We start from the raw sequence: 132386 nt of genomic DNA, 5'->3' as shown, positions 1-132386 counted from the left end.
AGGGGAGGTTATGCGGGCAGTGTCGGAGCAGTGGAAGCGACTGTGGCAGCCGGGGCTGCCCCGCCGTTAACAGCTGGCTACCCATCCCTCTCCAAGGCCGCGGGGAAGATTATGCAGCATTTGGGGTCGGTAACGCCACTGGGCAGAAGGCACTATCTCCTCAAAGCCTCGAGAAAGGCGGTGGAAGCCGCCTTCCCCGCACCCAGCAGTCAGAAGGGCTGATCCGCTGAGGAGCAGCGGGTGAAAGCCGGGCAAACGGATACTGATACAGCCGCAGTAATAGAGCCCGGCTGCGGTAGACTGCTGCCCGGCCCTGCGGCCGCACCGGCTGACACGGGGCCTGGGGACCCGCCCACCAGCCGCTGATAGGCTACCCAAAACAACATTCAAAGGAGTTCCTTTTCTGATTGGTTTAATGTGTCCCGCAGTGCGTTATTTGAGTTGTGGTTCGGTTCTCGCCTGGTCATTGTGGCGCTGTGGGAGCACGTACTACACTTCCCGTCAGGCTTTGCAGGGAGAGCACCGCTGCGTTTCTCCGGGTCCGCTTATCCGGGTCCTCAAGTGGTTCAGCGAATCAACGCGCGTCAAGGGCGTGCACCCGGCGCTGATTGGTGGGTTCGGACGGCCGAGCCCTGTTTGAAATCGGTTAACGGCAGTGGCGGAGGCGCCGCGCGGAGTGGCGGTGGCGCTCCTGAGGTGAGTGCGGGGGTACCGGCCGGACACCCCCGGCCTCGCCCCTCTTTCTCCGGCCTCTAGTCTTTTCTCATATCTGGTCGTTCTCTCCGGCCGTGGCGACGCGCCTCTTCTCCGGGCCTACTCTGAGCCCAGGTGCTGGTAGCGGGGCCGAGGGCTCGGCTGGGTAAATGGAGGAGGAAGGCGGTTCCGGCCGCTCAAGCCGTGGCTGGAGCCGCTGTGGCGGCGCCTGACCGGCGAGCTCGTAACGGAGCCCCGGGGGCTGATTGCGAGCCCCTCGTTCCCCGGGGAAGCCGCGCTCGGAGCCGCCGTGGCGGGGGCTCCCGCTCCCGGTACTGGAGCGCCAGGTGTGTGCCTTATGGTGGGATGGGTGCCTCGGGAGTGAAATGAAGATCTAAGGCTTTAAAAAATCACGAAATCTGATGAAACGGTGTATTTCACGACGGAAAGCTCGGTAGCTTCTTAATCCGAATTCTGCTTGCCAGGAAAAGGAGGGAAGCAAACCAGGCAAAACCTAGCCCAAGTAACAGAAAAAAGCATTAAGGGAGCTATTTTTATGCGGAGCTTTTTTTAAGCGAGAGGACCTTCAACTTATAGTAACAATTAGTCGAGGTTGTGCTAGCTAAAAATAATATACTTTTCCTTGAACATCTATTCTTAGAATGTCCCATCTTCATGTCTTCTGAAACTTGTGGGATCTTTTTCAGGGAGCACGAGATGGCAGCGCTGTTTATTTTTGGGAATGGGGGCGGGTCTGGGCCGTTAGCAGAGCAAAGGCTGTGCCAGCGCTTTGCCCCTGCCTTGGCTGCCGGTCAGGGTGGTCTTTCTGCGGGCTCAGCTCTCACCTGGAGAGATTTAAAGGCTTTGTCTCCCAGTTTGAGCATTAAATGATGGAACCGCAGCGTTCTGGGGGATGGTGAATCCAGTGTTGGTTTTATGCTGCAGGAAAGCCCAGTTGAACTTTAAGGGGGATGAGAGAGGAAGGAGAAGCTGTAGATCCAGAGTGTGTTGTAAGTGTTCACGTAGCCCTGCTTAGGGCAAAGCAAGGGTGAAGGGTGACTTTCTGAGACTGTTGGCATCATGCAGAAGGAGTTCAGGTGATGGCTTTGTGGTGGGATGGCTCTTACCAGGCTGTGGTGACAGGACTGTAGCTTCAGAGAAGCAATTACATCCTTTTTCAATGCTCCAGCTTACACGGTAACCCCTGAAAAGCATCCGGGAACTTTTGATTATTATCCCAATAAAAAGAACCTAAAACTCTGGGTTGCAGGACGATGAAGAATCTGCCAGGTTGAATGAAAGCTGTTTAGTGTAGCATCCTTTGTTTAAGTGGCAGCTGGTGTTGAAGCCCAGCATAAGGCCCTGGAATTGCTGAAGCATGTTCCCATGCAGCTGCCTCAGGCTTAAGGAAGCTTCTCTTGCTTATTCCTGGTTGCCTGTCTTGGGTTCTGAGGCATGTGGATCAGCTGGCTTTGTGTTTATCTGCTGATGTAACTTAGAATAGCTTTCTTGTGTGTCTGTTGTTATGTGCTTTCTGATCCTGTTAGGATTTGCCATAAGTAACATCTGTAACCTGTGAAGCTCCAGTGGTGTGTTAAGGCATCACCTCCAGTTCACCAGGGCTTTATCTACATTGCAAGGTGGCAGGAAAGAGCAGATCTCTTTGCCTTTCTCAGGATCCAGAGCTCTTTGCGTTAAGAGACCTTGAAGCTCATCCTGTTGCAACCCCTATCACCATCCTGGGCTGAGATACCTTCCACTGGACCAGCCCTGTCCTACCTGGCCTTCAGCACTTCCAGGGATGGGGCATTCACAACTTCTCAGGTCAACCCTTGCCAGAGCCTTACCACCCTCACAGGGAAGATTTCTCCCTAATTATCGATCTAAATATCTCCTCTTTTAGTTCAAAGCCATTTCCACTTGTCTTATCACAACCTTTCTGTGTCCCTATCACTGTCCTTTTGTCCTTGCTACTGTCCCAAACTCCTCCATTCTTTCTCCTGACCTTGATTTCTCATCTTGGAATGCTGCATCCTATCTCCAACACTATGGCCTGGATGGCTGGGAGGCTTCCTTGTCCAGGCAGTTTGTACTGATGGCACAAAATTCACAACTGCATTGAGACAAAGATACTGAATGCATCTGTGATGAAATTGTGTCAGTGTTTTAAAGCTAATTTGGATAGAGTGAGGTGTGAAATTATTCCAAAATACCTATTGCACTTGCTGTTGGATCAGTCTTATTCTGAGATAGGAATGCTTGTTCCAATTTAGTGTAATCCTCTTTCAAAGCTAACTAATCTAAACCATGCCAAGGCACTCTTCTGGAACGTGCCAAAGTGTAGCTACTCAAAAGAAATCTGATGTCCAGAGGAACCCACTACCTATTCCTCCCTGTGGATATGGCTGTGCTGCCCCAGAGGTGCATTTAGATCAGACCTAGAAAGAAAATGCAGGTTTTAATGAAGTAGTTGCTTTATAGAAGTTATTTGGGGTGTTTTTGCAAGAGTTCAGATGCTCCTTTCTCTCTCAGCAGCTCTGCAAACCAGGTGAAAGCTGATCCTGCAGAATGGGGGTGAGGGTTCCCCAGCTGGCTTGCTGCAGACACCCATGTCGACACAGAGGTGATGGATGTGGGGGAGAGCAGGGTCATGCTTTAAATCCACGCCGAGCTGTGTAGGATTACAGCGTGCCTGTAATCACACTTGGGGAAATGCACGCAGTGCCTGCTAATTAGGGAACGTCCCTATTAATGAGGAAAGATTTCCACGCCTCCCTTCTGGTGGATGAATGCCGCCGTGGAGAGAAAGAATTTTGTATTGAGATAAATGTGGTTGTGCTGTCAAAATCACCACCGGGTTGTTTGAAAATGCCTGCAGGGTGTGGGCAGCGGGTGTCAGGCTGTGCTTGGCAGAGCCTGTAGGGATTGCAGATGCCTTGTGGTGGGCACAGGAGCAATAAATCACTGGAGCATTCCTGGCTGAGCCCTGTCCTAGCCCAGTCGGTGGGTGGAGGAGCAGGATGCCTCTCAGTGAACTGCTGCTTCCCTGTCAGTCCTGTTCTGGGCAGGACCTGGAGGATATGTAGGGATTTGAGAAGCAGATGCCATGAGTTCATCTGACTGAAATGGATTTTTTGGAGTTCAGTCATAATAAATTTTATCTCCTTGTTGTCTCTTTCAAGAAACAGAGTATGAAACTGAGGCAGTGATACAATCCATTTCTTTTCCTGACTAGTCTCTCCTGTCTGGGATAGAGGGGAGAGAGAAGAGGCCGACGATGAGGGTGGTGACACTATGGAATATGGACTCTACACAGTAAAAAGCTGCAAAGTGTAGCAGTGGGCACAAGTAGCTGTGAAACATGATGCCCAGAGCTCTGACTCTGACTAGAGAGGGTGAGGGGAGAATGCAGATGACGCATTTGATTTTTAAAAAAGTCTAAAGTGTTGACAGAAATTCTATCTTGATTAAGGGCAGTAGGAAAGCATTTGATTCCAGCCATGTCTCGAGCTCGGTTACAGTTGGTTTTGGCTCCAGTTCTTCTGTTTGCCTTCTTTGGGCCCTACCTTGACATCTTCCCAGCCATGTAGCTGGTGCTTCTCTAATGACATTCTTGCCTTTTTAACTATCACAGCTCTGCTATGGGGAGCTGGAGGCTTCCCATCCTTGAGGACCAGTGGTTGTGACCAGCGTGGTACCCCCTTAACACTGCTTTGTTTTAATCTTGACCATTTTCTTATTTATTGAAGAATACCATCTGGGTTTTGAACCATGTGTGGTCTGCCTAGACAGATGGTTTAGGGCTGAGGCTCTATGAGTTCAGAATATGCTCCTTTGGAATTGCTTGGGTTCATAAAAGCAAAGTTCAGGTGATTTCCTTGGGGAGTGTTTTATAACATCCTCGTGGGCTTTGCCTCACAGCTGTTCAAGGCTTCACAAAAGCACCTTTGCAAGAAGGTTTTGTTATAATTTCAGGGTTTATAACTTTGTCACTGGCTTTATTCCTGTTCCGCTGAGTTTAATATCACCTGTTGACACAGGGACTCCTCTTGCTGTCAGTGCTTCATTAATTAACTGCAGGCACTGTTTGACATGGGTCACAGTGCTCAGTTTGTTTATAGCCTGGCGAGCCTTGGGCTAGTGCTGTGGAATGCAAGAGGGCCTGACACTGCCCTCCTCCTGACCGTTTGCCCAGTAACAATGTTCTGCAGAACCCTCTTCCTGCTTTGAGGATCAGTTATTCTATAGAAGAGCACTTTTGTATCATTAGTTCTTGTTTGTAGCCCCTCAGAGAGAGAGGCTGTGCATTGCAGTGATCTGGAGTGAGTCTCATCAGCTTTGTAAGTCCTGTAAGGGTAAGAACTCTTCTTTATGTGTGATGAGGAAAGGAAGTACAAATTAATTGCACTCTGGAAAAGCTTTATATTTTACTCCTTAAAAATGCAATTCTAGCACCTACAGGTACAAAAAAAATCCCATCAAAACTTGATCTTTCTGATAGTTTTGAACCTGCAAATGTCAATAGTGGTGAAATCTCCTTAGCTTTGCAGATCAGCAGTAGAATCAAACTCTGCATTGCTTGTGTGGAGTTCTGCCCAAAGGTGTGAAGTGCAAGAAGGGGAGGGGGATTTACCAAAGACTGTCCCAATGCCTGTCTTGAGAAACTCTGCAGAAGAAGAGAGGTGGGGGATGATTCCACTGATACCCTGTTGTTGTTTAAAGGATTGTAGCAGTGCAGGCAGACTTGTGGGGACAGTGTGACTGAAGATGTCTAAGCCAGAATCCCGTTATTCTTTTGATGTCCCAAACATCTGCATCGATTTTGCAACTCTGAATGAGGATGATGTACACAATGCAGACTCCTGGTTTGGTAAGTTGCTTCCAACTCCTTGAGTTGTTTCCTTGTTGGATGACACTTTGGTGTGATCCTTGTTTTGGGCATAGCTTCTGTGTCAAATAATCATAATGTTAACTGCATTATTCATCATGTGTGGGGTTTCTTTTGTTCTGTTTTTTTGGGTTTTTTTTTGTTTGTTTTTTGGGTTTTTTTGTATTTTTTAGTTTTTAAGTTTTGTCATCTGTAACTTCACCTTGTTAACCTCATAATGATATTCTGGGGTATTGTTAACAATTCCTAGCAGTGTGTGTAGTGAAAGTCTTTCTCTCTTTACAGACCAAAAAGCCAATTTGGAGAATGTCCCTCCTGCAGAAAATCTGGTCTCACCCTGCAACTCTGCCTTATCAAAGCCTGATGTTATTCTGTCTTCTGTCCAATCACAAGAAGTAGTGATAAGTAAGCTGGCATGATGTGGCAGGGAGGGAATAAATTTTACCTGCTTTTCACTAGTGAAATGGAAAGGCCTCTGTCTGGTTTTTCTGGGGCCATCTTCATAAACCCTTACCTGCAAAGTCTTGTGGTTTTACTTGCTGTTCTGTATATGTGTATGTAAATGAGCTGACACTTGCCCCTTTCTCAGGTAAAAGTGGTGATGAAGCAGGATGTGCCCAGGGCAATGTGGTCCCTGAGAATATCGTTGGGTCCCTGGCAACCTGGAGAGCTGCTGCCCCTGCAGAGGCCCCTCAGAGGTGAAATATTTGTGTTCAGTTTGTGCAATGATTGATGATGGTGTAACTAAGCAGGTCCTTGCTCTCAGGATCTGTAGTTCAAGCTGTTCTTGGGGTATCCTGTGGGGCTGGAGTTCTCCAACATGGAGATCATGTATTGGGACACCTGATCTGCTGGCTAAGCTGGAGGAGCAGTCTCTAGGGTGGAAATGTAATGCAGTGTCTCACATACTTGTTAAATGAGACTCGGTAGCACCAGGAGCTTCTGGAATGTGAGGATATCTGAAACTGAGATGGCTTATAGAGTTTCTTTGTTTATATCTGCTTGACTTGGGCAGAACTCATTCTTGATATGAATGTAAGGGCCTCTGCATGCTCATATATAGCACAGAATATTTAGTTTATGGTTTGTTAAACTTTAAGTTGCACTGTGTTTGGATTATTATGTTAAACACAATTTATGTGGTGGAGTTAGGGGATGCACTGACATAAAAAGTGTTATTCAGGTCAGGTGTTTCCTCAGATCTGTGAGAAAACTGACCTCTGCTTTCTGTTCTTCTCTAGACCAGGCAGGAGACTGGCAAAGCAGGGGAAGACCCAGCAGCCCAAGCAGCCAGGCAGAATCAAAGCAGAGAGAATTGCTAATGCCCTGGAAAATAAGGAAGATGTTCCACCCTTGAAGAAAATGAGAATGTATGTCATCCAAGTCCTTCTGTTTAGGGCTGGGGAAAGGAATACAACTGTTTCCTTGGACAGGGTTTTCACCTGGCTGAGAAGGTTCTTACAGAGTGGTTAGGGGGTGTTAGCTGGAACTGGTTGCTGATATTTGTTTCATGAACAAGAAATAGCTGTAAATGCAGAAGGAATTGCTCTGTTTGGAGGTAGAGATGTGAATGAAATGAGCATGGGCTTCTTCACCTTACTTCTTACTCTGTGTCTGTCAGTCAGCTTTAAATTGTCTGAACTTATCCCTGCGGAAGTCATCAGGCAGTCATTAGCTATGGAAGAGTCACAGCTAAAATATTTCTCAAATTAACTTAACTGCTAAAGTATCATATGGTGATAAGCTTGAGGTCAGGAAATTGGAGTGTGATCTTTGAAACACCACTGTACTTCAATGATCTACAGTATACCTCCCTTCTCCAGAAAAGTTCCAAAAATTCAGTAATTCATCTTCCCTTCTGCAGCCTTAGAGTACCAGGTAAAGCTGGATGGTCTGTACCTGTACCTGGGGTGAGGTAAAGCCAGCCTGGCATACCTTAGACCTCACCAGGTGTTGGGATGTTATGCACAGTGGTGAGAACTGCAGGTAGTCATTTGTTTAGAACACAGTTAACTCAAGAGGTATGCCCTAACAACTTTTTTCTCTTAGTTCTGGTAGCAGAGAGAAGGTGACAGTGACATCCACAAAGAGAGAGCCCCTGCAGGATCCTGACCTCTCCTCAGAAAAAGGGAAAAACAAACTGACCATGCCCTCCACGCCAACAATGTTGAAGTACGTGGCTTTCTTGTGACTTATGTGCTAATCAGAGTTGATTTAGGGGACAGTCCTGGCTGAGTGTTTTCAGCTTCAACTTATCATATGATGGTATCACATTTGGTAAACACTGGGTCGAGGCAACAATATTAGGATGAAATGTACTTCACCAGCTGAACCTGTGCACAGGAAAGCTTTTGCTTTTCTTTTGAGGAAAACATTGGTCTTCCTAATGGATTGAGAATGCACACCAAGTGGGTCTGCAGAATAGCAGCTAGCTGTGAGTTTTTTTGAACAGACAAAACCCAACAGATTTCTTCTAAAGAGGATGATTATAACTGGTGATGCTCCTGTAGTGAGGTTGGAGATAAGCATACTCCTTGCACTAACATCACACTAATAACCAGGGAAGCAGGAAGACATATCTTAGTATTTAATGTGCTTCTGCAGGAGGACCAAACCTTCTAGCAAGTCAAAGAGTACAGAGGAGCAGGAGCTGGAAAAGATGCAGCAGTTGCAGCAGGAGGTTGTGGAGCTGCGAAAGAAGAACGAGGAGTCTCTGAAAGTAGCTATTGCTGGAGCAGGTGGGCTCTGCCTGAATTGCCAAATGAAGCTGCATTGGGCTCAGCTGGAAAGTGCTGCACAGAGCTGTGCAAGTACCTTTGAAAACAAGCATTTCAGACTTTGCAATAAATTTTAGGAGCCAGTTAATGTAGATCAGCCTCTAAACTGCCTGGAAACAGGTGTGTTTGGACTATGTTGTGTTTTGAAAAGTTAAAGATTAATTATCTGAAAAACTAACCTAGTTGTTAGAATTTAAATGCTTTTATTTCCACAAATCCTACCCCACAGCAAAAGGCTTGCAGTCCTTACATGTTCTTTTTCTCTAGGACAACCTGTGAAGAGACCTGCTTGTCAAACAACAAAGCCAGTTGATTTCCACTTCTGCACGGAGAATAGAATTAAACAGAATGTGGAAAGCCAACCTGGGAATGAGTACAAGGAGGTGGATTTTGCAGCAATACTGAGGAAGCATCCCCCTTCTCCGGTGAGAACCAGTGTTGCCAGCACTCAGCTCACTGATTCTTGCTACTTGTGCAATGCTTGGACTGATACCCACAGAGAGGTTACCACAGGAATGTCAGGTGTTGTGCAAATGTGACTGCAAACTTCCTGTGTGTCTGTGTTACCACAAGACTCCAAAGAAACCCTGTGGAAAAAGGAGCCCTTTAATGTCAGATCTTCCAGTCATTCTACTTTGTGCTTTAATCTGCTTGATACAGTTTCCCAATATAACTTGTGCATGTTCAGACTGTTAACACTTGTGCTTAATGTGAGGTGTTACCTTCTCTGCAGTGAGAGGATAGGGCAGTTACTGTGCATCATTGGGGAAAGGAAATGTCATCAAAGCCTCCTGCCCATACTGACTGTGGCTTTCTGTCCCCAGGTGCGAATGCCAAAGGGACACACTGTCCCCAAACCTTTCAATCTGTCTCAGGGAAACAAAAGAAAACTTGAAGAAGGCACAAAAGAATATGTGTCCTTTGCTGAGCAGGTAGAAGCATTCCAAAAACGCACACCCCCTCGTTATCATTTGAGGAGCAGGAAATCTGAGGAAGGTGAGTGGTCCTGGCTGTGTCCACAGATGTGGTGGTAGAGTGAGGGATGCTTTGACTACTCTGAACAAATGGCCTGTGTCTGTTGCAGGCCTTGCCATTAACTGCTGGTCTCTCTGTGACTTGAATTTGTAGGCTCAGTTTCAAAAAAGCCAGTGAAGGCTCGGGTCACACAAGCCAAAACACCAGTGCTGAGAACAAAGCAGCGCTTGAGACCTGTCACCTGCAAAACTACTGCAGAGTTAGAAGCAGAGGAAGTAGAGAAAATTCAACAGTAAGTAAAGGCTTATTCTAGTCCTCTAGAGAACAATTGTACCACACTGGAAGTATTTTTCAGATACCAAAATATCATGTCTCTGGAATACCCTTTTTGTATAAAAGAATGAGTAGCATACACCATTGAGATTCCTTTAGGTTGTTCATAATTCTTTTGCTCTGATTGTAGGAAAGTGAAATATAAACAATTCATTTTGAAGAAAGTGCTCTTAGGAGAGCTGATCTTGGGTTGAGTACAGCTTATGATGAGTAAAGCAAACCCAATATAGCAATGCAGCCTGCATGCACTTTAAAACTTGCCTGTAGGCAAAAGTTTGGATTTCTAGGAAAACAACCTATAAGATTTTCCTTATTAATCTTGCTGTTTTGAAGGCAAAGGGAGAATTGCTAACTAGAGCTACACACTAAGGAACAATGTACAGTTGGTGACTTTCTCCATTGCTTTGCACAGGTACAAATTCAAAGCACGAGAAGTCAATTACAAAATCTTTGAGGGTGGGCCACTCCTGCCCAAGAAACCCCCTACGAAGGAGCTCACCCAGCCCATTGGTTTTCAGTTGGAAATAGAAAAAAGGATTCAGGAGCGCGAGAGTAAGAAGCAGCAGGAGGAAGAGCGCTACGAATTCCATTCCAGGCCATGTCCCACAAAAATTCTGGAGGATGTTGTGGTAAGAAGTTTAATAACACCCAGGCTTGGGAATTGGACCTCAGGTGGCAATGTGCTTCAAAATGTTTGTAGCTATGTTGCATGATGTGTTTAATGATCTTAGTAAACAGTGTCATTAGGTAAGAACCGCAGTAGGTACATCCTGTGCTGTCAGGTTGTTTCTCTGAGGCATTTTCTTGGCACTTGGCCTTGGGTAACTGCTTACTGGCTTTTCTGAACAGGGTGTTCCAGAGAAGAAAGCACTTCCTGTTACAGTTCCCAAGTCTCCAGCATTCACTTTGAGAAGCAGAACACGCCTGTCCAGCAGAGAGGAAGAAAAGGTAACAGTTGTGATGAGGTTGGAGCCAGGCCCAGGTCTCATTGCAGTGCCTGCTGGGCCTCTGGATGTGGTAGGATGCTCTGGGGCTGGAAGTTCCTTCCTTCCCTTCTGTGAGCAGTTCCTCCAGTGGTTATCTTTGCCTGTGCCATTCACTTCAAGCAATCTGGTTATTGTTGGTCATTTTACAGAAACTGAATCCTCATAAAAATGAAATCATTTAAATGCTATGAAGGTTTCTGAGCTGTTGCTGCTATGAATGAGGAAAGTGAACTGCTTAGATTGCTCATCCTTCCCTATTCTGTCACTGAAGGCAGCTATTGCATATGACCTTTCCTCTCCCTGAAGTGGGGAGCAGGATTCTGAAAGCTTCACATCCTTCTTCCTTTCCCTCATGTCAAGAGGATATTAAATAATTACACTCTAATTTGGATGAGTACTAGAATTGAGAGTGGTTTCAAAAAAGGAAGATTTGTGCCTGTGGTTCAGGAGGCCAGTAAATTGGTATTTCTTGGATTTCTAATTTTTGCAGTGTCCACTGTTTGCATGACCCTGCTGTGCCCCTTATTAAAGGAACTCATTCAAAGCTGTTTGTGGCTTTGCTTGGCAGGAGTTGCAGCCTGTACAATAAAGTAAAAAATCAGGTCCTAATGCTAATATCCCTTTAGGAAAAAGAAGAGGTGGCTGTTATCAAAGCTAATCCTGTGCCACATTTTGGAGTGCCCTTCAAACCCAAATTGCCAGAGCAGAGGCATGTGGTGGAAGTTTGCCCCTTCTCTTTTGATGCCCGGGACAGAGAGCGACAAATACAAAAAGAGAAAAAAATAGAAGAACTACAGAAGGAAGAGGTAAGAATTAAAAGCTGCCTTGGATTCCACTCCTTAAGTAAAAAGAGTGTGACAGGACTTGCTGTTGTCTATTAAACTTCCAAGGAAAGGAGAAGAAATATTTTGAGTTGTTTATTTCAGGTGCCAAAGTTCAAAGCGCTGCCTCTGCCTTACTTTGATGAAGTTAAACTGCCAGAAAAGAAGGTCAAAGCCCCAACTCAGCCTGAACCATTCCATCTGCAGGTGGATGAACGGGGAGCTGCCAAGCTCCAGAGCTGGAAACAGCAGGTAGATGAAAACAATAATGGGAATGACCAGACTTAAAGGAGCTATTGGAGTTGTGGTTGACTACAGAAACTCTCCTTGAGTTGAATCAGTAGCTGAGTTGGAGCAAGGAATTTTTCTGTACTTGGCATGAGACTTGTGCTACGAGTTAAGGATTGGTCAATTGTTTATTTTTCTCACATTATGGTAAATGGATGGGATTTGCTACAACTATATGAACAGCTGTGGAGTGTTTTCTAAGTAGCAGCTCTGTGCAGCTGAATCCATTTGCTGACTGTCCCCAGGAATTTATTAACACATAAATAATATACTGCTTTTCTCATGTCAAGTCTGCAGTGGACACCTGAAACTTTCTTCAGGCTATTTTTGGCAAAGCAACTGTCAGGCAACATGTGATGCCACTTTTTGACTTTAATATAATTATCTATGGAAATGGTTTGATTAGGTCAGCATGGCTTTTCCATTGTAGGGAATTCTGGAGTCTGGGTCATGGGGAGATGGTCTCTTTCTGCCTGGCTCTTGACATGCTGTCTTTCTCTTGCAGCTTGAAGAAGACTTGAAAAGGCAGAAAGAGGCAGCATGTTTTAAAGCTCGTCCCAACACAGTGATGTACCAGGAGCCTTTTGTGCCCAAAATAGAACATAAGATGCTCTCAGGTAGAGTTGCAAGTACTTGGTACATGGGCTTGGTTGATAGCTCAGAAATGATGCAATTAAGTGATGTTTTTTCTGGCTATTGCCTCTTCTTCATCAGCACAGCCAATAGTGCCTTGCATTTAATCAACTAATTGCCTAACAGCTTGTGTCCTCTGGGAGCAGGAGGATTTCCTCTCCACCCCCCTGTCCTGCTCCAGTATGGCAGCTGTATTTAGCAGCTCTGCTGCAATTGGCAGATGATTGATGTGTGCCAGCTCAGGATAAGAGTACTGAGAATGTGAGGAGCTCCCTGCAGAGACAGCTGGCATTTCTACAGTGCTGTCACTCTTTCCCTTCTGTCTCTAATGAGATGAAGGCATCTACTGCTTGGCTAGGCTGAGATTTGTAGAGCATAAAACCAAACAAAAGCATGTATGTACTAACAATTGTGTGCTTGCTCCCTCCCATGAGAACACCCATGACGGGGTGACGTCTGCATTAACACTGCTCACGTCTGGGAGTAAAGTTTTCTCTTGTCCTGAAGCCTGGAGGTATCTCCTAACCACCTTTGCCAAGGGGAAGCTCTCCAAAGGGAGGCTTCCATTGACATTATTATTGCTCTGCTTTACCTGACTGTCTTTGAACCAATGTTATCTCCTCTATTTCTAAACTTAGAGAGCCTTTCTGGTTCTGTAGTTCCTGAAAGCTTTGAGCTGGCAACAGAAAGGAGAGCAAAAGAACGGCAAGAATTTGAAAAGCGATTGGCAGATGCAGAAGCCTTAAGGGAGAAGTATGAGGAACAGATCAGGCAGCAACAAGAGGAGCGTGAAAAGGAAGAAGTTGCTAAGCTAAGACAAGAGATGGTAAGTGAGCTGTTTCTGAGCAAGGGCTGTAAAGTAACCCAAAGGAATGTGGGAACATCCTTGTGGAGCTAATGTCACTCTTGAGTTGTGCTAAAATTGCCTTTTCAAGGTTCCCTTTTGCAAATTGATGACTCGCTGAGTTCACAACTGGTTTAAAAAAAAACCCTACAAAATTATGCAGACAAAGAAGGCAGCTGTGCTGAGATGGCTGAGTTTTGGAGCTGCACATGTGTAGCTATCAAAGCAGAATGATCTTAGTAAAACCCACAACCCCAATATGTGCTGTGCATTTTCCCAGTACCTCACTCCAGTGCCTAGAGTGGTGTGGTGATCTCAGGCAGATGCCTGCCTTTGCCTTACCCACAGCTGACCTGCACATTTCAGCTTCATCATAATTGCAACCATTTGCTTTGTTTTGCCCTTGCTTACTTTTTTTTTTTTTTTCACAGGTTCACAAGGCAAACCCAATACGCAGATACCGCAGCGTGGAAGTGAAGTCCAGTGACCAACCACTGACTACACCAGTGTCTCCCAAGTTCTCAGACAGGTTCCGATGCTGATGAGCATCCAGGTGATAACTGGAGGGAGATCCTATCCCTCTCCACTCCCTTGGTAGAGAGGGGGAGCAATTGTTTTGCTCAGTCTGAACTCCTGTGCTTGGTTCCATTGTTGTACTGAGTAGTTAAACTTCACCTGAGCCCATGGTATTTCAGCAGTGCCTCCTGGCTTTGCTGTGTATCCAGACCCCATCTTCTCTTGAGACTAAACCAAGTTTTGATATTACATACAGATATTGTGTACCTAACTAAATAAAAATTCCCAATCTGCTTGCTGTCTCTGGATAGTGGGCTGAAGCCCTCTCCTGCAGAGTTTTTGGTAGAGACTGACTACACAGATATGTACATCTGGCAGAGCTGTGTTGTGTTTTGTACACTAAGTGCTATTTTAACATGTCTCTTTTTTAGCCTTTTAGTCTATATTTAGCTTGAATTGTGTTAAGTGAGATTCCTTCAAGCCAGTGTAGCGCGGGTCTGGCCTTCCTTGTTGATATTTAGATGACCACAAATATAAATCTTGCCCACACTTGAAAGTAGTTCTTTGTATATATTAGAGCATTAAACCATCTTGCTGTTTTATAGCTGAAGCCCTTCTATTTGGGGAGCCATTTATCTGGCAAGTAACTTGCTGTGAGCTGCTGCACCAGCTCCTGCCAGTGCAGGTCTCTTGGCTACAGAGCCATCAGCATCTCTGGCCAGTTTGTGCAGCAAGCAGAGCTAAATATAGCCTAAGTGCTCAAATGTGCTGAAGGACAAAACTGCTGGCATTGTGAAGAGTGGATACATCTAGATTAAAGTTTTAATAATTATTTTGTACTTATTATTGTGTTCTGATTTCTTACCTTGATATTTTGCTGAAACACCTGTTAGCAGGGCTGCTTCTACTGTTTGTTGTGCTGCTTAGAAGAGAGGGGGATGGAAAAGGGAAATTTAGAATTAATTTGTCCTAACTGGACAAACTTTCTTGTTTGGTGATTATGGAAAACATTTGCTTTCATTTCCTCTGGATTGGGATACTGTTGAAAAAGTATTCCCAGAGTGTGTAGCTTTTTCTCAAATTTTTGGGTGAAAAGGAGTTAAACTTGGTGTTAGACTCCAGCTAAGGAGGTGGTTAGAGGTGTTGTCTCATTCTTGCCAAAGTACATCAAGCAATTGCTGTTTTACTCCTAGATTGAGAGAGGTAATAGTGGAAGAAAGTCCTTAGAGACCTAAATTCCAAGATGAACATTTATTGTACCTGAGGGAGGAGGTTTCTGCAGGAATTCTAAAAAGTGCAATGCTCAAGAGATGTCATTGCAGGACAGCTGGGTTCTCTATGGGAGTGTTTCAAATAGCACTAGCCTCAAACTTCAGTGCTGGGATTAAAAGAGGAAAAGCCACCCACAGAGAAATACAAGGATTCTTTAAAAACATTAAAGGTTTTGTGCAGTTAGTAACTGAGGAACTGGAGAATGAGGCTTGGGAAGTGGGTTGGCACGAAAGGATGAATGGCCCTGTGGCAGTGTGGGCTCTTGGAAATGGTGAGCTCACACATGGCTCCATTTTGCTCAAGTTTTCAGCTTTTCCTTCCCTTCTCTTGAGTATCTTAGTGTAGCTGTGGCAGAGGTTGGTCCAAAAGCTTGATTTAATCACCCTGTCTGCCTTCAGCCACATTTTTCTGACTTTGTTTGTAGCCCTGTGTCACTGAGCTGAGAGTTACAGGACAGTCAGAAAACTTGCTGTCACTGCTGCTGTGACAATTTGCAGGAGTGGCTGGAGCACAAGAGCCATGTCAGCATCTTCTTGAAAATGAAAATCCCTGTGGATCTGACCTGTCTGACTTAACTCCATTTCTGTCATGGTGGAGCTGTTCCCTTGTGATCTGCTGCTGGATGGGGACATCACAGAACCTCAGATGGGCTGACAGGGAGCCCTTTTTCCTCGAGTGCCAGCTCTGGAGAAGGCAGTGTGTGGGCAGCAGGAGCAGCAAATATTGATGATGAGTCAGGGAAAGCTGGAATGATGATGAGCTGCTGAAGAATGTGTAGGCAAGCAGGAGCATGAGGCCATGGAACTGGAGCAGCCACTGATCCCTGAAGGATTTTCCTGATGGCCCTACATGGCCTCTTCTGCCTTGAGGAAGGGGTTGTGTGCCTGAAAGCTTGGCAGTATTTTTTCCCCAATGGTATCATTTGGGTCTAATAAAAGACATTACATCTTTCCCCAGCCATGGCCTCATCTATTCCCCATGCACTGCAAAAAGTGGAGCCTCAGGCAGCTGTGCCTCCAAGGGTCTGAGGTGTTTGTATGAGCTTGGAGTCACCCACCAGGTTCTCACGGGCTGGGGTGTGGGACCTGTTCTCTGAATCAGGAGGGAAGTGGTGACATGGTGGGAAAATTGCTCTAGTGTACAAAGTATAAAAATCATGTCCTGAAGGAGCTGGATGTTGGAGAAGATGGGATTTGGCCAAGGCTTCAGCAGGGAGATGGTGGTAGGTGATTTTTCTGGTGCTTGTGAGAACAAATTTACAGGATGGGAGCAAGAGACTGGGATTTAGCTAGGTTCTGTTTCAATATCTCCCTTTAGAGTCATGGTAGGTTGATAAACTGATGTAAAATCTATATTCCTCCCTGTGTGGATTTTACAAAAACATTTTTGTATTCCAGTACTCAAAGCCCATCACTCTTATGTGTGTGCCTTGAGAGCAAGGAGAAGGGAGGAGGTTAGGAGAAAAGATCTGGGTACAAAATCTTCCTCTGCTCCTATTCTCATTGAGCTGTACTCAATTTGTTAGCAAAATAATTTGCTGATCCCAGACTAGAGCTGGAACTTAAAGGCAATGTTTTTCTGGACTTTCATGTTGAATTGCAAGATCAAATTACCTGGTGAATAAATTCCTATGAAAAGGCTTGATGGTGCTTTCAAACCACAGCTTTGCTTCTCTCTTCTGTCTCCACTGGGAAACCTTTGCAGCTGCCTGCGTGACCTGACCTGGACCTGGGCAGGTCCTGGTGCTCCCTGGTGCTGCTGCTGGTGGCCACATCACTCTGGATGCTCTTTTGATGATGTTGGGATTTTTCAGTCTTTCCCTATCACCTTGCTGACACCTGCCACGACACGATGGCAGCTCGTGGTGGAAGCCCTGGTTCTGATGGAAGCAGTTAAGTCAGCCAGCCAGGCTGGTTTGTGTTTCAGCAGCATGGCTGGGATTCAGGTGGGGATGTTGTTCAGCCTGCCCTGCAGCTCGATTTAGCCGGGGTGTAGAGTTTCCCGGGAAGGGGCCGGCTTTGGCCCCGCGGAGCCTCCCTTCCCCGGGTAAGCGTAAAGGTTAAAGTGTGCTTGTGACAACGGCGTCGCCAGGGAACAGCGTGCTTGAGGCGCTGCCAGATAGCCCCAGGACAGGCTGTTTCCCAGCTGCAGCCAATGTAGGCTCTGGCTTAAGTTCCTGAATGGGAAGGGAGGAAAAAAAAAAACCCAAGCTGAGAAGCCTGGGTGGTGGCTGGTTTGCAAAGCCCCAGAGCACTGTGCTGTTCCTTGGGCATGTGGTTTTGGACAAAGGCATCTGAAATCCTGGGGTGCAACAGCTACTGCCCTTCAATTCTACAATTCCTTCTTCCCAAAAATCTGATTTCAGCTTCTCTTTGTCCACAAATGAATTTTCCCTGTGATAATGCTAAACATCCATTGCTTTTGGAGAACTGTGGCTCCCCCAGTAGCTGTGCCCAGGGCTTTGCTTCCTCACCTTGTCCCAGGGATTTGTGCCCAGACCAACCTTGCTCCCAGTGAGTGTGGAAGATTTCAGGCATCCCAGGAAGGCTGGCTGGTGTCCAGGTGCTTACTCCTACTCTCCTTGGAGAATTTTATCCTAGTGTCCCACCACACCAAGAGCTCCAAGGAGGCTGTGGGGCATGGCTCTGCCTGATGGGCTCCTGCCTTGTGCCTGGGCATGGGTGTGCTCCTTCTACCTGGGCTTTGCTAGGAGGGTGCACAGCTGAAGGCTGGAGGAGTGGTGGCAGTATGTGCCTGAAGTGACTCTGGTGGCCTCCAGGTGCCTGGCAGCCCTGGGCTGGAGGAGGAGAGAGGCAATTCCAAACTGGATGTTGGCGATGACAGTTGATGGGCAGAGTCCCTGCTGGTCAGGCACATCTGGTCAGTTGTTCCTGACTGTGGCTCTGCAGAGGCCAAGGTGGGGGACTCCCACTCATCACAGGAGGGGTGGCTGTGCCACGACTGTGCCAGCCTGTGTGTCATTGTCACCAAGAACTGTGGCTGCTGGTGATGCTCAAACCTCTGCTTGTACATAACTGCATCAGCACATCAGTGAGTCGGAGCTGTGTGCCTGCTCCTGCATTATCCCCTGCTGGTCCTCATCCATTGCAAGTCCTGACATGGATTTCAGGAAGGGATCTGGCCTTGCTGAAGCCACAAATCCCAGCTGTGAAAGCTGGAGCAGGAGAGCTCTATATATGCCCAGGAGTCCCCAGCTATGGCCTGCTGAGCAAGTGTTGCTCTTGCATTGAGGTGCAAGAGCAGGGACAGGTGGGACAACAACACCTCAAGAGCAGAGGAACAGTTGTACTCCCATCCTGGCTCTCATTTCAATGCCACATGTGAACCACTGGCAAAAGCTGACCCCAGGCCATGGCACACAGGTGCTGGTGGCTCACTGGGAGCTGGAATTTGTCAATGTGGAGCAGCAACACTGCCCGAGCAGTGTTGGTCCTCCTGAGAGGTGCTGCAGGCAAAGTGAGCACTGCTCTTGGGGATGCATCCATAATGCATGGCACTGACCAGGGAGCCTCCCTTTGCTGCTGTAGCCTCCAGCCCTGCCTCAGGTAAGGTTTAAACTAAGGAGAAAGCAAAGCAAGTTTTAAGCAGCCAGGTTTGGTGTCTGGCAGGATGTGAGTTTTGTGTGGCTGTGGGCTGGGGAGGTGTTACCAGGCTGGCAGCTGGCAGAGGCTGAAGCTGGAGAAGCCCGGGGTAACCTCAGCCTCCCTGGGGACACCTGGCCAGCCTAGGTCTGGGGAGAGTCCCACTCCTCCAGCAAACACAGGATTCAGCCACACACAGTGACTCAGGTGTGTCCTGAGTGCAGCACCCCAGAAGGAGCTGGTAATGCCTGTGCAGCACCCATGCACACAGCACAACCCCTCTGGAGCCTCCAGCTCCTCTGTTTCTTTCCCTGATTCCCAAAACACTTGATTACAAAACACGAGATACACTGGTATCTAGGAAAGACTGCAGCTGCTGGCCAGTGCCCAGTTCCCAGATGCTGTCACCTTCATCAAGGCCCAGTGGCAGTGCCCAGAGGTGCCACATCATACCCACAGAGCGCAGGGTCCTTTGGAGTCACTCTCCCAAAGGGCCAGTGCCAATGGGCAGAGCTGGCCACAGCTCAGCAGCACAGGGAGCACCACCATCACCAGCCACTCCTGGCCACCATCCCCATGGATTGGCCAGTGGCCACCTTGTGTCACCTGTGGGCACCCTGGAGGGCCTTAGCTGCCTGGACCGTGTCCAGCTCACCCAGCCCGCCCCTCAGTGGGATGGTTTTGGGGTACCCTGTGTCCAGTGCCAGCCCCCCCCGTGGTGCTGAGCAGGAGGCAAGTCCGTCCCTGTCCCCTGCCCCTTGTCTGCGTGGCCCCAGCCCACGGGGGACAGGCGAGAGTGGCGTGTCCTTTGAACGGGCTCCAGCAGTGACAGGTGCTGGGAAAGGCGAAGTGGGCCGGCTCCCGCTGCTGTAAGGGATCCTCCTCTGCTGCACTAATCCGGCTCCGTTACACTCGGGATAGAAGAGGCTGCTCCCCCCGGCGCTGCCACAGTGCGGATGCTGCCCCTCTGACCACCCGCTGCACCAGGACCCAGGTAACAGGGGTCTCATGGCTTCTGACTTGGGGCATTGTGGTGGGGGGTCCTGTGGACAGTGGAGCCCTCAGGCCTGGGAAGAGCACCTCCATCCCCAGGGGCTTCCAGTGCTGAGCTGTGGGATGTAGGAACGCTCTCCTAGGGACTGCTCTGCTACGCCTCCTGTTCCAGTAGCCCAGCAAGTAACTTGGCTGTTACTGGGATAGTCGCTGGTGGGTTTATTCTGGGGTTGGGCTGCTCTGAGCTCTGGAAGGCTGGGGTGTTTTGGGACAGGGTGAGGAAAGATGAACGGGCACAGGAGGGCAGTGGAGCCCAGAGCAGAACGGGGATTTGGGGATCAGGAGCTGGGCTGGAGCCCAGTGCAGGTACGGGGCACCAACGGGTCCCCTTGGCGGAGCTGGAACCCCTGGGTGTACGGGGGGACGGGCAGCGCTGGCGGCTGCTGGCTGTGGGCTCCGTGTGGTTCAGATGGGGTTTGCCTGCTTGCCTGTGTGGTTCAGGGGGAGCAATGGTGGGGCCCTGCTGGGAATGCTCACCTCTCCTGATCCCCACTACCAGCCCGGGGCCAGAGCCGCTGTCCCCTGCCCTGCCATGGTGAGATGTGGCCTTAAATTGTCACCCTGGCCGCGCCTGGCTGGCTGTTTGCACGTCGGAGGCCCCAGGCACCCGGTGACAGGTGCCGGGGTCAGGCCATCGATCAGTCACCGCGGGGCAGATATCGGGGCACAATGGGACTGGTGGCCACGTGGGGTCCCTGGCTCGGCGCCACCAGCCCGGGAGCCGCCGGGGCACAGTTCCCGGCTGGATGGCAGCAGCTCATCCCTGCAGGAGCAGAGCCACTGCCCGAGTCCTGCCATCCCCTCTGCGGGGTGTCAGGTCCGGGAGCTCTCAGCTGCCGCTTTCTCTCCCGCAGGAGCCTCGCCGAGCCTGGAGCAGGGCAGGGCAGCGCCTCCTGCCAGCAGTGCCCATGGAGCGGGGCGGAGGCGCGGCTGGTGCCCACACTAGGGGGGCTGGGGGCACGGCTCCCCCCAAAGCCGAGGGGGGAGCCCCCCAGGATGCCCAGCCCCAAGCGGGGACAGTGCCAGTCGCCACCATGGCACAGGATGAAGGCACAGCTGAGCCTGGCCAGGAGAAGGCTGCAGGAGAGGCTGGAGGAGGGAAAACAGAGCCCGAGCAGGAGACAGCTCTGGCTGCTCCAGAGCCCCAGGATGGACGGGAAGCAGTTCCAGGAGAGGAGGCTTCATCTGTGCAGCATGATGGAGCACAGGCAGCATCTGATGGAGCACAGGCAGCATCCATCGGGGAGAAGGTGCTGGCTGCCACCGAGGCCCAGGCTGTAGGGAAGGGTGAGAAAGACAAGCCTGGAAAGAAGAAAGCTCCAGCTGCAGGAGAGCCCAAAGGAGGAAAGGCTTCAGCTGCTGCAAAGGCTAAAGATGGAGGGAAGGATGAGCCCATGGAGGGGAAGGACCTGGTTGTAACTGAGGCGCAGGATGGAGGAAAGGACAAGCCTGAGAAGGAGGAAGCACCTGGTGGGTCAGGGGTTGAGAGCAGTGGAAAAACAGAGTCCACTGAGGAGAAAGCTCTGGCTGCAGGAAACTTGGAAGGAGGGAAGGCAAAACCTATGGAGGAGACAGCCTTGGCTGCGACTCAGGCTCAGGATGGAGGCAAAGGGGAGCCTGCAAAGGAGAATATCACAGTGGTTGCAAAACAAGAGGTCACAGCCACTGCTAAAGCTCTGGATGAAGGGAAGCAAGATGCAAAAGCAGAGCAAGCCACAGCTGATAGCAAGCCTGCAAAGAAAAAAACCACGGCTGCTGCAAAGGAGAAGCTCCCAAATGCTGCAAAGGCTCAGAGTGGGGAGAATAAAGTGGTAAAGGCAGAAAAAGCCCCAGCAGTTAAAAAGCCTCCAGATGGAGGCAAAGAGGAGCCCACAAAGCAGAAGACTCCAGCTCCAGTGAAGGAGAAAGTCCCAGCTTCAGTGAAGGAGAAAGCCATAATTCCTGCAAAGGAGAAACCCGTAAGTCCTGCAAAGGAGAAAGCCCCAGATGCTTCCAAGGCTCAGGATGGAGAGAAGCCAGAAGCAAAGGTAGAGAAAACACCAGCTGAAAAAATGGCTCAAAGTGGAGGCAAAAAAGAGCCTGAAGAGAAGTCCCCAGCACCTGTGAAGGTGCAGGATGGAGGGAAGAAAACTACAAAGGTGGAAAAACCCACAGTTGCACCAAAGGCTGGGGATGAAGGAAAAGATCCTAAAAAGGAGAAGGTCCTGGCTACTACAATGGACAAGTCCCCAGCATCTGTGAAAATGCAGGATGGAGGGAAGAAAACTGCAAAGGTGGAAAAACCCACAGCTGCATCAAAGGCTGGGGATGAAGGGAAAGATCCTAAAAAGGAGAAAGTCCTGGCTACTACAGTGGACAAGTCCCCAGCATCTGTGAAAATGCAGGATGGAGGGAAGAAAACTGCAAAGGTGGAAAACCCTGCAGTTGCATCAAAGGCTGGGGATGAAGGAAAAGATCCTACAAAGGAGAAAGTCCTGGCTACTGCAAAGGCTCAGGATGGAGGGAAGAAAGGTGCAGAGGTGGAGCCTCCCACACCTGGAGCAGAGGCTGGGGATGGGGCTGCAGAGCCCACGGAGGCAGCAGCCATGGCTGTGGTGAAGGCTCAGGGTGAAGGGGAGGAAGTGTCCAAGGGGACAGAGGGACAGCCACCAACATGCCCCGAGCCCCCGCGCCCGGCTCTGCTGCAGAGCCTGAGCTGCCCGGCTGCCTGCCACAGGTACCCACACCCTCCTGGGATGGGGGGATCCCCCTCTGCTCCAGAGAGCTCTGGGGCTCCGGGTGCTGGGCTCGGGAGCTGCTCTGGGCTGGGCTCTGCTCACCTCCCACTCCTGCTTCCAGGGAGGAGCAGCCCTGGGCAGAGGTGGCAGAGATGGAGACAATAGAAGAGGAGACCACGATGGTGGAGACAAAAGAGGGTCCGACAGAGCTTGGCTCTGGCCAACGAGCCCTGGGGGACCTGCAACCTCTGGAACCCAGCACACTTCAGGAGAGGACATTGCCCAGTGTCACAGGGCAGCCCCTGGATCCTGCTGGGGTGGCCGAGCAGCCTGGGCCTGGGGTGCAGCCATCTTTGACAGAGGCAAAGCCACCCCCCAGCCCCTACCTCACCCCTGATTTTGGAAAGGAAGACCCTTTTGAGATATTGGGTAAGGCCATGAGGTACCTGCCTTTTTTTTATCCCCCAGACACTCTGTGCAGTGATAGCCTGGGAACCCCATGGCCCTGCCTGCTGCCTGCTCCTGACCTTGGTTTGTCACCTGCCTGGTGGCCTCTGAGCTCCCCTTTCACTGTAAACAGGGCTAAATACGTCGTGTCCCTTCCCGGCCTGCTCTGACCACACTGACTGTGAGGAAGAGGAGTGACAGTAGCTGGGGAGTGACAGTGGCTGTCTGGCTGGTGGCAGGGGACAGCACGTCCTCATATCCTGCACCACTGTCTTTGTGGGCATGGCAGGGCTTGAGGGCAGTGAGTGCTTGTGGGGATCCCTGTGAGGCTGGGAAGGGGTGGTTCAGGAATGTGTGTGTGGAGTGAGTGGGATCTGTCCTGGGAGAGTGAGCAGGAGGTGGTGGCATGGAGAGGGTTTGACCTGGAGAGGGTGACAGGCAAGAAAATGCCCTGGAAAGGGTAAACATGACGTGGGTTGGTGGGGGTGGGTGCCATGAAGTAAGGTGGGTGCCATGCATTGGGGTGGGTGCCATGGAACAGAATGCCATGGAGGAGAGTGGGTGCTGTGCAGCAGAGTTCCATGCAGCAGGGTTGGTGCCATGCAGCAGGGCAATGCTGTGGGCAATAGCAAGAGACCCCTCAGGGCTTGCTGCATCATCCAGTGCAGCCCCAGCCAGGAGCCTCTGGCTCACAGCCCAGCACTCAGTACCTGGCCACATCCTGCATTCACAGATGTCTGTCTTCACACCAGGGCAGCCCAGGGTACCCAGAGTGGGGTCCCCTGGACAGCAGATTCCCTTCTCACCTCATCCTTTGTGTCTGGGCAGATGATGTCCCTCCGCCGCCAGCGCCCTTCGCTCATCGCACCGTCACCCTGCGCTCTGCCAATGTCAGTTCCCAGTTCAGCCTCAGCTCCAAGGACATCCTGGGCGGGTAAGGAGGAGCCCAGTGGTTCTCCTGGCCCTATCCCAAGCTGCCTTCCAGCCTTGGGCAGTGGCCTTGAGCTGGTGGAACTCCTCTGGTCATGATGGGTGGGTGCCTCGGGCAGGATGGGTGCCTTGGCAGCACAGAGCAGCACCACAGTGCAGTGTGAGGGTCCCCAGCAGCCTGGGCAGCTGATGGTGTGGGCACTTCTCCCTTTCTCCTTTCCTCCTTCCCTCCACAGGGGCAAGTTTGGTGAAGTTCACACATGCACAGAGAAGGAGACGGGGCTCAAGCTGGCAGCCAAAGTGATCCGGAAGCAGGGACCGAAGGACAAGGTCTGAACGATGCTGGGCAGGTGGTGGCAGTGTTACACTCTGTGTGCCCCTGGTGTGGGGACACAGCCTGTCCCTGCCAGCCAGGGCTGACACCCCACACTGGGGCTCCTTCTGCAGGAGATGGTGCTGCTGGAGATTGATGTAATGAACCAGCTGAACCACCACAATCTCATCCAGCTCTACGATGCCATCGAAACGCCCCGGGAGATCATCCTCTTCATGGAATTGTGAGTGCCTGTGCCTACCTTGGGGCTGTCAAACCCCAAAATGCTACATCCCACCCTGGCTCTGCTCAGCACCTCCATGGTGGAGCTGGCCCAGAGTCCTCAGGAAGGCAAGGAGTTCTACAGGAGGATGGCTTGGGGCAGGGAGTTCCCCCAAAGTGACTCCATGGTCCATCCCCATGCAGTGTGGAGGGTGGTGAGCTCTTTGAGCGGATCATCGACGACGACTACCACCTGACCGAGGTGGACTGCATGGTGTTCGTGCGGCAGATCTGCGAGGGCATCCGCTTCATGCACCACATGTGCGTCCTCCACCTCGACCTCAAGGTGCGGGGCTGGGGGCTGGCAGTGACAGGGCCAGGGGTGACAGCGGGACACTGGCTGGCTGTGGAGGGATACCTGTGCCATTGCTCTGGTGTGGGTCAGCTGCAGGACCCCATGGGCTGCTGGGTCTGTGCAGTGGGGATGTCTTGTCTGGGTGGTGGGGCAATGGTCACCCTGTCCCCACAGCCTGAGAACATCCTCTGTGTCGCTGCCACTGGGCACATGGTGAAGATCATCGACTTTGGGCTGGCTCGAAGGTGAGGTTTTCTTTCTCAGCTCTGTTCCTCTTCCCTGTTTCCCTTCCACCCTTCATCTCTGGGTGCTTTAGGGTACCAGGAGCCCCAGGACCTGCTCTAGGCTATTACTTTGGCCACAGCACTCCCTGACTAGCTGAGGAGGGCAGCATCTGCTGAGAGGGGCAGTGTTTTGGGGAAGCAGCCTGTCCCCCTTCTGTTGACTTGCACCCATCTTTGGCTGCAGGTACAATCCCAATGAGAAGCTGAAAGTGAACTTTGGCACCCCTGAATTCCTCTCTCCTGAGGTGGTCAACTACGAGCAGGTGTCCTACACCACGGACATGTGGAGCATGGGCGTCATCACCTACATGCTGTACGTCAGGGCTGAGCGGGGGCTGCCAGTGCCGTGCTGGGGAGCTCTGGTGCAGGGGCACAGCTCCCCTGGGGGCAGAGCTGTCCCCAGGCACTTGGCTGCTTGGTGGCAGCTGAGGGCTTCTGGGTGGGGAGATGGCTGTGTGGGGCTGGGGGGTAGAAAGAGGCTGCAGGGAGGAGCACAGGATGGTGGCAGCACATCCCTGGAACATCCCTGGCTCTGTTCCAGGGGGTCTGGGAGGTGCTGAAGCCTGAGAGCACCTGACTCCTCACCTCCCTGCATCCCCAGGCTCAGCGGCCTCTCCCCCTTCTTGGGTGACGATGACACCGAGACACTGAACAATGTCCTGGCTGCCAACTGGTACTTTGATGAGGAGACCTTTGAGAGCATCTCCAATGAGGCCAAGGACTTCGTCTCCAACCTCATCATCAAGGATAAGAGGTGTGAGGCTGGCAGTGGCCATGGGATCCTGGGATGGGCATTCCCACAGCTGCCCCGGGTACCACATGCTGCCTCTTCACCAGGGCCAGCAGCATCCCACAGGTCTAGCACTGAATTAACCCCATGGGGCTCTGCCTCACTCTGTCCCCAACAGAGCCCTATATCCCTGGACCTGTCCCAAGCAGGATGTGCTGGACCCCTCAGAGTCCTTCCCAGCCCCACCACTCCCTGGGCACATCCTTCCATCTGGTTCTTCCCTGCAGGGTTATGGGGTTTGGGGGCTCTGGAGTGGCTGGAGAAAGGGGTGGTTGGGGGCGAGGGGTTTGAGCAGGATTGGCACAGGCTCCTCTCTCTCCCAGTGCCCGGATGAGTGCTGACCAGTGCCTGCAGCATCCCTGGCTCAATAATCTGGCAGAAAAAGCCAAACGCTCCAACCGGCGGCTCAAGTCCCAAGTGCTGCTCAAGAAATACGTCATGAGGCGGCGCTGGAAGGTGCGGGGTCCAGCAAGGGCAGGAGGGTCAGCAGCTTCTGAGAGGGCTGGGAGGGGGCTGCCAGACTCTGCCTGTCCTGGTGCATGGCATCTGGAGCATGGAGAATGGATCTGTCTTGCTGTGCTGCTGGCAGCTGGGGCACAGGGTTGGGGACCGTGGAGTGTAGATGCCCCTGAGGTAACACCCCCATCTAGTATAATCCCTTTGTGGTGGTTATTCCAGAGCCAATCCCAAGAGCAGCTTTTAGTGGTACGGGTAATGTCAGGCCCCTGAGCAGGGTCTGGCTCAACTTTTGCTGCCACAGCCCTTGCCAGAGGATGAGAATCTTTCCTCTTCTCTTTCACAGAAAAATTTCATCGGTGTGTGCGCTGCCAACCGTTTCAGGAAGATCACCAGCTCGGGGTCCTTGACAGCGCTGGGCATCTGAGCTGGGCTCCCAGGGGAGCCAAGGCCAGAAAGGAAACACTTGAGAGGGGCCCCCACCAGTCTGGAGCGGCTCTGTCGAGCTGGTCCCACTGCACTCAGGAGCACATCACCGCTGGGGGTGCTCGCAGTGGCCTTGAGGCTCCTGAGGCTCCAGCCCTCCTCACTCCCACCGAGCCGATGCTCCTGTCGGGATTTCCTCAGACTGTGAGGCTGCTCTGGAGTGAAGGTTTCTGATGTCATCTCTGGCCCTGTCCTGGCTGCGTGATGCCCGACCTGCAGCATCTCTGCTCTGCTCACGCTTCCTTCTCGTGCCCTCGGGGGAGGAAGGCCATTCCGGTGTGATCCCGCTGCCTCGGCCACCTGGTGCTTGCTGTTTTGGACTCAAAATGTGCCCTCTCTGCCTGTAAATGCCGCAGCCCTGCCTGCCTTCACTGCCGCTGGCCCCTGCGCTGCCCGACCTCCCTTCCCAGCTCTGTGGCTCGGCGATGATGCTGGAGGGACCCTGGTGCTTTGGCACCGGAGCTGGGGCTCAAGCACCTCCTCCTGGCCAGCTGGGCATGTGGGAGCGGAGCTGGCCCCGAGCTGCTGCTCGCACAGGAAGGGAGGAAGCAGCAAGCACGCTTCCAGCGGCGTCCCCAGCTGGGAGCCAACGAGGAAAGAAGGAGGCTTTGTGTTCCTCCTGCCCTCCCTGCCCTTCGGTTCTGCCAGCGGGGGAAAAACACAACCTCTGCTTCACCCGTCCCCGGCAGATCGCGATGAGCGAGGCGGGCTAATGCGGAGCAGCTGGCCCGCGCTCCGGCCGGCAGCGCTCACCCGACCACCAACACAGCGGAACTGCTCCCCGCGCCGGCCGCCAGCTCCCCCGCCCTGCGCGGGGCTCCGCGGGACCTGCTGCGCCTGGGAAGGGGCGTGCTGCTCCAGCGCCTTGTCCCGATCCCCGTCCTCTCTCCCTGCACTCACTCCTCGGGCCTCCCTGCTGCTGCCAGAGGATGTGCATTCCCTGGGATTTGCAGCATCCAGCCTTGCCCACTGCAGGAGGGAATGGGGGGGGGGGGGGGGGAGGGCTCGCAACAGGTCCCCCAACTTTGGCTTTTGCCAAAGGCTATGTGTTTGCTCTGCAGCTGCCTCTGCCCTCTGTGCGTGCTGGAAAAGCATTGGGCAGAGACACAGGGAGACATTGCCCCTCACCCCCACACTGGCTGCAGCAGGGGAAGGGGCTTCAGGCTTGTCCCCACTGGGCAGGAGCCACGGCTGGTGGGATCTGCCCATAATGGAGCCCTCTACAACACTCACCTTCTTGTAAATAAATGTACAGGTCTGCCCACAGCCCACACCTGCCACTCTGGGGGCTGGGGAGGCCCTGCTCCCACCTGTGGGGTCTGACAGTCACAGGATAAGGGAGATGAGGATGGGAAGCAGAGTCTCATCTCTGTGATAGAGGGAATGGGTCCAGGCTGTGCTGTGGACAGGGACCTGGTACATCCTGGGCAGGGCTGGGCAGGCACAGTGCCAAGAGTTTCTGGTCTACACACCCAACAGCTCTGAGCACCCCCGAGGGATGGGGGAAGGGGAAGTGACTGGATGGATGGGTGGATGGGTCAGCTGTCAGTCAGATGTGTCCTCACATCTTCAGCATCTGCCCATATCGGGTGGGATGCCCAGGCAAGGGCCGGTGGGTGCTGGTGCCCCTTTGCCCAGGGGAGCTGTGGCTGGCCCTGAAGTGGTTAAGGCTGCCAGAGCCCGGGCTCCGGCTCCCGCCGCAGGCGTCCCTCCCAGCCGCTTCCTGCCGGCAGCCTTTGACCGGTTCCTGTCGGTGACCACCCCGCAGGCCTGGACGCCAGCGCAGCCCCATCTGGTTTGAGTTATGCTCCACGGCGGTGACGTCTCCTTCCTGTCTGGCCCCAGAAGCAGTGCGTCGCCCCGGCCCCGGTCCCAGCCCCGGATAGCCACAGCGGCTGCAGGGCCCTCCTGTGGGGTGGCCACGGGGCTTCTAGATGGACCATCAGCCCCAGACATTGCTGGTGCCTTGAGCTGCAGCAGAGGTTCAGTTCTGAACGCAGCCCTGTGTGTGCATGTCTGTGACAGAGGGATGCACGGACACCAGCACATCCCAGGGTGTGGAACCCCTACCCCACAGCCCAGTTTGGTTTCTCCAGTCCCCTCCTTCCTACCCTGGTACCCTACACAGACACACACTGCGGCTTCATGAATGGGGCCACAGGGCTGACACCCATGGAAGTAGCCGTGATCCCATCCTATGTTCCCAGCTGACAGGGCTCGTGAGCCCCTAAAGCTGCTTGGAGGGGATTGGTCCCACTGACCACGACATCCAGGTCCATCCCTTGTGTGTGGGGTCCTCATCACCCCCACGGATGCACAGTGGAGCCTGGATGTGCACACACATGTCCTCAGCATCCATCCCTGGGGCGTGGAGCAGCACACATTCCCCACGCACCTTGTTGCTGTGGCATCCACTCTGCCTGCAGAAACAAGGATCCCCGCAGGCAGTGCAGGGAGGGAAGGGGAGCAGGCAGACCTCCAGCACTGGCACCTGGCAGCGCCGCCGGCAGAGGCAGCAGGTTCTCCCCGTGGCCGGGTGCAGCAAGTCCCGGCCACGGCGCGGCCCCAGGACGGGAGCGGGCGAGCGGGCGGGGGATCGGGCCACCCACAGCGAGCCGGGAGCGAGCCAGGGAGGAGGCAGAGCTCGGAGAACAGCGGGTCCATGACCGGCAGTCGGGGTGAGGGCAGGAAAGGGGAGCACTGGGAGAGCGCATGGTTCTGTTCTGCACTCCGGGCAGTGCAGGCTGCGCGGGACAGCAGTGCCAATCCCTGGCGGCTGCTGCAGTTTGGGGAACAGTGGGATGCGCCACACTGCTCCCAGCACGGGGACCCCATCCCGGGCACAGCATGGGGCCGGGGCCCAGTGTTCCCAGCCGGGGCGGGCGATGGGCCCGGCCACGCTGCGTGGGAACCAGACGGCCCCTGGGCACGGCTGCGGCGCTCGCTTCCTCCCGCGCCCCCGGGGACCGTGCGAAGGAGGGGGCTGAGGTCAGCCGCGCTCGCCGCCGGCCGCTCCGGAGACGCCAGCATGATGTAGGCGCTCAAATATTGTTTTCCACTGGGTAGGGGAAAAAAAGGGAGAAAAGAGAGGCCCAGGGCTGAGTGGCGGTCCCCGATGATGAAGGGCGGCCCCCCCTGCTCTGCCGGGGCTGGGACACAGCCGTGGTCCATCCGCAGCCGTCTGGGGGCTGATAACTGAGCGGACGCGGCCGCGGTGCTCCCGGTCCCCGAGTGACGGCAGTGTTCCTCCGTGCCAGCACGGCCCCCGCAGAGACCCTCCAGACTGGCCAAACTGGAGTCCCTCTGGCCCTGGAGAGCTGCGGGGACATTTTTGGTTCCCACATCAGCACGAAGAACCCCTGCCAGCCCTGTGTCTATCCTGGGGCGGGCTGTGCCATGGGGTTTGGGTGTTGCTGCTCCTGGGGGTCTCCCTTTCCCAGCCTGGGGTTGGCAGGATGGGGGGTGCAAGCACAGCCCCCCACCCTGCCAGAATCACTTTGGCCCCACTACAGCATGGGGTGCTCAGAGCTGCTGACTCGGGTGTCCCAGTGCTGTGTGGGCCAGGTTCCATCCTGGGGCTTTGTGGGGACTCTGCTCTCTCCAGTGTCCCCCAGCCTGGCCAGTTGGAGCATATCCCTGTGCCCAGCCCAGTGTCAACAGCGGTGACTCAGCTGGTGCCTCTTCACTGGCAGCCACCCTGCATGATTCAGGTCAGAGGAATCCACTTTCCTGGCTGTTCCCATCAGAGCTGCAGCCCCTGGCACAGCCCATCTTTGGGGCTGCCCTGGTCTCGCAGTCTGCAGGGACAAGTTGGAATCCCAGCCAGGCACTGACACAACCACGAGCAAGGACAGAGAGGGGAGGGAGCCCTGTCCCCCCCGTTACAGAGCCTCCACACTGTACCACACCCCCCTGGTGCCTCCCCGCAGTCTGTCTGGGGCAACACGATTCCACTTGCAGGGCCACACACTGAGACTGGTGCCACTTGTGCCATGTGTGACACCCTGTGCAAAACCAGGAACTTGGAGGGGTCCCAGGCACAGGGAGGTGACAGGGGGACTCCACTGGGGAATAACTTCTGCTGCAGCACATCGCCCTGAACCCCAGGGACAAAGTTCCCTTGCACTACCACTGGATGGGACTTCAGGGGCTCCTGACCCCACATCATGGCAGGACTTTGTCTCCATCATCTTCCTGGGACACAGGAATTGGGTGTAGGTGCTCTGAGCCAGGCTTTGCCCCATCCCCACATGGCTTCACCATCCAGTCAGTGGTCACTGATGGAGGGACTGGTGGGGATGGAGGCTGTGCCAGGTGGCCTTGGGTATGTGTGTTCCCCAGTCAGCACCTGAGCTGGGGCTGAGGCTCCCCAGCTTGGCCCTGCCCACTACCCACCTTGAATGGGGCACAGAGACCACAGAGGCAGCGTTGGGGAATGTGCTTTATTAATTGCTGAGTAGTCCCAGGGTGGGGAGTCCCTCACTCGAAGAAGAACATGCCGGGTGTCCGGTAGAGGCAGGGGGGCAGCCCCAGGGGGTAGCCATTACCCCCCTGCAGTGGGATTGTGGTCCCCGGCCCCCATGGCTCCTTCTGCTCACCTGCCCGTGGCCCCATGGCCCCGAATGGTGGCTGGCGGGGGGCAGTGGAGGCCGGGGGGGCTGCAGCCAGGAGATGCTCCAGCGCTGTGCTGCAGGGCCGCTCCTTCATGCAGAAGCTCAGCGCCTGCACTCGGCACTGGTAGCTGCTGCCCAGCGCCTCGGGGCCCGGCCGGCTGAAGGAGCCGAACACGGGCAGGTGGGGCTGCGTGTAGCCCTCTCCCTCCAGGAAGCAGGATGGGGGGGGCTTGCCCGTGCCGAGGAGGTTGCCAGGGAATGCAGGTGGCACCTGCCCGAATGGCTGACACGGCCCCAGCCCAGGAGCAGGCAGCTCTTTGCCCTCCAGCTGCTCTGGGGGGGTGTCTGGGGTGGCCGGCGAGTCCTGCGGGGGGTCCCTGTGCTGGGTGGGCAGCAGGGCAGGCAGCAGGGCAGGGTGCTGGTGCTGGGCCGGGCGCTCGCTGGGCAATTGGTACTGACCTGGCCGGGGCAGCTGCAGCGCCGCCGGGAGCCCCCCGAAGACAGTCTCCTTGGGCGGGCGGCTCTCGGGGGGCGTGAAGAACGGCCCCTTGGGCTGTGGCATGTCCGGCAGGTACAGGCAGGGCTGCCTGGCCTTGGGCGGCTGGCGCCGGGCACAGGGCTCAGCGCAGTCCGGCACCCCGGCACCCTCGGACAGAGACGCAGGGCTCGGCAGGCGTCCTGTGGCCGACGGCGAGGAGTAGCCCCCCTCTGCCTTCCCCTCCTCCGGCAGCGGGGCAGCGGGCAGCCCTCTCGCCTGCTGCCTGGGGGTCTTCCCGCGCCCCTCGTCTCCCTCCGCGCCTGGAGCATCCCGGAGGCCCCTCTTCCTGGTGAAGCGTCGGCGGCGCCGCAAGAAGCTGCCGTTCTCAAACATGTTGTAGCAGTCCGGGTCGAGGGTCCAGTAGTTGCCCTTTCCCGGCTTCTTGTCATCACGGGGCACCTTGACGAAGCACTCGTTGAGGGAGAGATTGTGGCGGATGCTGTTCTGCCAACCCTGCTTGTTCTCTCGGTAGAAGGTGAAGCGGCCCATGATGTAGCGGTAGATGCCGCTGAGGGTGATGCGCTGCTCGGGCGCGCTCTGGATGGCCATGGTGATGAGGGCGATGTAGCTGTAAGGTGGCTTGGTGGCCTCAGCGCTGGGGAAGGCGCCGCCGGCCGGCTCAGGGGCCGGTGGGCTGCGCAGCGCCGCGTCGCCGACGGGGAGGTCGGGCTGCATCCTCCCGGGCGGCCCCCGCCGTTCCAGCTCTGCCTCTGATCCCGATCCCGTCCCGCTCTGCCGCACGGCCCCAGCACGGCACGTTAAAACGCGCGGCCGGCGAGGGGGCGGCGGCCCCTCCTCTGAGGGGCCGCCCAGGGCGGAGCGGGACTCTGCCGTCCAGCACTGGTCCCTGCGGACAGACGGACGGATGCGCCGCCAAGGCCTGCGGCCGGCAGCCAGTGGCCCCGGGGCTGGCACGGCCGCGGCCTCCCCAGGGCAGAGGCGGGCACAGCCCCCGGCTCCCCCAGCCTCTTTTCCCACGGAAGGTTCCCACGACCTGGTTCTCATCCTGCCCTGCTCACGGTGAGCAGCCGGGCTCTGGCTGGGGCTGGAGTGAGGCTGAGTGAGGGATGTTGGCAGGACTGAGGGTGCTGCCTGCCCTCAGATGCACATCTGCCCCCTGGCCACCACAGTGCCTCAGCTCCTGCCCCCAGCCTGGGCTTGTGCTGGATCCTGTGCCAGGTCTCTGCATTGTTCCCAAAACTTGGGGCACAGTGCAGGCCCCAGCCTCATCACACCATTCATGAATGTAAACAGGCACAGATAGTGACTGCCTTGGGGACAGCCTTCTGTGTTGCCAGGTCAGCAAAGCAGCAAACAGACCCCTCACTGCTGCCTTCACCCCTGCCAAAGGACTGGGACCAGGGGCAGCACAGGTCTGGAGCCAGCAATGGGGCAGGGGGTTGTCTCACACCGTATCCCTGTGGCTGGGGCTGAGCTGGCTTTGCCCATATGAGGCTCTGTCTAGACTCAGCTTTCCCAGCCACCTGTGCTCTGCTCAGACCAACACCAGCCCCCTACACCAGACCCAGTCCCCAATACTGATATGAAAACAACCTTTATTTCCTAGGTTTGCAACAGCGAGTCCTGGCAGCACAAGGTTCAAGGACAGAGCCAGGTCTGCCCTGGCTTGCTGAATAGGCGCACAACAAATCCCACCTGGGGGACTTCTGGTGAATAAATACAGCAATCACAGGGGCCGCAGCACCTGCTCACCACAGCTAACATCCATCCTTGTCTGTGTCCTGCACACTGAGCACCCCCGAGCACTCTGCCTTGGGACATGCAGCCGGAGTGGGGCCATGGAGCTCAGAGCCTCCCACTCTGAAACTGGAAACTGGGTTCTTTTCTCCCACCCAGTTCAGGGCTGGCAGAGCTGTTTGAGGACACGGAGAATGTGGCTGGAGGTGCCAGGGGCACAGGGCTGGGGGGAATTGCAGAGCAGTGTCGGCCTCAAGCGCTGGGCATGATGGAAGAGCTCCCGTGCAAACACCGGCTCCACCTGCGGAGGCACAGAACGACAGAGGATTGGCACAGGTCTGTGTCCCTTGCCTTGCAATGGTCCCTGTGCCTGGTTCAGGGGTTGCCAGCCCCAGTGGATACTCACGTGAGCCATGATGAGTTTCTGGAAGGGGTGCCCAGCTCTGGTGGGGTATTCCTCCCCGAAGCACAGGTAGATCTGGTACTGTGGCATGATCTGCCCATTGCTCAGGTACTCCCGCACCTCTGCAAGACACCAACCCTGTCAGGGGACACACAGCCCCCTGACAGCCCCCATCAGCCACACCAAGCTGCCCCTCTTCCTGAGGGGAGCAAGGTCTCCCAGGGACTTACGCTGTATGTACTGCTGCGTGTCCAGCAGCTTGTAAGTCCTCTCCCTCTCCAGCTTGTTGGGCCAGTTCTTGTGCGGGGCCAATGGCCCATTCCAGTACACCCTGCCCTGACACTGGCGCTTCATGAAGACCCCCTCAGGTGCTACCCACAGCAGCACCCCACGCTCCAGATGGGGCAAGAGCCTCTCCAGCACGTCGGTCATGCAAGCCAGATGGCCATGGCCATTGAGCACCTGTGGTGAGGGGAATTTTATCTGCTCCATGCAGGAGGGGCCGTAGAGGTGCTCACTGTCGGCCGGCACGGCACGGGTGGTGATGCGGCAGCCCTCGGCCGTGCGAGTGGTCACCTCCTTCACCAGCACATCGCAGTAGTACAGGCGGATGTGGAGCCAGCAGTCTGGGGCAAAGGGAGGGTCAGTTCGTGGGCAGTCTGGGCTGGTGGGGCCACACAGGGCATTGCCTGCAGCATGGCTCCTACCTGAATTGTTGACATCCTCCACAGGGAGGTAGGATGGGGGTCCAGGAAGAAGCTGGCCATGGGTCGGGTTCCAGCCATAGAAGACTCCCCTCACAAGGCACTCTGGACCAGGGCAGAGATGAGGTGGTAAGAGGACATGGACATTACCCCAAGGGCTCCCAGGCATTCTCCTGGCCCAAGCCCCTGGGCACACACTTCCCACTGTGTTTGCTCATTACTGGGACTCATTATATCCCCAAAGAGCATGGCTTTGCTGGGGCAGGGTGGGAGTCCTCAGCCTGCAGAAGCACAGGGGAACAGGATCCTGGTAGAAATGTGCACTCCCTGCTCTCAGCCCCATCCCATTGACAGGGACCCTCCTCACCTCTCTGAGTTGGGTGGCCAGAGAGCCGGGGCTGTGGAGACATGTGGGCACTCTCCAGCATGTCCTTCTGGCTTTCCTCCTTCTTCGGACTCCCTGCAGTGCTGTCCTGGGGGTAGGAGCAGCTTTGATGAGGGCTGAACTGGCAGAGGGGGATCCTGACTCTACAACGGACCCCATAAGCCAGCAGATCCCCTGCCTGGGTCTGGCAGTACATGGCAGAGGGGACCCTCTCTGATGCCCCGTTGGACAAAATGCAGGCAGTGTGCAAGTGTGGGAGCAACTGATGGGTGAGGGGGGCATTTGAGGGTCCCACCTTCTCCCCTGCCTGGATGGCACAGGGCAGGCTCACCTGCTGGTCCTCACTGCCTGGGGACTGTGTGTCACTGTCCTCTGCAGAGAGCAAGAAAGAACAGATGAACCCCCTGGCAAACGGCAGGAACAGCCCCAGAGAAGACAGCTGGCTGTCTGGGACACCCAGAGAAGAAGAAGAGCGGGGGAGGAAGGGTAATGTCTGCGGGACACGGGGCTTGCACAGGCATGTTTCAGGTATCAACCCCACATCTGGCACAGGAGGAGGGACAGCAGAGACGTACCTGCATCACAGGCTCTGTCAGTCACGATCTGGTACACCTTGTAAGGCTCGGAGATGTCCAGCTGGCTCCGCTCGGGCACCTCCTGGAAGTCGGTGCTCTTGTTGAGGGCGCAGCGCAGCCGCGTCTTCCAGGTGGAGGGGTCGGCCTTGTCCGTCCCCTCGTGGTACTTCCCCTTGTAGACGGCCCAAGCCTGAGGGACAGAGGGTGCCCTGTGCTGGAGATCTGCCACAACCTCACCCCCGGCTCGGCAGTCCAAGGGGGTCCAACGGGGTGGGGGGGGCAGCGGGGAACCGGGGCTGTGTGTCCTGGGGGACTGTGGGGAGCTGGGTGGTGCGGGGTCACAGGGGAGCACACGGAGCTGGACAACCGGGAGCCCCGGGAGTGTGCACGGAGCTGGGCGGTGTGTGCCAGCGTGTGCAGGGAGCCAAGTCCCAGCGCTGCGCACAGTCAGGTAATGGAGAGCCCTGGAGGTGCACATGGAGCTCGACTGCACGGAGCTGGGTGAGCGATTTCGGGGTGCGCACGGAGCTGGGCAGTGGAGACGCTCGGGCAGTGGGGAGCCCCGGGCGATGGGGAGCCCCGGGAGTGCGCACAGAACCCGGGGCCAGTCGCAGGGACGCTCCCAGGGCCGCATGGGGACGGCGGGGAGCGCGGGGTACCTTGAAGAGCGCAGCATCCTCCTGCTGCCGGTAATCCTGCTTGGACGCGTGCTTCCAAGGGATGCGGAAGAGCGTTCGGTGCCGGTTCTCCCAGCGCAGCCCCGGGTACCGGCCGCTGTCGATCTGCGCGATCAGCCACTCCTTCAGCCGCATGGGCGCCCCCGGCTCCGCCATCGCGGCCCGGCGGCGAAACTGAAAGTGGCTCCTGCTTTCACTTTCCTTTTCCTGCTCCACGCTGCAGGTTCTGGCTGCCCTGAGACGGGGTGGGGTGGGGACGGGCCTTTAAAATTTTTTCTCTGCTCCACTTTTCCCCGCGCAGCAGCGTCAGACATCCGTGTTCAGGAAAAAGTGATGTAATTGAAGGTTACAGCAATGGGAAGAGCTGGAGCTGGTGCCTCTAGGAGGGACCCCCAAAAAATGCATCCCCGAGTTTTCAGACGCTCACAACGTGTACACCCATGTACAGTAGCGGTGATTTTGGCTTTTCCCGTAGTTCATTGGCTTCCGCGGAGGCTCTGAGTGATTGACCCCCCCTACCCCGGGCAGTGCCCTTTGTTAGGCAAAGGGTGGGAGCTCATTCCCGGCTCTTGCCTGGGGCTCCAACCTTTTCCTGCCGTGCAGAACACAATGTGCGGCTCGCACTGGTAATTTACATACCGAGATACCTGCAGGTATTGGTGTATTTCTCAATGCAGGCACCCTGCATTCGTGGGAGAGGGGATAAAGCATCAGAAAGCACACAGAACTCTCTTGCAGCCCTCCCAAATGCTTCCCCTAAAACTGTCAGGTCTCCCACATGCTGCCCGAAGAGGACAAGGGACCCTCCTCCCTTTACTTCCTGCTTTGGGGCCCCAGACAGACAGGGACCAGCTGCTCACTCCGCGGGTGTGGGGAGCTGCAGGGAGCTGCGAGAAGAGCACGGGGTTTCCAGGGTGGTGTGAACAGTCACATGTCCACATCTCTCAAATATCTCCTCTGCTCTAATGCTCACGTCTGCCTCGCAGGACTCTGGATGCTGAGTCGACCGGGAAATGGGTGGGAAGGGCGGATGAGCTGTGCCAAGGGCTGCCGGGACTGGGGTGGGACACATCCTGCACCAGCTCCTCACTGGCCCCTAGCAGGGCACAGGCTGGGTCGCTGGGCCACCCTGAGGTGACACTGATGTTGGTTCCTCCATCACTGCTGCAAAATCTCATGTCATTGTGCAGGGAAACCCTGCTCCTCTCCCTGAATGCTGCCTCCCCCAAGTCTCCTTTTGCAGTGCCCCAGGTCTCCTTTCCTGCTCTGAGTCAGAGAAAGTCACCTCTGGCCGAGAGGAGAAGCGAAGTTCCTCAGAGCTACTGGGGCTGCAAAGTCTCCAAATGAATAATCAGTGGCAGAGAGCCCAGTCCTGGGCTTTCCCAGAGGATGTGAGGACAGGGCACAGCCACGTGGCACAGAGGGCACATGGGGCCACACAGGGTGTAGGAGCAAGCCACACTGGCAGCGGTTTTCTCTCCTTATTGAGCCTGTCCGTGAGCCCTTTGTTGCAAAATGAAGCTGAGGCACCACCTGTGCCCCCCATCTGGGCGAGCTGTGGGGCCACGTTCTGGGAAAAGGGCCTGGGAACTGACCGACAGAGAATCCACATCTCTCCTTTCTGCCTTGGGAAGCAGAGCCATGGCAAGGAGTCTCTGCACAGCCTCCCAGTGGCCTGCACTGATTACATCCAAGGCCGGCAGATAATCGCAGCGCCGGCTCGTTTGTTCAGCCCCAGCCCGCCCGGATAAGCTTTATCGGCCGGCCGGGGATTTCATGTGCTGTGGCAGCCGCCTGGTGACGCAGGCCCCGGGGGATCTAATTACCCGGGCATCAGCGAGGACACTCAGGGGCCAGATTCCCCACTGTATTCCTCATCGCGATTCTCCCTTCCCAGAGAAGGTGAAGCTGCTTAACCCTTAAGCTTTTCATGCCAAAATGAGCTTCAAAAGGCAGTCAAACATTAACTCCTATCTAACCCTGCCCTTGCCCGGGTTTTTCCAAGCTGTGTAAACCAGATCTGCCAAAATAAATACATTTTGCTGTGCTGTGGAGCTGAGCTGGAGGGGCTAGGGTTTACAGTGGGAACAGGGGAATTCCTGTGTGTAAATACCTTGGCCTAAGGTGTCCCAGTGTGGGAGGGTGCATTTGTTCATGGGGAACATATCCATCGCGGATGCGTGGTCCTGGGCTGCAGGACTTCCACTCCACTGGGTACTGAGAAGGCCAAAGGGTGCTGAGAGTATGGCCTGGGTGTGAGGGAGTGGGTAGAGGAGCCTGGAAAGAATTAGGAGGAGAGTGGGATCCCACATGGTGCAGGCAGATGGTGCAGGAGCAGTGAGGAACAATGCACCCCTGGTTATGCAGTTTGCTCAGTATCTACCCAGAGAGGATGGAACTCCAGTCAGCTTGGGTCACTCCAAGACAGCACCCAGCCCAGCAGGAAGACCATGGCAGCAGGAAGGAACCCTAGTATTGAAGCTTTGTCTCCTGGGGGGATCCCTTCCCCCCAGGCCAGAGGGGTAGGGATGAGGGGTATCCCAGAAACATGCTCTGAGTCCCAACAGGGACAATGCTGATGACCCTCAGAATTTTTCCCACTTGGGACTCTGCTCCAGGAAAGGGTGTAAACAGGACAGGTCTGGGGCTTGTGATATTCAGCTGGTGCCAGGCTTCCAGTACTCCCAGCAGCTGGAGCCAGCAGACTCCTGGATCTGGTGCTCCTGGATCCAGTGAGTAGAGAGTCTACAGTGAAACAGGCTCCAGGTAAGCTCCCACCTGCTGCTCCCAGCTTCTCCTGGAGCGGAGCTTGTCCCCAGAGAGCCCTGCCCTGGCATTCACATTTCTGGCCTCCGCTGTCAACTTCCCACAAGGCAGCAGGGTGAGCCCTGTCCAAGCATGCATGTCCTCAGCTCACTCCAGAGAGTGGCCAGCAGCAGCTCCAGACTGGTCCCATGCTGGAACCTTCCCCCTTGGAAACCCCATTTCAACCCGGCCATCACAGGAGAGTCAGACCACAGAGAAGGGTATTTATTACTGGGGGACATAGAAAGTCTTTAAGCAAAATGGCTTAAGGCTCTGCTCTAGTGAGGTCTGGCCAGGTTAAATGCTTGGTTCCCACCTGTTACAGATTGTGCCCTGGGATAGGTGGGAATGGGGTGCAATGGATTCCTAAAGCTACAGTGCTTGCTCAGGGCTTGTGCTTGGCCAGTCTGGAGCTGGACCCTTGCCTGGGAGCCTGTGTGGCAGCATTACCTGCTGGCACACTGGTGTGTCCCTGCTCCGCAGCCGCCTGGATGCTGGGAGCTTGTGCTGCTGCTGGGAAAACCACTCTGAGGGGAGCACCAGCTCTCCCATGCACCCTGAGGCTGTGCAGTGGGTACCCAAGTGCTAAAGCTGCTGCTGGTAACACCTGGGTACTGGCCTGTGGCAGAAGAGACCCCCCTCTGTGTTCTGCCCCAAGCAGGAGCTTGCAGTGACCCAGGGGCAGAGACCTGTGTCCCCAGCACACCAGATGTGAAGAAGATGAGCCCAGCATGTGCTGCAAAGCCCAACAGTGTCCATGAAACCTGCCCAGACACAGTGGCGCGTTCCCACCCCAGAAGAGAAGAAGGAGGTGGGCTTTGTGCAGGTCCCTGCCCAGTGCTCCCTGTCCCACTGTATTGCATCTCCTTCCTCTCTCCCAGGCTGTTGGGTGATGCTCACTGCTCTCCCTTGGCTTGTGTCACTTCAGACAAGCCGGGATGCAGGAGAACGTCCTCTTCACCCGCAGCAGGAAGGGACTTGTGCTCCTCATGTCTCTGGCTCTTGGCACCAGTCCTTGCACAGCTCCCTCTGTCCTGGACGTTCCTTCTCTCCCTACTGGCAGCAAGGCCTTTATTTCTTCCTCATCATTGAAAGGGGACGTCCCGTACCTCTGCTTCAGGTGCTTGCGGACCTGGGGAAGGAGCAAGAAGTAAAATAAAGTGCAGGTTTACTAGGGCAGGTCCAAGCCTGCCAGCAAGGGGAGCAGGGAAGAAACCAAGTTCCCTCAAGACTCATCCTTGCTCTGAGGCCCATGGCAGGCTCAGCCATGGAGCAGGGCACACCTGGCAGAGGCTTGTCCCACCTTGCGGGCTGCGCTGCCGCTGAACTCAGACAGCTGCTGCCTGAAGCCGGGGTTGGGGTTGGCGACGGGCCGGATGGTTCGGATGGCATCCAGCACCTCCTGGCAGCTCAGCTCCGTGACAACCATGACATAGGCAACGACCACGGTGGTACTGCGGGAGATGCCAGCGAGGCTGGCAAGGGAAAGTGCAGAAGGGCTGGCATTAGTGGCACACCCTGACCCCTGACTGTCTCTTCCTCCACCCCTGTGCCTCAGATATTTCTTTTCCAAGGACTTGCTCTCCCACAGGCCTGAGACCTTCCAAGGTCCTGGCCATCAGTGCCTATAAATACCCACTCCTCTACAGGGAATGGGAGCAGCAGCCACTGCCTGGCTGCCTGCCCCAAACCCCGCTCATCCCGCGCACTCAGCTGCAGCAAAAAGCTGCCCTGGCTCCAGGACTGCCTGGATCCCACTGCGTTTGAGTCACAAGCCACAGCCAAGGGTGGATCCTGGGTGGGTCCCTTGGCACAGAGCCCTCTGGCACAGGCTGGCTTTGATCAGGGGTTGCAGTTCAAGTGAGGGGCTGGGGGCTGTATCTGCTGAGCAGTGGGCACAGGGGAAGAAGCATTACCAGTGGACGAGGCAGTTCCCTCCATGCAGGCGACACTGATGGATAAAACTGATGCATTCCTTGAAGTGCCTCTTGCTAGCAGGAAAAATAAACCAGACAGAATAAGAACTTCAGGGGTGGAACAGCATTTTTAGCTGCAGGCAGAACAGCCCTGCATGTTTAAGTTGTTTTAGAGGATCTGCCAGCCACTGCTGAGAGCTGAGCAGCTCGGTGCTGTTTATTCCCAAGGAAAGGTGGATTTGCCAGCTCATTCTGTGCTGGGGACACAGAAGGGGACACTGTGCTGAGGATGCACGGGGCTGCCCTGTGACTTGTGTGACTCATGCTGGGGCAGTGGGACGCTGGCTGCTCACTTGAATCTCCAGCCACGCCTGTGCCCTTGGCTGGCTTCACACCCTTTATGTGCTCTCCCCTCTCCAGACACTTCCTGGGGGGTTGCTTGCTGCTCCTCTCCACAGGTGCTGCTGAGTGGCTGCCTCTCACCTCACCCCAGGGCTTGTACCCTCACATCAGTCACTGAACTGGGATGCTGCTGGGGTCCAGGAGTGGTCCCCTGCACTGTGGCATCACATCTCCAGCCTGTGGGTTGTTGTGCTTGAGGAGTTGGAGACAGCACATGGATGGCTTGAGAAGCTGAGCCCTCACCTCTGGTCACCCTCCTGCCCCCTGCACGTCCCCAGCCTCCCCAGGGTACTCACATGTTGGCTTCAGGGGTATCAGGCAGGGGGATGCGGAGGTAAGTAATGTCCTAGAAGACAATAGGAAGAAGAGAAGCTCAGGCACTACAGCCAGGGTGCCATACATGATCAGAGTGGGGCTGGCAGTGCCTTTGCTCTTTTGCCCACAGCTGCCTAGAGGGTTTTGCTTTCCCCACACAGCATCCCCCCTGCATGAGGATGGGGCCACACTGTCCCTGGGGTGAAGGGCAGGGCAAGGGGACACCAGTAACTCATGGGAGGGGATATGAAACAAGAAGAGTCTGGAGAGCTGGAAATTGTTTCCCGTCAGTGTTCAAGGCCGGGTTATAGACACAAGACAGCCAGTTTCCCATGCTGGGGGGAGCCATCCAGCTCCTCTGGGATCAGTGATCAGGGAGAGGTGTACGTGCCATGGGATGCTCAGAGGGGGAAGGAAGATGAAGCATGTAAGGAGCTGCAGGAATTTACAGGGTGACATCTGGTGGAGGACCCTACCTTCAGCAAGGGCTGGGGGGATTCATGGATTGAAACAATGTGGGTGATCTTGTTCCGGCTTAGCTGCTCCAGGTCTTTGGCATCTGAAAGATAAAACCAGACATCAACACGTATTCATTTCCTACCCTTCTCTTCCCGCAGTGCTCCCACCCTGCTTCTACAGCCAGCCAGTGCACAGAGCCTTGCTCCAGCAGATAACTGCATCCCAACCCCACATGCAGCAGTGCTGACATGGGCAAACATAGAAACCTGGAATGCCAATCCCATGATCCCAAACAGAGACCTCTCCCTGATCCCTTCTCCTTGCTGCTCATGCTGGTTGAACCATTTGCACCTGCACAGAAACACTCGGGGTCAGCAGGTAGTATCCCTCCCACCCATACTTGTCCCCACTTTGGGGGGAGATCTGTACCCTGCCCACACCTCATTGAACAGACACACATGTAGCACTGGGACTTGCTGCAGGAGAGATGTGCTTTATCTTGTGAACTATGGAAGCAGAGCTGCAGCAATTTACATCAACTCTGATTTTCTGTAGAAAACACCTGAGCAGGGACTTGCTGCTCTCTGGTCTCTTCTCTCTGCAGATGTGTGGAAAGAAATGGGGTGTCCTTGGCTGTTTGGGGTAATGCCCTGCCTCTCACCAATGCTTCAGCATTCTGGATGTGAACAGCAGTTGTTGCACAGGGAGGGGAGCGTGCCTGTCTTGCTGAGCAGCTTCCGAGTGTCTCCCTTTCATGCCACAACCAGCAGATGCAGCAAGCGTGGCCAGAGAGAAGGGGAAACATTTCCCCATCTCATTCTTTTGGGTTTCTAAACTTTCACATGGTGTAAAACCTTGGCTCAGGAATCCAGCCCGGATGTGCTAATGTGATGTGAATTTTAATAGGAGCGAGTCTTAAGAGAGATGCTCTGCAGGGAAGCTGTGATCTGTGTGGGGAGGGAGATGGGGACCCTTGTGAGGACTCGGACACCTGCCACCTTCCCATCCGCCTCAGCAGGCAGTGACAGCAAATGGTGACACTGCAATCAAGGCTTACTGGGGCTGGAAAAGCTTCCAGTTGGAGGAAACATCTCTGTGAGCTTAATGTTGCAGGCCTAGAATCTTGTCACTCTGGATTTCCTGGCAGTGATGAGGAGTGTTTGGATGGCATCAGGCCTAGGCCCCACAGCACAGGCTGCTCACAGGAATCCCCCTGATAACCCTGGCAGCTGAGTGCCCTTGTTCCTCTGCTCCCAGCAAGCCACAGCCCACCCAGCCCAACCCAAAGTGCCCCATGGGCCACAGGCAGAACAGGGCTGCCACTCCAGAGACATTTCCTTAGCAATTCATACCAGTGGTTTTAAACTTCCACAGTGCTTACAGCAGGAATCAGGGTGGGAAAAGAGCCATCAGGGAGGCAAGAATACTCATAAATGCTGGTTTCATCATGGTAGATGCCAACACTTCGTCATTAACTGTCCACTGACTACAAAAACTCCTTAAAATAGTGACTTGGTATGAGAAGGTGTGACTCTGCCTCTGGGAAATTCCTTCCTCAGGGTGAGCAGCCCCTTCTGGCCTCTTCTACAGCTGCAAAACTGGAGAGCATTACCCTGAAGTTCCCCAGTCCTGCTCCCTTGCACCCATGTGGCATCAACAGCTCCTCTGCTCCTGGCATGGCATCCATATTTCCTCCTTGACTCCTTTCCCCATGTATCCCAAGACCTCAGGACAGCTGTTAAATAAGGCAACCATGCAAAGCCAGGGGTCTCTGCCTTGACTTTCCCACAGTGTCTTCACTCCCACTACTGCCAACACAAATTGGGTGACAGAACAGAGCAGGCCATGGGTGCAGGCAGGGCAGTGGGTGCAGGCAGGATGTCAGGCAGCACTTGTAGGCAGGGAGACACAGTTCAAGCAAGCCCCACTCTCCAGCTGGAGAACATCTCTTCAGAGAACATTTCTGAAGCAGTTGGCTTCACTTACCAACGAAGTTCCCAAGGTAGAGGCCGGGAAGGATCTGTGGGACACAAGGGGAAGTGTGAGCAGTGACCTTGTGCTGTAGTACCCACTGTGCTGGGACCCGTGTTGGGAAGGAGTGACCTTGGTTGGAGGGGCCAAAGTTCTGGCATTGACATGACCATTGCCGACCCTGGGGTGGGAACAGTGCCAAGGCAGCTGGACCTGTGTGTTCCTAGAGCTGCCACTGCCCTGACACCTGCAGCCACCTGGCACTTTCATGGGCACTGGGAGCCAGACACAGCTTTTTTATTGCTCCTCTTGTTTATCATCAATCAGTCCTCACTGGGGCTTATTACCTGAGCTCAGCAAGTTGCATACACCTTTGTACAGCCTTGGACTATACCCGTGACCTGTGGAGCCCTGCTGCTCGAGGGATGGGAAAGCAACAGGAACAGAGAAGCTTGTAGGGGATGTAGCTGTCCCCCTCCCACCCCTGAGCTCTGCTCCCCTCACTCTGCACTGCAGGAAGCCCATTTCTCACAACTCAGGCACAGATTGCTCTGGACACCATGCCTTCAGCTCATTTCCCCTGGGAAATTCCACTTCTCATGATGAAAAGATAATTACTTGACAAGGCCTCTGTTAACAGCACTGCAGATGCAGAAGCAGGACACCTTGCAAACCTTGTCATCCAGAGCTATTTTATATTCTCTCTCACTAACAGCCTGGGCAGTGAGTTCAATCCTGTATCCAGCCGGTTCTCTGCCAGTATCTCCCTGCAGCAATATTTGGTGCCCAGGGTAGGTGGAGGTGATTTTCACCAGCACATCTGGACCCACATTTGTCTCACTGCTGACATTTGGAAACGTTTCTCTCAATTTAACAGCTTAAAGAAGGGTGTTTTCTTTTGTGATTCCTGCGATTTTAGATCAATTTCCTATCGACGGGGTGCCTTTAACTCACAGCTGCAGCACTGAGAGGAACGGGTGGGACAGCGCCAGTTAGCAAGGGCAGCTCCCAAGGGCAGGACACTGAACCATGAATAAACAGCATGTGCCTGTCCCCAGCACCCTGCTCCGCAGAGGAAAAAAAGGGACAGCACATAAATAAAATAGTGCCCACCCCCTCTGCCCCCTGATATCGAGCCCCGCGCACAGCACAGCCCTACTGAGCAGGGGGTGCAGGACCACCAGGCTCAGAGTCATTCAGGGCTCCCAGCGTGTGCCTGGTGCTGGTTCCTCGGGACTAAAGGTGTTGGGAAAAGTTCCCCCCTTCCTTGAAGGAACTCGCTGTGACCCCTGCCCTCTACCCCCCTGGGCAGCTGTCAGCTGTCCCAGCGCAGTGTCCCTGCCTGTTTCACCTCCGGTGTTGCTCTGCAACAAACAAACAAACAAACAAACAAAGCGCCGAGCCCTGTGCCGGACCCAGTGCCGGCAGGTGAAACGTCGCTTGGCACGGCAGAGGCAGCCGCCAGGTAAGGGTCTCCCACCTCCGGCACCGGACGAGCCGCCCGGGCATGGCCGAACTGCAGAGCAGCCGCCCCAGCGCTCCCGTTACCTGGCTCATGCCGTTCCCCATGGCCGACGGCGGGCGCCGGGGGTGGGGACGGGGCGCTGGTGTCCTTGTCCCCAATGCTGCCGTCCTCCCCGTCCCCGGGCGCAGCTGCCGTCCCCGCTCCCTGGTCGGGTTTCCGTCATGAAGAGCTTGGCTCCTCCGGGCTCGCTGCTCGTTCCCAGCGCGGCGAGGCCAGGCCGGTGGCTGTGCCGGGGCAGAGGGGACCGCGGCCGCCGTGCTCCGCGGCTCCTGCCGAGGCCCTTCCCCGGCTGCTCCGGCGCTGCCGCGCACCGGCTGCTGCCTGGCCGGGAGCAGACAAAGGAGGAGAAACTCGCCCCCTGCGCCGTGCCGTGGGAGCACGGGGCCGCGCTGGCTGCTGCCTGTCGCCGCTGCCCGCGGCCGCACAAGGCTGCACTGTTGGGAGAAGAACAAAACCTTTGTCCTGCTCCATCAAGGAAGGTCTGTGCGGCCGCGCAGGCGAAGCGCCCGGCAGCATGCCCACCCCTGCCCACGCCATGCCCACCCCTGCATGCACCATACCTATCCCAACGCTGCCCTGCCCGCACTGTGCCCACCCCTGCCTGCAGCACACCTCCCCCTGCCCTGCCCGCTCCGAGCCCACCTGCAGCCAGGTGCCGCAGGATCCCTGCCCGGCGGGCTGCAGGAGTGTCCTGGCGACTTCGCCGAGCCGCAGGACGGGCAGTGCCAGCGGGGAGCAGGGCTGAGGGGCTCCCCAGCACTGCCTATGGCCGCCAGCCCGCAGGGAGGGTCAGGCCGGGGGTCCCGGGGCAGGACGCGGGCTCGGGGCAGGGTCAGGCCGGGGGTCCCGGGGCCGGGGCAGGGCGGGGGTCCCGGGTCCTGGGGCAGGGCGGGGGGCTCGGGGCCGGGGCAGGGCGGGGGGCTCGGGGCAGGGTCAGGCCGGGGGTCCTGGGGCAGGGCGGAGGGCTCGGGGCGGGGCTGAGGGGCCGTGTGGGGAGGCGGCTGCCGAGAGCGCCCCCTGGCGGGCAGCCGCGCGGTTGCCATGGGGACGGGCGCGGGCTCCGGCGCCCTCAGAGGCGGGCGGGGGTCGGGGGTCGCGGCCCGGCTCAGAACGGGGCCCGGAGGGTTCCCGGTGGGCTCCCGGCTCTGTATCCCAACTCCTGCACATCTCCGGGGATGTTAAGCCCTAATACACTCCATGTGCAGGTGAGGGCAAGGATAGTCCCCCCCCTCCCCAAGCCTCCCAACATGTCTGAGGAGTATGGTTGTTATCTATGGGCAGGTTTAGATGCTACAGGTATAATAAATTAATTAGGTCGGAGAAGACTTCTGAGATCATGGAGTCCAACCTATGACTGAACACCAACCACCTTGTCAAGCAGACCAGGGCATTGGGTGCCAGTTCAGTGTTTCCTTAAACACGCCCAGGGAGAGTGATTCCACCATTCCCTGTGCAGGCCATTCCAGTGTGAGCACCTACAGCCCTGGGCAGCAGGATGTGATCCCACCTGGAGCCTTGGCCCTCACCAGGAGTGGCATTGGAGCAGCCTGGTCTAGTGGAAGGTGTCCGTGCCCATGGAAAGGGGGTGGTATGGGATGAGCTTTTATGTTCCCTCCCAACCCAAACCAGTCTGTGACTGTACAGAGGGAGGCCGGGGGTGGTTTGTAACAGTGGGTTGACCAGCGGTGGTTCGGGAGTGCTGTCACTGAGATGCTGCAGGGTCACTGGGCAGCTGCCTGCCCTGGAGAGGGGGATGCTAGTCACACAGGAAAGCTATGGCAGGAGTGCTGGAACATGGATTGTAAGACTTGCTTGGTTCTAGCTCTCAGTATTCATCCAGAGAGACAGAAAACTGAAATTGATCCTCTTCCTCTACAAAGAAAAAGCAATTCTCAGTGGTATCCACATTTATTTATTTTTGCTCTCAGAATATGTGGTGCAGTGATCCCCAGAAGCTTCTCAAGGGCAATTAAAGCAAGTCATTCTGTGGGAGCATTTGTTGTGCTGAATCTTGTATTTCTCTTTCTACCCAGCTGAGTCAGAACAGCTGTTTAGCAAAGGATCTGAAGAGGTTTCTGAAGCAGTTAGAAAGGGAAGCAGGAAAGCCTGAGGCAAGAAACAGTGCCTTTATTCTGAAGACCCTCAAAATGCCTTCAGAGTACTATTTGTTTATGGAAGAATTTTGCAAGAACCTTGGCATCACTTGGGTTATGAAACTGGTAAGTGTGTGCTCTCCCAAGAAAAGTGAGAGATGAATGGATGCCTTCGTTCTTCAGAGAGGGAGGAAAATATGCGGGAAACCCGCAGGAAGAATTGGGCAGAGCAAGGTTACATGGAGCAGCCATGCTCCTGGCCAGGTTCCTGATCAACATGTACCACCAAAACACTGCTTCTTGTGTAAGAGTTTATTTCAGCAGCCAAAAGTCAGCTCAGTTTATTTGTAGAGCCAAAGTTAAAACAGTGGTGAAGGTATAAAGTGCAGAGTTCTGTGTGGAAGAACAGACTGTGCTCCCAGGGGTTCTGGCTGTGGGGTTATAGCTGAGTTCATGCTCTGGAATCTTTCTGTTCAGCTGCAGGTGTGCAAGAAGTTGGAGGTATGTGCAGGACAGGTGGCTAATTGGGCTTCTGGTTAACGAGGATTAGGGCAGCCCCCAAAGATGAAACTGTGAAAACATCTGTTTGGATTTAGGGAAATCCCATTGTGTTAGATGTCAAGTCTAGTGTAAACTTACAGGAGACTCTTTATCACAGAAGCCTGGAATGGTTTGGGTTGGAGGGTATCTTAAAGTTCATCTCATTCTATTCTTCTGCTATGGGCAGAGACAACTTCCACTAGGCCTGGTTGCTCAAAGCCCAGTCCAATCTGGCCTTGAACACTTTCAGAGAGGGATATCCATTACCAGTCTGGAGCACGAGCTGAGGTGGATTTGGTTGGCGTGAACTTCTCTCTGCCCTGCAGGTAGAGAAGGGCAGCCTTATGCTCTGAGTCATATTTGTCCTCCCAAACCTGGAGCTGTGCTGAACACTACGGCTTCCACTTCAGCCAGTGATCTGGGGATTAAGGAAAAATTGTGTTACCTTTAGAAATTCTGACAATACCATGTGACACTGCCTGTGCCAGAAGATTCAAGCCATTTAACATCCCAAATGTTGTGCTGTGGTGCATAGTTAAAAAGACACCCCTGCGAGTGAGCAGTCCCTCTGTTTTGTGCAGCAGGTCTGGTGAGGAGGCTGGGACAGGAGGATTTGTCTTACCCTTGTGAGAAGTGACTGGGAGGTAATTATGCAAACTAACTCGTGAATTACAACCAGGAGGATAGCAGCTAGTGATTATCTAACTCTACAAATGGGAAGTGTTAATTGGCAACAAAACCCTTATATTAAGCTGATTTTATGCCCCACAACCTCAATTAACATGGTAAATAACCAGAACACAGTAAATAAGGATATAGGAAAAGCCTGTGATTACTGAAATTATACCAACAACTTAAATAGATTGTGGCTGACCTCAAAACTTGCAGGCAGGCAAAAATAAACTCCATTTTAGTCCTTCTGTTGGTCTGTGTTCTGGAGCAGCCCCATGTTGTGATGTCCTGGGTTGCCCACTCCCACACTCAGAGGCAGTAGAAGGTTGGGACGTGCCCAGTGCCACATCCTGGGCCTGGAGGAAGCTGGACCTGGCAGCAGTGTGGGAACTGTGTTTTTTGGGTGCCTTATCTGGGCCTCTCCTCACCCTCTTTTCTGCAATGTGCAGCCTAGCCTGTCTTCAGGATTTTTCTGCTCATTTGCCATAGCTCCCCAACACCTTTTTTGACTTTCCTGTTTAATTAAGTTCTTCTGTAACGTACACAAATTTAAAATGGGACTTAAAATTCCCAACAACATATGTTGCGTTACGTATATTTCTGGAAACGTGTGACAGAGTTTGTTTATTTGGTGCTATGGGAGTTCCCCATAGGCTGCCTGCTCTGCCTTTCCTCCAGGAATCCTCCAAACACAAACATGAGGGGGTTTTTGTTGAATCTCCCTGCCCCCATAACCTTAAATAAACATGCTTGCACACGAGCAGCTGATGAATCAGGTTATGCTGGTCTTCTGCACTGAAATTCTGGAAAACTGCAGGAAATGCTAACGTTAAAGCCACTGAGTCTGCTCTTCCATCTGTAGGTTGGCAAGTCACAAGGTGGGGGAATGTTCTTGAAAACTGAAATGTATAATTGATTGAAGAAGGTGAGAATGACTGTCTTTTCTTTGGGAATATCCAACAGGCATTTTGTTCCTTTGCTCTTTTTTCATCCTCTCCTTCTGCCAGTGCTTGGTGTGTTCTCCCATGCCATCCTCCTGCTGTATTCCTTCACCATTCTCCAGGGTAACAATAAAGGTTTTTACAATTAATTTTCTCAAATGTCTGGATGCTTTCTCTGACATCTGATTTTTAACACTCTGTGTGCATTTTTATATATAAACTCCCAATTTCAGGTACATCTAACACTGAACAGCAACTGGGTTATATTGTCATATGTATATATATTATACACATTTTTTATAATATATTTTTAGTCTACATTCTTTGGGTGGTCCTGCACAGGGCCAGGAGTTGTACTTAGATCTTTGTAGGTTGCTTTCAACTCAGGATTTTCTAAGATTCCAGCAGGGTAAGAAAAGGACTGTGCTTGGTATTAGATACATCAGATGAACCATGTCACTTTCAACTCCTGCAAACACCTACAGGACTCGGCTGGCCCGTCGCTGCTGCTGTCACCATGTCTCTCTCCAGTTCTTTTTCATTGGAAAACTGGTGTCACCAGATCACTGAAAATGTCAGTTTGACATATCAGCTCGGAACAAAGCTGAAATGTCACTCCTGGTTTTACTGTTAGTGGTTGAATTTTGGCAGCCTTTCTTCTTCCTTGGGTTCACAGAATGTAAGGACAGGGTGATTCACGAGAGAGAACTATTTGATTTTCAACGTGTCACACTTGCTGCTGTATTGAGTTTGATAGCTTTTATTTGATTAACACATCTTCCCAAAAGGTATGCCACCTCAATTTGATAGTTTAGGAGACAGAGAAATCCATCAGTTCTCTCTGTGAAAGTTCAGCAGAGTTCACACTCACTTTAAATGATCAAAAGCCTTTCCAGAGTGCGGGTGCAGCAGACTGCCTTGGGGGAGGGTGTGCCAAGATTTGGAGACATGGTGATGTGGAGATTTTGTTCTAACCCCCCTGCCATGGGCAGAGACATCTTCCACTAGAGCAGGTTGCTCCAAACCCCATCCAACCTGGCCTTGAGTATTTCCAGGAATGGGTATTACCACCCACCTTCGAGTGGTAACTGAGATTCTTGTTAATAGACCCCTTGGGGTGAATCAGAGTGAAACACTGAATGACCAATCCGCATGTATGAGGCAGGTTTGTTTTAAAACAATTTAAAAGAAGGGGAAGCATAGAGCTGTTTTGATTATTTTCTATGAAAATCTAAAAATAAAACAAAGTGAAAACGTAAGAGAAAGAAAGAATAATAAAAGATAGGGGAGAGGAAAAATATCACCACCCATGGATCCAGTGATATGATTTGATCATTGCAGTTTTACTGTCTGTGGTCTGCATGAGGGTCAGAGTCTTCATCCATTCGCAGCCCATACACACAAAGACTTCCACGGGTTATACATCGGGGGAAATGCCTCGTACCTCTCTTGGGGGGTTTTACACTGTCACATGCAGCTGTGCCTTATCGGGAGGGAGAAATTTGGCATGACAAAAAACTTCAGCCCACCTCTGCAGAAACTGCTTCTTATCGGCCTTTTCCCTTATCTGATACAATGACACATTGTCGAAGTGGGTTATCTGGGAAACGGGAAGGGCTCAACCAATTTATCTAATCAAACTTTGTTTTATCACAACGAGGCATTCACAGCTTCTCTGGGCAACTTGTGCCAGTGCCTCACCTTAACATTCAGCACTAGCCCAGGGCAGTTCTTTCCTTTCCCAATACCTACTGCTTACTTCTGATTTTTATTATTTTTGGTCAGATGGCATCATGCAGAGTTGGATTTCAGCTCGGGTGGCTGAAAATAGTTGGGAAACTATTCAGCTCAGGTGGGAAATAGTTAAGGACAGTCAGGGAAAATAATTAATTGTCGCTGGAGCACAGAGGACTGTCAGAGTGAGAATTGCGTATTTGCTTGTTCAGTATCTGTTTGTCTTGGATCTTTATCTCTATTTCAGGCCAGATGTTCCTCTCACAAACGTGGCAGCACAAAAAGCTGCACCTGACTGATCCCGGGCAGGGAGGGGGACGTGCTGCCTGCAGGCTATTCCTGGCTGCTTGCTGTGGGATCTCTGGGAGGTGCAGGTGAGCCAACCTCGCCCTGCCAGCTGCCTCGTGTGCTGCAGCCTTTTAACTGTGCTGCCTCTTCTCCTGGCACACAGCCAGGTGATTCCTTGGTGACAGCTTTAGGCATGAGGCTGGGCCAGTCTTCTGCTTCAGTGCCACTCTGTGCATCTATAAGGTGGATCTTTTTTACTTTAAACTCAATAATGTTCTGGTTAGTGCACTCCTGAGAGGTAGATGTAGCTTAGCCCTTTGCTTCTTTGACCTCAAAGGGACAGCAAGGTTGGCATTGCTGCACACAGCGAAGGAAGGAAGGAAGGAAGGAAGGAAGGAAGGAAGGAAGGAAGGAAGGAAGGAAGGAAGGAAGGAAGGAAGGAAGGAAGGAAAGGAAGGAAGGAATGGAAGGAAGGAAGGAAGGAAGGAGGAAGGAAGAGGAAGGAAGGAAAGGAAAGGAAAGGAAGGAAGGAAGGAAGGAACAGGAAAGGAGGAAGGAAGGAAGGAAGGGAGGAAATGGAAGGAAGGAAGAAGGAAGGAAAGGAAAGGAAGGAATGGAAGGAAATGGAAGGAAAGGAAGGAAGGAAGGAAGGAAAGGAAGGGAAGGAAGGAAAGGGAAGGAAGGAAGGAAGGAAAGGAAAGGAAAGGGAAGGAAGGAAGAAGGAAGGTAAGGGAAAGAAGGAAGGAAGGAAGGGAAGGAAGGACAGGAAGGAAGGAAGGAAGGAAGGAAGGAAAGGAATGAAGGAGGAAGCAAATGGAAGGAAGGGGAAGGAAGGAAGGAAGGAAGGAAGGAAGGTAAAAAAAGGAACAGGAGGAAGGAAGGAGGGAGGAAGGAAGGAAAGGAAGGAAGGAAAGGAGGAAAGGGAAGGGGAAGGAAGTGAAGGAAGGAAAGGAAGGAAGGAAGGAAGGAAGGAAGGAAAGGAAGGAAGGAAAGGAAGGAAGGAGGAAGGAAGGAAGGAAGGCAGGAAGGAAGGAAGGAAGGAAGGAAGAAGGAAGGAAGGAAGGAAGGAAGGAAGGAAGGAAGGAAGGAAGGAAGGAAGGAAGGAAGGAAGGAAGGAAGGAAGGAAGGAAGGAAGGAAGGAAGGAAGGAAGGAAGGAAGGAAGGATTGTCAGATTCTTCATGAATCTGAGAATGTGTTTGAGCATAATGGAGGATGGTGTTGAACATCCCATTTTGTGGGCTGCTTCCTTCTATAAATCTCTCTTGTCAGTAGGGAAAGGAGAGTTTTTGCAGTATATCTCTCCTGATAGCAGAGAGGATGTCTATTGCTGCTGGGGAACTTCTGATGGAGACCTGGGGACTCTTTTCTCCTGTAGATGTATAGCAGTTAAACCTGGAGAACTTAACTGCTGAGTGAGGCTGGTGTCCCCAACCTTCTGGTCTCTGGCCTTTTACTCAGAATTCTTGCTGGGCTGTGGAGATTATGACTGAAAACAAATCACATAGACTAAATGAGTGGAGTAACTGTTAGGAATGAGTTTGTGTGATTGTTTGGATGTCTCAGGGCTGCAGGTGGGTGATCGAGCAGCTTGGACTTGACTCCCAAGTGTGGGGCAGGGCCAGTGGAGGTCCTCAGTGTGGATATGGACCAGCACTTTCATCCAATGTTCAGAGGGGGATTAGCACTTTGAGCTCCTGGGCTGTGACATCCCAACCCATCAGGATGTGAAACCCTCAACATGTGATTAAATAGACAAGGGATTATAGTGTCAGGTCAGCTGCTACCTGGGACAGGGATGTCTTGTGATGCTTTCACACCTTGCAGGTGGGGGTTTGCAATGAGCTGGTGAGATGCTGCAAGTGAGATGTACAGCAGTGTGAACTGGTTAAGGAAGCTGTCACCTGGAAGGATATAGCTGCTTTTAATCAGAGTATCATGCTTCAGCTGGGTGCAACACCATCTAACTCTGTCATATCTGTAGCCCCGTGTTGTGAAACCCTGCCAGCTTGGCTATTTCTGGAAGATATTCCTCTCCAAGCACCAGCAAATCACAAGTATCAGAGCACTTGCCAGAGATGGAGGGTTATGATCATCTCTTCTGCTTTTGTGTCCCACAGCAGTGCACCACCAGTACCAATAAACCTCCTCCAGAGAAGTTTGGCTGCCAGCAACAAACATCACCAAGTCCCTGGTGCACTGATTGAGATGCAGGTCAGAAACGGAGGGTACTTAACAACAAAATGCCCCTTCAAAACAGAATTTGACTCAGTTAATTTTGTTTGTTTGTTTTTTAACACAGATTTTCTCCCTGGTTAAATGAAAAATATTTATCATAAAATTCAGCTGAAATTCTCAGAAATTTATCTGCTACGTTTGCAACCCAAGTATTGCAGCAGCAGGAACCTGAGAATGCAACAGATTTGTCATTACAAGAGTTGAGAGGAACAGAAACAGCAAATAGCACTACAAAAATGACAAGCAAAAATACAATTATTATTCTTTCAGCCTTAGTCATGTAAAGAGCAAGCAGAATCATAGTAAGGCAATTTCCCTTAGATGTGACTTATGTTGAAGGTGCTCTTCTATGAAATGCCTCTAATTTAACTCTTCCCTCCTACAAGACATGGTCACCAGTATTACTTGTTACAGCACTGTGTCCTGTCAGCTTCAGCCCAATATTTCACATGGTGCCACTGGAGACAGTTTTATTTCAAATGAACAAATAAATTCAGCTCAGTTCTGGTCTGGGATAGCTCTAATGTGCACAGTCTACTCTGTTCACAGCATCAAACAAAATTACCACTAAGGCAACCTGCAGGTAAAGGGCTGGAGTGACTTCAGTCAGGAAAGAAATGAATTGGAATGAAAGTCCTTGATGTCATGTCAGTGCTGTTGGGCACTCACAGAGATATCTGAACACTCTGCTGGAAACCTGTTCCCTGCAGACACCCACATCTGCAATTAAAAAGGGTTAATGCTCATTTTGTGAATCTTCTTCAGCATTTTCTGCTTCAGCATGACTATTTTTTCACTTTTCTTTCTGGAAGCCAAAGGGATTTTTTTTTTCTTTAGTATCATCAAGAACAGGAATAGAAACTTTGCAATAAGCTCAGAATGTTCTTTGGCTCAGCACATGGGAAAGAGATTTAGGGTTGGATTTCCTATTGCTTCACACTCACTCCTGCTTGCTAGCAGGGTAAGGATTTTGTGGGCAGGCATTTTTCTTAATGAGCCATTGGCAAAACTGCCTTTTTCTCCCTAATTTACTATTATATGTCCTCAGCTGGGTTCTGGAGGTAAACACTTCACCTTCCTGCACTGCCAGCTGCCAGGGAGACTGTGAACTCAAGTTCATCTTCTGAAAGACTCACTTTGCATTGTGAACAGGGAGAGCAGGGAGGTGAAGATGTTTATCACTTTCTGAGGGGTTTTACTACAGTGTTTGGGATGGATGGTCTGATTTCAAGATTTTCTTGGCAACTGATCATAATCCTCTAACCTTCATAGTGATTAAATGATGAATATCCAGAAGCAGAGCAAAGTAAAGAAGCTTGTTGCCCTTCAGAGTGGGAAAACAAGGCAGCATGGGGCTGCCAAGGGAATGGAGCCCGTGTTGGAGCCAGGACTTGCACAAGAGCTCTCTGTCAGAGGTCCTTGTGCACTGTGCCTCCCACTCGTGCTGCTGCTGGAGCACTCTGTTCCTAGCAGCTGGTCTTGCAGCATTTTGTCATTGACTACACAACTGTGCTAACCCCAGATATTAATAGCAGAGAGATGTCCTCTGCTTTCAGCTGTTCAGCTGTGCCCCTGGTTGTCTGGGAGCTGATTCCTGCATGCAGCTGGGGAATTGTCATTGCTCAGGTACTTCAGTCCATGAGTTTGATGCCACAGGCTGACAGGAAAGGAGCAGCACTGGAGGCTTTGACCTGGTCTGGAATGACAGGCCTGTCAGCAGAGGGGGAGATCTGGGTGTTCTGGTGAATGAGAACATCATGGCAAACACACATTTAGGTGCAGAATTCCTCCAGGGCTGGCAGGTGTCCTGCTTGGTCCTGAAGCTTTTGGCACAGGAGGGGAACACACATCTTCACTGGGGAACAAGAATGGGTGTGTGAGCTCTCATAGAATTAGGAGACCAAAGGGACCAATTGTTTTCCAAAAATTACTCTCTGCAGTTTCTGTGGTGACTTTGAGCACTTTCCTGAAGCTAGTTGTATATTTTACTGATGGGAAGCAGTACTTGGATTCTCCGTACTTGGTGAGGCTGACACACACTGTACCTTTTGTCATGCACACCTCAGGGTGTCTACCATCATCTCTGGCTGTGGATTCTAAATAACAACACATGAGTAGAGCCTCACCTGAAAGTGAAACATCACTTTGCCTTACAGGCAGGAAGGTGCTGTGTAACTTGCCTGCTAATGTTTTCATTGTGGCTGCTGTGTCCTAGGAAGAAACAAATGAAGCAGCTTTTCAGGAATTCCACTGCACAGCAGAAAGTGTGGTGCTGATCCCAAGCTTGGGGTGGGAGAAGCTCTCATGGATGAAATTCACTCTCCCCTCATGTTGGGCAGCAGCAGCTCCCACTTTTCTCTGGACACCACTGGCTCAGCACAAGGCACTGGCTTCCTTGCTTCTGTGAGTTTCCCAGTTTGGAAGCTGCAGTGGGCTGGAATGAGGTATTTTAGCTGACACAGGGATGTTTGGCTGCTCAGCTGGCCCTCTGCACTGCAGAGCTTAGTTCTGTTCTATGTAAGAAAACAAAGGGGCTAAACACACTCTTCACAGCAAAACAAAGCTTTTAGGGCAGGCAGGCACCTGATCCTCCTCCTGCTACTACTATGGAAACATGTCAGAGCAGAAAACCTGTTGCCATGAGACTGTAAAAATAACCATGCCATCACATTACAGAGACACGGACTGGCTGCACCACATGGGTTATGTAAGAGCAGCTCCAACACTGGGATGTGGCACTGTGAGCTGCCTCTTGCTCCCAGGAGACAGGCAAGCTTCTGAAAAAGCTGCAGGCAAGACAGCTCAGGCAGTAAATCTGTTATTTTTAGTCTGTGCATCTGAAATGTAAGCCTGAAGTGGACAGAGACACATTTAGGGTATGTAGTGCCAGCAGCAGGATTTTATAAGTTAGACCAAGCAATGGTAGTTGGGTTTTTCTGGTTTAAAGAAATCACACCTTGGTTTTAAGGGGTCAGATACAGGGTATTTTTTGGAACTCAGTGTCATTTGAAGTGTGTTTAGAACTGGCCAGGGCAGGAGAAGGCCTTGCTGAGTTGGAAGATGGTCAGGGAGCCAGGGAAATGGTGGTGCTGTGTTTGATGTTATCATGGCTGGGAAAAAGGAAAGAGAGCAAGGGACCTGACCCAGCTCTGCTGCTCATGCAAGATTTGGCAGAACAGGTGAGCAGCCTCAGGGTTGGAGAAAGAACAGCCACGTTTACAGTTCTGAAACTCTATCCAGAAATATCTCTACAGAAGTTCAAAAAATTAAGAGCTTGGCTGGACCCAGACACTTCCCTGTACACAGAAAAAATCTAACTCACTGTAGTCGTGTACTAATTATCACCAATTTTTAAAACATTTTATGCTCTTGAGTTAAGAACTTGGGGGAGCACATTCAGAGGGAGGAGTGGAGAAAACAGCAAATTTTACAACCTTTGCAGAAACTACTACTGGATCAATTGCCTTTTACCACAAGACAAACTCAGGGACTATTCCTGCTCAGCTCTCCTCAGGCTGCTTTTTAAAACATACCCAAGTTTTATCCATTCATCCAGTCCTGAAAGCCTCATTTCTGTAGTCTCTTGCCTTCCAACAGTGAAACATGTTTTCCCAGCAAGACTAAAGGGATGCTGCCTCCTCCTGATCCTCCCTACACATCCTCAGAGATTCCTGACGTGCCTCAGATGTACAGCTTTGCTTTGTTTGAATGCCATGGGCGTGCACAACTCCTCTTCTGTGCTTCAGGCATGTGGAGGATTCCCAATCCCTCCTACTCCTGTTCCCAGTGTGACAAAGGAGCAGCTCTGAACCCAAAGCCCAGAAGTGTTCACATAAACCCCCAACAAGGAACATACACATGGAGTCAGGAATGTCCCACTGCTCTGATTTTAATGATCCCACTTTCACCCCAGCCTTTCCAACCCCCAGCACTCTGTCCAGCACATCTCTGCCACCCGAGGTCCAGCACAGAGCAGGAAAGGGTTTGTGATCCAAAGAAACTGCAGAGCTGGAGCTGAGGAGCCAACCCAGGGCCCTCACCTGGGTGGGCTGTGGACACACCAATGTCCTGCAAATCCCAAAGACTGTGGCTATTGAAACAGGAGCCCACAGTGAGAGCCAAACACGCCGTGACAATGGCACGGCCACCTCAGCCCTCCAGGATGCGGTTGATGAGCTTCATCTCCTCAGCAGACATGGGATTCAGGTTAAACCCCTTCAGCTCAGGCTTACCTGAGAAAACACATTGAAAACATCAGGGTTTTATCACAAAAGAAGTGAAGTAGTTCATGGCAGACTCGAGAGGGGCTGTGGGGAGGGCAGGGAAGCTGAAGTGAGGCCACCCTAGCACAATGCCAGAGGGGATTTAGGGTGCTGGTGGGTGACAGCTCCACACAGAGACAGACAACACTGCTGGGGCAGGGTGGGAACTGCAAAACCAGTGGAAAAGAGGCTGCAGGAACACATGGAACTGAGGAACTTCTGGTGGCAGGCACTGAGCAGGTTCCAGTGGGAGCATTTACCCTGAGCTTCATAGAGCCGGTTGACCTTCACCCGCAGCTCTTTCCGGAGGTTGTTTATCTCCTCATCCAGTTCCTCCTGGTCTGGGATAAGAGGCAGGAGTGAGGAGGACTGCGGTGGGCTCTGGGATGAAGGCTCAATTTCCCATGGGACACAGCACAGGCACAGAGGGGTCCCACCCTGCCTCCACCATCCCCACACGCTCTTCCCAGGGCACAGCACGGGCCAGAATCGGCCTCTCGAGAGGTTTCGAGCACCTCAAAGCCCATCCCTGGACAGAACCCGTTAATTTGAGCCAACATCTGGGTGAATATGGAGTTCTTCAAACGCCTATAGCTACATGGAGCCCTAGGGGTGACCTCACCCTGTCGCAGCATCTCCCGGGTCTTCGCCTTCGGCAGCTCGATGAACATGTTCCCGAAGCAAACCATGGCCTTGTCTGGGGGAGAGAGGGAAGGGAAGGGAGGGGAGGGAAAAGAGAAAACACTGTCAGTGGAGCCGCTCCCCGACCCGCGGCCATGAGCGCACGGTGGGCGCAGCCAGCCCGGCCTCACCGTCGGGCTCCGGGTCCTTATGCAGCGCCCGCAGGGCCTCGCGGTTGCGGTTCCGCTTCACGTCCAGGTCCACGATCTGCAGGGGGATTGAGAGAGGCAGGAGCGGCCGGGGCTCGGGGCTGCCGGCGGCGGGGCAGAGCGGGGCGGGGAGACCCGCCGGCGCTGGGTCGTACCTGCTGCCGCGCCGCCAGCACGTCCTCGGCCAGCTCCTCCACCTCGGCCAGGTAGCGCAGCACGAAGGCCGGGTCCCGGGCCATGGCGGCGCCGAGCGGGGCCGGGCCGGGCCTCCACCGGGGCCGGTGCGGGTCCGCCGCCGCTCGGCTCCGGGCCGCAGCCGCGGCCGCGCGGGACGGTTCCGCGGCGGGAGCGGCCGGGGTCAGCGCGCCCTCTGGCGGCCGCCGCCGGCAGCGCTGCCCGGTTTGGGGAGCCCGGGTGGCGCGGCTCCGGTGCGGGCGGAGCGGCGGCGACAGACCGGGGCTGCCAACGGGGTGGTGAGAGGGGCCGTGAGTGGCCGAGGGCTGGGAGGGAGGTGCCCGCCGCCCCGGCGCCCGCGTGGGATTTCAGCCGTGGTGCGGACCAGCGGTCCCGGGGTTAGCTCCGAGCTGCCTCTGTGCCCACGGGACTCGTCGCCGCGAAAGGATGGAGGGATCAGTGTGGCCATGTGGCGCTGAGCCCCAGAGTGCGGGTCCCAAGTGGGCTGAGAGCCCTGCCTTGCCTGATTGATCCCTTTGTGTGTGAATTATTTATAACATTTCACTGCCCGACCCCTCGCCCCCAGCACCACCGTCTGTCTCCTCTTCCTCGCTGCTTCCCAGCACGGTGCCGCTGTTGGCAGCTGGGCCCTTGGAGCATCAGGTGGCCTCTCTGTCATCCCAGGACGCAATAAAGGGCACTCAAAGCGCGAGGCAATGAGCTCAGGTTTCCTTTCGTGCAGCTGGTGGCTCATTTGTAGCTCAGCATCCAGGACCTGCCATCCCCAGGGACTGGAGCCAATTGTGGTCCCGGCAGCTTGACTCACCCTCAGCCAGCCCCTGATGCCCCCGGTCTGTGTCAGGCAGGGGCTGATCCCAGAAATGGTCTGGCAGGGCACCATATCCATCTGCTGCCCTGAACGACCCCGTCTGCAGGAAAGGAAATATATTGCCCCTCAAAACACTTTTTATCCCTTTCTTTCTGCCCCACCCAGCCATGAGCAAGAGGAGCTGGAAAAATGGGGTGTGGAAGATGCAGGGAGAGCCAGCACAGATGATGAGGACTGGCAGATCCTCACTTTGTGCACTCTGCAACAGGAAAGGGGCCCCAGGAGCCCGCACAGGGTTGGTGGGTAACAGGGGACACGAGTTCTCATGTCCCATGTCCCTGCTCTGGACAGAGCCCTGAAACAGCATCTCAAGTTTCTGAATGCTCCAAATGTCCCCAGCTGTCCATCTATGCACCCTGGCTGTGCCCCTCAGCTGCTGCTTACCTGGTGGTGGTGGAGGGACTTCTGATCAATGTTTTGGAGGGAGGGAGCCACAATAACCTGCCTGAAGCAGCAAACAGGAGCTGGGGAGAGGTGGAGCCCCAGCATTTGGGGCCCCTGACATATGCACTTCATGAAACTCGTTCGACAAGGAGCTCCCCAAAGGTGGTGACCCCAGACCCTCTGCTCTGCCAGAGATGGGGACCACAGGGGACAGGGAGGGAGGGAGCGAGGCAGTGGCTGACCGGTGCTCACCACACTTCTGTGAGCAAATAATCCCTTAAAGGGAGATTACCCAGATTGGAAGATTACTGGCCCTAATCCCATAAGGTCATTTGTTTCAGTTAACTGAGATCTCTGTAGCAGCATCGAATGAAGTGCAGCAGCTTCAGGGGAGCAGTGAGTGCTGGGGCACACACAGGCACTCCAGGCTGGGAATGATCCACACTCGGGTTAGATTTCTTCATGACATCAACCAGAAAATGTACTGGGATTGGGGCTGGATGCCAGTGCTGGGAAATGCTCATTTGTTGGTGGGAGCAGCTGGCTGAAGATCTGAAAAAGCAGGAAGAAGGGAGGGCTTTCAGAGTCTGGGCAGGAGGAATGGGGATGGGGATGGGGATGAGGATGGGGATGGGGATGGGGATGGGGATGGGGATGGGGATGGGGATGGGGATGGGGAGGGGATGGGAGCAGGCTGACTGTGTCCTGGCAGCAGTGACTCTGGGGTTGCCAATGACAGTGCAATGAAGGCAGGGTTTTGCCAGGAATGTTGGGCTGCATGCAAGGGCGGGGGCTGCTCTCCCTGGGAAGGTGGGGCCCAGCCCAGCACAGGCATGGGGAGAGCTGCAGCTGAGGCATCACAATGCCATGGGCATCTGGAAAACATTCTCAGGGCGGTGAAAAGTGGCTGGTGCTGCACTCTGCGGCCTCTCCCCAGCCAAGCTCTGAGCCAGCCACAAATCATCATGGATTTCTCCTCCTGGAGCCAGCGCCAGGGGCAGACATTCTGCTTGGAAGCTGGACTCAGACTGGAACCAGAGGTCCATTTGGACCAGTTCCCCTGGGAACTGGGCAGTCAGAGGGAGCGGCCACCCGCCCGCTGCCGGGAGCTGCTTTGCTTTGCTGTGTGTTTTGTGGAAAGAGCAGGTTTGGTTTCATCATATTCCTTTTTCTTCCTTGCAGCCCTTTTCTGTATGCAGCCAGAAACCCTCCCTGCCTGCTGGCAGCTGCACAGGAAGCTTCAGGGATGTTTATAAGGTTTTTTCTCTCTTCTCCTTTCATGTGGCTGCTGGGGCCTGTTGTTAAGATAAATCAGACTTCAAACCACGATCTCCATGTTCTCAGGCTGTGGATCTTTAACTGCTGCTTCAGAGGGGGTGTTTCAGGGTCAGGGGAGAAAGGTGGGTCTGTCTCTCCCTCATTTCCAAGTCCCCTCTCCCTGGCACTGTGCCACCATCATAGCAATGTAGTCCCTGCTCCATCACCCAGCCAAGACAGAGAGTCCCCAGGGAGGGACTGGAGTGGCCAGGTGTTGATATGGGCTCTAGTCAGCAGACCCCATTCTTGGAAGGGGCCCTGCCCTGCCTGGTTGTTGATGAAAGGCTGCTTTCTTCAGGCTTTGGGATGCTGGGAGCATCCCCTCCCCCAGGCAGGCGTTTGTGGAGGGGATGTGTCAGGAGCATCTCAAGGTGAGGTGTTTCATTATCAATGCTAATACATGCAGCACGAGGAGAGCTTTGCCGTGGACTCAGCCACTCCCTTGTGCTGAGTAACATCTTCAACCCCTGGACTGAGTCCCAGCAATCCAGGTTTACCCCACCTCCTATTTGTGCTGATCCCTCTGGCCACCCTGCAAGGCAGAATTTGGAAGTTAGCCATGTTTCCCAGGATCAAACACGCTCCCCTCTCTGTGTGCTGTCCACGGGCCAGGCTCCAGCCAGGTTCCTCTGCAGACAGATGCGCCTGGCTGAGCCTCAGGGGCCGAGGGGCCGGGGCTGGGGCTGCCTCCAGGAGGCAGCTGCCTGTGTGCTGTCACCCTCCCTGGAGAGCCACCACAAAGGAGAGAAAGCCCTTTCCCTCGCAACCCTTTCCCTACCAGCAGCACCAGGGATGCCAGCACAGCGCTGCTCCTCGTGTGAGCACATGTCCCGTGGGTACAGGGGACAGTAGCAGGGCTCTGGTGCACCCAGACTCCAGCAGCCTTGGTACTGCACTTTCAGGGACACTCCCAAGGCTGCGGAATAACATATGACTCTTTTAGGATTTTCATTTCAGGAACAATAAAAGCCTGCTACCAAACCCCATCTTTGGGGGGATGCACCTTCTTTGAGTAGCCTAGTCTAGTGGAAGATGTCTCTGCCTGTGGCAAGGGGGTTGGCACAAATTGATCTTTGAGCTCCCTTCTAACCCAAACCATCCTGTGATGATTTTATCACTCTCCCTCCAAAGCAAGGCTCAGTTCCCGCCAGCCAGTCCCTGCTGGGACCCTCTCTGGCTGATTCGGGCAGGATTTTGGTGCTCCGTGGTCCCGTCATAGCCCAAGGAGTGAAGAGGCACCCACACCTCCACCCACCCGGACCTCATCCCAAGCCTGGACCCACGGGCAGGGTCTTTCCCGGGCTGAGCCTCGGTGCTACCCAGGAGCTTCCCGGGAAGCTGGGCTGGAAGGAGCGGTCGGACAGCACGGACAGCGCGGTTCCGCCGGGCGGGGCGGGGCGGGGCGGGCGGGGCGCACCGTGCGGTGTCCGGCGGGTCCGGGCGCTCCGTGCCGGCGGGGACCGGGGGGTGGGGGCCGGCCGGGGGAGGGGCCGGTTGCCCTTCCCAGCGCGGGGCGGCGCCCGGCGGCACCGAGCGCTCCTCCGGGACCCCGCGGCGCCGGCGGGGGGGCGGCTGCCCCTTCCGGCGGGGGAGCGGCGGGACCCGCCGGGGGCTCCCGGCGCCGGGCGGGGGGGGAGCGCCGGTGCCGGCGGGCGCGGGGCGAGGCCGGCGGGGGGCGGGCGCTGCCGGGGCGGGCTCCATCCCTCCGGAAGTCTCTCCCGCTCCCTCCTTTCTCCTCCTTTCCCCCGACAACATGGCCGCGAAGTCGGACGGCGGCGGCGGCGGCCCGGCCGTGCTGCTGGAGAGCCCCGAGGGCGGCGGCGGGCGGCGGGAGGCGGGCGCGGAGCCGCCGGCGCGGCGGTACCGGCTGCGGGACGGCTGCTGGGTGTTCTGCGCGCTCCTCGTCTGCTTCGCGGACGGTGCCTCGGACCTGTGGCTGGCGGCCCATTACTACGTGCGGGGGCAGCGGTGGTGGTTCGGGCTGACGCTGCTGTTCGTGCTGCTGCCCTCGCTCGTGGTGCAGATGCTCAGCCTCAGGTGGTTCGTCTACGACTTCGCCGCCAGCACCAAGGACAGCGGCGGCGGCACCAAGGACAGCGGCCCCCGCGGCTGCTGCCGCCTCTGCGTCTGGCTGCTGCAGGGCCTGATCCACCTGCTGCAGCTGGGGCAGGTCTGGAGGTACGGGGGTACCTGGGGCGTGGGGGTGCCTAGGGGATGGGGGTACAGCGGGGATGGGGCGGCTGCAGGGCCTGATTCACCTGCTGCAGCTGGGGCAGGTCTGGCTGTATGGGGAGTTATGGGAGCACGGGGGCAGGGGGGTATGGGGGTGATAGCAGTGCTGGGGGCATGGGGATGCTTCGGGCTTGACACACCTGCTGCAGCTGGGGCAGGTCTGGAGGTACGAGGGTACCTGGGGCTGAGGGTACAGGGGCTGGGATGGGGCTGCTGCAGGGCCTGATCCACCTGCTGCAGCTGGGGCAGGTCTGGAGGTACAGGGGAAGGGAAGACACGGGGGTCATGGAGCCAGGCGGGGCCTGGAGGGAGCGGCACAGTGCAGCAGGGACATGGGTGGGGATAACAGCATGGAGACTTCGGGAAGGACTGGCAGGGTATGGGGGAAGTGGGTGGGGATGGAGAGGTGAAGCAGGGGCCCAGGCAGCTGGGGGAGGCACAAAGATCAACCTCTCTGCAGCCCCAGAAAGACAGGTGGTGATGAAGAGCCCCCAACCGTGGGCACAGGGGGGTGTGGGTAGGAGCTGTGGGTGTGGGTGAGGAGCTGCAGCCCAGCTCGGTGCCACAGCCCCGCCATCCCTGCTGCCAGGTTGTGCTAGGCCTGTTGTGGACCTGCCTGGCCATGGCAGTGTGGTCCTGGGGTTGTGAAGTGATTATGCTGGGCCCTGAACACCTCAAGGCTCCTGTCCTGATCTCACTGTATTTGTAAGGTGTTGGGCAAGGAGGTGCTGGTGGTTCCCAGCCTGTTCAGACTCTGCTGCTGCCCCATCCTAGTCTTAGGGACAAGCTGGTGATGTGGACAGGGCAAGCAGCAGACAGACAGGCTGGGGCAGCTCAAGACCCTTCATCTGCCTCTCTGCCGACCCCCCCAGATGCACAAGGTGATGTTTTCTTGGCTTCTTCCTCTGTTGTGCTGTGGACCCAGTCCCAGCTCCAATGCCATGAGCTGGTGAAGAGCTGAGTTCTGGCACCGAGGGGCTCTGGAGGAGCTGGTGCCGGGAGGGCAGACAAAGGCAAATTCCTGGAACAATGAGTGGAGCCGGCAGCACTCCCGGCTCGGGTTTCCATCCTGTTTCCCCTCCTGAGTGCTGTAGTAGATGCTCTTTGCTTGTTCCCTGTTGGTGTCTGCATGTTCATTCCTCTGCTGCTCCTTCTGGGATGCTCTGGGGTGTTTAACTTTGTTTGACAGTGTGGTGTGTGCCATCCTCAGCTCACCTGTCCTCCCCTGACAATGGGGCCACCCTCAGGGTACTCTGGCTGCAGGGTGGGTTCAAAACCTGCTTCAGTGTGCGAGGGGAGCTGGTGAGGGAGAGGACAGGCGATCTCTGGCCCTGCATGCAGTTGGCCTGAGCCTGACACACCAGATCCCAGCCCAAGCTGGAGCTGAGCAGCAGCCAGGGGCTTTGCTCCTGGGGGTGTCAGTCCTGCTCTTGGATCGGCTGTGCCATGGAGACTCCTAAGCCAATTAAAGCGGTAACTCTCAGCACTCACCCTCCAGGACATGTAGGTCTCAAGCAGCAGCTGAGGCTCTTTCTAATCTCTGGATTTGGGATTAGTTCGGGTGACCAGTTAAATGCAGTTTGTTAAACCCATTAGTGGGGTTGGATCCGGTGCAGGAGGATATGGCAGCTAGAGAAGTGTTGGATAAATGCTGCAGGTGAAAGAAAGGATTTTCCCTGGTCAGAGCACTGTGTCCCTTACCAGACTTCTCCCCCTTCCTGATTTACCTGCCTTCTCCCTCACCTCTGCAGACCTCACCTCTACCAACCTCACTGCAAAGCCCCAAGCCCACCCTATCATAAAGACCCCAAAAAACAAAACTGCTTCCCACCTGCAAAAGCAGCTCTGAGCACTGGCTCTGTGGCTACCCCTAAGTGAAGCTGTTGAATTTAGCTGTCATTGGTATGTTCATGCTGCACATGCACGAACTCCACCCCGGGCGGTCTCCGGAGATGCCGCCGGTGACACGAACATGTGCCCGTGTAAGCAGCAGCAGCATGGGCCTGTCCCCAGCTGGTCCCACACCACCACCGTGCTCATGGGCCATGCTTGGATGGTTTTACAGCTCAGGAATTGTTATCCGCTCACCAAGTCCACAGCTTCTTCAGCAAAGCATCTCTGCAGGGCAGGAATGCTGCTCACGCCAGTGTGCCTGCTGCCTGGAAGCATGTCAGGGTCCCCTGCCACCTCTGTGGGCTGGCAGCTGGCCAGGGTGTGCTGCAGGTCCCATAGGGCTTGGGACAACCCCATCTGTGCCTGTATCTGAGTTAGCCATGGGTCATACATGGTTTGGCTGCCTTGGGATCACTGGGGCCAGACCTGCGGTTCCCTCTCTGCCTGAAAGCCCCATCAGCCTGTGAACCCCCCTCCTCTGCTGGCTTGGGGGTCCCAGCACTGCCACCCCTCAGTCCTGGTGCCAGTCTGGTATCAGTCCAGGAGGGCAAGGACATCCTGGGCAGGTTCATAAGGAGAGGCAGAGCTGGGACATGCAGGTTTCTCCACCACTCTGCTCCCTAGAGCTTGGCTCTGTCTGTGGGGACAGGAGCCCTCCCAGCCCTGGGAGCACCCAGCTTTGGGATGTCAGTTTGTCCTGCTGCAGGACCCACTGCTGGCAGTCTCCACCTGGCCCTGGGGCAAAGGACAAGGGGTTTTTAGGGTCAGACAAAGCCTTTCCCTGAGCACAGGTACCTTTAGGTATTTCCATCTGCCCCAAGTAGCCAGGGCATCTTGGGGTGTGGAGCTGGTGGCACATAGTGAGTGAGGTGGCATGGGCACATGTGCAGCTCTCCCTGATGACCTGACTCGGTAGGATGTGTAAGGGATTAAAAGAGCTGTAACAGAGAAGCAATTTTCTCCTTGTTTAAATATGGGATTAAGGGATGAGATCCCAAATTATCTTCTAGGAAAATCACACTTCCTATTGCTCACTCTGGGACCAGAGGTTCCCTCGTCCTTTTCCATCTGAGAATGATGATTAGAGGATTTGTTTGTAACCAGTGTTGCACTTTTCTCCTCTTTCATTTTTCCCAGCACCTGAAAACTGGGCTCAGTAGTTGGAAGTTGGGGGCAAACAGTGGCCCTGGTGACAAATCCTGCTGTAGTGGGGCTCTGACAAAACCAGTGCCCACCCCAGCCACCACCTTCCTGCTGCAGGGTTTTTTTTTGCAATACAAAGGAGTGAGCAATTAGCCCTGAGAGCTCTCACTGTCGGTTTCTGCCTCATCATCAGTTTTTTTGAAAATTAAATGATTTTTTTTCAAGTGATTGATTCTGTGTTTCCCGTGCAGCTGCCGCGGCGCTGGGCTGGGGAGCGCCCGCCGTGCTGGCAGCGCCGGGATCGCTCACTGGGCTGAAACACCACGGTGTGATCAAATGCAGAGCAAATAAGAGCCAACATTTCATTCTGCTGAGTTGATGGGAGATGAAATCTCGTTTTAATGAGACCAATGGAGTTGGTGGACAGAGGGATAATTGTGCCTTTGCTGAAAGCTGGGGAGGCCACAGGTCACTTGTTGTACAGTGCAGGACCCGGAGCTGGGGCTCTGTGGTGTGTGTGGGGGCTGCTCTGTGCCATGGACAGTGGGATCACTGGTGAGCCTAATTACCAAGTCTAATTACATGGACAGGATGAAGTCACCAGCTCCCAAGCCTGGTTCATGCCTGGGCACCCTGGGACAGCAGTGACGCTCTACAACATCCAGGGCTCTACATTGCTTCCCTTGTTTCCCCCTGTGCTGTGCCTTCCACCTCTGGACTGCCCACTTTTGCTCCCCACCAGAGGCAAGGGTCCTTTGTGCCCCTTCTGAGGGGTGGTGGTGCCACAATGGCAGCACTGGCCTGGCTGCCGTGAGCAGGTGGCACTGGGATGCAGATCTATGCCAGGAGCCAGGAGCAGGTGGCCACAGTCTCTCCACACCCCGAGCAGTGAGGGACAGGCTGCAGCAAAGGCTAAAATTAGGTGCTGCCCCGGAGGTGGAGGTTCAAACGTCACTTTGACACCAGCACAGAGAAGCCGGTGAGGGCTGGGAGTGGGGCTGGAAGGGCAGAGCAGATGGCAGCAGGGTGTCCTGAGGGCTCGGTGGCCCCAGCTGATGGCCCTCACTGTGCTCTCCAGGCCGTGCAGCCCCGGGGGTGGGAGCACTCTGCTGGCCCTGCAGCGGGAGCAGGGCTGGCTCCTGCCTCCTCCTGCTGACGGATGAGCTGAAAGTGCTGTGATCAGGCTTTCTCTCATGCTCTGGGCTGATGGAGTTGTCTGGCAGCACATTCTGGAGCTGATGGAGAAACCGTTGCTCTGCCAGAGGATTTTATTCACTGGGAAGAATCTGTGGCCTGACGTCTTCCTGCTGCACCTGTTTTCCTCCTCATCCGCTCCCTTCTCCTCCTCGCCAGCAGAGCCCTGGCCGTGGTGCAGGCAGGGCTGCCTGGGGAAGCCCTGCCTGGCCAGCCCTGTGTCCCCTCCTGCCATGCCAGATCTGGCCCTGTGCCGTGGGGAGGGTCCCTGGTGGCAGTGACTCAGCCAGGCGTGCGTCGGTGCCACGCACAGATCCACTGACCCCCGGCCGACCACCAGATGGCCGGGGCCAGCGTGTGGCTGCACCCACAGCCCTGCCAAGAGCCCAGGCAACACTGGCATGAGCGCCGGGAACTTCCTGCGGGCAGCACGGCACAACCAGCTGGTTCCTCCATCCCGGCCAGGGCAGGAGGAAGCAGGGTGGGTTCTGTGCCAGCTGGGACCAAAATATCCCTTTTGAGAAGCAGCTGAATTGGTGCTGGGTTGGGGCAGCCTGAATCCATGGGTGGCTGGAAAGTGGAGCTGCGGATGGGATCCCCAGCTGGGGGAAGCCACACCTGAATGGGTGGTTAAGGGTTAGGGTGATGGGTGGGTACATACTGTATGGCTGGGTGTGCAGTGGGGTGATGGCCCGGGGCTCTGGGGTGCTGAGCTGTCTTTGCACAAGCTGCCCCTTCACAAATTGGAGCCCTGGCCTAGGACAGGGATGCGTTCTTCATTGCTGCTACCCTGCAGTTCCTGGCACCCCTAACCTAGGAGCCTTTCCATGGTCCCAAATCAGCAGGAGCAGGTTGGCAGCGGTCACAGGGCATTCCTGGTGTGGGCAGAGTAGGGTGAGCTCACCTGGCAGCACGGGCTCACCTCACCCTTCCCCTACTCACAGGTACCTCCGCACGCTGTACCTGGGGCTGCAGAGCCGGTGGCAGGCCGAGCACCGCCGCCGCCACTTCTACTGGAGGATGATGTTTGAGAGCGCGGACATCAGCATGCTGCGGCTGCTCGAGGCTTTCCTCAAGAGCGCGCCCCAGCTCGTGCTGCAGCTCAGCATCATGGTGCAGCAGAACAGCATCGAGCCGCTGCAGGGTAAGGGACAGTGCTCGCAGGGGACAGGGCGGGGGAGGGAGGCCCCTGGCTTCTGCGGGCTCTCATGGCCGCTCCCCGCAGGACTCTCAGCCTCGGCCTCGCTGGTCTCGCTGGCCTGGATGATCGCCTCCTACCAGAAGGTGCTGCGGGACTCGCGGGAGGACAAGATGCCCATGTCCTACAAGGGCGCCGTGGTGCAGATCCTCTGGCACCTCTTCACCATCGCTGCTCGTGCCATCGCCTTCGCCCTCTTCGCCTCCGTGTTCCAGCTCTACTTCGGCATCTTCATCGTCACCCACTGGTGCATCATGACCTTCTGGATCATCCAGGGCGAGACGGATTTCTGCATGTCCAAGTGGGAGGAGATCATCTATAACATGGTGGTGGGCATCATCTACATCTTCTGCTGGTTCAACGTCAAGGAGGGACGGAGCCGCTACCGCATGTGCATCTACTACATCATCACGCTGTCCGAAAACGCCGCCCTCACCATCCTCTGGTTCCTGTACTACGACCGCAAGACCACCTCTGACTTCAACGCCTTAATCCTCGTCTGCGTGGTTAGCTCCAGCTTCGCCCTCGGCATCTTCTTCATGTTCATCTACTACTGCCTCTTGCACCCCAACGGCCCCATCTTCAGCCACCGCTCCGTGGGCTGCATCTTCCGGCAGGAGCCGCCCCCGGTGCCGGGGTCGCCCGTGGAAGCCGTCACCAGCCCCCCGCGCTCGCTGCCGCGGACTACAGGGGGGGAGCGGGACGGGGCGCCGGGGGAGCGGGACAGCTGCGTGCCCGTCTTCCAGGTGAGACCCTGCGCCCCGCCGGCGCCGGCCGCCCGCGCCCCGCGGACAGAGGGGCCCGTCATCCGCATTGACCTGCCCAGGAAGAAGTACCCGGCCTGGGATGCCCACTTCATCGACCGGCGCCTGCGGAAGACCATCCTGGCGCTGGAGTACGCGTCACCCACCACCCCCCGCCTGCAGTACCGCACCCCCGGCGCCCCGCAGGAGGTGCTGGAGTACGAGACCACCGTGTAGGCTGCGGGGAGTGAGGCTGCGGCGGGAGCCCCGGTGCCAGCCAGGCCACCTTGTGTCTCCGCAGCTGTTTGCCTTCCTTTAGGTTTGCCGGCGTTGCCGTGTCGCCGTGCCAAGCATCCCGTGGGCGGTGGCGGGGGAGGTCTCTTGGTGCTATCCCCTCCCCGCGCTGCCTTCCCGCAGCCCAGACCCGTCCCACCCGACGGCGGCCGCCCGCACGCCCTCCAGGGCTCGTCCTTGCCAAAATACCTCACCGGTGCCTGAGCCCAGGCCGTGGCTGCTGTGGCCCATGTCAGTGGTGCCGGATAGGGACCGGGGGCACCCTGGGATGGGGGCCGGCAGCTTCAAGGGGCACGGTGGGGCACGGTGGGGTACGGTGGGCAGCACACGGGAACGCAGGTGCCTGTGCCACGGCAGAGCCGTGGGGATGGATCATGGCTGCCCTGGGGTGTGCATGGGGCTCGTGACCCCCAGGGAGCTGGGGCAGGGGCAGCCGGGGGCCATCCAGTCCCCCCGTGTCTCCCACTTCCCTCACACTCTGCCACATCAACCCTAAGTGAGCCCCTTCATATCCATACTCAGTTCCCCGGCTCGGGGTTGAGCCATGTCCCCAACTCCATGGGGTCTCCAATATCCTGTGGGGCATAGACCCTGGCCTGGGGGGGCCCCTCGTGGGTGAGCATGAACCTTGCACCCCTGGTTCTGAGCTGGGTCCCCAGCTGTGGCCAGGATGGCTGCACCGCATTCTCCCCCTAATCCCCACCGGAACTGCTTCATCTCATTGAGTTTGTTTTCACCTGAATGGTGACATTTTGTGTGACATTTTCTACCTCCGCTGGGGCCGGGGGTGGCAGGGCCTGGCTGGCACCACTGAGGGGTATGTGCGGGGCCGCCGGCGTTCCCCGGATTGCCCAAAGTGGGATTCACCCCCAGCCGTTCTCCTCTCCTGGGCTGGCATCCCTTCCCACCCGGGAACATTTCCATCCACTCCATCAGCATCACCCCCTCCAGCTCCCCAGTATAAACCTGAGCTGGTACCCTGCCTCTTGTAACCTCATCCTGTGTCCCTCCCTGCCCCTCCCCTGCCTGTCCCCAGTTCCTGCCCCGCCTGCCCCTGTCTGCTCCTGCCTCCCCAGGGGAGCGGGGCTGCTTGGGCTCCGGGTTTGAATGTGTCTCTGGTCCTGCCCAGATCCGCCGGCGCCCCCCGAGGGGCTGTGCTGAATGTACCCTGTGCCCCCAGGCTGGGTCTGTCCCGGGGGGGTTGTGTGCATGTCTGTGTGTGTATGTGTGTGTGTGTGTGTGTGTGTGTGTGTGTGTGTGTGTGCAGGGGTTGGCAGGGGTATGCAGGGCAGGGGAGCTGCTGGACCCCCCAGCCTTGTGCTGCCCCAGCCCCTTGTCCCCCACACCCACGGCCCCTGTGCCTTCCCTGCATCCCTGTGCCCCCACCATGGCTCCACAGGGTTCTGGCCTCTGGCTGCCCGGAGCCACAGTGCCAAGCCCTGCCCGGGCTGGGGAGTGTGGGCAGCACTGAGAGCCCCTCTGTGCCATGGGGCACCATGTGAGGCACTAGAGGATGGGAAGAGTGGGATGGGAGAGCTGCACCTGGGAATGGTTGGGATGTGGGGTCCTGAGGGCCAGTGTGGGTGCCCAGCCCCGTGACACAGCTGGGGTGGGTGTGTGGTGGCGGTGGCATCACATTGCTTTTATTTCCCATTTCTTGGTCGCCGGGATGACAGCAGGCTGGGCTGGCCATCGCTGGGTTCACTGGTGCTAACTGGTGCTAACTGGAAGCCTTGGAAACCCTTTAGAAGGAGGGTGCAGAGCATGGCTGGGGCTGGGCAGTGGGCTGGGCCCCTGCCACCTGCACCCCTCTTTTCCTGCCATCAGGGGCAGCCCCCGGTGATGTGTGCTGGTGGTGCTGGGACAGCTCCGGCGTGGGGTGGCTCTGGGGTGGGGTGTCTTTTCCTCAGGGAAGGTGAGGGGCAGCAGCCAAGAGTGCCAGGCTGGTCCGGGAGCTCACTGCTGCAGGCATCAAGCAGTGTCACCGCAGCCCCTGAACGGTGCCCGGGTGGTGGCAGTTCCTCCCTGGGTTTGGCTCACAGAGGATTTGGCAATGGGCCACATGACGACTGTGTGCCAGCACGGGGTGGCTCCTCTGGGCTGCCCCTGCCCCTGTCCACCCCAGGGCAGACACGCTGTTTGGGCATGCCCTTCATCCCGGGGTTTGTGTGGGGACAGAGGGACACTTTTCTATGCACTCAAGCCACGGTACCCTCAGCCCTGGGCTGCTCTGGGCAGAGGAGTCTGGCCACGGGTGGGGTTTGGGGGGAGCCCTCAGTCTCACTGCTGTCCCAGGCCACCCCCTCCCCACCCAGCCTGTGCCACAGAGACAGCTGAACCCAGTGCCTGTCCTCCCCTGCCCACCGGGGTGGCAGCACCTGCCCACTGGGATGACAAGGGGGCACCACCAGGGGCCAGGATGGGCACAGCTCCAGGGGTGCTCAAGATCCTACTGGGCATGGGGGCGTCCTGGTCCCTGGGGATGTCACTAGGGGTGGCAGCAGGGCTGCTCCAGCCTCAGGGAGTGAGACAAGTTCGTTCTGGCAGGGGCTGCCGCGGGGTCTCAGCCACATCCCTGAACCCCCCAGCGCTGGGACCCGGCGGCTGCTGTCACGTACTGTAAATACTCTGTGTGCCACCTTCTTCTCTGGGACCCTGGGCGCAGGCGGGGGCAAGCGGGAGGCCAGGGTCCGTCCTGAGACTTTTTTGTATACCACAAACTTTTTGTATATTTTTAATTTTGCTGCAACATGAGATATTAAATTCATTTCAATAAGCCCTGCCTGTGGGGTCCTGTACTTGTCGGCATCTCCAGCTCACACCTGGGGCTCCAAAGCAGGGCAGGACGATGCCTCTCTGTCCCGGACTGCTCGAGGACATCATTAACAGAGCAGGGTGGCTGTAGCAGCGCTGCCTGCCTGGCGTTGGTGGCCCTGGCCGCTGCCTGTGGCTCTGGCCGGCAGGGAAGGGGTGCACGGGCAGGATGCAGCGTCTCAGGGAGGAAGCTGCCGGACATGGACACTGCCGGGCCAACCTCCTCCCTGCCGGAGGCCCTGATCCCCCAGGAACCCCCAGACCCACGGTGGGTTTGGATCCCATGGGCAGCTGTGGGGGGCTGGATGCAGCTGTGTGGGCTCCTGCCAGTGCTGTTCCCAGTGCCAGGGCACTGTGTACGCAGAACAGGATGTGGGCAGCGAGGGCTGGGAGTCCCCAGGGCTGCCCTATGAGGACAGGGTTGATGTGGGGTCTTAGGGAAGCAGAACCAGCTCCAGCCCCAGGAAAGAGCCCTGCAGTGAGGGGCAGGGGCTGCTCTGTAGCAGTCCTGTAGGCACTTCCAGCACCTGCTCTGGTCCCAGCACCTGTTCCAGCCCCATCTCAGCCCACTTCAAACCCAGTCTGCCCAAATCCCAGCCCCAGTCTCAGCCTAAGTGTCAACCCTAGGCCCAGTCCCAGCACCTGTCCCATGCCTTGTCCCAGCACCAGCACTAGTCCACATTCCTGCTCCAGTCCCATCTCAGCCAGCTTCGGCCCCTGATTCTGCCTCAGTAACAGCTCAGCCCCTATCCCAGTCCCAGTCCTCTCCCAGTCGCAGTGCTAGCCCAGTCTCAGTGCCAGCCCAGTCCAGCCCAGCCCAGTCCCAGCACCCCCCAGGAGAGGCAGGAACTCACATCCCAGCTATCCTGGTGGAGTTTCCGACACAGGAAAGCGCCACGGCGCCGAGCGGGGCAGTGGGGGCGGCCACAGCATCACGTCCTGCCATGGACAGCGAGGCCAAGAAGGGGAAGAAGGTGCGTGGGGCTGGGGCTGCTGTCCAGGGGGCTGGCAGGAGGGTGGGAGAGGGTGAGGTGAGCAGGTTTGAGTAGCTCTGCACCCCTCCCACAGCACAGTGGGGAGAAGTGGAGCCACCCAAATAGTGCGAAGAGCCAGCAGAGAGGTGCTCAGTTTTTGCCCCCCCCCGCCCCCCTCCAGGCGCTGGGTGCCACGGACCCCGTGTGTGGGGGCCAGGGTTGGGTGCCCGGTGCTGACCCGCCCCCATGCCCGTTCCCCTGCCAGGGTTTCGTGTCGCCCATCAAGCGGCTGGTTTTCCCGAAGGCTGCGCGGAGGGCAGCGCTCCGCAGCAGCGTCTATCGCCGCCCGCTGCACTCCGTGCCCCTCTATCCCCCCGACTACCTGATCGACCCCCAGATCCTGCTGCACGACTACGTGGAGAAGGAAGTGAAGGTAAAGCGATCCCCAAAAGTGCTCGGGGTCACTGCTTGCTTGGGGTGGGAATATGAGGCCAGCACACCGTGCTGAGAGCCACGCAGTGTGGCCAGAAGGGTCCTGGTCCCCTCCCTGCCCAGACAAACACTCAGGGAGGAGGAGGGTGTGCTGGCGGTGCAGGGAGGACCCCCTAACTGCAGGGTCTCCCAGAACCCCAGGGAGATGTGTCCTGACCTTGGGGCCGTGGGTGGGTGGGAGGGTGAATGCCCCAGCCTCCCCAAGCTTCCTTGGGCTTTTACCCCCCCAGTTCTTAGGTCATCTGACATGGGTGACATCCTCCCTGAACCCCTCCAGCCGGGATGAGGTGCTGCAGCTGCTGGACACGGCCAGGGTAAGAGGGGTTCTCACTCCTCAGAGGGTGGGCACTGGGTTCTCCGCACTGCCGGATGCCCCACGCACCCCCCGCACTCTGTCCATGCAGCAGCTGAAGGAGCTGCCGCTGCAGACGACGCCGGAGCAGGACAGCATCCTCAGCCTCTCGGCGCGCTGCCTCCTGCTCACCTGGCGCGACAACGAGGAGCTGATCCTGCGAATCCCCACACACGAGATCGCAGCGGCCTCCTACCTGCGGGACGATGCCCTGCACCTTCTCATCCTCAAAACCGGTACGGGGGTCCAGCCGGGGGCCACCATCCGAGGCACAGCCGGCCCCGAGAGGCCGGCGTTCCTTGGGCACGAGGGGCTGGAGCGCGGCGGGTGATGAGTGTCAGTCTATCAGGGCGCCAAAATGCCGCGTTGTCCCTGTCTTGGTGTGACCATCCTCTCTCACTACAGAGTCCCGGAGTAGTGTTCTCAACCCACTGGGGCTCCCACACGCCCACCCCACATCCCCATCCCACTGGGCTGGTGGGACGGGGAGGCCAGGGCAGGGGCTGGGGTGCAGGCAGGGTGGGCAGCGCAGCCCCCACCCTGACGCCCTGTCTGTTCCCTACCCTTCAGGCCTGGGAGTGGACCCGGTCCCCGCCGGGGCGCACCCCGAGGCGGCCCCGGCCGGGTTGCCGGAGGCGTTTCCCGCAGAGAAGCGTGCGGGGGGCTCGTGGCCGGAGGGCCGGCTCGGGGGCCCGATGGAGCGGCGGCACACGATCTGCAGCTTGGACTGGCGGGCGGCGAGGGGCGGGCAGGAGGGCCGGCAGGGCGGCAGCCTGGAGCGGCGGCGGGGCGGCAGCTGGGAGCGGCGGCAGCGCGGGCGGCCCTCGGGCAGCTGGGAGCGGCGGCAGCCGTGCGGCGGCAGCTGGGAGCGGCGGCGGGCCGGCACCGCCGGCGGCAGCTGGGAGCGCGGCACCGGCTTCGGCAGCTGGGAGCGGCGGCACGCCGGCAGCAACCCCCTGGACCCCCAGGAGCCCTGCCCTGACGCTTACTCCAACCTCATTATCCTCGCCGTGCCCAACAGGGTGAGCGGTGCCGGCGTGTGCCACCCACCGGCCGCTCGCCCGCCCACGGGCGCTCATTGCCCTCCTCCCTTCCCCCTGCAGGATGCTGGTGAGGAGTCCTGTGCGCTCATCTGCCAGGTGTTCCAGATCATCTACGGCGACCAGAGCATCGAGTGCGTGGACCGTGCCGGGTACCACTACACCTCCACGCCCACACGGCCCTGGCTCTCCAGCAGGAGTGAGTGGCTGCGGGCAGGAGTGGGAACATCGAGTTGGGGTGTCATGAGGCTGACAGGTGGGGGGTACACGGACACACCGTGGGGAGTTTGTCTGAGGTCTCAGGTCTCCTTCCCCAGGTGAGAGCTGCCGCACAGATGGGACATACGGCTACGATGCTGACTACAGCTGCTGCAGCTCCTTGTGAGTCTGGCTCCCCCAGGGTGCCCTTGGATGAGGGTGGGTCCCACTGGACCGGTGTAGGATCCCCCTGCCCCTGGGTGGGTGCCCCTGCCCTTAAGTGCCAGTCTCGACTGCAGTGATGCATCCTACTGCTGGTGGGTGTTGTACAGTGAGTGGGGGGCACACGAGGGGTACAGGGACTTGCTGACCCATGTCCTCCCACAGCAATGGCTCCCACGAGACCTTTGAAGCTTATTACAGTGGCACCTCCTCGCCCTCCTTCCACCGCTCCCACCACAGCCTGGCCACTGCTTGCAGTGGCAGTGACCACAGCGGCGCAGGGCTGGAGCAGCTGCAGGACTACATGGTGACGGTGAGGGCACAGGGATGGGCACAAGGACAAGCAGCAGGCCAGCAGTGCCAGCAGCTGGGGTGGGGGCTGCAGGCAGGTGTGGGCTCCCTGTGCCATAGAGCAGCAGTGGTACACAGGGTGGAGGGCTGAGGGCTGTGTGATGCTGGTGTCCCAAAGCCCAACCTGTCCCTGTGTCACCACAGCTGCGCAACAAGTTGTCACCACAGGAGATCCAGCAGTTTGCTGTCCTGCTCCGCGAGTACCGGCTGGGCACGCCGGTGCAGGAATACTGCACTGAGCTCCTGCGCCTCTACGGGGACCGCAGGAAGTTCCTCCTCCTGGGTGAGTGTCTGCAGCCACCCTGTGGCACCCTGGTGACATGGTGCTGCTGCTGGGTGTGCATCAGGGGATGTCAGGACCCCATTGCTTATTGGGGGCAGGTGGGACAAACCTCCTGCCAGCAGCCAGTAGGGCTGGCATTGCACCCCAGTGCTGCTCCCCAGGCTTACGGTGCCTATGACAGGAATGAGGCCCTTCATCCCTGACCAAGACATCGGGTACTTTGAGACCTTCCTGGAGAGCATCGGGATCCGGGAGGGCGGGATCCTCACTGACAGCTTCGGCCGCATCAAGCGCAGCATGAGCAACACGTCGGCCTCGGCCGTGCGCAGCTACGACAGCTGGTCCCTGCGCTCCGAGTCCGAGTCCTTCAACCGCATGATCACAGACATCACCCACGACATCGAGGCGCTGGCACGGGATGAGGAAGAGGAGGAGGAGGAGGAGGACAACTACCTGTGACCCAGTGTCAAAACCCAGCTGTCCCTTCCCTGCTTGCTGCACCTCCAAGACAAGACTCAGTAGGTGCCCAGCTCTGCCCCAGAACCAGGGAGGGTGAATTTGTCACCAAGGGAGGGGACAGACCTCTGCACTGCCCTGTCAAAGCTTGTCGAGGCTGTGAGAATCACAAGGCAGCTATACCTGTGGTGGAGACACATGCTGTAATTTCTGCAGATTTCAATTAAATGCTGGGGCTGGGAACAGAGCAAGTTCTTCGCTGGGGAAAGGCCGTGTCAGAGTGCAGAGGTTGCTGTGGTGTGGGGATGAGCTGGGGCAGGGGCTGCTGGGCTGGGGTGGGCACCTGCCCACTCCAGTGTCACATGGAGGTCACCATCACTATCAGGGTGCTGTCGGCTGTTCCTGGCTGGCTCCAGGGGATTCTCAGAGCAATGGAGGGGGTCAGCAAGAGTGTGCTGGGAGAGAAAAGGGCTGGTAGCCGCCGGCTGGCCCGCTGCTGCCTGTGCGACACTCGTCCGGCCGCGGGCTGCGGGTGTTTCACAAAAGGAAGTTCCTGCCCCGGGACCCGGCTTCCTGCATTCCCGCCCTGCAGCCCCCCCGTCGCCGAGGGACAGGGCTATGCTCCCCGCCGCCCGATGGACCTCAGCTGATGTTCCCTGGCCACCGTCCCTGAGCCGATTCCCCCTGGCTACTGTACTGCAATATCCCACGGCTGCTGGCCCTTGACTGATGGCCCCGAGCCAATATTCCCTGGCTCAATGTCCCTTGGTGGGGACTACGGGACGGCGCTGCAGCTCTAGGGTGGTGTGTGAGCAGCAGACGCTGGGGCTAGCAGAGCAACTTATTTTTTCTACAAAAAAATTTACATATGCAAACCCTCATGAGGTGAGACACTCCTGCACCCTGGCTGCTTCCTCTGAAATCAAGCAGCCCGTGGTCAGGTCGGCCGTGGGTTCCCTTGCTGCCTCCATCCCGAATTCAGGGACTGTCAGGGCAGTCCAGAAGAAAGGCTGGAACTGCGGGGCTGGGTAGGCACCAAGAGGAGCTTTGGCACAGAAATACAGGGCCAGCAGGGACACCACAAAGCCCAGGGATACTCGGATCTCTCTGGGCTGTGTTTCACAAAGGACCAGTCCCATGCACTCAGTGTGTCCTGGACCTCCTCATGTCCTGCACCCCACCGCTGATGCTCAAGGCTTTCTTTTCTCCTTCCTGGGGACAGAGACCCAGGCTGACGCCGTGTCCTGTGCTCTCTGCCCTCTATGGCCCTGCATCAGACGTGAAATCTCCTGGGGGCTGCTCTGGGGTGCGGGATCCAAACCCGTCCGGTGTCCCGGGGGCAGCAGATGGACAGACGGGCTCTGGCACCCGTCGGGGAATCCCTAAGGGCAGTGGGGTCACGCAGGGCTGGGATATCCTTGCGAGTAGGATGGTGGTCTGGCACAGGAGTCGAGGGCGTGGCCGTACCGGGAGGGGCGTGGCTGTACCGGGAGGGGCGTGGCCGTACCGGGAGAGGCGTGGCTGTACCGGGCAGGCGGCGGGAGAGCAGCCGGGCAGAGAGGAGAGGCAGCGGCAGCCCGGGCTCCACGACGGGGACTGGGGACGTGCCCCAGGACGGCAGCGAAGGTGAGAGCTGCGGGATCGGAACCGCGCGGAGCCCCGAGGGCGGGCGGGGAGCCCCGCAGCCAGTCCCGGGCAGCGCGGTGGGTCCGACCCCGCGCTCGGAGCGGCGAACCTGGGGCACCGAGATGAGGCGATGGCCGGGAGTCTCCCGGGTCCCGGCGCAGCCGAGATTGGGCACAGTGCAGCCCCGACGAGGGGGTCCCTGCCAGTGGCTTTGCCGGGGCTGCCGGGGACCGGAGGCACGGGGCAGAAAGTGCAGGGGGCTGCGGGCAGACTTGCTCCGGGAACGAAGGGCACCCCCATCCGAACTGGTCCTCATGACTGGGGACACCTCATGAGCCCTCGGACCTGGCTCTCGGGGTGGGACACATCAGGAATCCCAGCTATGCCGCAGGAGCCAGTGGGAATGACCCTTGGACCGCCCGGGGTGTTTGTGCTTTTTAGGGCTGGATGCGCTGAGCCGGTGTGGGAAGGGAACAGCAAATCCCTGCAATGGTGATGGTGTGAGCCACGTCTGAGTTTAAGCTGGGCGCTACGTGAGTTTGCCAGGGTGGCTCTGGCACAGTCCCCAGCCTGTGCCCAGGGTGTCCCCAGTGAGGGTGATGAGCTGTCGTGGCTGCCACCACTGCTCCTGCTCTGCCCTTGGAAGCAAGGCTGACCCAGGCTTTGGCAAGCAGGGAAAGACAAGGAGTGACCGTGGGGTGTTGTGGAGGTGGCAGAGATGTCCCTCAAGGGCTGTGCTGTGCATATCGAGGGTTCAGCCCTGAGCTTCCTCCTTCATGGTCACCACCGGCACCTTCTCCTTTCTCTGCACCCAGGTCTCCCTGGCCGAGGGAAGTACATTTGCAAGGGGTTTACCACTCTTGCTGCTTCTTGCAGCTTTTTTCCCACTAGGTTTCTTATGGTGCTGGACAAAGTTGAGTATTTGCCCTGGACTGGCTGTTTGGGGCAGCTCTCAGCCTGCAGAGAGCAGGGGAGCACAGTGTGGTGACTTGTGCTGATGGAGGGGGGGGAGGTAAGGGCACCAGGGGTGCTTTGTGGGGACCCCCAATTTGCAACAAAGCTCACCATGATCAGGGCCCCTCTTTGCAGAAGATGCCAAGTGTGACTCTCTGCTGCCGTGGTGCCCAGTGCCTGCACCCTGTCCTGCACCCCAGGAGGGCTGGGCAGCTGCTCCATGGCTGCTGCTGTTGTCTCCCCATATTTTGTCTCCTCTGACATCTCTGGGAGATCCCTTTTCTGCTGGCATGTCACTGGACATCCCAGTATCCTGAAGCTGTGGGAAGAGCAAAGCTTTCTCTGTCAGGCAGAGCACCTGGGTGGGCACTGGGGCCCAGTGCTGGGTGGGAGCTGAAGGGAACAGCTGATGGGGCTGGAGCGGGGCTTTCACCTCTGTCGCAATGGCCTCACTTCCCCTTCCTTGGCTGCAGCATGGGTTGTGTGAGGTCAAAGGAAGCTGGTGTCCAAGAGAAGGTGATAAAAACTGATCCTGACCCTGATCCTGGCCCCACCATTCTGCAGGGCCACTATGTGAGGGATCCCACAGCCATCAACAAGAGGGTGAGTAATGAGGGATTTCAGGGCTGAGCTGACATGGGGGGCTCAGCCCCTCTCCTCAGCAGTGCTATCAGCACTGAGAGTGGAGCCAGCTGAGGGCAATGGCAGTGCCCATGCACTGGTGCAGGGACTTGGCTATGGGATGGGAGCTCAGGCCAAACTGAGACAAAGTACAGAGCGGATCTGATGGGAATCCAGGAATTACAGAGAAAGGAGAGAAAATGGAAGGTGTTGGGAGGGGATGCTGCTGCTGGGTAGTTTGTTGTGTCAGACGGTGCTGGTCCTGCCCCTCGGGCGCCCTCCTGCCATTGCTGTTGGAGCCAAGACTCCCTGTGGGAAATGGGTCTCCGCCACCCATGGGTCTCTGCCATCTCTGTGATGTCACTCTGTGATTTTGTTGCCTTTTCCAGAACAATCATGTCCCCAGCATGGCTGTGCCCCTGCCTGAGGATGGTAGGTACAAGGGGGCTGCAAGTGGGTGCAGGGGGATGGAGTGTGTGGGGCAGCATGGCCAGATCCTCTCTGACCTAGGGGTGAGCACTGCCAGTCCTGATGGGATGGGAGCTCTGGGCTCCCCTGAAGGGCCAGATGTGACCCAATGAAGAGGGAGGTGCTGGGAGGTGCTGGGAGGTGCTGGTGTGGGGGTCCTGGCCATTGTTCATGGCAGGAGTGGCCGGGCAGCCCATCCCAGCATGGGTAGGGATGCCCAGGGAGCTCCCTGCTGCAGGCGTGGGGGACAGCGTGGTGCTGGCGCTCTATGACTATGAGGCAATGAACGCTGGGGACCTCAGCTTCCAGAAAGGAGAGAGGATGAAGGTCCTGGAGAAGTAAGTGCTTCTGGCAGACCCCTGTCCAGGGCCTCCTGATGGCTTATGTGGCCCTGTTGGGTTTTTTTTCCTGGAATTTGCCCTGGAGGAGCTGCTGATGCCCAGGTCCAGGTGCCAGGAGCCAACCCAATGCCACTTCTGTCACAGGTCAGGGGAATGGTGGCAAGCACGGTCGCTGGTGACAGGATCTGAAGGCTTCATCCCCAGCAATTACGTTGCCCAAGTCAATTCTCTGGAGACAGAGGAGTGAGTCCATCATTGGGTGTCAGATCCTGGCTCCATGCTGTCCCACACTTCCCTGCTGCTGCTGTCCTCGCTCCTGCCTCATGTCCTGCCCCCAGCCCTGCCCCACACCAGCACTCCTTGGTTAATTTGGTTCTGCTGCAGGTGGTTTTTCAAGGACATCAGCCGGAAGGATGCGGAGCGGCAGCTCCTTGGCCCTGGGAACATGATTGGGTCCTTCATGATAAGGGACAGTGAGACAACCAAAGGTGTGGAGGGGTGTCCATAGCACAGTGGTGGGGACAGCTGTACAAGGGGCTTCCCTCATCCAGTTTTGCCTGGAAGAGGAGTTCCCTCCCCAGCCCTGGGGATCTGCTGTGCTGCAGGGAGGACTGGGGGGCCATGCTCTCACTGGAAGTGCCCCTGCGATAGCCTGTGTTGCTGCCACATGTCTGAACCCCACGGCAGGGATAGGGGGATGTGTCCCTTTGAGGCTGCTTTGGGTGTTTGGGCTGCAGGTGTAGCTGGCCTGGGGAAGAAGGGGTGGTGGCAGCACAGTGGGTGGGTGCTGCTGGCTCTGCTGGGCGACGGCTCTGGGCATGCCAAGAGCATCGGGATGGCCAGGAGCAGCAGGAATGCGCTCCGTGGGAGGTGCCAGCTCATCCCTCCCTGCCCAGGCTCTTACTCGCTCTCTGTGCGGGACGGGGACGAGCTGCGGGGCGGGGCAGTGAAGCATTACAAGATCCGGACTCTGGACAGCGGTGGCTTCTACATCTCTCCACGAAACAACTTTAACACGCTGCAGGAGCTGGTCCAGCACTACAAGGGTGAGCCCTGGGGTGCCCAGCCCCCCTTCCCAAATGGGGCTTTGTCCCGGCGCCAAACAGATGCGCAGCTGGGGGTGTGCAGAGCCTGAGGGGCTCCTGCCCATCACCCCTGAGCTTCTGCTGTGGCTCTGACTGCAACAAGCAGTGCCTTCCAGACCTTCCCCTACTGCCATGGCTGGCGTGCTGGCTGTCACAGCTGTGATGCTGGTGTCCCTGAACACCATGGTGGCCAGGACTTCCCCTTGAAGCACAGTGTGGCCAGTGAGACAGGCTGGCTAATGGCCCTGGACACTCCCCTCAGGTCAGAGCGACGGGCTGTGCCAGAAGCTCACCCATCCCTGCCATGTACCCAAACCACAGAAGCCCTGGGAGAAGGATGCCTGGGAGATCCCTCGGGAATCACTGAGTCTGGAGAGGAAGCTGGGAGCCGGGCAGTTCGGAGAAGTGTGGATGGGTGAGAGTGAGGGGGAGGAGGCTGGGAGGATGATGAAGGTACTGGTGAAGGAGGAAGGGTGAGGGATATAAGAGAAGGTAAAGGGATGGTGGGGTGGAAAAGACAGGGAGGGAGTGACCTGAGGGAGAAAAGCAGGGAGACATGGAGGTGACCCTGCCTTAGTGCAGGGGCTGGTGGAGGCTGGGCATGTGGGGACAGCCCTGGGCTGTGTGTTGTCTCCAACCTTCCCACAGCAGCTGTCTGCAGGACTAGGACTTTGGCTCCAAAGTCCAGTTCTCCCAGGGCAGTGTGGGAATGATGTGTTGTGCCACCCCCAGCTACCTACAACAAGCACACCAAGGTGGCAGTGAAGACCATGAAGCCGGGCAGCATGTCCGTGGAAGCCTTCCTGGAGGAGGCAAACCTGATGAAAACACTGCAGCACGACAAGCTGGTGAAGCTGCATGCAGTGGTCACCAAGGAGGAGCCCATCTTCATCATCACTGAATTCATGGAGAAAGGTGCAATCTGCATCCCTGAGTGATGCCTGTGGGCCAGACCAAGGGACAGCACTCGGGTTCCCTGGGATAGTGCAGGATCAATCCCTTCCGCATCCCCAGGCTTGACTGTGGGCTCTGCACCACCTCCCAGGACTCTGGGAGCAGTTCTGGCTCCTGCCACAGCATGTCAGTGCTCTGGGGCACGGTGCTGGGAGAGGGGATGTGGTGACATCCACTGGGAGAGGAGGGATGCCTAAGAAGGGGCAGATGAGTGCAAGCACTCTGCAAGGCAGTAGGGAGCCTGCAGAGGTGCTCCCCCCTCGGCCCAATCCGTGGGAGTGGGATGGGAGATCAAGTGTGTTTCCAGAGTCCTCTTGTCCTGCTTGGCTCTTTGGGACTTTCTGTCACCCTAAGGGTGGCTGCAGGTTCCAGCTAAACCATCAGCCCTGGCACCATTCCCTGTCTGCAGGGAGCTTGCTGGATTTCCTGAAGACCGATGAAGGGAACAAGCTGCCGCTCCCAAAGCTGATCGACTTCTCTGCTCAGGTGAGGAAGGAGCAGACCTTCCCTAGCTCTGAGTGCCCCTTTTCCTCCTGAAAAAGGGTGAGTGAGAACCCTGGGAATCTATCTGGGGCTTGTGCAGGGCCAGCCAGAAGCCTGGTCTGAACAGTGCTGGGGGTGCAGTGAGGTTTTCCTGCAGGCAGCCACTGCCTGCTCACCATCCCCATCCTGCTGACCTTGCAGGAGCAGGGGTGTGAGAAAGGAGAAGTGGCAGCTTCTGGTGGGGGCGGACCTCACCACACTGATATCTGCAGCACTCAGCCTGCCCACCTGCACCTGAGCAGTGCACAGCAGAGCTGCACTGATCCTGGAGAGGATTGGCTTTTGAGTTCTGTGTCTGCCTTGGTTCCTGTACCCTTGCAGCCCATGGGACCCACTGTGCTTTGTGGAGAAGGTGGGGATGAAGATGGGGCTTATTTCCACAGCTCACATTTGCTTCTGGGATGTGCCAGTAATGGTTGGTGTGGCCAATCAAGCCCCAGGCCAATGTTATCAATTTCTACAATTGATAACTATTGATACTGGTAACTATAATTTCTAATTTGCTGCTGCTGTGACAGTTACCTGCAAACCTTACGTGCAAACTTGACCAAAGCCTCACAAACCCAGCATGCCCACACACCCACCCCATCTCCAGCAGTGCTTCAGGACAGCTGTGGGTTTAACAGGAATCCTGCAGCATGCTCCTGTGCGCTCCCAATGCCTGAGAGACTGAGCCAGGCACAGTTCCCAGTCTCCTGGCAGGAGCATAGCAGGCTGTGTTGCCCCAGGAAAATGCCTAGGGAAGGGCTGTGGTTCAATAAAGTCACCAGAGGGCTGTCATGGGCAGGGGAAGGCAGCTGGAGAGGCAGGAGAACTAAGCTATAATTATTTCAGGGATATTTTCAGGACCTGATTTTGAGTACAGTGGAATGAGCTGTTAAACCCTTTACTTCATGTGCAACCACTGAGTCCCTGCTGCTTCTCCAGTGTTCCTGAGTGAGGACTGCACCCAGAGACCCTTTGTGCTGAGCTCAAATATTTCATAGAGGCACCTGAGCAATAGGAAAGCCAGGATGGGAGACCAGATCCTGTGGGCTTAGAGCAGGTCACTGGCTGCTGGAGCTGGCTGTGCTGGGGTCTGTGGATCAGCTGTGTGCTCCTGCACACCATCTGTTCCCAGCAAGCTGGCCTGTGCCAACCCCAGCTCAGCCCATGGCTCTGAGGGGCTGCTCAGAGAAGCTCTGGGGAGCAAAGGCTGAAGGGCTGTCATGGGCAGGCAGAAGCCTGGCCCTTGTGCTGGGGCTGACTCACTGTGGACAGAAATGCAGCTGTGGTCATGGAAATGATCTTTCCGCTCTTGCGCTGCCTGATTACTTCTGTATTTAGTGGGGAGAGCTCTGTGAGAGCTGCACCTCACCCGGGCCTGCTTGTGTGGGTGTGATAAGGTTGGGAGGCTCTCCCCTCTGGCTGCTCCAAACCCTTCACATTCTGGATTCTGGCCACATCCAGGCACGGTATCAGTACAGCTTTGGGGTTTGGTTGTGCATGCACCTGGTCACTCTGCCTGATCTGCACACACAGCACTGAGTGCAGAGACTTCAGAAGAGAGTGGTGAGGAGGGATTGTCAGGGGCCATCACAGCCATCCTGTCTGCAGGCAGAGGTGATTCTTCAGAAACTAGTCTGGAAGAACTCAGGCATCTTCCCCTATGCTTTTCTGCCCCAGATAAGGAAGCTTTGGAATGCTGACCTTTGCTGCAGCAATTACAGTGAGCCATTGTGGGTGTATTTGGAGACTGGGCTCACATCTTCCTGCATCCTTATTGCTGTGGATGAAACAGTTATACCTTGCCCTGCAAACACTCACAGACACTCTCTGGTGATCACATGAGCTCCTCAGCTGTCAGTTCTCACAGCTTTTCTCACACAGCAGCTTAAAGGTGTCATGTTGGCCTGGTCACCCAAACCCCAACCTCTTCTGCAAGGGATTCCCTACTCAAAGAGCAGTTTCCATGCAGGAAAGTCACAGAATGGTTTAGGTTGGAAGGAACCTTAGAGCTCGTCTCATTCCAATCTCTTGCCATGGGCAGGGACACTTTTCACTAAACCAGATTGCTCCAAGCTCTGTCCAGCCTGCCCCTGAACACTTCCAGGGATGGGATATCCATCTCCTGCTGTGGCTCAGCCTCCTTTCATACTTTTCTGAGTGCTGGCCAGAAGCAGTTGATTACTTTGATGCTGAGGGGGGTGTGTGTTATTTCAAGCAGCCTGTTTGCATTTGCCTTGTTCCCCTGTGGCAGATTGCAGAAGGAATGGCTTTTATTGAGAAGAGGAACTACATCCACAGAGACCTGAGAGCTGCCAACATCCTGGTGTCAGCAGTGCTGGTGTGCAAGATTGCAGACTTTGGGCTGGCCAGGGTCATCGAGGACACCGAGTACACGGCCCGGGAAGGTGCTGGGGGGGTCCCTTAGAGCCACTTGCCACCATGGTGGTCCCAACCCCAGGAGGGATGTGCTGGGGACACGGGCAGAGGGAAGCTCCTCTCATTTGCATGACTTCACTTGTTCCTCTTCCGTTTGTTTCTTGTTCCCCATATTTCATCACCCATTTCTCAGCAGTTGGGGTTGAGCTTATGTTTCCCATTGGATCTCTTTGTCCAGGTGCCAAGTTTCCTATTAAATGGACTGCACCAGAAGCCATCAACTATGGATCTTTCACTATAAAATCTGATGTCTGGTCCTTTGGGATCCTCCTGACTGAGATCATTACCTATGGACGCATCCCCTACCCAGGTAAGGAGGTGAAATACCTCCTCTAATCTGATTCCAAAAGACACATTCCACCTTCTGGCCCCATGCATGTGACCTGAGCTTCTCCAGCTCCATGGGAAAACCCAGTAAATCTTTATCATTAGGACCATCCCATATATTATTCTAATAATTTTTTGTACCTTTTTTCAATGGGAGATCACTCTGTAAATGCTACCACAAATGGATCATGAAGGATCTGGGGTGGCACAAAGGGCTGTTCTGAGGAGAAGCTCTGCCCTCACACTGACCTGTTTTCATTGGAAGCAATGGTTCCTCACAGACTTACAACATGTAAATTTTAATTTATACAAAGTGATTATAAACCCCACCTGACCAGGGGCACAACATCCATCCTGCAGTAACCCAGCAGCTCCTTTGCCCACATTTCCCTGACTAGGGACAGCAGTTCCTCCTTCCCAGCCCCTCTAACCACTTTTTCCTTCCTGGACACATTGCCCAAAAGGAGGGAAGTATTGGGGATTTAATGACTTTTAAAGAAACCAGTGATAAACCAGGTGATGTTGACCTGTCCCACCCTGTTTTCCCAGGGATGTCAAGTGTGGAGGTGATCAGGGCACTGGAGCATGGATACCGGATGCCCCGCATGGCTAACTGCCCCGAGGAGCTCTACGACATCATGATGAGGTGCTGGAAGATCAGACCCGAGGATCGCCCCACTTTTGAGTACATACAAAGTGTTTTGGAAGATTTCTTTACTGCGACAGAGAGCCAGTACCAGCAGCAGCCGTAGCATGGGCTGCTTGGGGCAGACACTGCCAGCTCTTCCCTGTCTCACCTGTGCCCTGCTTCCCCTGCCAGCCTGGCCCAGGAACCACAGGCTTCCTGGAGTGGCTGGGCTGGAGGAAGTGCATGATGGAGGGAGAAGAGATGTGGCCATACCTTGTGCCTTCCCCAGGAGCCCCAGTGTCCATGAGGCAGTGGCTCCAGGAAGTGCTGGCTGGACAGTGGATGCCCAGACCCCAGGAGGATGGACAGGGATGGGACCAGGCCTGCTTTTGCTGCAAGGAAAAACCCAGATCAATATTTTTTAAATCTTTCTGAGATCTTATCAGATGGTTCTGCAGAAGTAGGTGCTTTAGTGTGCTGACCTTGGCAGAATGCCGTGCGGTGCCTGTGCTCCGCGTGTGGGTGATGCCGGGATTCCCGCAGGGCGCTGCAGTGCGGGCTCAGCAGCAGCACAGGCTCCGGGGCTTTGTGGAGTGTCACCGACACGCGTCCTCCTCTCTCCCCCCTCCCCGCTGTTTTCACGGCAGAGTGAGCAGAGTGCAGGTTTTGTGAGGCCGTGCCACAGGGGCAGATGGACACAGACAGCCCTTTTCCAGGCCATCCCTGCATGGATCTCCTCCGCTTGCCTTGGGAGGAACCTCAGGAGCCCAAGGCCATGGCCAAAGGAGCCCTCTCTCCCATGGCTGAACTCACAGGCAGGATTTGTTGACTACTGGGACATTTGCACTGTCAGCAAGGGCCAGGTGCTCCCTGCACATTCACTTTATGTTAGTGTTTATTTTTAGTATTTCATGAGGTTATTTGGGGGAAAGGAGTAAACAATATTTTTTTTTAGACAGCTGTGTACCTCCTACAGCAGCCAGACTGGGGCCCGTGATTATATTTTTGATACCAAGAGGCAAACGCCGTCGCTTCTGCTTTGGGATTTTTTTTTTTTATTTTTTTTTTTTTTTGGTAACCAATAAAATATTTATCAACCTTTCCTCTCCTGGCCGTTCCTCCTGCTCCACAGGCCGGACGGGGCAGACGAGGATGGGGCAAAGCTGAGGCCCGCAGCGCCCCTCGGAGCGGGGGCTCCAGAGCCGGGCAGACCCACAGCGCGCTCTGAGCAGCCCCGGGCCGCTCCGCAGGGACCGGAGGAACCGGGAGGTTCGGATCGGTCCGGGCGCCTCCCGGCCCCACCGCCCTCACATAACATGGCGGCCGCAGCGTCGTGCCCAGTCTCCATGCAAAGACCGCTGCCCTCAGCAAAGATGGCGGTACGGACCGGCACTTCCCCGGCTGGCTCGGGGGAGCCGGAGACCCGCTGGGAACCGGAGAGGAGATCCCCGCCCCACCCCGCCCGGCAGGAGGGCTGGGCTGGCCCGGGGCTCGGCTGGGCGCGGCCCCGGCAGCGCGAGCGCGGTCCTGCCCGGCCGCCGCCGTCGCCATGGCGATCGGCCCCGCGGCCAACCGCGCGCCGCTTCCGGTGACGTTAGCGCCGACACGTGGATCCAAGATGGCGGCGTCGGCGGCGATGGTGAGTGCGGCGGGGCCCGGCCCGGCCCCGCGTCTCGCCCGCTGTCCCCCGGCCCGTCCCGGCGGCCGCCCCGGCGCGGGAGGAGCTGCGGGGGCTCCGGTCGAGCCTGCATCGCTCTGGGAGGGATGCGCGCCCGGCCCCTGGCCGAAGGAGGCTCCCCGGTTCCGCCCGGGGCCTTGCAGCTGCCCCGCGTCTCCCGGCGGTGTCACCTGTGGAGGGCAGAGCTCGGGCCGCCGCTCGGTGCCCAGCGGGTTCCCGTCCCGCCTGCCCCGCGCTCCCTCGGCAGCGAAGTTGGCTCCCTCTGCCTCCTGCGGGTCACGGCGTTGTCTGGGCAGGAGGGGCCGGGCGGGGGCTCGGGGCGGTGCGGGGTTGTCGGGACCGCCGGCGCTTCTTTTGCCTTCCCTGCCGAGGGCTCAGCCTGCGCCCGGTGCTGTGCCAGACACGGAGGCTGTTGCTCTGTATGTGGTTCGCTCTGTTTGGTGTTGCTCTGTTTAGTGGTGGTTGTGGAGCGGCTGCTTCACCTTCCCGCGTCCCAGCATCCATTTACTGCTATTGAATTATTCCTTGAACCCTCGGAAAACTGAAGGTGTTCCTGGTGCACCAGTGCCATCTCACAGAGGAGAAAACACGCTGCCGAGACATTTGTTAATCTGCCTTCAAGTCTTGTAGGAGTAAAAGGGATTTCCTCCTTGCTTTTGTAGGAGGATAGTGGCAATGTGTTGCAGGAATAGCGATGTGGATAAAGGATGAGTGCTGATACAAAGGTCGCTGCTGGCTGTGAGGTGACTCATGGAGAGACTGGAAGGGCATTGGGAGAGCCAAGGTTTTTCTTTAATTTGCTTTAAGCATCTTCATACTCTGCTGGCTTTCCCCAGGTGGGGAGGAGGGAGTGCTCAGCTGGCATTGAGAACTGGGGATTGTCTACTGGGAATTTCCTTGTGGCTCTGTTGTGAGAATGGCAGAGGAGGCTGTCACCAGCTCTCCTGGTGTCAAAGGAGCTCTGAAGTCAATGTGAGTGCAGCACTTGTCACCTGAAGGGCTCTCGTTGGCTCCTCCACTGCAGGGTGAGCAGGGCAGGGATAAATAAAGGTGATGTTATCCCAAAAGTTGTCAGGAGGCACCCTTTGGAAAAGGGATGAGTGTTAGGGTGCCATTAGCACTGTTCTGTCCTGCTAATGTGCCTGAGGGCAGAATTAAGGTTATGTGTGAGAGAGTTTTTTTTCCTTCCCACAGAGTTGTGGATTGTGGCTTTCCTCCTTTCTTGTCACCATATTAAAAAAGTTTCAGTAAGTGGAATGAGAATCCATGTGTGAATCCATTTGGACAAATGGCTCTGCACAGGTCGTTTTTCCTCTTTTTCTTCAAAGCTGTCTTTGAAAGTTAACAGCTCTTGATTATGGCTCTTTGATGTCCCTCTTGTCTTTGTCTGCCAAAAAGAGAAGGGACAATTAATGATATCCATCACCATGACTTCCTACTTCCTTTTCATCTCTTTGATCAAATACTGTGTTCTGTTCTTCAGTTCCTATGTAGACAGTGAAGCTCTTAAAACCTAAAACAACCCTGGTACAGCACCAGCTCAATTTAGATGCTTGAAATTGCTGCTGCTTGAGAGTTTCTTCAAGTTGTTGGCAGCAACCTGGGCAGGGATGTCCTGGGTGCACATGGCCACATGTCCTGGCCACACATGTCCTGGAGCACATTGGAGCTGTTGCAGAGAGCCCCAGGGAACAGCTGCTGTTTTCCCTTTCCCTTAAATAAATTCTGGAGTTCAGACTCTGGCAGTGGTAGCTGGAGGGACCATGAACCCTAGGGAGGGACAAATGTGGTAATAACTGGATATTTTAGGGCCTCTTCATGCTGGTCAGAGTGGAATTTAGAGAACAAATCCTCTGTTTTGGCAGTGTGGTTTGTGAATTCACAGAAAGTGGCATCATTGTTTTAAGTCTTTCTGAATGGGATAAACCTGGGGTTGTCTGCAAACCCCAAGACTAGTGATAGTTATCCAGAAGGGCCTTCCTGGAGAAGGTTTGTGTGTGAACTTTTGCTCTGAGGGACAGGAATGGGTGACTGTGCTCCTGCATGCTGTTACTTCTGTTATTTAGATCATATTCTTTAAGAAAGAGTGTCTCTGCATGTCTGCATATAGGAAAATAATCAGGCTTAGGCAATTTGAACTATTTTTGCCTACTTGCAGCTGGGTTTTTCTCAGTCTGGAGTTGTGCATATTTGTTGTGCTACTTGTTGCACCATTACATGATTTCCTGGCACCTCAGATGCCAGATTGTTATTTGAGGGGGTTTTGTGGATGTTTTTGAAATGTAAATAATTGGAAAAGGCTGTGAAGCTGTGTGTCCTGTTTGCTGGAAGTGTAAGCCTTGCCAGGGCTCTGACTAAACCAAAACAGAGCTCCCTCCTGGAAGTTGTGGCCTGGCACAGAGAGAAGTCAGCTTGTAGGCATCCCCCATGAGAGATGATCACCTGGCCAAGCCCATGAGTTACACAGATGTTGGGGTGGTGTCCATGTTGTCATTTCTAAGCTGCTGCCTTAGTTTGGAGAAGATAAAGCACATTTGTCAAGTACAAGGGCAAAGGTCCTGATGAGAAAGGCCCCTGGCTTTAGCTTCCCTGTGCTTTGCTTTTTTCCTTCATATTTCACTTTCAAAGCTTCCCCCACCTGTTGCATTGCAGCTTCCCCATTTCTTGCTATCAGCTGTTCTTTCCTGGCAAGGCTTTAGAGAGTCACCCTCTTGTCTTTCCTGTTGCCTGGTGCTGCCTGACTCATCATCATCTCTGTGCAAAGATAGCCTGATTTCTGCCAAAATTGTCATCAAAAATTTCATCTGCTGCATGCTCATGTGTCTCCTGAGTGTCTGCCAAAGTTCTGTCATGGTCTTGTCACCTCCCAGCCCACTGGGGCACGGGTGGCAATGGTGTGGTTTTGGTTTTTGAGTGATATTGTGTAGGTCTGTCACTTCAGTGAGAAATGAGATAAGGGCTGCAGGTTGCTGGCTGCTCTGGAGTGCAGCATGGAACAAGAATTCAGATTCCTTCCAGTGCTTCCCCTGTCTAGGAGACCTTTTCCTACTCTGTGGAGAGCTACTGAGCACTCCCTTTAAAGGCTGGAAAGGCAAAATTTAGTGTAGCACAGAAAATAAGCTCCATGTTGCCTCAAGGCAGATGAGTATTGAAGGACAGGCAGTTTTATAATGAGTTTCCAAGCTGGGGCTTCTTGCCTGCTCCAATTGTATTTAGCTGTGCTTAGGATATATCTGAAAATCCCCTTTGTAAGCAAAAAAGATCACAGAATCACAGAATACTTAGCAGGGTCCTTAAAGCTCATCTCATTCCACCCCACTGCCATGGGCAGGGACACTTTCCACTATCCCAGATTGCTCCAAACTTCATCCAGCCTGGTCTTTAACAATTCCAGGGATGGGGCAGCCACAGCTTCTCTGGACAGCCTGTGCCAATGCATCACCATCCTCACAGGGAAGAATTTCTTCCTAATATACAATCTAACCTTACTCTGTCAGTTTAAAGCTGTTGCCCCCTGTCCTGTACTCCATGGTCTTGTAAACAATCTCTCTCAATTTTTCTTGTAGGCTCCCTTTAGGTACTGGAAAGCCACATGTATCTGGTGATTCAGTACTCATATTTTCTGTAGGTGCTTAGCATTTGCATCTTAAATACATTTTAGACTTTCAACCTTCTGGTATTTCTGCCTTTTATTTTTTTTTTTTTTCCCATCCTGCTCAATTCCACTAATTCTGGATGCTGTGGTTGACCCTCACAGGTGTCTGGGCTGAACATACTTTCCTTGCTTTAGAATAAGACAGGAGGAAGGTGATGAAGAAGTGGGGGGGGGAGAATAAATACAGATTTTTTTTTTAATCCTTTTTTCCCCCTGACCTGAGGAAGGATCCCCATGATAGAGCTGCTGTTTGTCCACACCTGGCCTATGGAGTGTTTCCTCTGATGCTGTCAGACACAGGGACACTGGGGATTTTGTTTCTTACATCTGCAGCATTAACTCAAGAGTTGTCCCAAAGCAAACCCGGTTTTGTGTGGTTTTCCAGTGATGCCATATACACAGGGAGCTCAGGAGAAGGGACTGAAGCTGGTAGTGCTGTGAGATTATAGCAGAGCCAATGTCCTAATCCAGGCAAGCTGCTGCTGGCTAATACTCTTAAAAGCTTGATTTTCATTTCACAGCCTTCCTGCCCGTGCTTGAGCTGGGTTACCTGAGGTAACGGGAGGGGCTGAGGAGGCAGCAAGGTGTGTTAAATAAAGGGTTTGCTGTGGCTCTGTTAGGATATGGGTTCTCCTGGAGCTGATTGCATCTTCCAGCCTGACTTGTCACCCTGCTCCCTAAAAAAGGGGTGAAAAAGTCTTTGCCTTGTTACTGAGCTGTGCAGTGAGGAAAGCAGAGTGGAGCAGGAGGGAGTGTGACTGTCCCCGTGCTGCAGTTACTGGTGTCACACCTGACTCCACAGTAACTACTCTTTTGCAGGTAGTGGCCTGTGAGTGGATCTGTAATCAGCTCCAGGGTAATTGCTGCCATGCTGAGCTGACACACATCCAGTGCCAGGGCTACTGCCCTTTTCTCTGCTAATCCATGGAGTTTTCTAACACAGGGAGCTCAGTGATGTGATGAAGTGAAGTGATGGCCTGCTTGATGCCTCATGGTGCAGATAAAAATACTGTTTTTCTTGTGGCTGAGCAAAAGCAAAGTTTGCCTAATTGCAGATGAAGGGACAGAGACATGCTGAGTAGAAAGTGACTTGATGGGGGTCACAAAACAAAGCAAAGAACAGCTTTTGTGAATTTAATTTCTGTTTAATCACCTGACTGTGCAGCCTTTCAATGTCTGGGATGAACATTTCCAGTGCTGTTGCCCATCTCTGTGTTATTCCAGTGTTTCTGTTGTATTTTACTGTTCCTTCTCCTTTTTGCAGGAAAGGCTGAGATATTTGCTGGGCCTGCTGTTGTTGCTACACAGCACAGACTCATTCTACGTGCCCGGGGTGGCTCCCATCAACTTCCACCGCAATGATCCCGTAGAAATCAAGGTAGGATAAACTCAGTGCTGTTAGTCTGATTGGTTTGGGGGGAGGTGTGGGGTGTGGTTTCTTTTGGGTTTTTTCTTTTTTATACCATAGTAGCTAAGAGGAGCTGGAAAGTTAAATTTGGGCATCCCGTTGCTAAAATTTTGCATTTCAATATTTCTTCTGTTTCACAACATTTGACTTCCAACATGATTCCTGTTCTTGTTCCTGATCTGGTCTACCAAATTCCTTCAGCAGTTGCACCAAAGTCCTCGAGATGTTTCTCTGTTTGGGAAAAGGGTCCCTTTCTCACTGTGGCTTTGAAGTGAGTTTAATTTCTCCAGCATTATGCTGACTCTAAAAGTGCTTACGCAGAGTGTGCCTTTGGGTGGAAGGTGAGCAGTGGAATAAGGTCTGAATCAGACCTTCTCAATACCCAGTTTGCTCGTGTTATGCCTTTAGGGAAATCCATGAGAAGCTCTTCCCAAATGGAGGTGTTTGTCCTTGAGCCTTGCAGGTCTTTCAGCCCAGCCTTGCTAAGAGCTGTTCCTGTGCAGCAGTTGCTGGTATTCAATGACAAAGCTCCTGCACCTATCCACAAGGAAGCCAGGCTTCCCTTTCAGACATTAGTGATTTATAGCCCATTTCATTTATTTTTCTAAAGCTGTGGCCTCTGTCTCAGCAAATCCAGCACCCTTGGGGCTGCTGAGGTTGGCTGCTCCCACTGAAGCACAGCACAGTTTTCTCTTTGGCCACAGACTGCCAGACATAGGCTATTTTTAAGCAAATGAGACTTGCCTGTGGCTACAGTAAGCTTCCCAGAAGAAGAGGGTTTTGGAATGGCTGTTCCCTAAGGGATTTCAGGAGCCAAATGCTTCCTCAAGTGCTTAGGCAAGTCAGGGTGTTTGCCAGCACTCTTCCAATAAACAATCTTGGCTGTGTTACAGAACACTTCTGTTTTTCAGAGTAACTGTGGTCTTGGCTGTTGTAGTGTGTCTCTGCACTTCCCTTGTACCCTGTGATTTGTGGAAACTCCAGGAATGTTTGTGGTTGGTCACCTTGTCTTCCCAGACTGATGGCTCTCTGGCTTCCCTTGCAGAGATTAAAACTGCTGAACTCTTCATAGCACTGGAGTCCAGACCTCTAGGTCCAGTGGGATATGAATTTTTCTTTGAGGAAATCTTGTATGAAATGTGACTCTTGAATCTCTTTTGAGCTCTTTGTTTCCTAGGACTCCAATGAGACATAAATTTGTGAAACCACCGTGTTTTGTTCTTTGAGTGTTTCTCTGTGACTGAATTGCTACTGGAAGTCTCTCAGGAACATCTGTCTCTGTTACTATTTTTAATATTAATAGTAGTATTATCTTCTGGAAGTGAGCTTTATGGAAGGTATCTTGAAGTAAGCATCAGCTTTTGGATAATGCTGAGAGGACAAGAAATTTTCTGGAGTTTTTGTTCTGGGGATAACTCTTCCATTCTTGCTGCAGGCTGTGAAGCTGACGAGCTCCCGGACCCAGCTACCGTACGAGTACTACTCCCTGCCCTTCTGCCAGCCCAGCAAGATCACATACAAGGCTGAGAACCTCGGTGTGTACCTGTCAGACAGTGTGGGGGGTGTTTACAGGGGTAAAAGCAATTGCAAGTTGAGAGAACCTGCTTGCTCTGATTGACTGTGTGCTGGCAAACGGCAGTGTCAGTGTGGTGGACAGAGGAAGTGCTTGTCCTGAAGGACAGCGTGTAACCTGCTTCATAAACAAAGCTTGATACTTCCAACAAAATAGCTATACTGACCTGCAGTCTTATCCCTGCTCCTGGGGTAGCAAAGGAGACTTGCTGTGGTCCCTCAGCTGCACAGTGCCTGACAGCAGGATCAGCAGCAGGAAGCCTGGCACTGTCCAACCCTGCCCATGTTTTCCTGTTTTCCAGGTGAGGTTCTTCGAGGGGACCGAATTGTAAATACACCTTTCCAGGTTTCCATGAATGTGGAGAAGAAATGTGAAGTTCTGTGCAACTTTCCCAACAAGCCAGTCACTCTGACAGTGGAGCAGAGCAAGCTCATTGCTGAGCGCATCAGGGAGGATTACTATGTCCACCTGTGAGTCACCTCGAGCATGGGGTTGTGTCAGGGGGAATCTGGTGCTGTGGAAAAATTTGATCTGAAATCTGTGTTTTCAGCATTGCTGATAACCTCCCTGTGGCAACACGGCTGGAGTTTTATTCCAATCGTGAGGAAGAGGAGAAGAAGAAGGAGAAGGATGTGCAGTTTGAGCATGGATATAGGCTTGGGTTTATGGACAATAACAAGGTACAGAACTGAGGTGCTGTGTGAGGGTGCCTGTTAGAGGTCTGCCAGAGATTATCAGAACCAAAAGGTTTTATAGTGATAATATGAGAGAGGGGTCTCTTGTGGGCAGAAGAGGGTGGGTGCTGGAAAGGTGGGAAAGCCAGGAGTCCTTGCTTTTATTCACTGTATAATTTTGGACAGGCTCATGCAGTGGTTTCCCCTCAGCAGAGCAAAGGCACTGTTCCCCAAGACTGGCTGATCTCTGGTGCTAGAGTCTGTAGTTTTCCCTCACTAAAGCTTTTTCTACAGTTGCTGCTTTTCAGCTTTGCCTCTTCTTCCCATGGGATGCTGATGTTTTATTTTATGTTACTTTTTCAGTTCTACCTGCACAACCACCTCTCCTTCATCCTTTACTACCACCGAGAGGATGTGGAAGAGAGCCAGGAGCACACCTACAGGGTGGTGCGCTTTGAGGTGATTCCCCAAAGCATTAAACTAGAAGGTAAGAGACTCTTGAGGAGGGGAGCAAGGGGAAAGAATCTCCTGTATGGACAAAAGTTGGATGTCACTGATGTATCAGGGTACCAATTGTTGCTTCACAGGGCGCAGAAATGAGTCTAAATTACAAGAATAATAAACTGCATTGTGATTAAGGAAGTACCAACAATAGAGACATATCCATTAATTGCAATCCATGGAAAATCAATTCCTGTAAAAAGATCTGAGTTTGAGGTTTTGGGGTTGGATTTTTTTGCACTGTGTCATCTGGTATGAGGCATGTCTGGCATTCTAGCTCTTGCTGTGGCACAGATCTCCCTGACTGGGACACTCTGTGCTGGTTCAGGGACACACAGAATGTTTGGAACTGTTCTGGGGGATTGAAATTTAAAAATAATGATTAGTGGAAAACACTTGTACCTCAGTGAGCCCAATGGAAAAGGGTATGTAGAAGGGCAGTTGCTCATGGATCACCCCAGGCAGCTCCCCTCTGGCAGGGCAGGCATTGCTGCAGAGATCTTGTTTCTCACCATATCATGTGGAATAAAGGATTTGTTCATGGTCTAGATCCTTGGCCTCAGAACCTCTGGCTTTTATCCTTCCAGTTAAGGAGAGCCCTGTGCATAGCTTTCCTGAAAGTTTGTTAATGGTGCTCCACTGCTGGTCAGGAGAATAGTTTTGCAAACTGCAGAGCAGGTGAGCAAGGAGCAAGTGCTTTCCCACCTGGAATTACTGCAACCCAATGCCTTCAGGGTAATGCTCCATGAGAGGTGGTGTCTGAGGGAAGGGCTCACCGTGTTCCATGCTTTCTTTACAGACTTGAAGGCTGATGAGAAGAGCATGTGCACCCTGCCCGAAGCTACGGGCTCTGCCCCTCAGGAAATAGATCCTACTAAAGAGAACCAGTTACTCTTCACCTACTCTGTGCACTGGGAGGTAAGGCAGTACTGGGGAGCTGGCTGGCAGTGATGCTCCAAGTGTCACTGAAGTTGTAGAAGACATTGGGAATGTGCTGGTGTGAGAAGAACTCTCCTGTTCTTTCAGGAAAGTGACATTAAGTGGGCTTCCCGCTGGGACACGTACCTGACCATGAGTGACGTGCAGATCCACTGGTTTTCTATCATTAACTCGGTTGTGGTTGTCTTTTTCCTTTCAGGTGAGTGGATGTGTAGGGAGAGGAAGGCTTTACCATTATCTGCAGGGAATTTTCTTTAAGCCTTAGCTGCAGGTGGCTTGAGGAGGATGTGGCCACATCTGAGCCTGGTCAGAAGGAGCAGGGAACAATTTAAAGCCACCCAGTTCAAGCAGTATCCTGTGGGGTCAGGCAGTTACCAGTCTTTCTCATACTGGGGTCATCAAGGGAGTAAAAAAACAAACACAAGAAAGCCACAGTGCCCTTTTCTGCTGGAATACTTCCTTCCCTGCTCCTTGGGGTTTTGTTTCTGTCTTTGCTGATGACTCAAGACCTCCTCTCCCAGCCAGAACAGTGTATTGATGGGAGCCATGTAGTTGCACAGCATGAGAGCAGCACAGCCATGTGGGAGTCTCTGAGCTGAACTCTGTGCTTGTTTTCAGGGATTCTCAGCATGATCATCATCCGAACTCTGCGGAAGGACATTGCCAACTACAACAAAGAAGATGACATTGTATGTGTCTGTTCCTGGGGCTAGGATTAGATGAAGGGAAGCACAGGCCAGGAGGGATCCAGTGTGCAGACTTGGGTGTATTGTCTCTTGCTTTGCCCCTGTTTTCCTTCCAGCTCTGGCTGTGGGAGGGGGCAGTCATGTTGTGCTGTCACACACCTTTTTCTGCATGAACAATCACATACCAGTTCAGATGTCTTCAGACCTAAGCAGTGACTGCAGGCAGCTCTGTAAATGTGTGCCCTGGCACTGACATTTCAGGTCTCAGCTGGTTTTGGACCAAGAGGAAAAAAGTTTCTTGGCTAGAATGGAAAAATTCAGTAGAAAATCTAGATCCAGGGAAGTTAACCTCTTAGGCTGGCTGTGGGAGGACCTTAATTTCTGCCTATCTGAAAAACCTCCTCTTTCTGTTGCTGTAGGAAGATACCATGGAGGAATCTGGTTGGAAACTTGTGCATGGAGATGTCTTCAGGCCTCCACAGTACCCTATGATCCTCAGCTCTCTCCTGGGTTCTGGAATTCAGCTCTTCTGTATGATCCTGATTGTCATCTGTAAGTGGCACATGTTGCAGGGGGTGGTTATAACACGAATGATGCTCGAGGATGTTTGACTTCACCCTGTGCTCACCTTACTGGAGTGAGGCCCATGAAGCTGCTTGCCATCAGCCTGGGCTCAGCACTGCAGAGCTGCTGGATGATGATGTCCAGCTGAAGGCAGCTTTGTGTGACTATATTTCCTTTGCCAAGCTGTGAGGTCTGGCTCGGGAGACTTTTGCACAGGTGTTCCTTGTCTGCTGAGCTGCACCTGCCCCATCCCTGGGGAAGCTGAGGCTGAAGCATGGTCTGTAGCTGAGATCAAAGCTGATCCTCTCTGGCCGGTGCTGGAGGCTGTGGATGCATTATGCTGTGAAGGAAATCAGGCCTGTGCAGAGACTGCAGGCAGCTGTAGGCTGCAGATGGGACAGGCCTCTGTCCTCCAGCTGCTGCAGGACATGTCCCTCAGATCTGCTGTTCCTTGTCCTGTTTCCCTCTGCAGTTGTTGCTATGCTGGGGATGCTGTCGCCTTCAAGCCGGGGCGCGCTGATGACAACTGCCTGCTTCCTCTTCATGTTCATGGGGTAGGTGCCTCCATGGCTTCCCCCCAGTGCTGTCCTGCCTCTCCCCAGCAACAACAGCTCATTTTCATTGTCTTGGCTTGTTTCTGTCCAGGGTTTTTGGTGGATTCTTTGCTGGCCGCTTATACCGGACTCTGAAAGGCCATCGATGGAAGAAGGGAGCCTTTTGTGTGAGTCTTGGATGTTTTGTGCTGTTTATCCAAGTTTGCTGATGGCAAGATCTGTGGATAAGCTCCACACATTTGTGGTAGATGGACACCGTCTGGCTGTGCTGCACATTTGCTGTGGGTTGAGTCTTTGTAGCTGTACAGAAAAGACACCACCAGAGTACGTACTAGAGGAAAGAGGATTGTCCAAGATCTTCCACACAGCTCAGCTCTGTGTCCTTGTTTTGTAGCAAAAGGGACACTTCCTCCACGGGTGCCTTGTAGCAGGAATGGACTCATTCCCTAGGAACATCTGGCTGATGAGTCAGGTGCTTTCTCTTATGCTGTGGTTCCTCTTGCAGACAGCGACACTGTACCCGGGCGTTGTCTTCGGCATCTGCTTTGTCCTCAACTGCTTCATCTGGGGGAAACACTCCTCTGGTGCGGTAAGTGCCACCTCAACCTGGGCTCTGCTGGGTGGGAGAGGGCTGATAGGGACTCTCTTGGCTTCCCAGACCTTTCCAAGTGGGTGACTGGAGGGTTGGCTTGGCTGATGGCATCAGTCCCCAGGGCAGGAGAGCTGTCAGCCTCACTTCTGTGGCTCTTGGTGTGATTCCAGGTGCCTTTCCCTACCATGGTGGCCTTGCTCTGCATGTGGTTTGGGATCTCCTTGCCCTTGGTCTACCTGGGTTACTACTTTGGATTTCGCAAGCAGCCCTATGACAATCCTGTACGGACAAATCAGATTCCCAGGCAGATCCCGGAGCAGAGGTGGTATATGAACAAATTTGTGGGGTGAGTGATGAGTGTCTGGGAAATACGGTGAGTTAAGCCCCCTGCCCTCAGTCCCCTTGGGTTGCTGAGTGTCACCTTCTGCTGCTCTCTGGACAGATGGCAGATTGGGTTCCTTCAGGCCACATTGATAATTTGGATGTGGTATGAGGGATACTTGTAGCAGTGGACATGATCAACAGTGGGAGCAGCTGTGCCATTGCCTGTGAAATTTAGTAATCTGGAAATGCAGAGTCTTTACTTGGAGTGTTCTGTGTGGTTACAAGGAATTTTTAATGTCCAGACAGTTATATTGTGCTGCTTATGGTTTTTGTTTCTGCTCTGTAGGATCCTCATGGCTGGTATTCTGCCTTTTGGAGCTATGTTCATCGAACTGTTCTTCATTTTTAGTGTAAGCATTTAACCCACTTTCCTCCTCAGTAGCATTCCTTTCATACCAAAACTTTTGAAAGGGAGGGGGTTTCCACTGGAGCAGTCTTCTGTTCCTGTGTTCTGTGAAGGGTGTAGCTGGTTTCCTCCATGCCATTCAGTAGTTTCCAGAGAGAGCTATGGGACTCTCCTGGCGGTTTGAAGGATTGTGGTAAAACCAAAATTTACTGTAACATTACATCCAGGAGGAGTCCTGGTCTTGAGATAGTCACTGTTCTGCTGCTCCCCATGTTTCACCTTGAATAGACAGGGAAGAATTGCTTGGAAGATGCAGGGAAATGAACAAGCTACCTCAGAGCTGTCCATGTGCAGCTTTTTACAACCTGTATCCTCTGAAGTGACATTGTGAAATGCATTAGATCTATGGTTTCATTTAGGTGGGGCTGAGGGGCTCCTCATTTTCCCCTGGCTGGCTGCCAGAAGTTAGTCCCACATTCAGTGATTGATCACAGTAACATGGAAACAAATTCCTGCTGTGTGTTTATTTCAGGCAATCTGGGAGAACCAGTTCTATTACCTTTTTGGCTTCCTCTTCCTGGTGTTTATAATTCTGGTGGTATCCTGCTCTCAGATCAGCATTGTCATGGTGTATTTCCAGCTCTGTGCTGAGGTGAGATTTCCATGTTTGTAATTTGGGTAGCTGAGGGTACTTGCTCCTGGAAAAGCACAGATCACATTATTGCTGCTGCTCAGCAAAGATAAGTGTGGCCCAGCTTCACAGGTGTGATAGTCCCCAGTGTCTCTTCCTTCACTCTAAAGGGAAATTAAAGCTCCTTTATTATCTGTTAGGCTGGGAACTGTTGTTTCATACCAGGAATTTTGCTCAGCACAGGGAGTTTTGAGCTGTTCCCAAACTACTCCATTCCATCCACATACAAAACAAAATACAGGACCAAAGGTGAGCCATGTCCTTGGGCAGCAGGTGCTTTGAGCCTGTCAGAGTCACATCTCTTGGTTTGAAAACACTTTTGTGACAAAAAAAGTCCCCCAGTCCCAAATAGTGGATTTTCTTTGTGAAGGAAGATGGGTGGTGTCCTGCCTGTCCTGGAATGGTCACAGCTTTCCTGAGGCAGTGCCTGGGGAGAAGAAGGTCTGGGAGATAACAAAGCTCCTTATCCTGTTAGGATTACCGCTGGTGGTGGAGGACCTTCCTGGTGTCTGGAGGATCTGCCTTCTACGTGCTGATCTATGCTGTCTTCTACTTTGTGAACAAGGTATTCGTCCTGGGTGAAAATGCCGTGTTTCTGGGAGTGACTCTGGGATTTGGGAAAGGAAATAATGGGCCTGCTGAGTCCCAGTCTGTTCATGCCAGCGCCCAAGGCAATGCTGACAGCCCTTCCAGACAGGAGAGAGGGGTGTGCCCCAGGACTTGTGCAGAGCAGCATTCCCTGACCCCACCTCAAAGGGGAATCTCCCTTCAGCTGGACAAAAATGAAAGTTTTCTTCCCTTTGCCAGAACTCCCCTTGCAGAGGGCGCTGGTTGGTTTGTCACCTCTGTGTGTTATTTTGCTGATTTTTTTTCATCCTCTTGTGTTTCAGCTGGATATTGTTGAGTTCATTCCCTCCTTACTGTACTTTGGCTACACTGCCCTCATGGTCCTGTCCTTCTGGCTCCTGACGGGCACCATTGGCTTCTACGCAGCCTACATGTTTGTGCGGAAGATCTACGCCGCTGTGAAAATCGACTGAGGCTGGAATCCCCCCAGCAGGAATCAGACACCTCTGAACACGTGTCCTCCCAGGAGGGACAGGGACATCTTCTCCCAACTCTTTTTAAGGAAACAAAAATCCAGTGGGAGAGTCACAAGAGAAATAATTAACTCTTCGATTTGGAATGTAACTTTGGCACAGTGTACATGGATTCTGGGCTACTTCTGCGGGGAAAAGGGGGTCTGTAGATACCTTACATTTTAACTTTATTATCCTGTTCCATATTTGAGGGAGTTTTTTAGCAGAGAAATATCCCTCTGTATAAGTAAACCCCCTTTTTGCTAATCCATCCTTTTTTTTATGTTGATGATGAACGGATTTGAGACGGCAGTGGAAACACTTGTGAAAACGTTTTCTTCCAGCCCCTGGGGTGCTCTAGGATTCAGGGAGACTCTTCAGACAAGTATCAGACTGGGTTTTTCTCCTGCCTTCGTGTCTGCACTGAAGAGGGAGCTTGACTATGGCAGAATAACCGGAGCCTAAAGGCTGAGCCAGCGAGAGTCCGGCGCACTCCGATCACCGAAGTCCCGGCTTCGGATTGTTTACAATTTGCTGGAGGTGCCATTCAGAGCCTGGGAAGTGCAATTTCACCCTGAGAGAGCTTGAGCAACCTTCAGCATCTCCCTGCCTCCAGCCTCGGACAGCACAGGCCGCTGTGGGAGGGCGGGCTTGCCTCTCCTGCAGAAGGCAGGACAAACGTCCTGGTGGAAGTGACGTGGTTGTGTGGAATACAGGACTGGAGGGATGCACGAGGTAACTGCAAGAGTTGGTTCTGTCAGTAGCTCTGCTCTAGAGCAGAGTGAGGAATCGGGGCAGGCTCCTTCCTGGGAATGCCACTGGCATCCTGCAGAGCCTGTGGGAGATGGCTGTGGTGCTGTGGCCTTAGTGCCAAGTGATCTGAGGCAGTGTTGTGCCCAAGCTGCCCGAGGGCTGTGCAGGCCATGCTGGAGGGGCTGGCACAGGCAGGTGGCCCCCTGAGCTGTCCCATGGCTGGGGCTGGGGCTCTCTCACTGGGCCTGTGCTCTGGCTGCCCTTGCTGCTCTCTGCTCCTCCTCTGAAATTCTCTACCTCCAGGGAACAGGAAAAGTGTACACCCCATAGCTGTATTTTGTTCTTCTCCACAGAAAACAGTCCAAGCTCTCCTGGATAGCTGACACGGGCTCTTCTTTTCCCATGGCTTGATGCCTGAATCAGCTCATGGGAAGCTCTTTTTAAAAGAGGTTAAAGTTGGATTGTGTTGGGTTTTTTTGTTTTTTGTTTTTGGTTTGGTTTTTTTTTCTTGTCATTTCAGTGATGTTTATCAGTAGAGGAGGTTCCATGTTGCAGTGAAGGCTCCTTCCATCCCCAGACTCCCTGGATTCAGCCAGGTCTACAGAGGAGAGGGGTTTTTTTTTTAGTGAGATCTATGAAATTTTATTTTACTGGAGTAAGGTCTTCCAATGACCAGCTGCCACAGGTCACATCATTCCAACCCAAAACTCTCCAAAGCCCTCCTTGCTCCCAGGGAGGGCTTTGGGGCCTTTTTAAACCCCAAATGCCATAAGTTTCCACCAAGTCCATGCAAGGGCCTGTGTCCCTTCCTGTCAGCCCTGCCTGTCAAGCCAAAGTCTAATCAGCCAGGAATCATGGATGGAAAAAGGGAGGAGGGGATGTGTGAGCCAGCTGTGCTGTGGAGTCCTGTGTCAGTTCTGATTTGAGGTCCCTCTCTGAGATTTTTGTTGATTTTGTTTTTCTTTTTTTCTTCTGCCCATTCCCCAGTGGAGAGGCTCAGCCAGCATCGATTTCTCTCCCTTCCCTGAAGTGTTTTCTCTGTATTCTTTGTAATTTTTAATTAATGTATGTATTCTTTGTGTCCTATTGTAAATAAATCTGCCATTGTCCTGTCATCCTGCTCTCTTGGGTTCTCCTAAACCAATTCTGGAGAATTTATTTTTATAACTCTTGGCCTGTTCGACACCCATGTGGTCTGTGATGTGTAGCTTCAGCCAGAAGCAGAGCTTGGAATACTCTGGCTTTCTTTATAATATTTTTCTCCTGGTAAACCAAGTTTCTCCCAGTGTGGCATGCCCCAAATGCTGCCTTATATTGTAATTATGCCACCAGCTGAGGCATTTGGATCTGTTGATTCTGTGCTGCTGGGTAAGATCACTTGAGCAACTCCTGTCTTGTGTCAGACACATTGTTTGACATGTGGCACTGATGGGCAGAGCAGCAGAACTGCTGGATGGCAGTGCTGGGCAGTGCTTCAGAGCAGCAGAGGGGAGAGGACAGCTGGGAAGGGAACTGCTGTTCCTTCCTCCAGGTGGGAGTTTGAGGAGTGCTGCTGCTGCAGAAGCTGAGCCCTCAGCATTGGCTTCCAGCTCCATTGGCTTCCCAGAGCTTGTGTTTCTGCTGGGGGTGTGTGGCAGGACATCAGTGAGCCTCTGCTGGAATGCAGAGGGAGACAAAGTGCATTCCCTTTTCCTGAGATGGTTTGTCCAGCAGAGCAATGGATGATTCCCCCAGGTTACAGAGTCCAGTGCTGGGGGCTGCTGAGTGTCTGTGAATGAGATCAGAGTTGGCAAATACTTGAATCAAAACTCATAAAACATCAGGACAATCCATTCTCCCTTTAAAAAGGCAAAGGATGTTTCAGCTCCACCACCAGGACAATCCATGCTGAACTTATTTCTCATTTTTGGCAGATGAGTGTATTCATGTTCTGTCACAGTCCTCAGTGCCAGGGGAAAGCTGCTGAGGAAAGGGCACGTTTTAATGGTGACTGAATTAGGAATTAAAACTAGAACTGAAAACTAGATCATTCTTGACAAGCACCTAACACTGATCATGGCTGTCAGCTTTTAATCCATGTTCTGAAGGAGAATCCCAGGAGGGCCCTGTGTGCTTTGCCCTGTTTCATCTTCAAATGCTGCTGGTGCCTGCAGCCAGCTGTAGCTTAAGCTGAGGTTTGGTTCTGAAGTTTGCCTGTGAGGAGCAGAGCATGTTGGGGTTATTTGGGAGGGTAAGTGGGCTGGACTTGTCTGAAATGCTGCCACACAGGCTGGAAATCTTAGTGAAACCAAGTGACCAGAACTTTCTGTTTAATTAATATTATTCTCCTTGACAGGGGATAATGGTGTCTGCTGTGGCTGCATCCCCAGTGGGGTGTTGTTTTTTTTTTCTTGTGGGTCTAATTCTTTGCTTGGAAGAAATTTCAAAGCCTTTGTGGCTTCATGTAGGGAACTGTCATTGACCTGCCTTTTGATTCTATCTTGTCTTAATCTGACCAAAACCCAAACTCCCCTCCATGAAGACACCTGGAGTAGATCATCCAAATGCTTTTAATAAACAACTTCATTATAAAAGATGCTTTCAATTTGAACTTCATTTTGCAAGAGCTAATTTCAGTGATGAACCATACATTTCCTAATGGCACTTAATTACAATTTAAAAACCTTGTTTACAGCCCCCAAAATACTCCATTAAAAGAGGTCATTCACTCTGTGTAAAAGTGCTAGAAAGTTTGTTTTTAGAAAACCAGTTGAGCTTTAACAATGGGAAGTTTCTGGCTTTGGCAGCTGTAGCTGCAGGGAGGGAGGTCAGGCACGGGGCCTGTCCAGAACCAGCACAAGAAGGGACAGTGTGAGTGACAGGCAGCCCTGAAGAGGGACACTGTGGCTTTCCCATCCCTCCCATGGCTAATCCCAAACCCTTCACCTTTCAATGGGATGTTTACAGGCTCTTGTGGGAGATGGCAGAGCTTGTGTTGGGAGAGGCTTCCTGTCATGACTTGTGGCTGCAAAAACCACTCAGTAGCTTTTCTTGCAGCAGCAGTTCTGGAGCTTGGCTGCTCCCAGGGGTTCTACAGGTTCTCTTTTGTCCTTCTTGGAGCCACCCCGGGTCTCAAGAGGACATCAGCAGACACCTCTGTGTTCTTCAATATCATTTAAGGAAAACACTGGTTCAAATGTTACAAAACAGTCTTTCTAAAAGTTGTTGCTAGGTATCAGAATTACTAAAGTGGGAAAGCTCCACAAAGCATCAAGGTTGAGGCACTCAGTAGGGTGAGGAGAACTCTTAACTCCAGAAAGGATTCTAGTAGAAGTTCTGAGATGTGCTGCTGAGGGCTGTGAGCAAAGCTCTTGTGTTCCCTTCAAGCACAGGACACTGATACAAAGGGAAAAGGGCTGCAGGCAGGTCCCTGGTCTGTTCACCTGGACACTCAGCCAGCCTGGCCTGTCCCAGGTGTTGGAGGCTGTGCCTGTCCTGCAGGCCCTGGAGATGTCCCCAGTACAATCCAGCCCAGAGCTGGTTATCCCCTTGCACAGTAGTTCAAAATAAAGACACAAAAATAAGGGATGGTTGGTTTGTAACAACACACTTCAATGTTGAGGATTCTTCCCCTAGCTGAAGACCTGACCTCTTTATAATAATAATACAAAAATTAATTCCAAATTCCCTGGTTATCTTTTGCAATGCTTTTAACTTCCCTTGTCACAGTGATGTGGTACAGAGAGGCTGCCTCTCTGTCATGTATGCTCTATTTCCATGCTGGTATTTAGGCACTGGTGGAGAGGACCACACAGACCTGGCTTCATCCATGAGCAAAGAGTGAGGAAGGTGCATCAGGCTCCTCCTGCAGCCCACCTTTGCACATGGAAATAAAATGTACTTTGAACAGGAAAGCAAAGCTTGGCTCCTGGTGTGGATTTGTGAGAAGCAGAATGTGATAGAACTGGCTCCAGGTAGAGACTGCAGTACCCCAGGAGAAAACTCCTTACCTGCAGCCACAAGAATTGCTGGAATGTGTAGGATTCCTAGGGGATCCCAGTTATTCACTAGAAGGAAGCAAGTCCATCACTGGGAACAGCCAGAGGTGAGCCTAATATGAGTGTGCATGGACTGTGCAGCAGGGACAACAGAACCTGTGAGGTGGTGGGGAATAGGAATAGTGGTCCTGTTAGGCAGCTGGATCAGTGGTAATGGCATCTTCCAGCTGCTTTCCAAGAGAGGCTCAGTATGGCAGTGGCATGTTATGGTAAACAGGCATGAAAAGGGTGAGAGGTGCCAAAGCTGGGTATAAAAATTTGGCTTCCCAGATCCAGCAAACAGGCTAAACCAAACCAGCTTCTCCTACCACACAGGGGTCAGCCAGGATGGGATTCAGACCTTCAGGTGGCAGCTTCCATCTCTAGGAACTGGGAAAAATACAAGAATTAATTTATGGAAAAGACACAAATTTTGGATGAGGATGGAAACCTGAAGTGGTTCTATTTGAGCTATTTATCCACTTCACTGTTCAGTGGCAGAATAGCTCTGGGGCTTGGGCAAGCAATTAACTAAAAATAGGTACCTGAGGGAGAATTCAGTCAGCCTGACTAACTGGGATTAGAGGATAAGCAAGAATGTAGGGTGATGAGAAGCACATCTTTGAAGATTTATTTGTGGAAATTTTAATTGCAGGCAGCAGAAAATGCCTCTGTGGGGTTGTTCTGTCCAGAGAGCAAAGGTGGTGCAATGGCAGAGAAAGGAAAAGGGAATTTTTTCAGTGAACTGCAGGAAATCTTCCCAGCAGCTGCTTTTTACCTGTCAGCAAGGAAGGAATTAAAGAACAAAGAGCTGAGCTCAACAAAAGTACTGAAATCATCAATCTACCAGAGATGAGAAAAGGATTCCAGTTGAAGTGACACCATTTTTCAACACTGAGGCTAAAGAGCAGCAATGTTGTGAGACAGAGAACGGGGTCTGTCACAACGTGGTGTGTGGTATTCTGTCATGTGAAATTCAGTGGAAGCAAATGCAAGATAACATGTTGTTCTTTCCTACAAATGGATTTTGAGTGAGCTGTAATCCCAGAGGGAAAAAGATCTTCAGCCTTTCACAGGGTTCTGGCAATCTGAGCCTGGAAGGATGGGCAAGAGTTAACCCTCTGCAGCCAGTGAGTGGCTTGGCTATTTGTTAGTTCTTATTTCTAAGGGGACACTAGGTCCTTGGATTTCTGAGAATCCAGGGTCTGATTAATAAGGGCTGGCAAATTCATATCCTGTTCTTCTGCTGACTGGAGGTCTATGGGTTTATATCTTAGTTGGCTGTGCTGTTCCTATTGCTTTGGACATCCCCAAGCCAGCCAGTTTAAAACATTCCTTTATTTAACTAAACCCTCCTGAACAATTATGTGCTGTAATTGTTGCTCTTGGGCTGAATCTGGTGCAATCTCCCTGGTCCAGGTGTGCCAGGAGCAGAGGGATCACAGTGGAATGGTTTGCTGGGCTCTGCCTGCCAGACTCACAGCTGAGTCCTGGAGCTGCAGCCCCAAACTCGTGGTCCAAAATAAAAACCAAACCCAAACTCTTTCTGGGATGATTTTTTTATATCACATAACCAGCACAGTGGCTGCCACAAAGCTCTGCACATACACCACAGAACAGATTGAAGGCTGTGCTGCAGCAATCCCCCTCACAGCATGCCAAGGTTACCCTTGTCCCTTCAGCTGCATCAGCAGGAGCTTGGCAAAACTGACTTCCACTGACTTGTCTAAGAGGTTGGTACATATGTTCTAGTGGACTGGGAATCCTAAGTGCTGTAAGCTTGCATACTCAAAGTATTTTCTTATAAACAGATAAAAATGGTTCACTATAATTTGTTCTGTGAATTGCACACTTGCTATTTCAGATTGAATTAGCCTTGTTAGTTTTAGACTGACTGGTGAAATATTTTCAGATTACAAGCTGTAGTGATGGAGGAAATTTGAATCCGTTTTCCTGTGCAAACACCTGGAATCAGCTCCAACACTGTCTCTGACCACGCTGCCCTTGCTGGGTTAGATTTTCCTTGCACTGACAAAGGTTATTGCAGTTCTGCTTGTTAAAGTAGCTGTGGAAAGCAAATCACACATGCAAATCATAGCAAAATGAATTCCATTTATTCTTTGACAGACTACTGGCAGGAAAAGATGCCTGGCTCTAAGTTTAGCTACCACTGCTAAAGGAATTCCAGTGATGACATCTGTTCAGAGTACAATGCAGGCAGGAAGCAAAAAAGCTGAATGTTCTGCAGTGGGAGAAGGTGTGTGATGGCATTGCATAAATCTGATAATCCTCACTGGCAGTGAGTGATCAGTTCTGACCATTTATTTCTCGAAAAATAATAATCCTCTCAACTGAAGACAGGGATAAGGCTTGCATATAATTGATAACAGTGTGAAACTAATTTGCAAAGAGCAAAGCAATAGAAGACAGGCCTGAGGTATTCAATGCTGGTAAACAGACTGGCTGCAATGCCCTGTTTACCTTTGCTAGGTTAGAGAACAAGAAGGCACTCGTTGGACTTGGAAAGGCAACATTTTCCAGTGGAGAAAAGGAAAAAGTACTGCATTCAACTCGGGGAGATCATTGCCACAGGATATTGCTGAGGTAAATAAATCTTATATTACATTTTGATACAAAAGTCTTATTTGCAGCATTGCTGGCTAACCTAAAACAACTGATCTATGTTCTGGAGAATCAATGGATTGCTAAAGAGTCATTCTGGGAAGAATTACTAAGCTAAATTAAAAATAAAATTCTGGAGTAAAATGGAAGGGGGACAAGCCTGTGACCAAAAGAGACACAGCTGATGTCACACAGTGGGATCATGGCTCAGCAGGAAGGAATCTGCATCAACTGAGGTGGATGTGGTCTGGGGAGACAAGGGAGGACATCTGGCTTCACCCAAGGAGCTGAGATAACAGAGTAGAGGTAGATTTTGCATTTCCTAGATTTATGGAGAACAATATTGACAGATTTCCTGGTTTCTATTGGCCTACAATGGTTCCTCCATGCTGAGGTATGAAGATCTGCCTGTCCGTAAGTAATAAACATGTGCCAGTGCAGAGTGACCTCCATATGTCCCCATCTGCAGTGTAAGTGCCCAGGAAAACAGGAGCAGGAGACAATACAGGTGCTAAATGACACCAGCAGCTGGCTGCCACTTCCCAGTATAACCCTTCTGCCCCAGTAGGTAGACAGCCCATGGAAGAGTTTAAGAGGTAGGGCAGGGAGCAAGGGAAGCAGGACTTAACTTCAGGAGGCAAGGCTTGAGCAGGAGAGAACAAAAAAGGCCAGTGGAACCAAATCCAAAATGAAAAGTTGACTGCAGGTCCCAAACCTCAGCATTTGTTAGAACTATTGGTATTGGGAGAAACGCTTCAAATACACTGACAGTGTATACATGAAGCTGGGATCAATTTTTCCTTGATTCTTGGATGTTATCATTTTTGAGGTTAAAATACACCTTTGAGACTGCATCCTGGACAAGCCAAAAAGGGTGCTGACCTCAATGAATGGCCGTGGTTAAAAAACCCCAAACCCCACAAACTCGTACTCTGTTCCTCATCCCAAGGGAACCTATGGAGCAGGGCCTGCAGCCTGTTCTCACCAATGCCTGGTACGCCGTGCTTGATGTCCCGAGCTCCTCACCCAGCTCTCTCACACGCTTTGGTTTCCAGATCTGTTTGCCTGGGGGAGATATTTAAAAGGGCTCTGTCCATACACTGCACACCAAGCTAAGCAGTGAGAGCTGCTCCATCCCCTTCACTCGGGACAGCCAGCGAGAAAAGGCAGGAAGCTGCTGCCTACAGGGGCAGAGGCTGAAGTGGTCCAAAAGCAGTGATTTCCCCATGGGGGAAGAACATGGTAAGTGAAGAGAAATCAGTGCAACCTGACTTCATTGTGTAAACAGTGTTCTAGCTACACCAGAGATGACCCAGTGTATTCTGGTGCCTCCTATTTTTGCAATGGCAGAAACAGATTTGTGTTGTGTAAACAATGTTCACCATAATGAGTTTATCCTAACGGCTCCGAAGAGGTGACGTTGAATTCACTATGTAAACGGGCTTGTTGCTTAACACTGATGTGGAGTAAGCTGTGTTGGGTGATGGGATGAGAGGTAGCAGGGAAGAACAGCTTCTTCCCCATTGGCTTCATACAGAGCGGTATCATGACTTCTTCCCCATGTGGAGATGTTGGCTGGTTTGCCAGAATTGCAGTGTGGTAACATGAAATGGAAGCTGGACTCTTCAAAACTTTAGCCCAGGATGAAAGAGTCTCAACTCCTTCTGAGGGACAGTCCCTTCCCAGAGAGGAACATAGCTCCAGCATTCTCAGGGAAGGTCAGTGCTAAGCGTGGCTCCTGATTCACAGATTAAAAATTAGATAAAATATATCCAGTCTATCAGCTGAAATCTTTCTGCTGTACAGGACTGGGACTCGCACAGGGTATCGGCTGTTCCAGTCTACAAGTGCTCCCTCCAAGATCAGAGACCTCCTGTCTGACCCAGCTCTGCCAGAGCTTTCACACCCCCAAGGAAGGAAGAGTTGTGCGTTTTTAAGGCTCTCCACAAAAGGGTGGCTGAAAGATCTGTTCTCCAGTGCTATTTCCAGCTTATTGGAACGCCTGGTGGAACCGTGGCAGCGTGGTTGTGCTCAAGCTGGAGGTGAAGACGGGGGGCAACGAATGAAGGGGCCCAAAGTTCAGCGAGGCCCCAGCTCCAGGAGACTCTTGAGGTTGATGTTGCAAAGTGGTGAGCAGTGGCTGTGCCTCCCCCTGCGAGTAGCCCATGACCAATCCCCCCGATGAGACAGGTGGATTGCAAGGAGGAAGATTTAGGGGGAGGAAGCCAAGAAGATGAGAGAAGTCCATGTTAGCAGCACAGAGAGCCTCTGAGAGGCTAGCAGGGCTCTTGGAAAGCAAAGCCTCATCCAGGGCAGGTGGCTGAGGCGAAGAGGACTGAGGATCACCAGATGAGAGAGACAGGCTGCCAGGGAAGTCTGACAGAAAGCTGTCCACCTCTACTTTGGGTAGTTTCTCAGGCAAATATGAGGTAGATCCAAGCTGATACTTTGGAGGAGGTTGCGGTGGGGAGGAGATGGGAGAAGACGACTCCAGAGGATAGCTCATTCCCATTGGAAGAGAATTAGGAACCAAAGAATGGGGCATCCCTGAGCTTGGCATGGTTTGGAGATGCGTGCTGTACATGCCCACGGGCAGCATGCCAGGGAAGCTCTTACCACCCATCATGTCTCTGGATGCCATACACAGGACAGGACTCAGCTCTTCCTTCACTGCCACAGAGGAGCTGCAGCTGAGCAGACCTAACATGTCCACTGGCTCCGTCTTAATCTTCAGCAGTTCCTGGGAGTGGCTTTTCTTCATGTGCCTGGTCAGGTGGTCTTTCCTCCCAAACCTCTGAGCACAGTACTGGCACAAGAAGTCCTTCCGCCCCGTGTGCACTACCAGGTGTCTCCGCACGTCTTTCCGGGTGTAGAAGCGCCGATCGCAGTGGTCACACGGATGCTTCTTCTCCTTGGCCCCGCCAGAAGCCCGCCTGGAATGAGCTTTGAGGTGCTCCAGCAGGACCTGGGTGCTCTCAAAGGTCTGGAGGCACACCTTGCAGCTGAGGTCACCGCTGGCAGCCGCGTGCATGGCCAGGTGTCGCCTGAAGCCCAGTTTGGTGTTGTAGTTCTTGCCGCACTCGGGACAGTGCAGGGCCTCCTTGTTGGGATCGTGGGTCTGCAGGTGGTTCCGCAGGTGATCCTTCCGGTGAAACATCTTCTCGCAGTACATGCACTGGTGGGGCTTCTGAGCAGAGTGTGTGGCCATATGCCTTAGGGGACAAAAGCAGGAAAGGTCAGACAAACATCCAGCTCCTGAGGGAACACGTGCTAGTTTTCCAAAATTTTCCTTGTGTCCTACGCTTTATGCCACAAAAATCCCAGATGGGATTTTACTTCCACTAAACAAGGAGCACAATGCTTCAGGCAAAACCTACAGCCTGTCCCAGCAACTTTCTCTCCTCACCTCCTGCTCTCTGCTGAGGCTGCCAAAAAAAACCTCCCTAGTTTGTGGCACTAGGTGAGAAAACTTCAGTTCATCAGGAAGATCAGGCTGTGCACAAGTCTGCTGACAGCTTGTGATCTGATTTCACCTTGGTATCTCACACTCTCCCACACTCTGGTTCATTTTATTTCAAGTTCTCAGCCATCACTGTTTAATTAGTTTGAGTTGTACTTCACTACATAAATGGGAACTCTACTTCTTCATATTGGAGCAACAGTAGCCATGGAATTATCCCTGTGGTTAGAGGCAGGACTTATGAATGCAAATGCTATTCTTGCTTTTTTTTTTTTTTTTTTTTTTTTTTTTAATCTGTGAACTTCACTTTCTGTTTCTATTTCCTCCTCAGTGAAAGAGAAAAACAGCTTGAGCTCAGGATACAGCATTAGCTGAAGTTCTCTGGAAGGTGCCTAAAGAGATGCCAAGTATGGTAATGTCTGGGACTCAACTGCTTTGCAAGGTAAAAGGGCATTTCCCCTCCTCCAGCTTCTCAGAAATTCAAGCAAAGACATATGAGGGAGGGGGTTTCCCCTCTCTCCTGGCACTGCTGGGCAGAGGCACTTGCAGATACCTACAGATACCTACCTATAGAGCTTGTACTTGGAGGCAAAGGCCTTGCCACAGTGCAGCTGGGGGCAGTTGTAGGGCCTCTGCTCCGAATGGGAAAGTGTGTGAGTTCTCAGCTTGTCCACGTGAGGGAAGGAGGGTTCTGATAGTTCACACTGGCATTTTCCCTGACTTTCGGTCTCTTCACCTCTTGGTCTGGGGACTAATTTCCAGCCTGTCTCTTCCTCCTCCTGCTTTGCATCTTGAATCCAGTTGGGAACACTGGGAAAAAATGCCGTCATGGCAGGTCTAGTAGCACATGGCCATGTCAAGCAGAACTCCAGCCCGTGGGCGTCTCGCTGTGATGTTGTCCTGGAGCAGTTTCGTGTTGGAGCCCCCTGTGACCAAACTGCTTTAACAGCAGAACTTCTTCATCTGAAATCACAGAAGGCTGGTGTTAAAGACTGCAACCTTCACCTGTGCACACAATGAACATGTGAAGATGTGTGTTCCCAGTCATGGTGAACTCCAGTATCCAATCAACAATATTTTTCTGTCTTTTCCCCTTTAACTTGTTACCTGAACAAAATTATGGTAAAGATTTTTCTGAATTGCATTTTTTGCAACTATTAAGAGCCAGTGTTACCTGCTGGATGTATTTTCTTCTGAAAAGGTGTCTATCTGTAAATATGAATACCTTTCCCTGTGGGTTTTGTGGATCACTCCTCATCCTATTTTATCATATTCTCACTTGCTCTTGGTCTCTGCCTACATGGAATTCCCTCCCAGGGATTCTAAGAGAAACCAAGGTTCTCTTGTATTTTCTTTTTTCATCCTTTCTGCTACCAACCTGGTGCACTGGACAAGACCATCTCCAGAGCAAATCAATCTGAACCCCTACATGTGGCTGAACAGGGCTGAGGAAGAAGAAAACTTGCAATTATCATCAACACCACACCTCTTTCTGGAAGGCAACGGATGCTGCTCCTCTTCAGGGTGGGATTACTCATTGTATTTTCACTTTTCGATTGTGAGGCAGATTCTGCCTCTCTGCATCAGCAAGTTTTCTACTGTAATGAGCAATTTTTAACTCTTTTTTTTTTTTTTTTTTGATACTCTCATCCATTAATAATGGAAGCTCAAACTGTTTCCTGTACAACAAAATACACCTCCTGTAAGCTCTTCTGGGTTTCATGTTGATGAGGTTCTACATTAATCTCTCTTAGCAGGTTGTTCTGGAGTTGTGTGTTGCTGAAGCAAAACATTTTTATAGAGTTCTACTGCCAGCTCAACTGGTAAACGGTCAGCTGAAATAAAACAAAACCCATCTCTTTCACTCAATTTGGCTGCCTGAGAAACTCTTCTTAAAATAGCATCAAACCCTCACTCCATGATTGCTTCAGAGGAGGAACTTCCTGCTACACATCAACATGAGTGCGAGTTGTGGGCAGGATGTGCAACTGTGAGGGAACAAACCAACCCCCAAGAAAGTGCTCAAGGAACGTTATGAAGAGCTGAAATCACAATTACTGTAACTGCACCATCACCCCAAATAACATGGATGGTTCCCTAAGGGTGGAAAACACTGGGAAACAGGATGACTGCAAGAAAACATGTCACTGTGAGCTTTGGGAATGCCTGTTAAGAACAAGACTTGGTTTTGTGCAGGCTAAATCTACACGGTCAGAGCAGAACAATAAAGGATCAGAACTGCTGAGGTGCCACTTTGGGACAAACCAGCATAATGTGACAGCTGCTCTGACCCCTCAGGGTGCAGGAGGCCTATGGTTCAGAATAATCTGTTGTTCTGGGTGCTAAAAGCATGAGTATTTCACCTCTCTATGAAATATGGCCCAGAAAACATGAGCATTCTCTACCTCTTGCTCCAGAGCTGTGCAGGTGTCCCGAGAGTCTCCGCCACTTTCACCAGGGAACTGCTCCTTTCCCTCCGAAAAAGCCTGGCCATCTGGGCCAGTTTCAAAGCTACCTGGAAGAAGACAAGAGTTTGTATTTTGATGTTTTTAACCGTAGGGTGTATAAATGATCACACTGGAATTTTAGGGAATTCAGAAGTGCTGTTGCAACCGCAGTGCAAACGGCGGAGGAGCCGGGGGTGACCGCGAGGGGCAACTGGCTCCTCCCTCTGGCACCTCCGCCGTTTGCCTCGGAAGCCAGCCGGGAGACCCCCACCCGCGGGAGCGCTCCGTGGATAATGCAGCCCCGGTGGAGCGGGATCACACATCCCACCCCCGCCCCGCAGCCCTGAGGGGAGGGAGGCGGGCCCGGCCTACGCCCCCCCCACTCCGCCCCGCATCCTCCTCCTCCTCCTCCTCACACGCCCCCCTGTCCCCTGAGGGGACCCCGCCGCCGAGGGGAGGGTACGGCCGTGCCACCGCCCCTCGCTGCGGTGCCGCCCCCCTCCCTCGCCCCCCCGCGCTCACCCCGTTCCCCCGGGCCCCGCCAGGCGCGGCTCCGGTCCCGGCCCCGGCGGCGCCATTGCGCGGGGCCTTGTGGGAGTGACGTCACGCCTCGGTGGTGGCCGCCAGAGCGGCGCGCCGCGGGGCATGACGGGATGGTGGCGCCGGGCTCTGGCCGCCGACGAGCAGCCATGGCCGTGCCGCCGCTCCCACTGCTCCTCGTCCTCCTCCTGCTCCTCCCGGTGCTGGCAGCGGGAAGCGGCGCCGCACCCGCCTGGGACGAAGCCGGGTACCTGCTCTACTGTCCCTGCATGGGTGAGGCTCTAGCGGTGCGGGCTCCCTGTGCATCTCCCGGTTGCACCCCCCGATGCGACCCCCGGTGCGGCTCCCGCTGCATCCCCCGCTCCGTGCCCGACCGGCGCCCGGCGCGGTCCCCGCCTGAGCCCCATCTCTCGCAGGCCGCTTCGGTAATCAAGCCGAGCACTTCCTGGGAGCCCTGGCTTTCGCCCGCGCCCTCAACCGCACCCTGGCCGTGCCGCCCTGGATCGAGTACCGGCACCACCGCCCGCCCTACACCAACGTGAGCCCCCGGGGCGGGAGCGGGGCCGCGGCGGGCAGGGCTGGGAGCTCTCCGGTAAGGGCACCCCCGGCTCACGGGCTCTGTTCCCGCACAGCTGCACGTCCCCTACTCGGAGCACTTCAGGCTGGAGCCGCTGCGGCGGTACCACCGCGTCATCAGCCTGGAGCAGTTCATGGAGCAGCTGGCGCCCCGGCACTGGCCGCCCGGCAGGAGAGTGGCTTATTGCTTCGAGGCTGCTGCCCAAAGGAGCGCGGACAAAAACACGTGTCCCATGAAGGTGAGTTCCTCCTCAGCCCCGCGGGCACGGCTTAATTCCAGAGGCTAAGACTGACTCGTTCAGGTCGCCATTGATTTGCAAATTGGGGAGTTACTCGCCGCAAATCGGTCCGTGCGGCATTGCTTTCACCGCTTGTGGAGTGGCATGCTGTGCCATCATCCGTTTTCTTTGTCTACAAGTGTTTGGGGAACGATACCGTCTGTGCCAGTAGATTTTATCGCTTCAGACTTGATTGTGACTGTAGCTTATCTCCTGCTCTCTGTTTCCTAGCTGTGGTAGTTTTCCAGCTGGTGTTAAAGCAACCTCTCTCAACTACATGTTTGGAAGCTGAGACAAACTTTGTTCTTTGAGACAAACTTTGCCACCTCCTCAGTGAACTTCCCTTGATGTATTTCAGTGTCTCCTTCCTGTGGAGCTGGTGTGTCAAGCAGACTGTTGTATTCCAGCTGCTTCCATCATGGAACAGGCTCCTGCTCTGCACCTCAGGATCTTGCTAGATCCATCATTCAGGCTCTGTGTATGCACTGAATGAACACTTTTCTTTTCAGGATGGAAATCCATTTGGACCCTTCTGGGATCAGTTCCAAGTGGATTTTGATAAGTCTGAGCTCTTCAAGGGAATTTCCTTCAGTCCTGCATACAAGGACCATTGGATCCAAAGGTAGCAAGAAGATGGAAAAGAGCTGGCAGGTCACTGTGGGCATTTAGAGTCACTCATGAAAGCAGCTGTGACTGTGTATTGTGACTTTATGTTTTAGGGGAGAGATTGAAGTGGTTAGTAAGTAATATAATTAAAAACATTAATGCTTTTTTTTCCATTAAATATTTGCTGAGCACTTCCTGTAGGCATGATTTTAGCTATGACCTCTGTTAGGCTGATTGACTTCTGAGCCAGTAATATTTAATTTATTAAGTATTTATTTATTAAGTATGTAATTAATTGTCAAAGATAATTTAATTCTTCATTGGTGATTATGAACTGTATTTTGCTGCTTACCTTGTGTTTTCAGAGCTATGAGTAACTTTAGTGATTATCAATAAGTTTGGGTGCCAAAATTGCTCTAGTCTGGGGTGAAAATGTAACATCCCATTGCTTGGTAGCTTGGTAGCTCCTCACTGCATGTTTGAGGTTCTTCTCCTATTGTCTATAAGGTCTGAGCTACAATACAGTCCCAGAGATTTCTTCAGTTCAGATGGCAAAGCAGCTAAAATTGTCTAAATTTGGAGCAATAAATGCTGCATATTTTGGCACGTTCCTGCTTTCTACACTAACCTTCACAGCAGTCTTCCTGCAGGTTAGGCCACGTTTCAGATTGCTGGGGTTTGGTTTTCTGTAGGTTTCCACCCTCTGAGCACCCTGTTCTTGCCTTGCCTGGAGCTCCAGCCCAGTTTCCTGTCCTGGAGGAGCACCGGCCTCTGCAGAAGTACATGGAGTGGTCGGATGCAATGGTGGAGAAGGGAGAGTCCTATATCCAGTCTCTGCTGCTCCGGCCCTACGTCGGCATTCACCTGAGGATCGGCTCCGACTGGGTATGGCAGTGCTGGAGGCTGTGACAACTGGGATGTGGACAAAGCTGCTCAAAAAGGGGCTGTGCTGGGAGAGCCACCTGATCCCTGCTGGCATCCAGGAGCTCCCTGTGTGTTAGCAGTGCTGCTGGGGTTCTTTCAGAAGGCAGAGGTTGGGGATGTGGTGGTGTTTTCTCACTCAAATGTGGTACTTGGAAAACAAAGAAAGGTTGTGGTGAGGTGGGGTTGTGCCTCTCCTCCCAGCAACAGGACAAAGGGGAATGGCCTCAGATTGCAGCAGGGGAGTTTCAGGTTGGATATTAGGGAAAAATTCTTCACTGAAAGAGTGATTGAGCACTGGCCCAGCCTGCCCAAGGCCCTGGTGGAGCTGCCATTCCTGGAAGCATCCAGAACACAAGTAGATGTGGTGCTTTTTGATAAGGTTTAGTGGGCATGGGATATCTGTTCAAAGTTTGGATTTGATGATCTCAGAGGTCTTCAGCTTTGATGGTTCTGTGATTTTCTTTTCCAATAGAAAAATGCTTGCAACATGTTAAAGGATGGGACAGCAGGGCCACACTTCATGGCTTCACCACAGTGTGTGGGCTACGACCGCAGTGCTGCAGTGCCTCTCACCATGGACATGTGCCTGCCAGACCTCAGGGAGATCAAACGGGCTCTCAAGCTCTGGGTGACAAAGATTGAAGCTAAGTCTGTTTATATTGCTACTGATTCCGAGCCCTACACAACAGAGATACAGCAGTTCTTCCAGGGAAAGGTGAGTCTTCCAGAAAGCTCTTCTGGCAGGAGTGCTTGGATAAAGCCCTCCTTTGGATTCTGGTCTGAGGCTGTCATGCAGTTGTGGAATAGGTTATTCACAGCTAAATATTGGCATCTCAGAGTGAATTTGGCTCATAGCAATAAAAATTATCCTGTAAAACTCTTTTTTTTCCAGGAGATTGAAAAGTGTTATCTGGCATGGGAGTTAATATTTCCATTACAAGGGTTTAAATTAAATAAACCTAAGTAATTTTCAGAAATGCTTTAACATTTATCTAATCATAAATGAGTTATAGGCCAGAGAAAGGCAAAAATCACTCTCTGTTGTGTATTCCATTTCTAATATTATGCCAAGACATTGGATTTTGATAATAGCTGATTGGATTCATCTGCTCTCCTCTTTTTTTCTGCAGCTCAAGGTTGTCAGCTTGCAGCCAGAAGTGCCTCAGATTGATCTGTACATCCTTGGCCAGTCCGACCACTTCATCGGGAACTGTGTCTCTTCCTTCACTGCCTTTGTGAAAAGAGAGCGTGACATCCATGGGAAACCCTCCTCATTTTTTGGCATGGATCACCCACCGAGGCTGAGGGATGAGTTCTGACCAAAGGAGGAAGAGTCTCTGTGGTTCCAGGGCTCTGAGCTGGGTCCTTGGTGCTGCAGCATTCCCAGGGGCAGTCACTGCTGGGCTGTGGAGAGCTCCTGCCCTCCAATGCTGCTCACAGTCCCTTCCAGACTGTTCTGTCTGATCTCTCCTGTGTTTCCAGTGTGAGCTCAGATAGAGATTTAAATCATGTAGTTTATAGGAAACTATAAACTATATATAGTTTTTTAAGATGTAGCTTTTATAGCTCTCCATTCTCACTACTTGGGATTCACCAACAATCATGATGAAGCAGCTGCTCAGATTTCCTCTTCTTTTCTTTCTCTGTTAATTCTTAACTCTCACCTGGAGATGTTTTGAAGCTTTGTGTCCAAAACTGGTTATAATTTGTTCTTTTTGACTGTAAAACTTTCATCAGACATATCAAGTTCTCTGGAAAGGGTGTGCAAGGTGAAGCTCAGGACTGAAAAAGCTCTGGGTTTTATCAAGGACCAGAGTTGTCTTACCAGACCTGTCACCACAGTGCCTCAGTGTCCCTTCTGCTGTCCAAAGAGATTCCATACCCAGTGCTGTGGGGCCTTGGATCTCTTTGGTGGTGCTGGAGGAGTGCAGTGGGACATGGTGTGACATGGCAGCTGCCTATTCAGCCTCTCTGCATCAGCCTAGGGCAAGGTGTGTGCAGGGACATGGGAGGAGATCTGTCACAGGCAGTCCAGAACTGGAGATTGAGGGCTTGTAGCTTTGTAGCTGTTGATGTCAGTGAGGTCTGTGGTAGAAGAAAAATTTTGAGCCAAGTTTTTTAGAATAGCTATAGTGGGGTTGGGTATGTCATACCTGGGTCTATGGTATTGTTTTGTTTTTGTACTTTATAAGGTAACCCCTCTGAGAACATTACCTTTGTCTGGGGCAGTTCCCGGTGGAAAATTTTTCATTGATGGGGAAGCAACATCCCAAATCTCTCTGTTTGGCCTAGTGCAGTTTGATGCTGGTAACACTGATAATCCCAGCATGGTGAGACTCAACTTGACCAATGCCTTTTGGTGCTTCTGTGACTTTGTTTCGTGGTCCAAAGACTGAGTACAGAACGTTTTTCAAAAATGCCACTTGGGTGAGTCTGTGGTACCAGAGCTGCTGCCTCCAGTGTACTGTTGTGGTCCAGGCAAGGCTGTTACAAGCAATTAACTCCAAATGTTTCTTTTTATGATTGTCTTTTCCTCCTTGAAATGTTTCTGAGCTTTGAAGGAGTTTGAAGACTCAGGGGAGTGAGCAAAAGAAGGCAAAATGAGAAGGTCCCCCAGATGTCAGGGTGGCAAAAACTCATCTCGTTTCCTCAGGGCTGGCTTCAAAAATCATGGGATTTGAGGGAAAATTATCAGGTTTGGTGCCTTTGGGAGCTGGGCTTTGAAGACTGAACCTCCTTGTGTCATACAGTTTACTGATCTTGGGTGATGCCCTTGGGGCTGCCTTGCCTTGCTGTGGAGCAGGGGAAGCCTTTCCCCCACACTGTTGGGAAGACAAAGTATTAGAACAAAATGTTAGGTTGGGTTGTTTCCCTTTTCTTTTTTTTTTTTTTTTTTTTTAAATAAGGTATTTTTTGTACTAATAAAAACTTGATTTTGTATTCACTCGTAGTGCACCAACATTCCTTCCTCCATTGCAGGACCCCTAATACCAGAGCTGCGGTGCAGACAGCTCTGATTAAGGGGGTTTAACTCTTAAATGGCTTTTCTTTACGCTGATCTCTTTTCTCCTTGCAAACATTCGGAGCTTTGGAGGTTTTTCAAGGCCCGAGCCGGGGTGTGCTGCAGAGCGGCGGGACCCGCGGGCTGGGCAGAGCCCGGCAGTTCGGGCTTGGCGTGCGGGATGCGGCGCCTTTGTCCCGGCTGCATCCGGGAGCGGCGGCGCGGGGCGGGCGCGCCCGTTGCCAGGGAAGCGCGTCACGGGCGGGCGGAGCGGCCGCGCCGCTTCCGGGGCCGCGGCAGGAGCGGCCGAGCGGCTCCATGGTGACGGCGCAGGTGAGTCCGGCCCGGCCCCGCACCCCGCCCGAGCATCCCCGACCCCCGTCCGGGCTGGCACGGCGCGGGCCGCTGACAGCCCGCGGTGCCCGCTGCCGCCGGCTGCCCCCGGTGCCGAGCGCGGGCTCGGCCCGGAGCGCGGTGCGGGGCCGGGGCAGCGAGCGCGGGAGGCGGCGGGACCCGCCCGCGGCATCGCCCCCGCAGCCCGCCCGCGGCTGTCCCCGTTCGGGCGGGCGTTCCCCGCTCCCGGTGCTTCTCCCCCGCGGTGCTTCCCCCTCTCCACCGGCGCTCCCCGCTGTCCCCGCGTCCCCTTCCCTGCAGCGCCCGCTGTCGCAGCCGCCAGGGCGGTGGGTGATGCTCGGGTGAATCCCGCGGTCCCTGCTCCCCGCGGAGGGAACGCTGTGCTGAGGCGACAGCGGTGACCACAGGTGACCCCTGTGGCCGGGTGAATCAGGGCTCACCGTGGCACCGGTGACACCGCCAGCCCAGCTCCGGGATGTGCTGGCCGGGCTGCGGAGCGTCTGGCAGGGAGGCGAGAGGAAAACGACAGCGCAAAGGGTGGTTAGGCTGGGGACGGAGGGAAAGACACAGTTCAACCGTGTCGTTATGAAACCACAAATATTTGAAGGATTTTAATGGCAAGAAGCAATGGAACGTTTTGAGTGGTACCTCGAGATGTGCAGGGATGCAAGGGAAGGGTTTGGGCAGTTCCATAAACATTTTTTAGAGGTGTTTGAGGCAGGAAGCAGAGCAGACCCAGGACATCGCCTGTCGGGGCAGGTGGCTGGGGTGAGCACAGTGCCTGGGGCACAGCTGTCCAAGACAGCACCTCCCAAACCCTGGAAGTTTCTGAGGAAAAATGGTTGCCCCAGCTTGTATTCAAGTTGTGGCATTGCTCTTTTTTTCAGGCATAGCCTTGTATTGACTGAAATTAATAAAAATGCTTCAATTTCTGGCAATCCTCCCCTCTTGGTCATCAGGGGCACATTTGCAGGTGCATCCACCCTGACTTTGGCTTGCAGGGACCTGGCCCAGGTCACTTCAGGCTGAACTAATTTCATGAAAAAAATTTCCATCTTTGATGGAGAAGAATGTGAGGCACGGCAGCATTCCCAGCTTTCTGGCCATTCATGTTCAGGCACTCTGGCAGCTCAAACATTCCCCTGGAGTTTCTGGGGAATACAAACACTGCCAACTAATTGGTTTTATTTTCCAGTTACACACTTGGATAAATCTGAGAAGAACCATAATTTGTTATGGTTCCAGTAAACTTCACTGCAGTAGCTAAAATAATTGGAGAGGCTTTGTGATGGGTTGTTATGAAAATAGCCCAAATCAGGGGTAAAATCAGTTGTTTGTGACTATAAAAAGAGACTTGCAAGTGAAGTGGGGAAAGGTGTCAAAAGCTGATGGTGAGGAGGTACACTCAGAGGAGCAGCAAATGTGCAACATAATTTTTGTTTAAGGTGTATCTCTGGCGAGACTAACTTAACTCTGATCATTTAATATTTGTCATAGTTGCTTACAAAGCAGCTCTTCTCATCAGAATAGTATTCTAGATATTCAATATATAAAATAAATCCATGCTCTCCTTGTCAGAACTTGTGCCTAATTGGAGTATTTGCCAGTGTGAACATGCAGATACGTGACACAGTGGTTGTCATGTGACCTTGTCAGAAAATTGTCTCTCGTGAACTTGAATTACTGGAATGTCTCTCAGAGCTGTGGAAAGGGAAGCGTGTGTTAATGTATACAACTCCTCAGGATGAAAAGAGGGAGAGTTGTTCTTTGTGGTTCTGCCAAGATTTGTCCTCGTTTCACTTATTCTTTCTGTGTTTGTGCTCCAGAATTTGTGTTTGCTGGGGGGTCAGACAGGAAGGTCACCTTTATCTGGAGCTGTCAATTAGGAGGGAAATGGTTTTATTCAGCAGCTACCCCAAATTCCTGCAACAGTTTGAACTCACTGTGCAGGGTGTAGAGTGAATTCTGAATGAGTGTCCAGTTCAGTGCTTTTATGGGAAGAATAAGAAGCAAAGAGTTTTTCCCCCACAGTCCCAAGGAAATTCCCAAGGTCATACTGATGTTTCTGTACAATTCTTAACAATGTTTATCTGTTACTTTTGTTTCATTTTTGCCAGCCTGACTGTCTGTATATTGGGCTGAAATTGTCCTTTCCCTCCCACTAACTCTTGCCCTGAAGTTCTCTGCCACCTTGTTGGAGAAGCTCTCCTGACACATGAAATTATCAAGTAAAAAACAATTACACAAAAATCCGTGTTTCCTGCTGATCCAGCTGGGAAGGGAACAGTGAACACATCCCAAGGAGGCCACACCTGAACCTGTGCCAGCACTACCTGGGATTTCCTGTGTGTATTAGTTTTACACTTAATTCTAGTTGGCAGAAGGACCTCAGGGCTCTTCCTGGAAAATATTTTGGAAATAAAAAGGGTTATTAGAAATTGCATGGCATTCCCCAAGTTGTGCTATTGAGATCTGCTGTGTGAGGCTTTAGCAGTGACTGCTTTAGCAGTTTAGGAGCAGAAGCTTTTTGCTGCATTTTCAGTGGCTGCTCATCTTGCTGATGACTGGAGGATGCACCAATGTGTCCTCCCTCTCTACCCAGAATCATGAACAAGTTGGATCTGTGATTTGGGCTTATGGAACGTGAGTTTAGGTTGATGGTGAGTCCTGTAAACCTGATGCAGTTGGAACACCAGAGCAGGAGGGAAGCCAGTAGGTCAGTGTAGCTGAGCAGGGCTGGCTTTTGTGAGGGATCCTGATAAAAGTATGTTGCCAAAAGAAAAGATAATAGCAGACTTGTGCTCCAGGGAGAGCAAGACTATACTAGATTTTCAGAACGGGAGATTTAAAACTAAAGGCCTGGCTGAAAAGGAAATGAATGGCAAAGTATTTTTTTCATAAATAGTTTTAAAAGATTTATTATCATTTTTGAGGGTCAAGAGAAGGAACTTTGCCAACTGTAAAGATGTGATCTGATGACAAGTTTTTGCAGCAGAGCTTGTCAAAATGATACCAGTCGATGCACAGCCTTTGGTAAAATAATTCTGTCTCAGTTCAGGCCTTTACAGGGTTTTCATGTTATAAATTATTTTAGTTCTTCAAAATCCCTTGCAACTTAATGAATTCAAAATGCTGCTCAAATTGATGAGGCAAGTCTTTGGCTTTGTGAAAAGCTGTCCTGTGCAGAAAACTGCCTTCAGCCATTCCTGCTTTGTTTTTGTTTCAGGTTTGTAGCACGGGATCATCCATCTCTGGGATCACACCGCCGCCATGTCCAAGGCAAAGAGCTCCGAGTCCGTGCGGGTGGTCGTGCGCTGCCGGCCCATGAACAGCAAAGAGAAAACTGCTTCCTATGAAAAAGTTGTCAATGTGGATGTCAAATTAGGGCAGGTCTCAGTGAAGAATCCACGGGGATCATCTCATGAACTGCCTAAAACGTTCACCTTTGACGCTGTGTATGACTGGAATTCCAAACAGGTCGAGCTCTACGATGAGACCTTCAGACCTCTCGTGGACTCTGTTCTGCAAGGGTTTAATGGGACAATCTTTGCCTATGGGCAGACTGGGACAGGGAAAACATATACGATGGAAGGGGTGCGGGGTGATCCCGAAAAGAGAGGGGTCATCCCCAATTCATTCGACCACATCTTCACCCACATCTCTAGATCTCAAAATCAGCAATACTTAGTTAGAGCGTCTTATTTGGAAATATATCAAGAAGAAATCAGAGACTTGTTATCAAAGGATCAATCCAAGCGGCTGGAGTTGAAGGAGAGACCAGACACAGGGGTTTTTGTTAAGGATTTGACCACCATTGTTACAAAAAGCGTCAAAGAGATAGAGCACATCATGAATTTGGGCAACCAGAACCGCTCCGTTGGTGCCACCAACATGAACGAGCACAGCTCTCGATCTCACGCCATTTTCCAGATCACTATTGAGTGCAGCGAGTTGGGACTGGATGGAGAGAACCACATCCGTGTTGGGAAGCTCAACCTGGTCGACCTGGCAGGCAGCGAGCGGCAGGCAAAGACTGGAGCACAGGGAGAGAGGCTGAAGGAAGCCACTAAAATCAATCTCTCCCTCTCAGCTTTGGGCAACGTCATCTCTGCCCTGGTGGATGGCAAAAGCACGCACATTCCGTACCGGGACTCCAAGCTGACCAGGCTCCTTCAGGACTCATTAGGTGGCAATGCCAAAACTGTGATGGTGGCCAATATAGGCCCTGCCTCCTACAATGTAGAGGAGACACTGACCACGCTGAGATATGCCAACCGTGCCAAAAACATCAAGAACAAGCCACAAGTGAACGAGGATCCTAAGGAGGCTCTGCTGCGGGAATTCCAGGAAGAGATTGCTCGACTCAAGGCACAGTTGGAAAAACGGTCTATTGGCAAGAGAAAGAGGAGGGAAAGGAGGAGGGAGGGTGGGGAAGAGGAGGAGGACACTGAAGAGGGTGAGGATGAAGGAGATGACAAAGATGACTATTGGAGGGAGCAACAAGAAAAACTGGAGATTGAGAAGAAAGCTATAGTCGAGGATCACAGCTTGGTAGCAGAAGAAAAGATGAGGCTGCTGAAAGAGAAGGAGAAGAAAATGGAGGACCTGAGGCGAGAGAAAGAAGCAACAGAGATGCTGAGTGCTAAAATCAAGGTAGGATTCTTCCTCGTCATCCTCTTTGAAAGCAATTTCCTTAGGCTGTGGGGAAAATAAAGGGTTTCCCAATTTGGAAAGATATTTCACAGAAAGTTTCCAGGATAGTGATTTGTGTTTAGGTTGGAAGATTTTAAAATAAATTATTTCTAGCCAAAAGTTGAAATTTCCACCATTAATCACATATTTCAATATTCATGAGTTGTTTCATTGTTCTTACATGATGATCTTGAGCAAGTGGCAGAATAAAAGACAATGCATCTTTTCACAAGCTGTGGCACTAAAAATGTTTACTTCTGTCACAGATCATTAACATATTATTTACAGAGGAGCACATGCTTTGGCTCTTCAGATTTGCCACACATTGTAGTGGTGCCTTATTCTAAACAAGTTACTGCTGCATTAATCCTAGTTTTGTAGGAATTTTATGAAATAGTGATTGCTGTAGCAGCTGCCTTGAAAGAGAAGGTTAAATAAGGGAGCTGCCCTGAAGAAGTTGCATCCACAGGAGAGAGTTACCACCCTCTATAGTCACTGAGAGAAACTTCTGACCTGGTTTTTCCTTTCAGACAATGGAAAGCAAGCTGCTGGTGGGAGGGAAAAATATTGTGGATCACACCAACGAACAGCAGAAAATCCTGGAACAAAAACGACAGGAAATTGCAGAACAGGTACAAGGAAGGAGATTTGTTATTTTGTATGAAAAGCCTTGCTGCAGAACTTTTGTAAAACATTTTGTCAGGGAAATTACCATCAAGTTTCCCCAGGGTTGACCCTAAGATTGGTCTCATGGCAATCATGTTTTGAAAAGAAGGGGGAAGGGCTTGTGTCATATTTGTAATTTTTTCAATTATGTAAAGAAGATTTATAATAATTAAAAATAGTACAAACTGACAAAAAGGAAAGAAAAAATGATTTAAAAATGACATTTGGTTTCTTTTGTTGAAGCTTGAGACTTCATATAGAACAGGTAGTTCGCACTATCTGATTTTAATAGCAAAATAAGGACAAATAAGAGTTAACATTTTTGGTATTTCTATGGCAAGAGATAGGAAGAACTGGAAGGCAGGGAAGGAAACCTATCCTGAGCATTGATCTCGTGTGTGTCAGCTGGAGGTGACAAGGTAATTGTGGTCTTTAATCCATATTGTCACTTCCTTCAGAAACGTCGGGAGCGAGAAATCCAGCAACAGATGGAAAGTCGGGATGAGGAAACACTGGAGCTGAAGGAGACCTATAGTTCTCTTCAGCAAGAGGTAGACATAAAGACCAAAAAACTCAAAAAGGTAAAAAGAAACCTCTTCCCTGTCTAGTGGGCTGGGAATAAAACCAAATTGTGTTTGAAAGTGAGAGGAGCTTTGGCAAGTGATGGATTTTGGCTCTTGTTGTGTGCTCCAGTTATTTTCCAAGCTGCAAGCTGTGAAGGCAGAGATCCATGATCTCCAAGAAGAGCACATCAAGGGGCGCCAGGAAATGGAACAGACCCAGAATGAACTCACCAGGGAGCTAAAGCTGAAGTAAGTCCCATCACAACATTGCCTGCTATTAACTGTAACAGAGAGGGTTTCTCTGGGCAGGGAGTGGAGGAACTGCCTTGCACATACTTGTGAAATAGGATTTAACCATGAGAAAACTAAACCATTCCTCCTTTTCCATGGTTGTATTACATCAGTGGGAGAGGAGCAATCAGGAAAGTCATTGCTAATTATGTTTCTTTGTGATTGCATGTAGGCACCTGATTATTGAAAACTTTATTCCCTTGGAAGAAAAGAATAAGATTATGAACAGATCATTCCTTGATGAAGAGGAAGACAACTGGAAACTACATCCCATAACCCGTCTGGAGTGAGTGTACTTCTGTTCTTGGGATGGAATTACAGGTCACAGGAAACCCTCTAGCTGTCAAGAACAAAAGAGGGATTGAACTGGGGATTTAAACTGGCCCTCTAGAGTCCACAGCTTCTTGATGCATAATAAAATAAACAAAATAAAGCAAAACAAATTTTTCCTCTTATTATGTGCTATAAAATAAGAATGTACAGTTAGGAGAATTCTTTAGAGATTATGATTTTTCTAATAGGCAAACCCAACAATTATATGTAAAATATATGTAATAGTGCATTCACCCTTAAAATAGCAGTGCATTCCTATCATATTTCTTTCCTGCTCCTACAAATGCAGCCTGGGTGGTTTCTGCTGTGTTGAAACAGATTTCTGCATGGAATTTGCAGATGTTATAGCTCATAAAATTCAAGAGGAACCTTTGGTTTTAGGGTGTAATAGCCTGAGTCTTTTTTTTCTAGTAACCAGCAGATGATGAAAAGACCAGTATCTGCTGTGGGGTACAAAAGGCCCCTGAGCCAACATGCCAGGACATCCATGATGAATCACACAGAGGCTCGGTACAGGGTAAGCCCAGATGTGGTTGAACCTTTGTCTCTTCACCCTTGTGATCAGGGGAATGCAGATTCCAGAGGGGATTCTTCTTTAAGATGTGAATTTGTAGTGTCCTGCATACATTTGTAAACTACTTCAGATTAAGTTTCTGGATGGCAAAGTAACAGTTTGTGTGGAAACATGGAGACTGTGATTCTGCTTTTCCTGTCTCAGGCAGAGAACATCGTGTTACTGGAACTGGACAGGCCCAGCCGGACAACGAGGAACTACGAAGGTCCAGCCATTGCTCCCAAGGTTCAGGCAGCTCTGGAAGCAGCTCTGCAGGAAGAAGATGAGATTCAAGTGGATGCCTCAACCTTTGAGAGCACTTCAAATAAAAAATCTAAACCCAGGTGAGTTGGATTTTCCCTGAGCAGACTGGCCCAAAGGAGAGGTGCAAGTACAGTTGCTGTTGGTCAGCACTTCTCATCAGTGAAATTGAGCTTCACAGTATAGCAGAGAGAAAAAGGAACATAGAATCATTAAGGCTGGAAAAGACCTTTAAGATTTGAGTCCAACCTCCAAATGAATCTCACCATGCTACTAAACCTTATCTTGAAGTGCCATGTCTACTCATTTTTTGAGCACTTCATGGGATGGAGATTCCATCTCTGCCCTGAACAGCCTGTGCCAGGGCTCAACCACTCTTGCAATGAAGAAATTTTTCCTAATATCAGATCTCAATCTCCTCTTGTAGAACTTGAGATTATTTGACCTTGGCCTGTTGCTTGCAACGTGGGAGAAGAGTCCAACCCCCTGCCTTGCCCCAACCTTCTTTCAGGGTGTAGGACATAGGACAGAAGAAAAAGCTGAAACTGTTTATTAGAGCATTAAAAAAAAAATCATCTTTTTGCAGATTAATTTTGGAAAGTAACAGATGACAGATCTTTTCTTGTTTATATTTTAATTTTGCTTCTTCAGACCGAAAACTGGAAGGAAATCACTGGGATCTGCATCAGGATCAGGCACCCCCAGTTCTCAGCTCTACCCACAGTCACGAGGGCTGGTTCCAAAATAAAACCAGCAACGCCTCTCCAGGGAGGGAACAGCCTTTACCTTCTGGGAGCAGAGACAAGGACAAACCTGCAGAGAGAGCTCCTGGCCAGCCTCCAGCCCCTTTCCCTGGAGATGGCCTTGTTGCTGTTTTACTGACTCAGGCCAGTCCAGGGGCACTGAGCCATGGGAAGATCCGTGCTTGCAGTTCAGCATTTGGCCTCTGTGGGAAATGGATTTTAGTTAGGAAATCAAAAATGCATGAGGTACGTTACAGTGTGTTAGGAGCAATGGGAAGCATGGGGATCACCTCACAGCATCACCGTCCTCCTCCTGCACCAGCCCTGCTGCTGCACGGGGCTTTTTGGCTGTTGGGCACTAAGAAGACAGAGTTGAAAGTCATCTCAACAGAACCACCACTCTATGGCTCCACAGTGAGAACCAGAAGAGGCTAAAAAGCAGAGGATCTGTTCACACTTGACAAGATGCATGGTTCTTCCTCTTCCTGCTTGAGAGACTGGCTTCATCCATCACCTGGGTCTGAACAGGCAGGATGGCAGTGGCCAGCCTGTCCTCATCACCACACAGCTGGGCCTCCCCATAGGGCTGTAGGACAGAAAAGGGTCTTGAAAACAACTCTGTTGTCTCTAAAAAGGAAGAAGTAGAGTCCGAAGTGCTTTCTTTGTTTACAGGCATAAGTGAGAGTTCCTCTGTGCTGACCTAGAGCACTCCTACAAACAGGAACCACCTTGTCAAAGAACACCTCTGCATGCCAGTGTCAGCTCTACAGCTTTCCTCCTCTCCCTTGCCTCCATCTTTACCCCTGGCATTTAAAACCAGTGTCCATATGACATCTTTAATAGCATATGGCCATTTTCTCATGCCTCCCATTACTGATGGAAAACGTAGCATTCATTAGCTCAGAGCTCTCCTTGCCAGGTTCAGACTCTCAGCTGGGCAGAGCTCTGGAACTTGGAGCTGCCTTTGAGTGCACTCTTGGGAGTTTGGTCTCTTCCCTTGGTGTCTAAGGAGGTTCAGCATTCAGTACCTCTAGTGCCTCACCTGTTCCATGTTATGCAGCTTTCTCTCTGCACCTCTCAGCCCAGTCAGAGCCTGCTGGGAGTGAACCTAACTGAGGCTGGTCATGGAAGCTGGTGTTAATTCCAGGGGTTTTACTTTGAAAACAAGGGAGGAAGAACTCCTGCTTTTGATATTCTCATTGCAAAGCTGCCCTATGACTAAAGCAGGCTCGTGTAGCAGGGTAGAGGGAGATGGAACTACACACTAAAGACAGAGTAAGGTGTCCCTGTCTAGTATCCCACAGCTCATTTGTAAGTTTTAGTTCACTGTATATTGAGACTTGGGATGTTACTTTTTCTGGTTACTTTTGGCTGTCATCCTGTGAACATTCTTACCTGTTTCCCTCACTGATGATGATTCCCTCCAGACTGACAGTGTGAGTGTGTGAGGACTTGCCTGCTTGTAGACATGCCCTGATGTGTGGACTCTGCCTTGTGCTCGTTAAG

The 132386-nt window shown here is 53.3% G+C and overlaps 14 protein-coding genes across 21 annotated transcripts in view; 9 read left to right on the top strand and 5 right to left on the bottom strand.

The window, feature by feature from the left end:
• The window catches only part of TPX2 (TPX2 microtubule nucleation factor), a 16129-nt gene extending 149 nt beyond the window's left edge, over window positions 1-15980 (top strand). Inside the window, exons 1-18 of one of the 6 annotated variants that reach the window (XM_079321541.1) lie at window positions 1-696; window positions 5416-5563; window positions 5867-5986; window positions 6171-6279; window positions 6823-6951; window positions 7631-7753; window positions 8186-8319; window positions 8626-8783; window positions 9183-9354; window positions 9487-9625; window positions 10079-10295; window positions 10516-10614; window positions 11279-11458; window positions 11579-11725; window positions 12267-12378; window positions 13033-13220; window positions 13670-13791; window positions 15703-15980. The exon at window positions 1-696 is cut by the window's left edge and continues 149 nt beyond it. In XM_079321541.1, the coding sequence (XP_079177667.1) occupies window positions 5461-5563; window positions 5867-5986; window positions 6171-6279; window positions 6823-6951; window positions 7631-7753; window positions 8186-8319; window positions 8626-8783; window positions 9183-9354; window positions 9487-9625; window positions 10079-10295; window positions 10516-10614; window positions 11279-11458; window positions 11579-11725; window positions 12267-12378; window positions 13033-13220; window positions 13670-13780 (2241 nt within the window). In that variant the 5' untranslated portion in view covers window positions 1-696; window positions 5416-5460 and the 3' untranslated portion in view covers window positions 13781-13791; window positions 15703-15980. Of the gene's footprint in view, window positions 697-739; window positions 829-5415; window positions 5564-5866; window positions 5987-6170; window positions 6280-6822; window positions 6952-7630; window positions 7754-8185; window positions 8320-8625; window positions 8784-9182; window positions 9355-9486; window positions 9626-10078; window positions 10296-10515; window positions 10615-11278; window positions 11459-11578; window positions 11726-12266; window positions 12379-13032; window positions 13221-13669; window positions 14304-14359; window positions 14594-15450; window positions 15470-15702 lie in introns of those variants that run through there. The other 5 variants (XM_079321542.1, XM_079321540.1, XM_079321538.1 and 2 more) reach the window with 5 other exon arrangements.
• A 3926-nt stretch (window positions 15981-19906) lies between these two features.
• On the top strand, window positions 19907-27872 carry MYLK2 (myosin light chain kinase 2; the record flags this gene model as incomplete). Its single annotated transcript, XM_079321801.1, has 14 exons — window positions 19907-19987; window positions 20536-21795; window positions 21931-22032; window positions 22168-22397; window positions 22520-22827; window positions 23674-23779; window positions 24012-24105; window positions 24223-24332; window positions 24515-24656; window positions 24840-24910; window positions 25134-25262; window positions 25551-25703; window positions 26063-26195; window positions 26542-27872. The coding sequence occupies 14 exons, from the start codon at window positions 19907-19909 to the stop codon at window positions 26620-26622; spliced, it is 3000 nt and encodes a 999-aa protein (XP_079177927.1). The 3' UTR covers window positions 26623-27872.
• A 3223-nt stretch (window positions 27873-31095) lies between these two features.
• Window positions 31096-33342, bottom strand: FOXS1 (forkhead box S1). The gene has a single exon (XM_079321336.1). The coding sequence runs from the start codon at window positions 32835-32837 to the stop codon at window positions 31161-31163; it is 1677 nt and encodes a 558-aa protein (XP_079177462.1). The 5' UTR covers window positions 32838-33342; the 3' UTR covers window positions 31096-31160.
• A 17-nt stretch (window positions 33343-33359) lies between these two features.
• LOC306809642 (interferon regulatory factor 4-like) lies at window positions 33360-36731 on the bottom strand. Its single transcript, XM_079321342.1, has 8 exons — window positions 36257-36731; window positions 35598-35787; window positions 35354-35394; window positions 35005-35110; window positions 34641-34742; window positions 34164-34559; window positions 33937-34055; window positions 33360-33831 (listed from the first exon to the last, which is right to left on the bottom strand). Exons 1-8 carry the CDS (start codon window positions 36428-36430, stop codon window positions 33691-33693), a joined length of 1269 nt encoding a protein of 422 aa, XP_079177468.1. The 5' UTR covers window positions 36431-36731; the 3' UTR covers window positions 33360-33690.
• A 2552-nt stretch (window positions 36732-39283) lies between these two features.
• DUSP15 (dual specificity phosphatase 15) lies at window positions 39284-46685 on the bottom strand. 3 transcript variants are annotated; one of them, XM_079321345.1, is made up of 9 exons: window positions 46627-46685; window positions 46310-46487; window positions 45691-46101; window positions 44158-44191; window positions 42189-42271; window positions 41694-41743; window positions 40996-41070; window positions 40383-40554; window positions 39284-40211 (listed from the first exon to the last, which is right to left on the bottom strand). In XM_079321345.1, exons 3-9 carry the CDS (start codon window positions 45709-45711, stop codon window positions 39999-40001), a joined length of 648 nt encoding a protein of 215 aa, XP_079177471.1. In that variant the 5' UTR covers window positions 45712-46101; window positions 46310-46487; window positions 46627-46685; the 3' UTR covers window positions 39284-39998. The 3 variants fall into 3 exon arrangements, with proteins under 3 accessions (XP_079177471.1, XP_079177470.1, XP_079177472.1); XM_079321344.1 differs by lacking the exon at window positions 46627-46685 and having other exon boundaries at window positions 46310-46508; XM_079321346.1 differs by lacking the exons at window positions 46310-46487; window positions 46627-46685 and having other exon boundaries at window positions 45691-46185.
• Window positions 46686-47162: 477 nt separating this feature from the next.
• Window positions 47163-57896, top strand: TTLL9 (tubulin tyrosine ligase like 9). The gene is given in 5 exon segments (XM_079321787.1): window positions 47163-47886; window positions 48244-48261; window positions 49835-49850; window positions 55138-55284; window positions 55287-57896. Coding segments are annotated over 5 exon segments (327 nt in total). The 5' UTR covers window positions 47163-47814; the 3' UTR covers window positions 55361-57896.
• Window positions 57897-58042: 146 nt separating this feature from the next.
• On the bottom strand, window positions 58043-59616 carry PDRG1 (p53 and DNA damage regulated 1). The gene is made up of 5 exons (XM_079321347.1): window positions 59419-59616; window positions 59246-59321; window positions 59056-59130; window positions 58694-58774; window positions 58043-58403 (listed from the first exon to the last, which is right to left on the bottom strand). The coding sequence occupies exons 1-5, from the start codon at window positions 59500-59502 to the stop codon at window positions 58321-58323; spliced, it is 399 nt and encodes a 132-aa protein (XP_079177473.1). The 5' UTR covers window positions 59503-59616; the 3' UTR covers window positions 58043-58320.
• A 4125-nt stretch (window positions 59617-63741) lies between these two features.
• XKR7 (XK related 7) lies at window positions 63742-71029 on the top strand. The gene is made up of 3 exons (XM_079321682.1): window positions 63742-64205; window positions 69434-69633; window positions 69715-71029. The coding sequence occupies exons 1-3, from the start codon at window positions 63781-63783 to the stop codon at window positions 70665-70667; spliced, it is 1578 nt and encodes a 525-aa protein (XP_079177808.1). The 5' UTR covers window positions 63742-63780; the 3' UTR covers window positions 70668-71029.
• A 3323-nt stretch (window positions 71030-74352) lies between these two features.
• Window positions 74353-78168, top strand: CCM2L (CCM2 like scaffold protein). The gene is made up of 10 exons (XM_079321375.1): window positions 74353-74512; window positions 74778-74945; window positions 75235-75318; window positions 75409-75592; window positions 75927-76378; window positions 76460-76595; window positions 76714-76777; window positions 76982-77129; window positions 77312-77450; window positions 77632-78168. Exons 1-10 carry the CDS (start codon window positions 74483-74485, stop codon window positions 77907-77909), a joined length of 1683 nt encoding a protein of 560 aa, XP_079177501.1. The 5' UTR covers window positions 74353-74482; the 3' UTR covers window positions 77910-78168.
• Window positions 78169-79444: 1276 nt separating this feature from the next.
• HCK (HCK proto-oncogene, Src family tyrosine kinase) lies at window positions 79445-88977 on the top strand. Its single transcript, XM_079321677.1, has 13 exons — window positions 79445-79532; window positions 80960-81089; window positions 81497-81539; window positions 81814-81913; window positions 82061-82159; window positions 82301-82404; window positions 82813-82962; window positions 83264-83416; window positions 83734-83916; window positions 84365-84441; window positions 86738-86891; window positions 87101-87232; window positions 87799-88977. The coding sequence occupies exons 2-13, from the start codon at window positions 80961-80963 to the stop codon at window positions 87999-88001; spliced, it is 1527 nt and encodes a 508-aa protein (XP_079177803.1). The 5' UTR covers window positions 79445-79532; window position 80960; the 3' UTR covers window positions 88002-88977.
• A 408-nt stretch (window positions 88978-89385) lies between these two features.
• On the top strand, window positions 89386-105069 carry TM9SF4 (transmembrane 9 superfamily member 4). The gene is made up of 18 exons (XM_079321334.1): window positions 89386-89516; window positions 94475-94588; window positions 96054-96153; window positions 96493-96661; window positions 96742-96871; window positions 97229-97352; window positions 98166-98284; window positions 98393-98504; window positions 98924-98994; window positions 99411-99543; window positions 100028-100109; window positions 100201-100276; window positions 100615-100698; window positions 100872-101047; window positions 101372-101435; window positions 101964-102083; window positions 102598-102687; window positions 103013-105069. Exons 1-18 carry the CDS (start codon window positions 89427-89429, stop codon window positions 103160-103162), a joined length of 2004 nt encoding a protein of 667 aa, XP_079177460.1. The 5' UTR covers window positions 89386-89426; the 3' UTR covers window positions 103163-105069.
• Window positions 105070-110062: 4993 nt separating this feature from the next.
• Window positions 110063-117099, bottom strand: PLAGL2 (PLAG1 like zinc finger 2). Its single transcript, XM_079321337.1, has 4 exons — window positions 117022-117099; window positions 116458-116567; window positions 114620-115015; window positions 110063-113804 (listed from the first exon to the last, which is right to left on the bottom strand). The coding sequence occupies exons 3-4, from the start codon at window positions 114880-114882 to the stop codon at window positions 112583-112585; spliced, it is 1485 nt and encodes a 494-aa protein (XP_079177463.1). The 5' UTR covers window positions 114883-115015; window positions 116458-116567; window positions 117022-117099; the 3' UTR covers window positions 110063-112582.
• POFUT1 (protein O-fucosyltransferase 1) lies at window positions 116919-122367 on the top strand. The gene is made up of 7 exons (XM_079321343.1): window positions 116919-117312; window positions 117456-117577; window positions 117672-117854; window positions 118403-118515; window positions 119192-119384; window positions 119896-120138; window positions 120554-122367. The coding sequence occupies exons 1-7, from the start codon at window positions 117153-117155 to the stop codon at window positions 120740-120742; spliced, it is 1203 nt and encodes a 400-aa protein (XP_079177469.1). The 5' UTR covers window positions 116919-117152; the 3' UTR covers window positions 120743-122367.
• A 317-nt stretch (window positions 122368-122684) lies between these two features.
• On the top strand, window positions 122685-131500 carry KIF3B (kinesin family member 3B). Its single transcript, XM_079321413.1, has 9 exons — window positions 122685-122757; window positions 126005-127431; window positions 128001-128102; window positions 128595-128717; window positions 128830-128948; window positions 129163-129276; window positions 129735-129840; window positions 130042-130220; window positions 130789-131500. The coding sequence occupies exons 2-9, from the start codon at window positions 126049-126051 to the stop codon at window positions 130883-130885; spliced, it is 2223 nt and encodes a 740-aa protein (XP_079177539.1). The 5' UTR covers window positions 122685-122757; window positions 126005-126048; the 3' UTR covers window positions 130886-131500.
• Window positions 131501-132386: the final 886 nt, after the last annotated feature.

This window comes from Erithacus rubecula (genome assembly GCF_903797595.1).
Source record: "Erithacus rubecula genome assembly, chromosome: 18".
In the NCBI taxonomy this organism is placed as follows: domain Eukaryota; kingdom Metazoa; phylum Chordata; class Aves; order Passeriformes; family Muscicapidae; genus Erithacus; species Erithacus rubecula.
Note: the sequence above shows the minus strand (reverse complement) of the source record. Positions and strands in the feature narration are given on the sequence as shown.

What these genes read in the sequence shown, in the direction of transcription:
- FOXS1 (XM_079321336.1), bottom strand. Translation starts at nt 32,837, where the DNA reads ATGAGAACCAGGTCGTGGGAACCTTCCGTGGGAAAAGAGGCTGGGGGA.
- CCM2L (XM_079321375.1), top strand. Translation starts at nt 74,483, where the DNA reads ATGGACAGCGAGGCCAAGAAGGGGAAGAAG. An exon ending in GCCCTGGCTCTCCAGCAGGA is followed by an intron (nt 76,596 to 76,713) that starts GTGAGTGGCTGC and finishes CTCCTTCCCCAG; the next exon opens with GTGAGAGCTGCCGCACAGAT. An exon ending in TGCAGGACTACATGGTGACG is followed by an intron (nt 77,130 to 77,311) that starts GTGAGGGCACAG and finishes GTGTCACCACAG; the next exon opens with CTGCGCAACAAGTTGTCACC.
- PDRG1 (XM_079321347.1), bottom strand. Translation starts at nt 59,502, where the DNA reads ATGGCCCGGGACCCGGCCTTCGTGCTGCGCTACCTGGCCGAGGTGGAG. An exon ending in TGCTGGCGGCGCGGCAGCAG is followed by an intron (nt 59,322 to 59,418) that starts GTACGACCCAGC and finishes ATCCCCCTGCAG; the next exon opens with ATCGTGGACCTGGACGTGAA. An exon ending in TAAGGACCCGGAGCCCGACG is followed by an intron (nt 59,131 to 59,245) that starts GTGAGGCCGGGC and finishes TCTCTCCCCCAG; the next exon opens with ACAAGGCCATGGTTTGCTTC.
- POFUT1 (XM_079321343.1), top strand. Translation starts at nt 117,153, where the DNA reads ATGGTGGCGCCGGGCTCTGGCCGCCGACGAGCAGCCATGGCCGTGCCG. An exon ending in AAGGACCATTGGATCCAAAG is followed by an intron (nt 118,516 to 119,191) that starts GTAGCAAGAAGA and finishes GGTTTTCTGTAG; the next exon opens with GTTTCCACCCTCTGAGCACC. An exon ending in AGCAGTTCTTCCAGGGAAAG is followed by an intron (nt 120,139 to 120,553) that starts GTGAGTCTTCCA and finishes TTTTTTCTGCAG; the next exon opens with CTCAAGGTTGTCAGCTTGCA.
- LOC306809642 (XM_079321342.1), bottom strand. Translation starts at nt 36,430, where the DNA reads ATGGCGGAGCCGGGGGCGCCCATGCGGCTGAAGGAGTGGCTGATCGCG. An exon ending in AGGATGCTGCGCTCTTCAAG is followed by an intron (nt 35,788 to 36,256) that starts GTACCCCGCGCT and finishes TCTGTCCCTCAG; the next exon opens with GCTTGGGCCGTCTACAAGGG. An exon ending in TGGCCACCCAACTCAGAGAG is followed by an intron (nt 34,743 to 35,004) that starts GTGAGGAGGGTC and finishes GCCCTGGTCCAG; the next exon opens with AGTGCCTTGTGAGGGGAGTC.
- HCK (XM_079321677.1), top strand. Translation starts at nt 80,961, where the DNA reads ATGGGTTGTGTGAGGTCAAAGGAAGCTGGTGTCCAAGAGAAGGTGATA. An exon ending in AATTCTCTGGAGACAGAGGA is followed by an intron (nt 82,160 to 82,300) that starts GTGAGTCCATCA and finishes GTTCTGCTGCAG; the next exon opens with GTGGTTTTTCAAGGACATCA. An exon ending in CACTGAATTCATGGAGAAAG is followed by an intron (nt 83,917 to 84,364) that starts GTGCAATCTGCA and finishes CCCTGTCTGCAG; the next exon opens with GGAGCTTGCTGGATTTCCTG.
- TM9SF4 (XM_079321334.1), top strand. Translation starts at nt 89,427, where the DNA reads ATGGCGATCGGCCCCGCGGCCAACCGCGCGCCGCTTCCGGTGACGTTA. An exon ending in TATGATCCTGATTGTCATCT is followed by an intron (nt 99,544 to 100,027) that starts GTAAGTGGCACA and finishes TTCCCTCTGCAG; the next exon opens with TTGTTGCTATGCTGGGGATG. An exon ending in GGAAGAAGGGAGCCTTTTGT is followed by an intron (nt 100,277 to 100,614) that starts GTGAGTCTTGGA and finishes TTCCTCTTGCAG; the next exon opens with ACAGCGACACTGTACCCGGG.
- KIF3B (XM_079321413.1), top strand. Translation starts at nt 126,049, where the DNA reads ATGTCCAAGGCAAAGAGCTCCGAGTCCGTGCGGGTGGTCGTGCGCTGC. An exon ending in AGACCAAAAAACTCAAAAAG is followed by an intron (nt 128,718 to 128,829) that starts GTAAAAAGAAAC and finishes TGTGTGCTCCAG; the next exon opens with TTATTTTCCAAGCTGCAAGC. An exon ending in ACACAGAGGCTCGGTACAGG is followed by an intron (nt 129,841 to 130,041) that starts GTAAGCCCAGAT and finishes TTCCTGTCTCAG; the next exon opens with GCAGAGAACATCGTGTTACT.
- XKR7 (XM_079321682.1), top strand. Translation starts at nt 63,781, where the DNA reads ATGGCCGCGAAGTCGGACGGCGGCGGCGGCGGCCCGGCCGTGCTGCTG. An exon ending in CAGCTGGGGCAGGTCTGGAG is followed by an intron (nt 64,206 to 69,433) that starts GTACGGGGGTAC and finishes CCCTACTCACAG; the next exon opens with GTACCTCCGCACGCTGTACC. An exon ending in CAGCATCGAGCCGCTGCAGG is followed by an intron (nt 69,634 to 69,714) that starts GTAAGGGACAGT and finishes CGCTCCCCGCAG; the next exon opens with GACTCTCAGCCTCGGCCTCG.
- PLAGL2 (XM_079321337.1), bottom strand. Translation starts at nt 114,882, where the DNA reads ATGACGGCATTTTTTCCCAGTGTTCCCAACTGGATTCAAGATGCAAAG. An exon ending in TCCAAGTACAAGCTCTATAG is followed by an intron (nt 113,805 to 114,619) that starts GTAGGTATCTGT and finishes TTGTCCCCTAAG; the next exon opens with GCATATGGCCACACACTCTG.
- DUSP15 (XM_079321345.1), bottom strand. Translation starts at nt 45,711, where the DNA reads ATGGGGAACGGCATGAGCCAG. An exon ending in CTACCTTGGGAACTTCGTTG is followed by an intron (nt 42,272 to 44,157) that starts GTAAGTGAAGCC and finishes TTTATCTTTCAG; the next exon opens with ATGCCAAAGACCTGGAGCAG. An exon ending in GGGAACTGCCTCGTCCACTG is followed by an intron (nt 40,555 to 40,995) that starts GTAATGCTTCTT and finishes TTCCCTTGCCAG; the next exon opens with CCTCGCTGGCATCTCCCGCA.